This window comes from Hyperolius riggenbachi, chromosome 3, assembly GCF_040937935.1.
Source record: "Hyperolius riggenbachi isolate aHypRig1 chromosome 3, aHypRig1.pri, whole genome shotgun sequence".
Lineage (NCBI taxonomy): Eukaryota > Metazoa > Chordata > Amphibia > Anura > Hyperoliidae > Hyperolius > Hyperolius riggenbachi.
This window is the reverse complement of record NC_090648.1, coordinates 36132103-36263878: the sequence shown is the minus strand read 5'-3', so window position 1 is coordinate 36263878 and position 131776 is coordinate 36132103. Positions and strand designations below refer to the sequence as shown.

Sequence of the window (131776 nt, the reverse complement as noted above, 5' to 3'; positions counted from 1 at the left end):
AGGGAGGCGGGGACTAGATTCCCATCTGGTCCACCATTCCGGCGTCCTGTAGTGCGCAGGTGTCAGACGCTCCTGGCCACGGAGCAAAGGGGAGTGTTTCAGCCAAAGGGGAGTGGGGGATGAGGTTAGGTCCATTTCAAATGAACCTATGGAGTGCAACCAGTGTAGTTCCCTATTAGGTCCGCATTGAGGACGGACCATATGATTGGAGTAGATGTATTCTCATGATGATTGGTTGCTGATCGTCCATACTGAGTATAAATACAGGCTGCAATTCAGTGCATATGTGTTCATAGACAGCTTAGCTTGACAAAGGGGCGGTTGCCCTGAAACATTGCTGATATGGCTGTTTATTGATTTCTGCTAAATAAAAGAGCTGATACATAACCTTGGATGGTGTCGGTCCTTATCTTTGCTACTGTTCATCATGTATTAGGCACAAACTCTATACTTTACTCACTGTTGTCTTCTCCTGCAATGTTTATTTTACAAATGTTTACTTTATAGTTCTGTCTTTGAATTCCCTGGAGGGAATTTAACTCTGTAGCCTTTTTATCAGCTCAGAGATGAATAAACAGTGTTATCTAGTATTTTGTAAAGGGGAGAGTGCAGTGACTTATTTTCACACCCTCTCGTAAGAAGTGACTCCTATGGCATGCTTCTCAATATCTCTGTCATACTTCCTTAGGTCAACAACAACAAACATTTTAAAACATGCTTTTCTCCCATAGGACCCAAAGCACATTGGTTTGTCTCAGATCAGTACAAAGTTGCCGTTTTTGGTGTTTTACAGGGGAAACGGTTATGTGATAATAAATGCCAAGCTAAATATGTGGCATTTCAGTTTTGATTTAAATGCCTCCAGTGTTGGGTCTACAGTATCTTGAATGCTGTGGCAAGGTGTTTAAAGGGTAGGGGCATCATGACAGGTCATTATCTTCTCAACATCTTAAATTCTTAATAAAACTAGAGATGGCACGAACCTCCGATTATAGGTTCGTAAACCTCGAACGCGAACTTCCGAAAAAGTTTGGGAGAACTTTGCGAACCGCAATAGACTTCAATGGGCAGGTGAACTTTCAAAACTTCAAACATTAATTCTGGCCAGAAAAGTGATGGAAAAGAATTTTCAAGGGTTCTAACACCTGGATGGGGGCATGGCAGAGTGGGATACATGCCAAATGTCCCGGGGAAAAATCAGGATTTGACGCATAGCAGCGTTTTAAGGGCAGAAATCACATTGCATGCTAAATTGGAGGCATAAAGTGCTTTAAAACATCTTGCATGTGTATACATCAATCAGGTAGTGTAATTAGTGTACTGCTTCACACTGACAGACCAAACTCATTGTGTAACACACCGCAAACAGCTGTTTGTGTAGTGACGGCTGTGCTGGACTGGTGCGCACCATGGCGAGAGTGCAGGCGATAACGGTTTTCAAGCCCATATGGTCGCCGGGCTGTGGTAGACCAATGATAGAACAACAGTGACTGTCCAGCTGATCGAATTTGGTCTGTCCACAATTAAGCAAAAACCTTATTATCTTGGGTGTGCCCCCCAACACTTTCATATGGCCGGCGGTCATTGCTTCATTGTGATACGCAAGCCCCTTCACCGCAGCAAGGTAATGATCACGAAGGGGAATTGACACATGTACATGCCTCTTGTGTTGCTGTTGCAGCTGCAGTGCAGCCAGAAAAATTAGGCAGGCATGTAAACGCACCAGAAAAATTTTTTTTTATTGTTTTTGTTAGCGACCACTGCTAGCAGCGGCCTTAAAAATTCAGGAATCCACCTGGAGTCCTGGTGGACCCTGTGGGTGGTGGCGGAGAAGGCAGTCAAGCGGCCTGCAGGCAGAGATGCTGTGTGGGGACTGGGGACCGACTTAGTCTTGGGGCAGGCAGTCACACCGCGTGCAGGCAGAGATGCTGTGTGTGGGGACTGACTTAGTGTTCGGGTGAGCAGTAGCCCTCCGGGATCCATGCCTCATTCATTTTGATAAAAGTGAGGTACTGAACACTTTTTTGACCTAGGCGACTTCTCTTCTCAGTGACAATGCCTCAGGCTGCGCTGAAGGTCCTTTCTGACAGGTGCTTGAGGCAGGGCAAGCCAGAAGTTCGATGGCAAATTGTGACAGCTCTGGCCACAGGTCAAGCCTGCGCACCCAGCCAGTCGAGGCTTTGGTGGAGGGTGGATCCGGAAGGGCTAAGGCGAGGCATTGGACTAAAGAATGTCCGCATGTCCGACATCACCATGAGATCACTAGAGCGTCCTGTCCTTGCCTGCGTGGGCATGGGAGAAGGATTACTCGCAGTGGCATCTTTATTCTTGTGACATCACCCTTAAATGCACTGTAAAGCATACTTGCCAGCTTGTTCAGCAAGTGCTGCATCCTTTCTGCCTTCTGGTGAGTTGGTAACATCTCCGCCACTTTGTGCTTATACCAATGGTCTAGTAGTGTTCCCACCCAGTACAGGTCATTCCCCTTGAGTTCCTTTAGACGTGGGTCCCTCAACAGGCTGTACAGCATGAAATATGCCATCTGCACAAATTTGGATGCAGGCATACTATCCATCTCCTCTTGTTCTTCCTCAGTGAAGTCAGGTAAGTTCTACTCCTCCTCCCAGCCATGAACAATACAGGAAAGTTGAGCAGCACAAGCCCCCTGCTTCGGTTGTTCTTCCTCCTCCTCCTAAAAAAAACAAACACCTTCCTCCTCTGACTCCTCTTCCCCACACGACTCTTCCTCCTCCTCCTCCTCCTCCTCCTCTCCCCTCCTCTGTGCTGCCACAGGTGTTGAGGAAACATCTGGTTCTGCTGGTAATTGATCCCACAACTCTTCCTCCTGTTCCTGTTCATGCTCCTCCACAGCATGATCCACCACTCTACACACGGCATGCTCCAGGATGAAAGTATATGGGAGCAAGTCGCTGATGGCGCCTTCACTGCGATTCACCATGTTTGTCACCTCCTCAGTTGGCCGCATGAGCCTGCAGGCATTTCGCATGAGTGTCCAGTACTTCGGCCAGAACAACCCCATCTCACCAGAGCATGCCCTTTTACTGTAGTTGTACAGATACTGGTTGATGACTTTTTCCTGTTGTAGCAGGCGGTTAAACATCAGGAGCGTTGAATTCCAGCGAGTCAGGCTATCACAAATCAAGCGCCTCACCCGCAAGTTGTTTCTCCACTGAATATCGGCCAAGCCTGAAATGCCCACACACCTTCCTGGACTGCTTCAGGACATCCTGTAAACCTGGGTACTTACACACAAATCTCTGAATTATTAGATTCAGCACGTGTGCCATGCAGGATACATACAAAACCTTATTGAAAGCCTACTGATCGTAATGCTTATCTCATCTTGCAGCAGATAGCCACCATCCCTACAGACTTAAAAAAGGCCTCCCCTATAGGCAGTTCATACGCATACGATGCATTTCACCAGATGATAATACTTTCTTCTCTGAAGCAGGGAAGATGTTGGATAATTTTAAGAAACGTGGCTATAGTGAGAACACACTTAATGAAGCCCTAGCAAGGGCTGCTACCCTTGACAGGTCCTCTTTGTTGACATTTAAGGTTAGAGTTCCCTATAATCGCATCCCTATGGTATTGACATTTTCTAATTGTCCATAAGCATTGGCATATCCTGGGGTCGGATCCCAAACTTGGCAGGACCTTTGGTGAACCATCGATTTGCGCCTACCGCAGATCCAGGAGTATCCGAGATGCCATCGTGCATGCGCAAAGTTCCACACCTACATCGAATCCAGGTAACTGGCTATCTAACTTAAACAGATCACAGGGTATGTTCCCTGTGGGCATTGCAACCAATGCGGATATGTGGCTAGTGGCCCTTCTTTTGCGCATCCACGTAGTGGCATCCGGATTCCTCTAAAGAACTTTGCAAGTTGTTCTACCAAAGGCGTAGTATATCTAATAACCTGCCCATGCGGGCTTGTATATTTGTGTCAAACAACTAGAGAGATCCGCAGCAGAATTAGTGAGCACAGGAGCAATATTCGTTGTGTCGAATTAGCCTCACCCCTTGCCAGGCATTTATTACAAGCTGGGTATAATGTGTCACAGCTGAGATATCGGGTTATTGAAGTTGTGCATCCTGCCCATAGAGGAGGAGATTTTAGGGGAAAAAATTGCTTCAACGTGAGATCTATTGGATCTATAAATTGCAAAGTCTGCACCCTCATGGTCTCAATAAGGAAGCTAACTTGAATTGTATGCTATGAGTTTGCTGCTTCAGGAGTGTCCTATGTGGAGAGGAGCTGATCCAACCTTGTATATAGTGATTTCAGCTCTCTTATGATGTATATATGTTTACTATGTGATAAACACTATGTATAGACCATGTATTTATGGCTGTCTATCTTTGTTTTCCTTTTAGAAACTCTCACACCGTTATGCTGTCACAAAAATTTGTATACAAATCTTCAAAGGATTGTTCCCTGCTTGCAGCGCCACCTAAACTGCAATTACTCTGTGAGTGCCGTCCCTCCCATCCCCACAGCAATAGGAGCGGTGGCCATATTGGGATTGGAGCCCAGTCTGCTCTTCCAGTTTGCCAGCCAACCCTGGTGGGAATGTCAGGTGTCTGCACATTGTGATGATGACACGGGCGACGCCTGTCACGTGATGTCATCACACTACAAGGGCCGACCTCAGTGTGACAGCTTCCTCCGCCTTCCTTGTACATTTAAAAACGAGTGCTTCTCTCTCTACCACCATCACTGCTTCAGTTTGCTGCATCTGTTTGCACTCATTGAGAAAGAACACTCTGTTGTTCAAAACGACGCCGTCTGTCTGGGTAATACTTGGCGGGGTTTGCCTCTTCACCATGCTGTGTTGAACTATCTGATATGCTGCATACCATTTGCATCTGATTATCCTGAGGACTTTTTACATGCAATGTGCCCACAAATGGATATTTGACTCAGATTGCCCATATACGCTGCATCTCGAGGTTCAGATTTTCTCCTGATCTTTGCATGTTTGTATTTAAATGTGGACATTGCTGTATTTATTTTCCAAAAAGAATACCGTGGCGCCCCAATTAGCTATGAGTAAATTGCTGCAGTGTAGGGATGAATCCTCACATCCAATAGGTCAATGTAGTGTTACTGTTTCACAGCGCAGTGTACTCTTCTAGTTGGTTTATCTCTCCACTTCACCACCTGTATGCACTCAGTGTACAGATAAGATAAACAGGGATGCTTTCAGTGGAAAATAAAGGTTGTTTTATTTCTGGACAAAAGCAGTACAGGCAAATCAGGGTGGGCACTTACTTCTAGAGGGTCCCAATCCACATAGGACCCTCTTTGGCTTGCTGCGCTTCCCACTTTAAGTGGTACTTAAACCTTACCACTCAATCTCGCCTCCGTGCTGCCCGCTCTTGTCCCAGTTGTCCCTACACGGGTCTTGGCCTTTCCACGGCTCAATTTTTGGTGGCAGAGAGTACAGATTGAATTGCTCTCATCTGGGGCAGACACACAAAAAAATTACACCACTGAGCCCTGGAATGATGGCACTTTGATGGTGGCCTCAGCAGCTGACGTTGAAGTGCATGTTGGCTGGCTGTCCATAGGTGGCGATACATGCCGCCGGACGCTGTTTCTGACAACGAGCTCCCCCTGCTTCTTTCAGCAACTTATCTCCTCCTACTCCTCTCTGACTCCCCCTCTGAACTGTCCCCCTGGTCATCTGCTCTATTGGGAACCAACGTGACATCCATGTTAGTATCATCATCATCATCGTCATCATCATAATCATCCTCCACAGCTTCGCTTGTATCAGACACCTCATGAACTGCACCAACAGCAGGTACTTCATCCTCCTCATCACACCGTACGTCCATAGTGCCGCCTAACTCAGACATATGAGGTCGTGTAACTTGCTTAGCGCTTTCATCTTGTTGTAACAATAAAGGCTGTGAATCAGTTAATTCTCCACAAAATAACTCCTGCGACGTGTCAAATGGAGCGGATGTGGTGCTTGTAGTAATGCTGGTGGCTGTGGAAGATGAGGTGTTCTGTGTTAAATAGTCAACTACTTCCTGACAATCTTGGGAGTTGATGGCACGTGCCTTCTTCTGAGCACTGTACTTTGGTCCAGGGCTGCACAAAATCACATCAGCACGACCTCGAACAGACCTGCCGGGTGGCCTTCCTCTGGGTCTGCCTCTGCCTGTTGTTTTGTCCATATTGGGGGGGGGATGAAGTGAAAGGTATGCACCGACTTGACTAATACAATGTGCAGTCACATAGGTGCAGTTAACAGGTATGCACAGACTGGTATATAAAACAGCGTGCGGTCACACTGGTGCACTGAACAGGTATGCACGTACTGGTATTACAAATGTGCAGCTGTCACACACACAGGTACTGTGAACAGGTATGCAGTGACTGGTATATAACATTGTGTGCTGTCATGCAGGTGCAGTGAACATGAACAGGTATGCAGGGACAGGTATATAACACTGCGTGCTGTCACGCAGGTGCAGTGAACGTGAACAGGTATGCAGTGACTGGTATCAATACAATGTGCAGCTGTCACACACACAGGTACACTGAACAGGTATGCAGTGACTGGTATCAATATAATGTGCAGCTGTCACACACACAGGTACACTGAACAGGTATGCAGGGACAGATATATAACACTGCGTGCTGCTGTCACGCAGGTGCAGTGAACATGAACAGGTAGGCACTGAATGTGCTGGGCCTAGCACAGAATAGCAATTAGCAAGGGCCAGCTAGCACAATATTGCAATTAGCAAGGGCCAGCTGTGACAGACAGGGCTGTATATGCAGTGTCAGTGGGCCACACACAAAGAAAAAAAAACAGATCACAAGAACATAAGCTCTCAAAAGAGCTGTTTTGGGGTGTTTTTTAGCAATAAGTATAAGCAAGGAGCAAGCTAACAAGCCTAACAACAGCCTAACTAAGCTCTCCCTAATCTCCGCAGCAACTCTCTCCCTTCTCTCACTATTACTACAGCACACAGAGTGAGATCATGGCCGACGCAGATGCCTTTTATAAGGGGGGGGGGGGGGGCAGGAGGGATTGTAGCCTGATTGGCTACCATGTGTCTGCTGACTGTGATGTAGAGGGTCAAAGTTTAGCGCAATGATGTAGTATGGGGGCGGGTCGAGCTTGCATAAAGTTTGTGTTCTACCGCGAACGCGAACCCTCGATGTTCGCGCAAATAAGTTTGCATTCGAACAGTTCGGGCCATCTCTAAATAAAACAAATAAATACATTTGGGCTATTGTGGATGTGTATTCTAAAATGGCTCAGGAAATAGGTTACCTTGACTTCAAATACAGATTCCAACTCTCTGAATCTTTTACACATAGCGTTCACTGGGGTCACAGTTTCATAAACAAATGTTACAGCTGCTGTAGAGAGAGTCAATATGTCATGACACTCAGTTACAATTGACTTGTGCCATTATGACATAGGTAAGGTTATATTGGCCTTTGTGCTAAAGTGGAGTAAACCTATAGGCTAATGTTATGCAATTACGGTGCGGCATGGTGGCATAGTGAAAAAAATAATAATAATAAAAATAATAAAATTTGCCTTAGATTATGATAGACATATGACTGTGGTGAAAATTAGCTTGTGAGCCCTTCTGGGCAATATTCAGTGATGAGACTAAATACTCCCTTCCCTTTGGCTTGTGTATGTGTAATCCCCAACATCTCAGAACATACATTGGCAGGTAGCAATCACGTAAATATTCTTCTAGAGAGCTCATTAGTTCAGAGGCGTATCTAGAGGGGTGCAGGCATGGCTCCTGCCATGGGCACCACAGCGCCATGGGTGCCATGAGTGCTCCTGTGCTGTACTCAATGCCTGCCCATGACTACCCGTCATGCAGAAGTTATAGTAGGTTAATTCTGTTCTCTGGGTAATATGGCTACTTATTTATGTATGTAGGGCACTTGTGTCTAGGGCAGAATGATGCGGCCTGTGGAACTTAGCAGGTCAATTTCATGACTATAAATAACTCCTGCCGCAGGGATGCGTTGATGCAGCTTAGAGTTTAATGCTGAAGAAGGCTGAAGAAGAAAATAAAGTAAAAAATGAGACTACAGTGTCTCTTTAAAGCGATGCACAACCAGGGCTGGGTTTCTGGAAATGCCACAATGGCCCAGGCCTTGGGCGGCTGCAGCCCAGGGGGCACCTGTACATGAAAGAGCGTTTGTTGCATTTAAAAGAGGAGGGTGAAAATGGGGATCAGTACATGAAAATTCTGCTGTACATGGATGATACACATGGAAGAGGGGGCTGCACATGGAATGGGAGGGGGCTGCTGTACATGGATGATACACATGGAAGAGGGGGCTGCTGTACATGGATGATACACATGGAAGAGGAGGCTGCACATGGAATGGGAGGTACTGCTGTACATGGATGCTACACAAGGGAGAGGGGGCTGCATATGGAATGGGAGGGGCGCTGCCGCACAAGAAAGGGGAGTTCCAATATACTTGGCCTAGAACAGTGATAGGCAAACTTGGCTCTCCAGCTGTTAAAGGACTTCCGAGGCCAAAATCCGGGCCCAAAACATAAAAAAAGTTAGCTACCTTCATGGCTTTGTAAGGCACGGAGGACACCGTCCGCGCCCTCCGTGCCGTTCCGCCTGGTCCCCTCTGGTGAATAGCCCCCCGAAAGGCTGCGACCCCACGGTCCGGGTCGGCATCTTCTGCCCCTATAAAGATGGCCGCCGGAGCTGGCCACGGCTGCGCAGTCCGCATAGCCGCTACTGCGGCTGCGCAGCTCTAGGGCCAACCCCCCGATCACGTAACAGGCAGCGTGGATCGGAGGGTTGGCCCTAGAGCTGCGCAGCCGCAGTAGCGGCTATGCGGACTGCGCAGCCGTGGCCAGCTCCGGCGGCCATCTTTATAGGGGCAGAAGATGCCGACCCGGACCGTGGGGTCGCAGCCTTTCGGGGGGCTATTCACCAGAGGGGACCAGGCGGAACGGCACGGAGGGCGCGGACGGCGTCCTCCGTGCCTTACAAAGCCATGAAGGTAGCTAACTTTTTTTATGTTTTGGGCCCGGATTTTGGCCTCGGAAGTCCTTTAAGGAACTACAAGTCCCACAATGCATTTGCCTTTATGAATCATGACTGTGGCTGTCAGACTCCCGCAATGCATTGTGGGATGTGTATTTCCTTAAAGGATAACTGAAGCAAGAGATGGAGGCTGCCAAATTTATTTCCTTTTAAGCAATACCAGTTGCCTGGCTATCCTGTTGATCCTATGCCTCTAATACGTTTAGCCATAGACCCTGAACAAGTATGCAGCATATCAGGTGTTTCTGACATTATTGTCAGATCTGTAAGATTAGCTTCATGCTTGTTTCTGGCATTATTCAGACACTATTGCATCCTAATAGACCAGCAGAACTGCCAGGCAACTGGTATTGTAAAAAAAGGAAATAAATATGGCAGCCTCCATATATTTCTCACTTCAGTTGTCCTTTAATAGCTGGAGAGCGAAGTTTGCAGATCACTAGCCTAGAGGCACAAAAAGTATAGATCTGGCTTTGTGCACAACATGCTGATGCTATGAAAATACAGGAAATAAATAATAATAATGTTGCCAAATATGTTGGAGCTTTATAAAGGAAGGTCGTGTTCATGTTAGCATTTCTTGTGTTGTGTCAAATGGTAGTGTAAATTAAGATTTAAAATAAACTGCCAAGTTCCATTTCACATTATGTTCAGTAAATTATCTTCATGGAAAATGTTGCCTATATTTAGATTGTAATGTAAAGCAAAATCATAAATAAAATAGCAACTGGAAGTATTTTCCTGCTTCTGCTTAATCTGTGGGTGTGTCCGCTCGGCAAACTTCTACTCCTTAGTTCTGGAAACGGAGAATTATAAACACAGAAGACGCCAGGAGGGTCAGTATAGTGTAGTATCTTGAAAAGGGAGATACAGTAACAAAGTAGTGAAATACTAAGTACAAAACAGGGTCGCTAAAAGGCAACCACAGTAATAGGCAAGTGGAGATCTCCACGAGGATCTGCCAGGGGTCTTCTACAATGGTCACTCTCCAAAACACAAAAATAACCTCTATATAGTTGTCTCAGTGGAAACCCCTAACTAGGGGAAGGGACTGGAAAGAGGGAAGGAGGACCCCCAGGCAGTGGCATAACTACAAATCATGAGGCCCCCCAGCAAAACTTTAATGGGGCCCCCCATGGTCACTCCCCTTCCCTTTGCCAAACCCTGGTGACCCTCACAGCCTTGGGGCCCATCTTACAAGGGTCATAAAACGTGTGGACATCACAATGTTCACACGCACAACCATAACAAGTGTAGCCACAAAAATGCCTGATCTGAAGGATGAACCCCTGCATTGGATGGAGTTAAGTAGTAGTTGGGGCTCCCTTACAGCTCTGGGCCCCTCCTTTGGTCACAGGGGCTGCTCCCTGCCCCTGGCCCCAGGGATACAGTGGCAAAGAAGCCATGGTCGCAGCAGTCACCACCACGACAAGGCCCGTGCTTCTGGTGGGCCCACTTGTCCTTCTCACGTTGCCCTTCTGAAAAGTGCAGTAGCAGTGGGGAAGATTAAAGGGAGAACATACACACTCACCTCCTACAGGTTCCAGGCACTGGAGGTTCCGTCTGTCTGCTTTGCACAACCGCTTCTCATACTTCTCAGTTTGGGTTCTAGTACCCGATTTGAGAAATTATCACACAGTTATCACACAAGACCCACTAATGCAAAAACGGTTTTTATGTAGACGTCCACCAATGTGCAGCAGCCAACACATTCTGGGCCTACTGCCCAGAGGCAGGACGTTTATACTGTATAAGCAGTAGTGGGGCACATTTCAATCCATAATTAATTAAATTATTGTTTTGTTGTGTGTTTATGTAATTAAAACACAAATTATGGGTGTTACAAATCTTTACTTCTTTAAGATAAATAGGTAGGGAGTCACATCAAACCCCTTTTACCTTTTCACCTAATTAGTGAGAGGTAGGATATCGGGGGTTACCTCAATAAAAGCGGGTTTTAAATTACAAATACGTTTCCCTTCATATTATTACCCCCATCTCTCTTTGGGCGTTGAGACAAATGGTGCTTTGTGAAGGGCAAAGGGTGGCTTTGCCAACCCTCACTTTTGCAGAGTTCCTCTGCTATTATAGATCATGGAGGTTGGTATTACGCAAGTGGTTAAGAACCACACTTGTGAGCAGCCCAATTCTTAGGAAATGCCATTCTGCATCTGCGGGGGGAGGGGGGAAAAGAGGGTTAATGAGGCTTAAAGGGTCACATTTTTGTTGTTGTTACATAGTTGCATAGTTATTTGGGTTGAAAAAAGACATACGTCCATCGAGTTCAACCAGAAAACAAAGTACAACTCCAGCCGGCTCCCTCACATATCCCTGTTGATCCAGAGAAAGGTGAAAAACCCAAAAGGGAAATAATCCTTCCTGACTCTAGATGGCAATCAGATAAAATCCCTGGATCAGCATTACTGGGCATCACAGTAATTGTAGCCATGGATGTCTTTCAACGCAAGGAAAGCATCTAAGCCCCCTTTAAATGTAGATATAGAATTTGCGATAACCACTTCCTGTGGCAATGCATAATGCTTAATCACTCTTACTGTAAAGAACCCTTTCCTAAATAAATGGCTGAAAAGTTTTTCCTCCATGCGCAGATCATGTTCTTTCTGAAGGCCTAGGGACAAAAAGCTCATCCGCTAAGCTTTTATACTGCCCTCTGATGTATTTATACATGTCATTTAGATCCCCTCTAAGGTGACTTTTCTCTAGACTAAATAAACCCAGTTTATCTAATCTTTCTTGGTAAGTGAGACCTTCCAGCCCTCGTACCAGTTTTGTTGCTCGTCTCTGCACATGCTCTAAAACTGCAATATCTTTCCTGTAATGTGGTGCCCAGAACTGAATTCCATATTCCAGATGTGGCCTTACTAGAGTTGTTTAAAAAAATCCTGAAATACCAGTCTTGGCACAGTGGACATCTACATATGTACAGTGCTGTCCAAGATAGTATTGCTGGCCATTACACTGTGCCAACACCACACATCTGTGTTAACTCGTCATTTTGTGCTGAATTTCGTGTTTAGTCACACTCTCATAAATTTTGCTTTATTGATCATAATCACATGAAAATTAATTGTAATCTTGTGCGCGATTATGCATTAGCTATAACAAAGATAATTGTAAGTACAATCATAATCGTAATTATGAAGATTATGAAAAATTATGCAAATGACAAATGTACCATTGTGATCATCATGGGCATGACTCCTGGTATACAAAAAAGTACGGTAATGCATACTTTCTGTATAACACTGCTGTTTAGACAATGGCAGCAGTACTAAGCTAAGGGACAATGATCTGCAATCCCTTCACTTAAAGGGTCTCCGAGCAGTGCAGAAACTATGGAAAGATGCACATCATTTTAAAGCTCTCTTTCTCCTCTTTCCAATGATATATAAACCACCACCCTACGTCTTTTAGTTTTCGCTATTTTCGCGATTGAAATTGCCGCGACCGCGATTTCGATCGCGAAAATAGAGAAAACTAAAAGACGTAGGGCAACGATGTAGGTGTCGTCAGAAAGAGGAGAAAGAGAGCTTTAAAATGATATCCATCAAGCCATAGTTATATTGTATTACACAGGATGACACTTTCCCCAGTGTCAGCAGCTCCATTCTGCTGAATGCAGCTGCTGACTTTGACAAAAAGTCGCCCTGTGTAATACAATATAACTATGGCTTGATGGATATCATTTGAAAGCTCTCTTTCTCCTCTTTCTGACGACACCTACATCGTTGCCCTACGCCTTTCAGTTTTCTCTATTTTCGCGATCGAAATCGCGGCCACGGCAATTTCAATCGCGAAAATAGCGAAAACTAAAAGGCGTAGGGTGGCGATTTATATATCATTGGAAAGAGGAGAAAGAGAGCTTTAAAATGATGTGCATCTTTCCATACTTTATGCACTGCTCGGAGTCCCTTTAAGGTATGTACACACGTGCAACAACCAAACTACCAACCGACCAACCACACGACTTGTTGTTTGCATGACGATTATGTGCACAAGCAATGACCAACGAAACAACCATCTCTTTTAAATACTGCTTGCGCACCATACCTTACATTTTTAAAAAAAGGAGTCGTTCAAAGGACTTGTACGCAAATGTCCAACCTGCCCGAAAGTTGGTTAGTAGAATTCACAGTTACGATGCAAAATCGTAATGTAAAATTTTGGGTAAAATTATAATTAATTTCATATGCAAACATAACCAGGAACTGTAATTTCACAATTTCACATTATTTTCGCAAAATTTCATGTCGACTTTAGTGGTTAATAGCAAAGCTTCCCCCTCCCCAAAGATGTTATGCTAGAAGCAAAATTTGATACGTATGTTAAAGTGGGATTGTCAGCTACAAAATCAAATTCCATTTGAACACTGTAATGTGTTTGTAATGCTCTCAGGAATCTCACCCTGCAGTGCAAGCTCTCCAATCTACTCAGGAATCTTTCTGCTGTAACAAATCTTACCTGTCAGCCTGGCTCTATTCTCTGCCATCTCCGTGGAGTAAGTTTGTCATCTCCCACATTCCTGCTTCTCACTGATTGATCTGAGCACACTTCAGTGTGACAGGCTGAGGCTGCAATATGATCCTGTGCTCACACGTGTTTACAAACAAGCATGAGATGACTCAGCATCAGCAGATGAGAGGAGAAATTAAAAAAACTTAAGGGAGGAAATGACATCAGGATTTAGCTTCACACTATTGGAAAAAGACATGGCCCCTGCCAGGAACAGATTTCTCTTCATTTACTATAGAAAATTCACTGAAATCAAAACATGGACAGTACATTACATCTGATTTGTAAGTAGATAAAGTATTTATCTAGTTATATATTTTTTTTCCTGGCATAGTATGGCTGATCCTCCTGCTTTAAAGGGAACCTAAACTAAGAAGGATATGGATTTTTCCTTTAAAAAAAATACTCTCCTGCTGATCCTGTGTCACTAATACTTTCAGTCACAACCCCTCAACAAGCAGGCAGATCAGGTGCTCTGAATGAAGTCAGACTGGATTAGCTGCATGCTTGTTTCAGGTGTGTGATTCAGGTACTACTGCAGCCAAATATCAGCAGGACTGCCAGGCAACTGGTATTGTTTAAAAGAAAACATCCATATCCCTCTAAGTTTAGGTTCCCTTTAAGGGGAATAGTAGAAATAAGAGAAAAAAGGAATTGTTCAAAAATACCTTGAAGTTTTTAAGAGAGTCCAAAGATAAACGATTTTGAAAATGCAAAGTAAAAATGGTGTTTAACCTTCCTAGGACCGCATCACGCTGATGGGCACGGCCGCGGCGGCAGCCTCAGGACCGCCGATCGGCATAAATGCCTGGGGAGGGGATTTGCAGGATATTGTGCACGCCGATGTGTGTTTGGATGACGGAGCTCTGCCCTGCCATCAGTCTCCCAGCAGCGATCGTCGCTAGGAGACTGTTAGATGGCGAAAGCACCGTCTATTTACTAGGTACAGCACTGCAATCTAAGGTAGCGCTGTACTGGGGACAGCCATGTGGCATGGCTGCCCCCCTGGGAGACAGGAGAGCGATCGGCTCTCATAGGCTGAAGCCTACGACAGCCGATCGCTGTCATTGGCTGGCTGGCTGGGAGAGGGAGGGTGTTTAAAAAAATAAATAAATAAATAAATAAGGAGATTTATTTAAAAAATGCACATAAATATTTATAAAAAAAAATAAACAGGGGGGAGGAGAGAATCACTTGTGTGCTGAGTTGTACGGCACTGCAGCGTGGCCTTAAAGCTGTAGTGGCCTATTTTATTAAAATTGGCCTGATCTTTAGGGGGTTTAAAGAGGAACTCCAGTGAAAATAATGTAGTAAAAAAAGTGCTTCATTTTTTACCGTAATGATGTATAAATGATTTAGTCAGTGTTTGCTCATTGTAAAATCTTTCCTCTCCCAGATTTACATTCTGACATTTATTACATGGTGACATTTTTACTGTGGGCAGGTTATGTAGCTGCTCCTACCTGTTTTGACTGTTAGAGACAGCTGTAAACAGCTAATTCCTGTCTGTGAACCTTGTTACATTGTGGCAGTTTGCCCAGAGTACCGCGGTACTCAGAGCTTCTTGTGGGAGGGGTTTCAGCACAAAATCAGTCATACAGCGCCCCCTGATGGTCTGTTTGTGAAAATCATTATATTTCTCATGTAAAAGGGGGTATCAGCTACTGATTGGGATAAAGTTCAATTCTAGGTTGGAGTTTCTCTTTAAGCCCGTGGTCCTTAAGTTGTTAAACTGTCACTTTTCTGAGCTGAAAAACTTCTTGCTTTGAGTTTTTAAAATCGATTTTCTCAAAAACGACAAGGTATTTTTGAAATTACGAATGCATTAAGTGAAATCAACTGATTGTCCAAATTGTAATTGCGTATGGTCGTAATTGTGAAAAATATGTGAAATTTCACGTAATTAGCAGATTACGATCATCAAAAGTTCCTCTCTATGTCCTATTTTTTTCATTGCACTGTTTATCAGGAGTTCAGTTTGTCTCTGTCACATGTTCTATACATATAAAACAACAAAAAACAAATTGCTATAGATAATGCACATCTGGGGTATAATTAATGTACATGAATCAGTGTAATTGCCTTAGACAGCCTGGAATCCCCAAGTCCTGGAGTCTAACATGGGACTATCCCACTGAGAGGTTGTGTCCCTGAACTGCTTGTGTGAAATGCCAGCAGGGAATCTTTATATAAGGGGCAGCAGGATAGATGTGAGAGAGGAATACCTCTGCACAGTGAGTAATCAGTTTATGCTGCATCTATTACCTATATGTCTGATTTATTCTTATGCAGAATACAACATATTAAACTGGGCATATGCTGCACATTTTTTGGTAAATGCATTTGCAAACAATTTTTAACATATTTATTGTTATCCTCACATGTCTTTCTTACGGGTTTTCACTGGCATATTGGGATTTTAGGTCCACATTTAGTATGTTATATTTTATAATGGAGTTTAGCTCCCTTTTTTTTATCACTATGTGACCTATTGGTCCTATTTTTTGACTTGCCATACACTTGTGGACGCAGTCTCCATTTTTGCCACTAGATGGCGTCTGTGTAAGGCAGCCGTCATCATGCGTCATTCTTGCCACAATAGCTACGCCTCTTAGCAATAGTTACAGGAGCGTGGGTTATGCATTACGGCGTGCTCCTGATGCGTATACGCGGATTACTTTGGAATGCGTATGCATTCAAAAGGACACCATATGCGGAAAAACAAGGTGGAATGCCGTGAAGTTCATGGAAATGAGGTCAGGTGCCTGTATATTAATCCAGGAAGTCCGCAGACGCAAGCTAAGCCTCCGTAGAAGCGCATTTATGCACAAAGCGGCCGTCAGGCAGCTGTGCCCTGCATGCACCATCCAAGTGACAGCCCACCGGGACCGCTATGTGCACTTTATGTTTCTTGTTGCACTGGACAGCACCTTGTTTTGTCCCTGGTTGCAATTTTTACTATTGAATAAACCGGGTAGCAGACAAACGTCACTGTGGAATGTACAACCAGCTGTATCAAGCAGAATCCTGCAGCCCCCTGTGATCACAGAAACAAGGTGATCATCAATAGGGGTACAAGCACTGATAAGTAGGCAGGTTAGTACTCCACAAACCTTTATTGTAACAACACAAATATAAAAGTAAAAACAAGCACTCACATTGTGGGTTCGGCAAAAGCCAAAACCAGTCGGGACTGACTACAGTTTGGGCATTTCAAAGTTGTTACCATTTGTAGGATTAGCACGTTTTGTCCTTCAAGGCCTTTATTAATTGAATGGGTCCCTGTTGTGCAAAACCCAGGATGTGAGTGATTATTTCTACTTTTATGAAATGAATATACCGGCTAACCCCCAAACCCCCACCATGCTCCTTGATTCTTCCAGTAGACATTTCTAGACAGAAAAGCACAGTTAGAATCTTCAGTTATTAAACAACCTCATTATGAAAGCATTGCAGCAGTGTGTGCACACTATATACATAGAATAATACATGGTTTTGTTAATGGCAGATGTTCTTCAGCTAATGGAAATAATATGTTCCATCTACATGGCATCCTCTGTGTCCTCCTCCTTCACCTGATTCTGCTATTATACGCCATGGATCTGGGTTGCAGACTGCATGTAACAGACCTCAATGGAATAACCCAGCCAGGAGACATCATGCTAGCAGTCGTTCTACCTCTCCATCTCAATAAAGTTTACCAGAAGGTTGATTACACGGAAAGACCACCCAAGCCCACATGTACAACGTACGTAGATGCAAATTTTCATGCAAGTAAAATTGAGGAAAAAAATTCAGAAAGTAGTGTCAGTACTTCTTGTCCTGTCAGCCAGGTGACTACTCTTTTAATTGGGTTGTTAGGTGTTTTAAGGTTGGTCCAGAACAGGGATGTCGAACTCCATTCCTCCAGGGCAAAGATCCACTCCTCACACATGTTTTGGAAAAGCTCAAATTAATTGATGGGTCTGAATAAAAAAAAATGATTTCTCAGTCCATCCTAAACATTGGTATAGAAATGACCTTTGAGGACTGGAGTTCAACAACTGTGCTTTAGATCAACTTCCATGTAGACTTGTGGAGATATGTAGGAACATTTAAAAAAAATGTTGGTAAGCTCATGCGTAGAGTAGTATCAAGTTGGCAGTGCTAGTTCTGTCAGGCAGGGGAATACTTGTTTTACTGTTTAGTACATTAAAGTATAAGTGAGGCAAAAAAAGTAATGTAGTTTTACTTACCTGGGTCTTCTTCCAGCCCCTTGAAGTCATTAGGATCCCTCACCACAGTTTCTGCAGAATGGTGAGGCAGCCAATCCGTGAGGAGCAGGAATGTGGGTGGATACATAACAAGTTTCCCTCTCCTTTGCAATGTACCAGATAGGAGCCAGGCTGACTGAGATACAATTTATTACAGCAGAAACATTTATGATTATATTTGAATGCTTGCAATGCAGGGTCAGGATCTAGACTACATAATAAACACAGAGCAGTGGGTAAATGGAATTTGATTTTATGGCTGGCAATCATGCTTTAAGGATGCACAAGAATGGACTCATAATGAATAGCTGCAGTCCGTCCAGGCAGTGTTTTTTCTTATACATGTTTTCTTCAAAGTTGTTTTTCTTCTTCAAGGTTCCACTTTGAGAATTATCAGCAGCTTCAATCCATGATTTACGCAGTGGGAGAGATTAATCGTAGTCCCAGTATCTTGCCCAATGCAACACTGGGCTTTCAAGCTTACGATTCATGTGACGTGCTTCAGATGGATTTACTGGGCACCTTACAGCTTCTGACTGGAACCAGCACAGCTATTCCCAACTACAGATGTGTCCTAGATGTCCCTCTCAGTGCTGTGATCGGAGCCTCTGTCTCTACACATTCCATTCTGAGGGCGCATATTCTTGGCCTGTACAGGTATCCACAGGTATGCAGGAATTGATGTACCTTGTGTTTACTATAGTCTACCTGCTATTTTATAGCTCCGGTTCCCCCATTGAACTACCACCCCACTCTGCCATCCCTTAGATTGTAAGCCTCCTCCCTGCGTATTCTTTTCTGCCACCATATGGACTCAGTGACTTGTCTATATTTATTCCTACTTTGCCATTTGTGCAGGATTGTTTATTGTTTCAATATCTTGTGTACCACTGTTTCCCTCAAAATTTTGCATTTTTGTAATTACAACAAGAAATTTCCAATTACGACAAGAAATTGTAATTTGTAATTATCGGGAAATTCATGGTTCGTAATTTCATGTCATAATTTTGCATTGAATAAAAATGTTGCGTTTGATTTAATGTTAATTGTAATTTCGTAACTTCCTGTAAAAAAAAAAAAAAAAGAAAGAAAATTAAACAGAATTACGGCAACACAAAATCATAATTTCGTGTTTAACACGAAAACTCTTTCCGACATATACTTGTAATTATAAAAATTTTAGTAATTATGAAAATTTTATCACGAAAACAATTGTAATTACAAAAAAATGGTGCAAGGTTGTACTTATGCAAATTTTCACGTAATTTTCCATGATTACAATTTTTCAATTATGATTGTTATCTTAATTATGAAAACTATGAGAAATATTGCAAAATCATAAAAATGTAAGGATAGATTATGAGGGGTTCTGAGTCAGACGACCAACTAGGATTTATAAAAATATCAAAATACTTTATTTCACATATCAAAAAAGCACGTGTATATATACATTTAAACAGAGATAACGTTAATAAAAACCCAAAGAGGTGGCCACCTCACTCTCTCCTAGATCCATCCAGCACACACCAATCCACATATTACTTAAATCCAACCACTGTTGTGGTGGACTATAGATGATAAAATGCCCGGGCAGTATATTAACATGCTAGAAAAATTGTATATGAATGTATCCAAGTGCCATTCCACAAAGAGAATGAGTTGAGGGCAAATTAGCCATACACATAGAGTTTTTTCGACACTGATGAAGCAGACAGAGGCAGAAGACTTTGAAGGCAATAAAGCGAAGGCAAATGTTTCCCACAGCGGTCTAAGCAGCATAAGCAGCGACAATGTCCATCATAGGTAGCACCTCCTTGGACGTGGGCACCATTGCCACATAAACATGGACACAGCAAAAATAGCCATAAGCACATGCATTAGCTGATTCAATAGCCCTTGCTCCTGTGATTCCTAGTCAGGGCAGTTTCTAGGCTAAATTTCACCCAGTTCGAGAGTCAAAAAATACCCCCCCCCCCCCCCCCCCCCAAACCAAAGCTGCTAAGTGAAATCATGTCAAAAGGCTTCTTGAAACCAACTCACCATTTTTATTTATTTTTTTAATTTTTTTTTTTTTACTACCCCTCTTCCATGGGCTTGCTCCTGGCTGGCTTTGGCTGCCTGCGAGTCTGCTAGTCTCTGGACTGACTCAGGCTGAGAGGCTCCGCGAGTGCAACGCAGTCACACACTGCGTATTTATGGCTGCATGCGGCCACCCTACTCTTGCTCGCTGTCGTCGGCTCCTCCCCCAGCCAAGCCCAAGCGTGAGGTGGGCTGCCTGTATCTTTCCCGTTGCGCCGCACAGCCTGCCAGTGTTGCCAACCTTTCACGTTATTTTTTACTGACAAATACCTAAAAATTTACTGACAAAAGATTTTTACTGACAAAATTTCTCCACTAAATGCACATAAGAGACAGTTTTTTCACCAGTAAATGCACATTAGAGACCGCTTTTCACCAGTAAATGCACATAATGACAAACGGGTATATGTGCCCAGTATATGGAGCCAGGGGGTATATGTGCCCAGTATATGGAGCCAGGGGGTATATGTGCCCAGTATATGGAGCCAGGGGGTATATGTGCCCAGTATATGGAGCCAGGGGGTATATGTGCCCAGTATATGGAGCCAGGGGGTATATGTGCCCAGTATATGGAGCCAGGGGGTATATGTGCCCAGTATAGAGCTAGTATAGTGCCCAGTATATAGGTAGCATAGTGCCCAGTATATAGGTAGCATAGCGCCCAGTATATAGGTAGCATAGTGCCCAGTATAGTGTTAGCATAGTGCCCAGTATATAGGTAGCATAGTGTCCAGTGTATAGGTAGCATAGTGCCCAGTATATAGGTAGCATAGTGCCCAGTATATAGGTAGCATAGTGCCCAGTATATAGGTAGTACTACCAGTATATAGGTAGTATAGTGCCCATTATATAGGTAGTATAGTGCCCATTATATAGGTAGTATAGTGCCCATTATATAGGTAGTATAGTGCCCATTATATAGGTAGTATAGTGCCCATTATATAGGTAGTATAGTGCCCATTATATAGGTAGCATAGTGCCCATTATATAGGTAGCATAGAGCCCAGCATATAGGTAGCATAGTGCCCAGTATAGTGTTAGCATAGTGCCCAGTATATAGGTAGCATAGAGCCCAGTATATAGGTAGCATAGTGCCCAGTATAGTGTTAGCATAGTGCCCAGTATATAGGTAGCATAGAGCCCAGTATATAGGTAGCATAGTGCCCAGTATATAGGTAGCATAGTGCCCAGTATATAGGTAGCATAGTGCCCAGTATATAGGTAGCATAGTGTCCAGTATATAGGTAGCATAGTGCCCATTATATAGGTAGCATAGTGCCCATTATATAGGTAGTATAGTGCCCAGTATAGTGTTAGCATAGTGCCCAGTATATAGGTAGCATAGTGCCCAGTATATAGGTAGCATAGTGCCCAGTATATAGGTAGCATAGTGCCCATTATATAGGTAGTATAGTGCCCAGTATGTAGTATAGTGCCCAGTATACAGCAGTATACAGTAACTATGCTCCAGTCCCCCAGCCCCAGTGCCCCGCCCAAATTTACTCATTAGCCCCACAAATAATCCATTCCTACCTACCGGACTGGTATCTGCTCTGGCTGCCCTCAGTGCCCTGGACTCTGCAATACGTTATTGCCGCGGCGGCGGCTGCTGCTGCTGCAGCCTGCAGACAGGGGCTCGCTCAGTGTCCTCCTGGTCGGCTCTTCAGGTCGGGCTGCCCGGCTTCCGCGGTGAGCGCTCTGCGGCGCATCATGCATATGACGTCAATCGTGACGTCAGTCGCAGAGCGCAGCAGCCGGGCAGAGGAGAGAAATGATGCCGTGGATGCGCTCCACAGTCACACACAGGAAGGAAGCGCAGGCTGAGGTCAGTGAGAGATCGGCGGCGGTGGCCGCAGGCGCAGTAGAGGGCAGAGCAGACAGTGAATACATTATATTAAATTAGGCCGGCTCTGAGTGGCGGCGCGCGGGGCCTGGGGCGATTGCCCCACTTGCCCCCCCCCAAAGGCCAGCTCTGCTCCTGCCTCTCGCTGCACCGGCTCCTAGGAGCAGCCAGCAGTGACGTCACAATCCTTCTGCCTGGCGCCCCCCCCAATTTGTCTTTCATCGGCGCCCCGTTCAGCAGAACCGGCTGAACGGGGCTAGAAACGGCCCTGTTCCTAGTCATGCATACATTCAGAAATGTTCTGATAAAAGGTTGTTGTTGTGCTGTAACAGTTATATTACCCAACCAGCGTTGTTGATGATACGTGAGGTCCAGCCATACATGGCTACCAATCAGGACGGCAGGCCAGGGTGTCAGCCTTTGATGGATGTAGCTCATTCCTGAATTCGTGGATCCTGCTGAGAAAAGAAGAGATTGCAAAATCATAATTAGCACATTACAGTCATCACTACTGTGTTATACCATTTGACGTTGTATTGTTGTCTCCCCTATCTATTGTACAGCATTGCATAACATATTAGAAATGTATAAATAAAGTTTAATAATATGTGTATAACCATTCATTATGGTTACATTTTAATACTTACCTAAATATTGCTACACTTAAAGAGAAACTGTAACAAAAATACCCCTGGTGAATACTAAGCTCGGGAGGCGGAAGCCTCTGGATCCTAATGGTGATTGCGCATACAACGCAGTTGATCAAATTTTCTGAGGTTCTGCTACATGTAGCTTCCAGCGTTCCTTATCCCCCTCTTGATGAAACAATGGGAACTGATGCGAAATGCTTTTCTGCGTGGTAGAAAGAAAGCATTTAGCATCGGCTAAACAAGCTGTTGGTGATGAGCGAAAATGCCGATCCTCTTTTCGCATTACTTTTCACTTAGCTTCGAGCGAAAATGCCATTGAAAATCATTTTGTAATTTTTTTGCATTTTTCATGAATTTTCATGCTAAAATAAACAATTTTTTTTATAAATATTTTTTAAGTTCTTGCAGTGAAAATAATGATTTTTCACGTTTTTTGGGAATTTTCATCACATTACGAAAATACAATGTATTTTCATGAAAATCTCAACCGCCATTTTCAAATATTAGCGAGCGTTACTGGCCCTAAGGACAACAATTGTCCCTCAATGAAGACAAAATTCATAAAAAATGAACTTTTTTATGTACTGGCAATGCATTTCATAGGTCTGTTCACGCTTTCTCAGACCAATTGAAGAGTCAAAGGGTATTTGCAGCCTAATTTCGAGTGCTTCTCTTGCTAGCCGCCCCGATGATGTTTAGTCTATACTGTTAGATATTGCTGAAGCCAAAAGCTCAACAAGCAAAACAGCTTGTGTGTATTTCTCCTGGCTAGTTTTTCTATGTGATTCTTAATCTTTTTTTCTCATTTTCCCAACAGATTAGTCATTTCTCCACCAGTCCTCTCCTGAGCAATCACATAAAATTTCCTTCCTTCTTCAGAACTGTTTCCAGTGATATCTTCCAGTCTCGGGGACTAGCTCAGCTGGTGCTGCAGTTTGAGTGGACATGGGTGGGGCTTTTAGCAGTGGACAATGATTATGGTCACCAAGGAATTCAGCTTGTGAGACAGGAACTTATCAAGGCTGGGGCATGTGTGGCCTTCTCTGAGAACATCATCACCAGCCAGCCTGACCACAATGCTCCACACATTGTCGAGGTCATGAAGGCATCAACAGCAAAAGTTGTGATTGTCTTCTCACCAGCTATTAATCTTCTTCCTATCCTGTTTGAGATGTCAAAACAGAACATCACAGAGAAGCTCTTTGTTGCCAGTGAAGCCTGGTCTACATCCAGCCTTTTCTCAGCAGGACCTTTCTCTAGACTTCTTGAAGGCACCATAGGTTTGGCTTTCTACAGTGGGACCATTTTAAACTTTGAAGAATTTCTGAATGGTATTAATCCTTCCATGACTCTAGGTAGAGGATGGGTAAGAATATTTTGGGAGAAAGCTTTCAACTGTAGATTTATAGATGGAATCCCAGAGAATTCAACAAATGCTTGTACAGGTGGAGAAGATTTGAGAAACACTAAGAACAGCTATAATGATGTCTCAAGCTTACGAGCAACCTACAATGTTTACACTGCAGTCTATGTTGTGGCAAAGGCATTGGCAGATTTAAAAAACTGCAGAGATGGTGAAGGCCCCCTTATTCAAAGAAAGTGTGCAGATTTTATAGACTTCAGACCTTGGCAGGTAAGAATAAACAACCCATTGTCCACACATAATAATTGTCGTATGAAGGGTAAAGATACACTTTTATAAACTAGATGCTATGGTATTTTTTGTTATAACGAGATTGACTTGACTTGACTTGGGCCTCAATAAATGCTTTCCAACGTTTCTTGTCCTGAATTGTCTTGCCGATCTCAGCCCATAATGTCCTCCCAATCTTTAGTTCCTTCTTCTGTGAGTTGCTTTTGTTCTCCCTCTTTTAATTCTACCTGGAAATTCAACCTTAAGACTTCTTTCTCAGTGGTGTTGATCTTGTGAACAGTGTTGCCAATCTTTCCCCATTTTCTTCATTTGACCTGTAAATCCTAAGGTTTTTCTTTGATTCTCTCCCACATCTCTTTGTTTGAAATGATATTTTGCTACCAGATATAAAGTATTCTTTTAAGGCAGAAATTTACAAAGGTTCAGAGGCTCCTCGTTATCTGTTGAATATTTTGAGTTTAGTTTATAAGGAGATATCATGGAGTCTCCAAATTGGACACAACTGTACAGGCTATAATGAGGGATTACATTCTTAAATTCTTTAGTATAAATACTTAGAAATAGAACGCAAGGCAAAAGGTTAAAACAACAACAACTATTAGACGGTAATACATGCCAACACACCTCAGTTCCATGCACCTAAACTGACTCTTAGTCGATGCTGTCATTACCATACATCAATGCTGAATGCCATTTTTCTGTGGAAATTGAGAATGTATAGACAGTCAGTATGGGAGAAAAAGCCTTAAACCTTCTACACATGTACGAGGCAAGTTGCCCTGCAGAAATTGTGACCCAATCCCAATAATTGCAGTGCCAAGTCTGTACAGACGTGTTTCTAGCCTGCAATGTTCTGTTACTAGATGGAGGGACAGAGGGTCAATGTACTGGTGTGGGAGTGACATCCCACAACCAGTGAGGTGAGTGAGGAGAACAATACTCTTGGCCAAAGTTTGGTCAAGTCCAGGGGCATAATTACAAATCATGGGCCCCCCAGCAAAACTTTGATGATGCCCCCCACTGTTCACACCCCTTCCCTTGCCTACTTTGGTGCCCCTCAAGGCCTGAGGGCCCATCTTGTAAGGGTCATAAAACAAGTGTGGTCACCATGACTTTTAGGTCATAACAAGTGCAGTTACAAAAACACCTGATCAGAATAATGTACCCATTTATTGGAGGAAGGGAAGGTTAGTAGTTGGGCCCCTCTCTCAGTTCTGGGCGGTTGCAGGGATTGCTCCCCTGTAGTTACGGACCTGGCCAAGTCACTGGGTGAGGTGGGGGGGGGGGGGGAGTTGAATAGATTTCTAAGCCGAGAATCTATCACTAGCTAATCATCTAGTAATTCACCTAGGAGATCACTAAAAGGGCAATACATTTGGCTAAGAGCAGCTGATCGGCTACTTTTTTAGATGCTTCTGGATCCAGAGTTTGGGGTTAGTGTTAGGCATTAGGAGGAGGCTAGTATTAGGAAGGGGTTAGTGTTAGTAGTGTTAGGCATTAGGGGAAGGAGTTAGTGTTAGGCATGAGGAGGGGGTAGTGTTAGGCATGGTGGGTAGCATTAGGCATTAAGAGGGTGTTAAGTATTAGAAATTAGGAGGGAGGGTAAGTGTTAGAATTAGGAACAGGGGGGATAGTGAAATACCAGTAATATTACATTACAGCTATTTTCACCATCTGCATTAATCAGCGCCCAACTCAACAGCAGTATCACAACATGTACACCTTATGAGCAGAGCATGTGCTATTCCGCCAAGTGTTCTCCATGCATGTGAATAGGGCAGGACAACTGTGATATGCTCCATCCTTAATTTCTTATCAGCAAATATTACATTCTTCTGCTCTTTCACTGCTTCTCTACAGCTCCTGCATTATGTGAAGAGAGTGAGGGTGAAGATAAGTAATGGAAGAGAACTTTACTTTGATGAGAATGGAGACCCTCCAGCAGTGTACGATATTGTGAACTGGCAGCCAAGCACAGACGGCACCATACAATATGTGAAGATTGGCAGTTACGATACCACAGCTTCTCTCAACCAAATGTTTGCTATTAACACAAGTGCCATACTATGGAAAATAGAAAGCCATCTGGTGAGGTCATAGCCAAGTAGTGTATTTTTCGCCGTATAAAACGTCCCAGAATATAAGACGCACCTAGGTGTAGAAGGTGAAAACCAGAGAAAAAAATATACTGTATACTAAACCTGGAGCGTCTATATTCCAGGAGCGTTTTGTAGATGCTCTCCCCTTATTAGTCCTGAGTCCCCATGTGTCCCCATGTGTCCTCCTGTGTCCCTAGTATGTCCCCTTCTGTTCCCGGTGTGTCCCCTTCTTCATGTAGAATGAAAGTTGAAGAGAAATCGAGAGCCCAATATGGTGTAGTATGTCAAAATTGATTGGATAAATAAAACAGTGAGATGGTAATACTCACAAACACGGGTTACCACCTAGGTAACCACTCATTAGGCAGGTGAGGAGATTAGACCTGTCCTCACTCAGGATTAAGAAGTCGCTCTCTGTAGATAGGAAGAAAGGGGATAGATCACCCCTCCACCTGGGGTGGACTCAAATATATTGGTAGGTGAACAGAGGCGCCAGAAGGATAAAAGTACATAAAATTTTAAAAAAATTGCTGGGAGGAAGTGGTGGACTCGCCTCCGTTAAAGCAGACACCAAGGACTGTAAATATATAGATATACACATTTATTGAAAATACCCCAAAGATGCAACGCGTTTCGCGGGCACAGCCCACTTCTTCAGGCAATAGGCAGGGGATAAACAACAGCAATTCAGTTATAGCAAGCAGAGCACCTCTGTCTCAGAGGTGCTCTGCTTGCTATAACTGAATTGCTGTTGTTTATCCCCTGCCTATTGCCTGAAGAAGTGGGCTGTGCCCGCGAAACGCGTTGCATCTTTGGGGTATTTTCAATAAATGTGTATATCTATATATTTACAGTCCTTGGTGTCTGCTTTAACGGAGGGGAGTCCACCACTTCCTCCCAGCAATTTTTTTAAAATTTTATGTACTTTTATCCTTCTGGCGCCTCTGTTCACCTACCAATTCATGTAGAATGAAAACTACCTACACAATCTGTTCATAATAATGGCAGTACAGGGTGTGGGATACATAAACGGGGGAAGGTGGGATTTAGCAGCAGGACAGCATGTAAAATATAGTGAGTGCTGCTCCTGCACATCAGGGCTACTGTACATGTAAAAGTATAGTTGCTGTACATGGAAAATAAGGAATGCCATGCATGGAAGTTGGGTCGAGAGAAAGATAACTGGCTAACGGTAACCATACAAGATTTGACTTTTGTTTTTTCAACCAGAGAAATCCAATGCATTTTTCCTCTTAATTGAATAATTTGGAAAAACGAACTAATATACTATATGACAGATTTTTTCAAAAACAAAATACTTTCCATTTTTTTTCTTTTACACAATCATTTTCATAGAAAAAAAAATGGAAAATCAATGGATTTGGTCGAGTGGGAAATGGTAAAATACACGATTCAACAAAAATTTTATATTTTCCATTTATTTTCAATAATATTTGATGTTATAGAATATTAAATGTCATTTTTTTTTCCAATAAAGAAAAACAAATTTCACAAATTATTTAATCATTTGATCTGTCGGCCATAGTGGAAAATTCCAATCAATTTGCAGACAAGAATTAAACAGTTTATGGTGGATTGGTTTGGTTTGTCAAACATTTCAATTAATCAAGAACATTGATTGCATTTAAAAGATCCAAATAAGAATTTGTAAGAGCAAATTAAGAGTGGAGTTTATGATTATTTAAAAAAATCCACTTGCATAATACAATTCCCATGAACACTGGTAGGTTGTATTTCTTTTAGTTTTTTTATGGTTTTAGAAATGGTCATTCCAAATAAATTTAAAGGGCACCTGAACTGTGTAAAATTATTTAAAATAAACACATGAGGTAACTTCTAATGAACATTACATAGTTACCTTGCCATCAGTTTTTCTCAGAAGCTCACCATTTTCTTCTGGCTTCTTTCCTTCCTTCCAGTTCTGACAACATTTTGTCAGAACTGAAATATATCAGTTGCTGTCAGTAATATATCAGTTCCTGACAGTGGTAGCTGAGAGGACAACTGATGTGCCAGGTAATTTCCATGTTTCCCTATGGCTCAAGTGGGTGATATTACAGTTTAACAGTGTGCTGACCAGAAAGCTGTTATGGGGTAATGGCCATTTTCAAAATGGAGGATGGAGAATTCCATTGATCACAATAGACAAACAGGATGCTGGAGAGGAGAAAGAGATTGAGGAGTAGACTACACGAGGGGTAAGTATGACCTGTGTATGTTTATTTTGACTTTTAATTTTCAGTTCAGGTTTTTTTTAAACAAATATAATAAACAATCAGAGCCAACATATAATTAATGTGAAAGAACAGTGTCCAAAGTTCAAATAGGTAAAGTCAAAGTCAAAACAGCGCAGGTCTCCACAGTCATAAAAAGGATTACAAATGACATCAAATCACCAAATGGTGTACAAAGCGCACACACTCGTATACGGGGACTATGCATAGGGAACCCCGGTATCACAATGCGCATGTGAGTTAACCAGACAATGGAAAAAGTTCTATAGGTGCCACCCGTCTCCTTCTTGGGAAGGTGACGGGCAACACCTAAAGACCCTTTTCCATCCTCTGGCAGTGCCGCTGATTTCAGCAGAGATTGTGGCCGAGGGGAAGTGTTAGGCATCAGTAGAGGGAGGGTTAGTGTGAGGGTAAAGTTAAGCAATAACTGTGGGTAGATACTATCGGAAATAATTACTGAACAGTCATAGAATATCAGTAACTTACCGATATTCTACCTGCAGCTATCCCAGGCACCCAAATTATTGTGGCACCCTTTTTACATGCATGATGTGGACATAGAGAATAAATACGATGCTTAGTAGATACATAATAAACAAAGCGGGGTAAATACCGAGAGATGACCACATTTCACCAAGGGAGAGGTAAATAACAGGACTTCTCCGAAAGCTATGCAAAGTTAAATCACTTGTGAGATGTAATAATATTTTGGGGTATTTTTAGAAGTAAATTCAAATTTTAACTTCTTCTGGACCACGGGAATTGAAATCTATGCCTTTTTTGTGGCTGCTTATTCCTGCCAGGTCGAAGATTTCAATTACCGGCCACTACCGCCGATTTGTGACACTCATTCTTTGCTGCAGGCCTCTCGCTCTGCTGTCACTATGACAGCAGAGCTCTGTGAGTACGTCAGAAACCGATTTCATTAGCTCCTGACTCTGTGATCACTGCAAGACAATTTAATTGACTCACATAGATCACAAGGCATTTCTCTGTGGCTCACGTTGATTACAGGGTCAGGAGACAATGAAATCTGCTCCTGACCGGCTCCCAGAGCTCTGCCGTCATGGTGATGGCAGAGTGAGAGGCCTACGGTGATGGTTGAGTGGTGTGAACGGTGAGGGCCGTGGGTCCACGCGGTTTTGTCAGTAGGAACCATCTTTTGGTACCGGCAGTTTTTGGTGGTCCTTAAGTATTGAAATTTGCAGAAATTAATTTGAATGTACAAGATGCACAACATTAAAATGAATATTGTATTTAAGTATTTTTCTGTGTGTTTTTCAGCCGCCGGTTTCTTTGTGTAGTGAGAGCTGTCCTCCGGGGTTCAGGAAGGCTGTGGTGAGCGGGAAGCCCGTGTGCTGTTTCCAGTGTATCCCCTGTCCTCATGGAGAGGTCTCCAACAACACAGGTCAGTCCAGATCATGGAGGTATAATGTGCAGAATTAAGCACTCGAGGCTCGGACATATTCCACTAAGCTATTCAGCAAATAGTGAACCAGTCTCCAGTCACATGAGCTGACACACAAATGTCCACACCAAGCTCACATTTTATAAAAGCTGGACTTTTGTGTAAATTGTAAATAAAACAGAGCATTTAACAATTTGCAAATCATAATGCACACCTGAACTTTTGGAAAAAAAAGTTGACTTTTACTTACCTGGGGCTTCTTTCTTCCCCCTGTAGTCTCTGAGGCCTCTCAGTGTCCTCTGTGTCTCTTCCTTTGTGCCATACTGCTAAAAGCACATACTGTCCTGGCCACATTTCTACTCCATCTCACTCCTGTACCCAGGAGTGTTCTGTGTATGTGTTGTTCATAAAGACTTATGTGCAGGACGTATCCTGGCCACAGGAGCATGATTGAGGAGGTGCGCAGCCAGGACAAATCATGCACCATAGTGCACTACCAAACCGGTTCGGAGACTTTTATTAAAGTAACAGCAGCACAACGGAGGAGACCTGAAGGGCACTTAGGGGCATCAAAGACTACAGGGGTCTGGAAGAGGCCCCATGTAAGTAAAAGTCAAATGTAAGTGTGCTTTAAAACCTATAGTTGACTGAAAGTAGTACAAAGACAAAGACAGCAGATCAAATGTAAAAACTGAGAAATGTTATTGTTTTATGAAAAATATGTGCCCCTTTTAAATTTGATGCCAGCATCAGGCTTCAAAAAGGTTGGAACAGGGAAAGAAAACACTAGAAAGTTGTAAAATGCTACAAATATACCACACCCGATGGAAAATATCACTGATTTCACTAATAACAAGCACTCTATTGGCTCAGGAACCTAAAAAGAACTGAATTATTGAAAGTTCTTTGTGCTTTCTGGAAGCTGAAAAGGTATTTTAATAATAAGAAATAAAAACAGTACCCATGAGAAAAGTAGAAAAGGTAATTGAATCAGACTGAATGAGCCATACTGTTGTAGAATGCCCATATAAAGGTAACAGATTGAAAGTGCCTTTTCTGTTACAGACTCTGTTGATTGCATCCAGTGCCCATGGGACCAATGGCCAAATACAGAAAAGAACAAATGTCTCAAAAAAACAGTTGAGTACCTTTCTTATGAAGATGCTCTTGGAATCACCTTGACCTCATCTGCTGTCGTGTCTTCGTCAGTTCCAATGTTTATTTTGCAGTTTTACATAAAATTTAAGTCAACCCCCATTGTCAAAGCCAATAATTATCATCTAAGTTGTCTTATTCTTATTTCATTGTCCTTGTGTTTCCTTTGTGCTTTGTCTTTCATTGGATATCCAAACTCAGAAAAATGTGTTTTGCGCCCAATAACATTTGGGTCAATTTTTGCCCTGTGCATCTCCTGTATGTTGTCCAAAACTATCATGGTGGTGTTGGCTTTCATGGCTACCAGACCTGGCAGCAGCCTAAGGAAATGGACTAATCTAAAAGTATCCTACGCCATAGTTGTTTCGTGTACTTTCCTACAGTTACTCTTGTGTCTTACCTGGTTGTTACTATCTCCTCCATACTACCAGTACAACATTCATATCAAGCCTGATGTTATCATTGTTGAGTGCAATGAAGGTTCACCGGTTGCCTTCTGGACAATGTTGGGTTACCTCTTTCTTCTAGCCACCATTTGCTTCATTGTGGCCTTTCTGGCTCGAAGACTACCTGACAGCTTCAATGAAGCCCAGTTTATTACGTTCAGCATGTTGGCCTTCCTCAGTGTCTGGATATCTTTTATCCCAGCATACCTCAGTGCTCAGGGTAAATACACTGTGGCCATGGAGATCTTTGCCATTCTGGCCTCCAGTTGGGCTGTAGTAATTTGTATGTTTCTTCCTAAATGTTTCATAATCTTGTTCAGACCAGACAGGAATTCGCGGGAGCATCTAATGAAGAAAGCTTAAAGAAAACCCGAGCTCAGAAAGAGATACATAGGTAAAGAGAGGGAAGCCTCAGGATTCTACTGAGGCTTCCCTTGGCATTCTGAAGTCCCCCCTTGCCAAGTGCACCCCCCTCCACATCAGGGCCACGCTTCTCTTCTGTGACAACTGTGGCTGTCCTGTGGTCACACGAGAATGGACGCTTATGCGACTCTGTCTTCCTGAGCATGCGCGGCCATGCTCATATGACCACTGCAAGGGTGTGCTGATGCCAAAAGCACAGCCCTGATGTGGAGGGGGCTACACTCAGCAAGGGGGGACTGCAGAATGCTGAGGAAAGCCTCTATAGGATCCTGATGCTTTCCTCTCTTTAGCTAAGTATCTCTTTTTGTACCCAAGCTCAGGGATAGTTTAAACACAGACATCTATATCATTATAACTTTCTAGTTGTGGAGAAATCCAAAGAAGACAAAAAATTCAATATTATCCGTGTTGTTGGGATTTGCTTGTATTTCAATGTTATTCCATTGATTTGGTAACACTGTTAATCATGCCAAAGATTTTGAAATGTCACACTCAAAATATATCCCTTTCTATTACTAGAGTTTGCCAAAGTAGTTTAATGATTAGTAGAGATGGCCCGAACCTCCGATTTTCGATTTGCGAACTTCCGCAAAAGTTTGGTTTGCGCGAACTTCTGTGAACCGCAATAGACTTCAATGGGGTGGCGAACTTTGAAAACTAGAAAACAGTAGGAATTAGCAAGGCTGTCTATGCAACACAAGTGTCCGTGGGACACACAGAACAAAAAATAGATCACAAGAACAAGATTAGCTCTCAAAAGAGCTGTTGTGGGGAGCTATTATAGCAATAAGAATCAGCAAGGAGCTAGCTAACAAGCCTGTTCAGGCAATCGTTAATGATTAGTCTATGCTGTAATTAAAGGGAAATTCTTGCTGTGAGGGACCTTATTTTTTTATTAATGCCCTCTCTTTAATGTACAATATTTGCCAAATCTGGCCATTGTGGCAAAACTGTAATATTATTATGCTGTATATTGTACAGTTCAATGATTCTAAAGTGTATCATGTTTGTTTTATGTTCTGGTTGAACACATACATGTCAGCTGTGTAGCTGACAACATGCTGTGTTGCTATGCCAGGGGGGGCGATGGAAGAGCAGCATGAACAATGGGCTCAGTGAGGGTTCAGCATCGCTGGGGGCGAGTAGATCCACTGGGCGGATTGCTTGCGGTCGTGGGTTGGTGGTCGAGGGTTGGGGCTGCTGTGTACACACGGCTGATTATCGGCTGAGGCTGTCTTTATCAGCTGCCTCAGCCAACTTAAGTCAAGCATGTGAACGGGCCTTAACCCTCCTGGCGGTATAAAAAATTCCGCCAGGAGGCAGCGCAGCAGTTTTTTTTTTTTAAATCATGTAGCGAGACCAGGGCTCGCTACATGATAGCCGCTGCTCAGCGGCATCCCCCCGCCCGCTTCGATCGCCTTCGGCGAACTCCGATCAGGAAATCCCGTTCAAAGAACGGGATTTCCTGAAGGGCTTCCCCCGTCGCCATGGCGACGGGGCGGTATAACGTCACCGACGTCGTGACGTTATTGGGAGTCCTGATCCACCCCTTGGCGCTGCCTGGCCAATCAGTGGGGTCGGGGGGGGGGGGCGTGCGCCGCGATGGATAGCAGCGATCGGTGCGGGGCGGCGGCGATCAGTGTGCTGGCGCAGCTAGCAAAGTGCTAGCTGCGTCCAGCAAAAAAAAAAATTAAGCAAATCAGCCCAGCAGGGCCTGAGAAAACCTCCTGCGCGGCTTACCGCCAGGAAGGTTAAAGGACCTCTGTCGCAGAAATCTTAAAATACTTGTAAACATACACAAATAAGAATGGCAGTTGCTCCGTCCAACTACCAAAAAAAGTGTGCAGGGAGGCTGGCCAGCATCTTTGTATAAATCTTTTTCAGGGAATGTCTTTATAAAAAAACTAGCTGATGACCCGGCGTTGCCTGGGTATGTATTTGGCTGGTGTTAGCACCATCCACTTTTCCTAACCCTAACACACAAACACTCAATGACCAAATTTGTGAGCTTTGGGGTACTTGGCATCAATATTTGTATATTCCCATAGAAATCAAACAAATCCGCCCCTCTCCAGCATTTGAACCCCAGTCAACCAATGACCAACTGTATCAGGTTTGAGAAATGGCAACAATTTAAATATTCCCCTTGAAAATCAACAGTTGAATTTTGATTGGCTATTATAGGCTCCACCCAATTCCCTGAATATGAATCAGTCACCCAGTGATCATCTGGGCAAAGTTTGAGAATCCTGCTAATAACAGTGTAAGAATGGCTGCAGTTTATATTTTCCCAGTAAAATTTGTTTTTGGCTCCACCCACTTTTTTGTAACCTGGACACACAGTCACCCAATGACCAATTTTGTGAGCTTTGGGGTCCTTGACATCAATAATTTGTATTTTCCCAGTGAAATGAAACAAATCTGATTGGCTGTTGCTCCGCCCCTTTTCTGAATTTGAACCCCAGTGACCCAATGACAAACTGTACCAGGTTTGAGGCTTGTGCAATTAAGAGTGTAAGAATGGTAGCAATGTAAATATTCCCCTTGAAAATCGATAGATGAATTTTGATTGGCTGTTGTAGACTCCACCCACATTTCTGAATATCAATCCCAGTCACCCAGTGACAAACTGTGTCAAGTTTGAGAACCCTGCCATTAACAGTGTAAGAATGGCTGCAGTTTTTATTTTCCCATGTAAAAAGTTAGTTGTTTTTTGCTCCACCCACTATTTCTAACCTTGACATACAGTCACTCAATGACCAAGTTTATGAGCTTTGGAGTCCTTGGCATCAGTAAGTTGCAATTTCCCACTGAATTTAAACAAATCTGATTGGCTGTTTGTGGTCTGCCCCCTTTTTAGAATTGAAAAGGGGGCGGGCCAGTGACTGACTGTACCAGATTTGAGGCATCTGCCATTAAGAGTGTATGAAGGGCAGCAATGTAAATAATCCCCTTGAAAATCAATCAATCCCAGTCACCCAGTGACCAACTGTGCCAAGTTTGAGAACACTGCCATTAATGCTGGGGATACACGGGTCGACCGGCGGCTCAATTAGCCGCCGGATGGACCCGAGCCGCGTCCCCGCCGCATCTCCGCACGTCCCCGCGTGCGCGCGGATCGATTCCAGCATGTCCCCGCCGGCGGTCCTTATCAGCCGCTTTTTAAAAAGAAAAAAAAAACTATACATAGTCAATTAAGGGTCTGAATTTTTTTAATATGCATATGAAGAGGGTACATTTTTTAAATTATAATCTTGTAAATAGTGATGGACGCAAAACTGAAAAAAATGCGCCTTTATTTCCAAATAAAATATTGGCACAATACTTTGTGATAGGGAAATAATTTAAAAGGTGTAATAACTGTGACAAATGGGCAAATAAAATATGTGGGTTTTAACCACTTCCGGATTCTCGGTGCGTATATATACGCCCCTGAATCCTGAAGTGTATTCCATGGAAACGGTTCCATGTCAGTTCACGGAGGGTGTCTCCGTGAACACCCTGCGAGCCGATCGGCGGCTCGCAGGGTAAATGTAAACACACGGGGAAGACCTCCCCCAGTGTTTACATGTATACGGCGCTGCTGCGCAGCAGCGCCGTAGAGGAGATCGGTGATCCCCGGCCTCTGATTGGCCGGGGATCACCGGCATCTGATAGGCTAAAGCCTGTCCCATCAGGCGCAGGACGGAAATCCGTCCTGCGCCGCTCACAGGGGGAGGGAGAGGGAGGGAAGGGGAAGGAGGCCAGGAAGCACTGCGGAGGGGGGCTTTGAAGAGCCCCCCCCCCCCCCCCCCGCAAGCGCAAGCAGCCGGCGGCAATCAGACCCCCCCAGCAGGACATCCCCCTAGTGGGGAAAAAAGGGGGGAGGTCTGATCGGCCTGGCTGCTATCTGATCTGTGCTGTGGGCTGGAGAGCCCACGCAGCACAGATCAGCACAAAATGTAATGGTATAGAAGTGGTTAATTATGGTAGCATGTATTATTTTAAAGCTATAATGGCCGAAAACTGAGAAATAATGAATGTTTTCCATTTGTTTTCTTAATATTCCTATTAAAATGCATTTAGATAAAAAAAATAATTCTTAGCAAAATGTACTACCCAAAGAAAGCTTAATTGGCGGCAGAAAAAACAAGATATAGATCAATTAATTGTGATAATTAGTGATAAAGTTATTGACGAATGAATGGGAGGTGAAAATTGCTCTGATGCATAAGGTGAAAAACACCCACGGGCTGAAATGATTAAGTACTAGTAGTCTGATAAGACCAATGTGAGCTAGACTTCTCTGGAAGCTTCTGTGTGAAGACTATAATACCTGGTACACACCACAATTTTTCCATCAGATACAAAGGTCGAATCCATTATTTCTGACATTTCGTGCTGGGCAGATCTGCTATATATTTACTACGATGTAGTTTTATTACTGCATAAGATGGAGTTTTTTCTACTGCTTGAGATGGAATAAATGAGTTAGCATCGAATTGTCTGTTTGCTGGTGGTGGTGTATGAACTCCTCATCTCATCACAGCCATAGTCTTCCTCCAGAGGCTTCCCTGCCCTTCTCCATCACACTGTTCCAGCACAGAGACCCCCAAAGATCATGGGTGCCCACGGACCCTTTCAGAAACAGCCGAGTCATCAGGTCCGTGCTACTTCACAGGTGGAGATAGTTTGGCCGCGTAAAGCAGCAGAAAACCAATTGGGCTTGGCTTTCTTCACCAAAGCCTAAGCAGGTTCGTCCTACGCCAGCGACAAACCCTTGTTGACAGTCTTTTGGTGTATGCAGCACTGGAACAGCCCTGTGGAGGAGGATGGGGAAGCCTATGAAGAACTGAGAGGCTTCCCTCTCCCGAGTTGAGTACCCATTTGGGGCACATTTTTCCCTACAGTTACCCTTTAATGCCCTACCAATTTTTATTATTATATCTATTTATGTATTTATATAGCACTGACATCCTCCAAAGTACTTTAAAGTGAACACAGTCACATCACTGACTTTCCTCAGAGGAGCTCACAATCTAACCCCTACCATAGTCATAATCTAATGCCCTATTAAATATTTATATAGCACTAACATCTTCTGCAGCACATTACAGAGTACATAGTCATGTCACTGACTGTCCCTGAGAGGAGCTCACAGTCTAATCCTCCCATAGTCATTGTAACGATTGGTGTCAGCACACAGAAAGATTCTGATCATTGATGATCTGCAGAATCATCAACAATACAGACGTATAGTTGATTATGGATGATCTGCAGAATCACCAATAATACAAGTATGACTAACCTCTGGACACCTAATGAGTGTAAGTGATTGGTGCAACTGTAGGGCATCTCCCGCGAGGCGGGAGACACAGGCAGCTCGGCCAAGAACCACCTGAGGGGCAGGTGGCCCTCGGCTGTGCAGGAACTATCCCCTAGAGAGAGGGAATAGAGAGAACCTGGCAACCAGTGATACTTGGTGATCAGATATAGACTGTACTGCAGCCAGAGGGCTCCAGAGGAGTAGAGGCCACTGGCTGCTGGCAGGCCGGACTCTCTGAGGAGCACGAGTCCTAACAGCTAACTGACACTTGGTGGAATAGTGTCACAGCTAGTATAGATAGACTGAGCACTCAAGGGATGAGTGACAGCCTGGAGGGTCGGGCAGGCCAGGTCGGCAACACACGAGCAGATAAGGTACAGAGACAGAAGGCTGATTCGGTAACCGGGTACAGGCAGGGTTTGGCAACAGGTAGGCAGATATGCAGAGGTACCGAATCAGTAAGCAAGAGAGAGGTCGACAGAGCAAATAGTCATAACAGATATAGAACAGAGTCCTAGCCTGAGGTGTGAGGTCTGTGGTCTCGACACCCAGGAACTAGTCTAGAGTATAGTCTAGAGTATAACACAGCAATGACAGAGTATTCCTAAGCTTGGGTGTGAGGTCCTTGGTCACAACACCCTGGAACTGGTCTAAAGTGCAACACAGCAATGACACAGTAATCCTAAGCTTGGGTGTGAGGTCCTTGGTCACAACACCCTGGAACTGATCTAAAGTATAACACAGCAATGACACAGTAATCCTAAGCTTGGGTGTGAGGTCCGTGGTCTCAACACCCTGGAACTGGGCTAAAGTATAACACAGTAATGACACAGTAATCCTAAACTTGGGTGTGAGGTCCGTAGTCTCAACACCCTGGAACTGGTCTAAAGTATAACACAGCAATGACACAGTAATCCTAAGCTTGGGTATGAGGTCCGTGGTCTCAACACCCTGGAACTGGTATAAAGTATAACACAGTAATAACAAGAGCGTAATCTGGCTAAGTGTGAATTCCCAGGTCCACCTAGTTCTAACACACTGTGGGATCTGACTGAGGTCTGAGTGCTCACACGTAAGTATTCGCAACGGCAGACAACTAGCAACTGACAAGCAAGATCTATATATACTTGCAGTGCTGTGCAGCTCCGCCCGAGCCACTCAGCCAATCCAGAGTCCAGCTGGGATCAGCTGATCGGCCTGATCAGCTGATTCCCCTTCTGCTGGTATAAATGTCCTGTCGCCTGGCGCGCGCACGCGTAGCTCTCCATCTTTGTGCACTAGAAGGTCCAGACAAACCAGACACATGTTGCTGTGTGGAAACCGCCGGTCTGAACGCGGAGACAGCCGCCCCGCCGCCAGACCGCGCGGCGGCATATCTGCTATTCCTTACAGTCATAGTCTAATGTCACTACCATATTATTATTATTATGTATTTATACAGCACTGACATCTCCTGCAGCAATGTACAGAGTGCATAGTCATGTAACTGACTGACAATCTAATCCCTACCATAGTCATAGTCTAATGTCATAGTCTACCATATTATTATTATGTATTTATATAGCACTGACATCTCCTGAAGCACTTTACAGAGCACATAGTCATGTCACTGACTGTCCTCAGAGGAGCTCACCATCTAATCCTACCATAGTCATAGTCTAATGTCCTACACTATTATTCTTATTATGTATTTTTATAGCACAGACATCTTCAACAGCACTGTACAGAGTACATAGTCACCATCCTCATTCAATTTAATCACTGTAATCTTGTGATCATTAACTCTAACCTGATACTTAATTTCAACCCTTTCCCATAATCCTATTTTCAAAGTCCTAGCTTCACCCTAAATTGCCAAAGGCCTAGCTTTTAATCTCCACTAAGCACTTTTTTTTTTGTAAAATCCTGATCTATCAGTATCTCTATTCTAACCTCTCCCCTTTACCATGCCCAATAATCCTAGATCCTAACTCCTGTTGTTGTCATTGGGCGGCTGGAGCCTGGAGGTAGTGGGCCTTGGGCGGTTAAAAAGTACAAATCCGGCCCTGATTCTCACCATATCAGTCGCCTAGGCCAAATTTCATCTAGCGTGTGTCCAAGTTTTTGGTACAAAGTACACTAACATGTTAAAGTGTACCTAAGACGAAAAATTTCTCATGTACCATACCTACCTGGGGCTTCCTTAAGTTCCCTTGAGACCGCTCGTCTCTTGCCATCTCCCCGGTGGCTCCTGCCCCCCGCAATTCGACTCGAAAGTTTGGCCGAGTCACGCTTCATCACGCATAATACAATACAATACAAGAACATTTGTAAAAAGCTTTTCTCCCATAGGACTCAAAGCGCATAGCTGTGTCTCAGATTAATACAGGGTTTCAGGCTGGGTTGTGTTACAGAGGAGATAGTCAGATGTTCATGAATGCCAGACTGAAGAGGTAGGTTTTCAGTTTAGACTTAAATGTTTCCAGGGATGGAGCTGCCCTGATTGGGTGTGGCAGGGAGTTCCAAAGTGTAGGGGCAGCATGACAAAAGGCTCTGTCTCCAAAGGTTTTGAGGTGGACTCTGGGGGTGACCAAGGTGTTACGTCCTTTTGATCTAAGATTGTGGGGGGTGTGATGCAGTTGCAACAAGTCCTTCAGGTATCCAGGGCCCAGATTGTGCAAGGATTTGAATGTCAGTAAGCCAATCTTAAACAGGATTCTACATTTTATCGGTAGCCAGTGGAGTGAGCACAGGGTGGCATGCACAGCTTGGCCTCGAATGTGCAACTGCCGCGCCCCCAGCTACTGTGCAAGGGGGGGTGGCGCACGCAGCCTAGCCACGCATGCATGATGAAGCATGATTTGGCCAAGCTTTTGTGCCGAAGTGTGGGGGACAGGTCCCACCCGGGGAGACAGCAAGGGACCAGCGGCCTGAGGGCTGGAGATACTATCATCTTGCCTGTGTGTAATGTGACAAACAGAACATGGCAGCTCTCATTGTATCACAGGAATAAATAATCATAAACTGTTGAAGCTGTTTGTCATGGTTAGTTTTACATGTCGGATCCGCTTTAAGGAAGCCCCAGGTAAGTATGGAACCTGATACATTTTCAGTTCTCTTTAAGCAGTGTCTGCTTTGTTCAATAAAAGCTAAAATTAGGCCACATTTCTTAATCCAGTACAATAATTAGAAAAATATATCAGACGCATCTGTATATGAGAGCTGGACCTTATGGGAGCTGGACCTTAGAGAACTGTAATAGGCTGAACCGTTAGGGGAGGAGAAAGCGGGAAGGGGGAATTCAGGGGATAATTAACAATGCGCTCTGTTGGTTAAATACAGATGACTCCTGGAGGAAACACTGAGAGGAAAGCTGAGATCACGTTACATAGAGAGCTAAAGTGTATGCAGGATGCAAAGCTGGATACACCTGTATTATTGTATGTTCTATTACAGTATACCTGCTGCGTGATATCACATGAAGACGGTACGTATCGTCACTGATTGCAACTGAGGCACACAGGACTCAAGTTTACTCCATGGCAGGAAATGTACAAACACCAATCCTTTTTTTGTCTGTATGTTTTTTTTTTCAATTGCCCATTTCATTTTTCGGCTTGCAAGTACACCGGAATCGTGGAAAAGCCTGCTGATTGAAGCCCATGGTACGCTAGATTACCTCTCACTTTTTCTGTATAAAGATATTCCCTAAAAAGAATGCAAACAATGATGCTGGCCAGCTTCCCTGCTCCCTACACAGTTTTTTGGGCAGTTGGACAGAGCAACTGCCATTCACTAAGTGCTTTTGAAAATAAATAAATCCCTGAGAATCCCCTATAAAGAGATGGACTAGTCCAAAACCTGTTGCTTCTGTCAGATTTCTACTACCTACTGTAAGTGACAGCAACATAGGAGAAAAGTAATGTATGGCTCATTTACTCTGGAAAAAAAATGTACTTCTTATTTGTATACGTTTGTACATATTTTCAATTTTACAATTTTTCGCTGTAGTGCCCCTTAATTTAAAAAAGAAAATGTTAGCCACACTTGCATTATTTCGTACAGAACATGTTTTTATTTATGGCTGGAAGCGAGGTTTAACTTTAACACCATATGTTTGTGTTTGATATATCATTTTTCATTTTTTTATATGTGACTTTGTTTTAACAGGTGTCGTCCTGGCTAGCACACATCATGATTATTCTACACTTAGTGCTATGGACAGTCTTCCTGTCCCCACTCATGAATATTGTCTATTCTGGCGATCCCCTCTGTGGACTTGCCGCATCTGAGCTGGAGGGAATGTTTCGGCCAGGTGATGTAACAATTGGCGTTGTGCTGCCTCTTCATCTGTACAATGAATACCAGAAGAACTCCTTCACAGAGAAACCATCCAGAGTCACATGCTCTAAGTAAGGAGTGTCTTCAGTGCTTTCTTATCTTTTAATTATTTAATATTCATTCAGCACTATTTCATTCTCTCTCTCTCTCTCTCTCTCTCTCTCTCTGTCTCTCTCTCTCTCTCTCCTCCTCCTCCTCCTCAGGTCTCATCTTCCAGAGAATTGTAGAATTTCAAAAGCCAGCTTATATACCTTGGCTGGGAATTGAACCCAGGTCTGAGTGCATGGTAGATAGCTTTCTTAACCGCTATACCACCACCAACACTACATGCTGAAGCCAGCCTAGCATGTACCATTGTGATATACCCAATAGAAAAATGAGCTCTCTCTCTCTCTCTCTCTCTCTCTCTCTCTCTCTCTCTCTAGGACTTGATGCCATTGAACTGAATTTTCAGCTTAAAACCATCAACGGATACCGGCAGAATTTCACAGGCATTTTCGGAATTCCGCCAGATTGAAAAAGCAATTCCGTTCCGACCAAAACGGAACCGAATGAGCAATTTCCGCCTAAAAATTCCAGTAAATACAATTCTGCGGAAAGCGGTGACCATCTGTAAGGCTTGGTGGTGTATTCTCCACAGTCAGCATGCAACGCATGAGCTGGCGTGGAGGAGGTACACACACTAGCACCAGGAAACAGGCTATCCCTAGTATAGTGGAGGGGAGGACTGACTCCAATAGGAGATTGTGGCGCACAGAGCCGGTGCAGATCTGACAGCCACAAACAATGCTTTCGTTATAACGTCTCAGCGCAAAGTAGCGCTGAGCGCATAAACCAGAACTGAGGAGATCTGGACAGGTAGACAGAATGAACGCTTGCTAGCTAGCGGCTACTTAGCGACAGCAAGCGTCCAAAACCAGACAGACTGGAATGAGGCAGCCAATGCGCTGCGGCGATGGCGTGCCTCACAAAGACAGGACAGGAGAGACAGGAAATAGCAGGATCGAGATAGATGAACGTAACACAGATAAATATACAATAAGTATGTTTTCCTAGCGTATTACAATTACAGCTATCAATGAAACTATTTGTAACGTCTGACTAACATATGTATATATCGGCAATGAACCGATATATGACATAAGCAGGAACGCTGACTAGGAATGGGGTAACACAGGGAACAGGACTCAGAAGGATTCGCTATCTCTTCGCAGAGATGAACGCAATCCACAAACAGTAACAGAACAGGATTCAGAAGGATTCGTTATCTCTTCGCAGAGATGAACGCAATCCACAAACGGTAACAGGACAGGATTCAGAAGGATTCGTTATCTCTTCGCAGAGATGAACGCAATCCACAAACAGAACCAGGAGCAGGGTAACTACCTCAGCACGGGTGGTCACGGTACGCGCAACCTACCAAAACGTGCTGGAAAGCTGACTAACTGCACACAGGATATAAACAGTTCGTGTACGTATACATCAGCGACACTGATGTATCACGTAACACAAATACAAGGAAAATAATAAACGTGCTGGTATGCATATATATTGGCAATGAACCAATATATGATGCAAAGACCAGCAAAGTATCTTTATAACAAGAAACACGATCGGGGGCTAAAGCGACAGCAAGACAGGCTTAGGCTGAAGCTATGAAAACCCAAGGAAACCCTGCAGGAAGCAGATCTTTATACTGAGGTCATCCAATGGGAGCAGACATGCAGATTCCCACACAGGTGAATGATAATCAGTCACAAGCTGACAGCAGGGAAAGACAGACAAAGCTATGCAACTTGCATGGAAATAGATCAGAACTGCCTGAGCTGCAGCACTACTTCCAGCAATAGCTGCTGCAGCAGCGATCATTACAGTACCCCCGCCTTTAAAAGTGGATTCCAGACGCTTTTCAAAACTGAAATTTCCAACAAAACAGTCTGACTGATAATTCATGATGACCGGGACAGCCCGGCAAGACCGAATTCCAGAATCAGTCCCCACAAGACTGGACCCATCAGAACCAGAACCTACAGAACCATGCCCATCAGTACTACAAGCCCCAGTGTGACACCCATCAGAACCATGATTTCCAGAAGAAAGCCCTCCGAAACTCCCTGAGCGATACCCACCGCCTTCCAGGAACCGTTCAGAAACGCCAAAGCCTTTGCAATGCCCACCGGTACTGTCTTTACCAACACAAAACCCACTGTTGAACCAGTCCAAGGCACCAGGACAAGTTTTCTCAGAGACCTCCCAGAACACCTTGAAGCTCCAAAGAGATCCCCATAGGTCAGAATGCCCTTTAGGCTCACATGGAGAACTATCAAGAACCCCTATGGAACCTAGGGCAATTCCCGAGTCAGGGCCACAAGGACAAACATCAATATCAGGGCTTTCAGGGACCAGAACCATCTCTGGGCATGCAGGCAGACTGGCAACATCAGAACATGTTCCCACTAAGGAAGCATCAGAGCACGCTAACACCTTAAACACACTTGGGCATTCTGGCACACAAAGAACATCTGGGCACACTGGCACAAGAGAAACCTCTGGGCATGTCAAGGAACTGTGAGCCTCAGGGTCAGCCAAGACAGGACCAAAACCAGGACTGGCCAAAAAAAAATCATCATGACTAGACTTCGCAACTACTGGATTTTTACACGAGAATGCAGGATCAGACTTAGATGTCGCTGATTCCAGCAAAGTCAGTAACAAATCAGATTCAGGGGCACTAACAAGACAGGACAAATCTTCTGATGTATGCACTGAACCAGATAGGGACTCCACAACTACCTCTGGACTGGACAGAGACTCATCTAATACACTGGATTGGAGCTCATGAGGCGCTGCAGAACAAGTCAGCATTGCAGCAGCCCCCACTGGACTAGGCAAAACTGAGGAATTCCCTGGACAGGAAGGGGACTCTGGAACCTCTGCCACAGCGGCCGGAGAACCAGAATCTTTCAGGATACAGGGCTGGGTTTCAGGAACACACATCAGACCGGACTGAAATTCTGAGATTTCCATTATTTTGACCAGAGAATCAGAATTATCCATGTTACAGGGCAAGACTTCTGAAACAATTGCTGACGAGGACAATATTTCAATGGCTTCTGCTTTGCTGTGCAGAAATTCACCAAGTTTTATTAGAGCAGACTGTAATTCCAAAACAGCTGCTAGACAAGTGAATATTACTGCAACACCAACTGAGGTAAGCAGTGCTTCAGCCTCCTCTGCTAGAGGGTTTAAAGTATCCAAAATACTGGGTGAAGCATAAGACTCTGCGACCACAGCTTCACTGGACAGGATCACTGAACAGTCCATATTGCAGGGCAAAACCATGGAAGCACCTGCTGGACAGCATAATGATTCTGTGACCTGAGTTTCATTGGAGAGATCTACTGCACAATTCATGGTACAGGGCAAATTTATTGGAAAATTTTCTGAACAAGGTAATAATTCTGCGATTTCAGGTTCACATAGCAGATGCTCTGAGCTATTCACGAAACTAGAGCGAGGTGTAGAAACAGGAAGATCAAGACACAATGTTTGCGCATCTGCTGGATCAGACAGGAGTTGAACTTTATTAACACAGGTAATTTCTGCAGAAGTGTTTGCAGAGACAGGCAAGATTTTTCTGGTGTCTGTTTCACTAAACAAAGAGTCATGAGTACTGGCTAGGCTGGACTCGGAAGTCAGCAGGACCTCTGGATTCTCTGCTGAAAAATTTGCGCAGGGCAAGGTTAAGAATGTATCAGTGGCTTCTGTTTTACTGGGAAGTAACACTGAGTTATCCATGGTACAGGGTGGAATTGCAGGAACTTCAATTTCACACAAAAAGAGCTCCGAATCACCTGCTGAATCAGCCAAAGGTGCTGAAGCAGGCGGGTCAGAACGCCAAATTTGCGAATTCGGAGTCACAAAAAAATCATCCAAAATCAGTTCCCACACATCAATCAATGGAGCCACAAAGTCATACTCACACACACCAGTTTTTATTAGGTTATAGGCAGACTTAATGCATGCATTCAATACCAATTCACTTTTTGCACTGTAAAATTGACAAAATGAACTTGAATCATTCTTCCATTCATTGACCAGAGCTTCCATCTCTCCTTTCTCAAATGGAGGATTCCAAGCATACTTAACAGGCAGATCATGGTTTGCAGATATGATTGTAGCAGGGACATATATTGGGTTAATTAGCAGGTGATTGGCAGATTCCTTATTCCTAAGAATCTCCAATACCTGTAGCAAGTGCTGAACTGTAGTGTATGCAAACTTTCCTTGCTTCACAAATAAGTTGATTTGTTCAATACTCTGTAATATCTCCTCATAATCATACTCAGATAATTCTTTTAAACAAATATCTTTATTTTCCCTAGCCAGGGAGGAAAGTTCATTAGTAGTTTCATAAGTCCATTTAACTCCCCTGAAAGACAACTGCATTTCATTATCTGTTAATGGCAGAATCTCATTATAGGTCTCAGTCGCTAAGGATAACGACTCTGCAGATCGGACACGTTTCTTAGAACGTTTGCGTTTGGCCTTAGACCCTGCTGTTTTCCCTGCTGTTCTTGGTGATTTATTCAAAGCTGCAGGAAAATTATCAGTAACACTTTCTGCTTGCTGCTCATTCTTGCAAGCAATTGAAGGAGCAGCTGATTGGCCTGCTGCCAGGAGTTCATTAAGAGGAAAAGGCAATGGATCTATGCGCAACCAGTTATGGATCACAAACGCTAGAAATTCCAGCGGTCTATCTTTCAAATCGGAATGATTGAGAACATCAAATGCCCACTGGAATAATTCCCCTTTAAACAAAATATAACTTAGTTGGAGTGCCCAGGTTGAAACAGGAGTCGCTTGGAGATCAGGATTGGTCAGGAACCTGGCACATTCAGAGAAAAACTCATTTTCTGTTTCAGAGCTAAGTTCTTCAAATTTCTTAAAGGAACAGGAACCATAATTAACAGTGTCATACTTTCTGGGAATCCCCCCCACAATGGGGATTGGTAATGGGGTTTTCATAATGTAAGGCTTGGTGGTGTATTCTCCACAGTCAGCATGCAACGCATGAGCTGGCGTGGAGGAGGTACACACACTAGCACCAGGAAACAGGCTATCCCTAGTATAGTGGAGGGGAGGACTGACTCCAATAGGAGATTGTGGCGCACAGAGCCGGTGCAGATCTGACAGCCACAAACAATACTTTCGCTATAACGTCTCAGCGCAAAGTAGCGCTGAGCGCATAAACCAGAACTGAGGAGATCTGGACAGGTAGACAGAATGAACGCTTGCTAGCTAGCGGCTACTTAGCGACAGCAAGCGTCCAAAACCAGACAGACTGGAATGAGGCAGCCAATGCGCTGCGGCGATGGCGTGCCTCACAAAGACAGGACAGGAGAGACAGGAAATAGCAGGATCGAGATAGATGAACGTAACACAGATAAATATACAATAAGTATGTTTTCCTAGCGTATTACAATTACAGCTATCAATGAAACTATTTGTAACGTCTGACTAACATATGTATATATCGGCAATGAACCGATATATGACATAAGCAGGAACGCTGACTAGGAATGGGGTAACACAGGGAACAGGACTCAGAAGGATTCGCTATCTCTTCGCAGAGATGAACGCAATCCACAAACAGTAACAGAACAGGATTCAGAAGGATTCGTTATCTCTTCGCAGAGATGAACGCAATCCACAAACGGTAACAGGACAGGATTCAGAAGGATTCGTTATCTCTTCGCAGAGATGAACGCAATCCACAAACAGAACCAGGAGCAGGGTAACTACCTCAGCACGGGTGGTCACGGTACGCGCAACCTACCAAAACGTGCTGGAAAGCTGACTAACTGCACACAGGATATAAACAGTTCGTGTACGTATACATCAGCGACACTGATGTATCACGTAACACAAATACAAGGAAAATAATAAACGTGCTGGTATGCATATATATTGGCAATGAACCAATATATGATGCAAAGACCAGCAAAGTATCTTTATAACAAGAAACACGATCGGGGGCTAAAGCGACAGCAAGACAGGCTTAGGCTGAAGCTATGAAAACCCAAGGAAACCCTGCAGGAAGCAGATCTTTATACTGAGGTCATCCAATGGGAGCAGACATGCAGATTCCCACACAGGTGAATGATAATCAGTCACAAGCTGACAGCAGGGAAAGACAGACAAAGCTATGCAACTTGCATGGAAATAGATCAGAACTGCCTGAGCTGCAGCACTACTTCCAGCAATAGCTGCTGCAGCAGCGATCATTACACCATCCCTTCTAGAGAGAGAGAGAGAGAGAGAGAGAGAGAGAGAGAGAGAGAGAGAGAGAGAGAGATGAATCTACCTGGCTATCTGGGGTTCTCTTCGGACAACTGTTGAACGCAAAAGGCAAGGCCATGCGTGGCTACAAATCCTTAAGCAAGCTAATTTTTTTCTTGAATTGATCATAATGGTACATGCTAGGCTGGCTTCAGCATGTAGTGTTGTTGGTGGTATAGCAGTTAAGTCAGTTACCTACCACACACTGAGACCTGGGTTCAATTCCTGGCCAAGGTATGTAAGCTGGCTTTTAAAAGCTTACAAATCTTTAAGCAAGCTTATTTTTCTCTAGGATATATCATAATGGTACATGCTAGGCTGTATTCAGAGAGCTTCAGAGAGAGAGAGAGAGAACATTTTTTTGACGGAATCCGGAATTCCATGGAATTTCGTACAAATGCGGCGGAATTTTCATAGCGACGGAATTTAACACTGACGAAATCCGTGATTTCCGGCAGAATGGAATTTGCTGGTTCCGATCATCCCTACATTCGTGCAGTTTCTGTTACAGTAGCCCCTGCCATACGAGCACCAACAATTTGGCCTCTTTGAAAGTCTAAGAGATCTGCCATTTTTATAAATTATAACTAACTTTTGTTTTTAATATCTGTAAAAAACTATTATTTTAATTAAACATATCAAATAACAAAAATAATAAACAAACATTTTTTACATATGTCAAGTTTTGATTGCTTAAAACATGTTCAAAGATTATAATGCCAAAATGTTTTTTGTCCATTATTTTATCCAACCCCTATATATGTACAGTGGCTTGCAAAAGTATTCGGCCCCCTTGAAGTCTTCCACATTTTGTCACATTACTGCCACATTCCACGTGAAAGACCAATACAAAGTGGTGTACACGTGAGAAGTGGATTGAAAGTCATACATGATTCCAAACATTTTTTACAAATAAATAACTGCAAAGTGGGGTGTGCATAATTATTCAGCCCCCTGAGTCAATACTTTGTAGGACCACCTTTTGCTGCATTTACAGATGCCAGTCTTTTAGGGCATGTCTCTACCAGCTTTTCACATCTAGAGACTGAAATCCTTGCCCATTCTTCTTTGCAAAACAGCTCCAGCTCAGTCAGATTAGATAGGCAGCATTTGTGAACAGCAGTTTTCAGATCTTGCCACAGATTCTCGGTTGGATTTAGATCTGGACTTTGACTGGGCCATTCTATCACATGAATATGTTTTGTTTTAAACTATTTCATTATGCCCTGGCTTTATGTTTAGGGTCGTTGTCCTGCTGGAAGGTGAACCTCCACCCCAGTCTTAAGTCTTTTGCAGACTCCAAGAGGTTTTCTTCCAAGATTGCCCTGTATTTGGCTCCATCCATCTTCCCATCAACTCTGACCAGCTTCCCTGTCCCTGCTGAAGAGAAGCACCCCCAGAGCATGATGCTGCCACCACCATATTTGACAGTGGGGATGGTGTGTTCAGAGTTATGTGCAGTGTTAGTTTGCCGCCACACATAGTGTTTTGCATTTTGGTCAAAAAGTTCAATTTTGGTCTCATCTGACCAGAGCGCCTTCTTCCACATGGTTGCTGTGTCCCCCACATGGCTTGTGGCAAACTGCAAACGGAACTTCTTATGTTTTTCTGTTAACAATGGATTTTTTCTTGCTACTCTTCCATAAAGGCCAACTTTGCGCAGTGCACGACTAAAAGTTGCCCTATGGACAGATTCCCCCACCTGAACTGTAGATCTCTGCAGTTCGTCCAGAGTCACCATGAGTCTCTTGATTGCATTTCTGATCAGCGCTCTCCTTGTTTGGCCTGTGAGTTTAGGTGGATGGCCTTGTCTTGGTAGGTTTACAGTTGTGCCATACTCCTTCCATTTCTGAATGATTGCTTGAGCAGAGCTCTGTGGGATGTTCAAGGCTTTGGAAGTCTTTTTGTAGCCTAAGTCTGATTTAAATTTCTCAATAACTTTATCCCTGACCTGTCTGGTGGGTTCTTTGGACTTCGTGGTGTTGTTGCTTCCAATATTCTCTTAGACAACCTATGAGGCCGTCAACCAGCAGCTGTATTTGTACTAACATTAGATTACACCACAGGTGCACTCTATTTAGCCATTAGCACTCATCAGCCAATGTCTATGGGCAAATGACTGCACTCAGACAAAAAGGGGCTGAATAATTACGCACACCCCACTTTGCAGTTATTTATTTGTAAAAAATGTTTGGAATCATGTATGATCCACTTCTCACGTGTACACCACTTTGTATTGGTCTTTCATGTGAAATTCCAATAAAATTGATTCATGTTTGTGGCAGTAATGTGACAAAATGTGGAAAACTTCAAGGGGGCCGAATACTTTTGCAAGCCACTGTATATATATATATATATATATATATATATATATATATATATATATATACTTAATTACAGCTCATCTACGTTTCCCTCATTTCCTTCATTATAACAAATTTTCCATTTTGTTTATATAATTTGAAGTTTTAGCTTTGAAGTCTTCCAGCAACTCTTGGCAATAATATTTGCAGAAGATGCGATCAATCAGACTCCAGAAATTCTCCCCAACATCACAGTGGGCTTCCAGGTCTATGATTCCTGTCTGATGATACAGCAGAGTCTAGAAGGAGCACTAATTGCAATAACGGGACACGGGACAGCCATTCCGAACTACAGATGCCACCAAGCTGCCCCTGTGAGTGCACTAATTGCTCATTCAGCTTCAACGCACTCCATTCTTTTGGCACAAGTTCTGGGGACCCTCCACTACCCTCAGGTAACTTACACTATTTCTATTTCAATTTTTTTATTTAATTTACTTTTATGTTTTTAAGCCACTGAGAAGCAAAAAAATGCTCCAAAAAAGTTTGATATTTTTAATCTACTTTTTTTAGTACCTTTTCTCTTGCCAGTTGCTGAAAAGCAATTTTTTAGAAGCGCTAGAAAAATTATCTCCTGGGAGAAAATGCAGAAGAAAAGTTAAAGGGTACTTAAGATGGTGAGGGAGAAAAAAAATATACATACCTGGGCCTTCCTCCAGCCTAGGGATGGTCGGAATGCCAAATTCTGATTCCGCGGTAATTCCGCATTCCGTCATGTACCGATTACCGATTCCGCTTTCCGCTACCAATTTCCGCATTCCAAGGCGGAATTTCCGCCGGAAATCGCGGAAATTCCGCCCGACTTTAACATCAATTTTCTCAAAAACTATAAGGTCTTTTTAAAAACTTTTTTTTGCATCTTGCTCAGAAGGTTCTGTTTAATAAACCCTAAAAATTTGGTGTTTCTAGGACTTACGGGGGCTTTGCTATTAACTGCTAAAGTCGGCGGATTTTTACTGTAATGTAAAATGCAGAAAAAAGGCAGATGCAGATTTTCTGCATTTTACATTACAGAAAAAAACCGCCGAGTTTAGTGGTTAATAGAAAAGCCCCCTTAAGTCCTAGAAACACCAAATTTTCAGCGTTTATTAAACCAAATCTTGTGAACAAGATGCAAAAAAAAGTTTTCAAAAAGACCTTATAGTTTTTGAGAAAATCAATGTTAAAGTCGGGTGGATTTTCCGCGATTTCCGGCGGAAATTTCCGTGATTTCCGGCGGAAATCCGCCTACGGCACTTGCATTACCGATTTCCGCATTCCGATACGGAAATGCAATTTCCGATCGGAATTTCGGAAATTGCATTTCCGCGGAATCCGAATGAGCATCCCTACAGCCAGCCCCCTCCAGGCCTATCGCTCCCTTGTCGTCCTTCTGCACTGCCTAGATCATATATAACTGGCCCAGAAAATCCATACAGTTGGCGCAGGCGCAGTACGACCCGGACCATAGGACTTTCTGGGACCAATTGCAGAGGATTCAGGGGGTGCAGATGGACGGCGAGGGAGCGATAAGCCTGGAGGGGGCTGGAGGAAGCCCCAGGTATGTATAATGTTTCTCTCCCTCGCTGTCCCAGATTCATTTTAATGGAATAAGGGCAAGATCATTTTTAATTTTCTATAAAAATAAAACTTTTCAGCAATAGCAATTGAAAAAAGTACTAAAGGGACTCCGAGCAGTGCAGAAACTATGAAAAGATATCATATATCATATCATTTTAAAGCTCTCTTTCTCCTCTTTCCAATGATATATAAACCGCCGCCCTACGCCTTTTAGTTTTCGCTATTTTCGCGATTGAAATTGCCACGGCCGCGATTTCAATCACAAAAATAGAGAAAACTAAAAGGCGTAGGGCGACGATTTAGGTGTCGCCAGAAAGAGGAGAAAAAGAGCTTTAAAATGATTTCCATCTTTCCATAGTTACATTGTATTACACAGGGCGACTTTTTCCTAAAATCAGAAGCTCCATTCTGCTGAATGGATCTGCTGACACTGGGGAAAGTGTCGTCCTGTGTAATACAAGTAACTATGGAAAGATGGATATCATTTTAAAGCTCTCTTTCTCCTCTTTCTGGCAACACCTAAATCGTCGCCCTACGCCTTTTAATTTTCTCTATTTTCGTGATTGAAATCACAGCCGTGGCAATTTCAATCGCTAAAACAGCGAAAACTAAAAAGTGTAGGTCGGCGGTTTATATATCATTGGAAAGAGGAGAAAGAGAGCTTTAAAATTATATGCATCTTTCCATAGTTTCTGCACTGCTCGGAGTCCCTTAAAAAGTAGATAAAAGTATTGTTAAAGAAACACTGAAGCGAGATAAAATCAATGCTTATAACTTTTATTAATGTTAAGCACTATTGCTAGTGCTAAAACACTGCATTAGGCAGAGCTTTGAGCTGCAGTTCTGCCTCCATGCTCTTCAATCTGACGGCGCATCTCCGCCTCTCCCCCGCCCTCTTAGTGAAGGAAGATTGAGAGGGGCGGGGAGAGGCGGCGATCAGCGGGGATTGACGCACTGAGAGGCAGAGCTACAGCCCTAAGCTCTGCCTCAATCAGGAAGCGATCCCCGCAGTTTGCAGAGGGGATTTGGGGGGTATAAACCCCTCGTTTTGCCACGGGGATGCTGCGTTTTAGCACTAGCTATAGTGCTTAACATTAATAAAAGTTAAAAGCATTGATTTTATCTCGCTTCAGAGTCTCTTTAAACTTACTGTATTTGAGTATTTTCTTATTTGCTGTGGGCTTTAAAGGGAACCTGAGGTGAGATGGATAAAGTCGCTGACATGTTTATTTCCTTTTAAATAATGCAGATTGCCTGGCTGTCCTGCTGATTCTCTGCCCCTAGTACTTTAATCCATAAACCCTAAACAATCATGCAGATCAGATATCTATGACAAATCTGACAAGATAAGCTGCATGCTTGTTTCAAGTGTGCAATTTAGACCCTACTGACCAGAAAAACCATCACGACAGCCAGGCAACTGGTATTGTTTAACCAGTTCCCCTCCCCTGAAACGATTATCTATGTCCCTCAGAATCTCACTTGAGCTCCCAGGGGCGTAGATCCTCGTCGCTGTCTGTGCTTCCCGTCGTTTAGTTGGTTGGTGTTGGTCGTCGAGCTTTCCCCATCCCTTTTATCTATTTTCCTACTGTCAATTTTTCTATGATGTCTTCTTGGCAACTGTAGTGGGGTTTACCTACTCTGTTAAAGAAGAACTTTACTGAATATAACATAATGAATACATTTGATTATTTTTTCTACAATATTGATTAATACATTATTTAGTCAGTGTTTGTCTATTGTTAAGTCTTCCCTCACCTCGATTTATGTTCTAAAATGTATCCCAGGTGGGGACACTGGTAGGAGAATTCTGGTTACATACCAATATACATCAATATATACTGTAGATCAGGGGTGCCCACACTTTTTCGGCTCACAAGCTACTTTAAAATTTGCACAAAAGGATCCGCAAACCATCAGTAGTAGAAGAAATGCTGGTTGTTCTTTATTCAGATAATCCACATGGCAAAGGTAAAAAAATCACAAGGTTCAACTGACGCATGTCGGGCTTACAGTCTGCCCTTAGTCATAGTTAAAAATGAACCTGCAAGGGGAGGGCTTTATGTAGGCGGGGGTAGAAAAACTCCACCCTGTACCTCAACCAGCCGTCGCCTTAAAGGAGACATCACATATTTACAATATCTATAAAAAGGTGCATAATGAATATACAAAATTGTACAAATATATTCAATTAATAACAGCTAACAACAAGTGTAAAAAAGTGATAAAAACACCAATAATGGAAAAAACTTTGGACATATATAGGGCCAGATATAGTAGCCTGATTAACAAGCAAAAAAGAGCAAGTAAATGCACAGAATCTTTTTTTGAGAAGGAATCAAAAATAGCATTTAACAGTCATAAACAAGATTCAAATCCCAGCGTGTATTGAGACCCATAGGAGTACGAGTGTTCATCCTATGGATCCAATACGCCTCCCGCCTACGAAGTAACTTGATGGTATCCCCACCCCTCTTGGGGCTCACTATACGCTCAACTCCCTGAAAAATAAAGGAGGAAAGGTTGCCCTCATGAACATTTTTGAAGTGTTTAGATACTGCCGACTTTTTAAAAGTTTTCCAATTCGTACCACAAAAATGTTCAGCAATGCGGGCTCTCAAATTGCGAGTGGTGCATCCCACATATTGTAAGCGGCAAGACGTGCAGGAAATAACATAAATAACACATTTTGTGTCACAATTTACGTATTGTTTAATGGGGACACTGTTACCAGTCGCAAAAGAGAGAACAGAGGAACCCCTCCTATGGCAATGGCAATAATTACAAGTAGGAAAGCCACACGGATAAGAACCTACCGTGGCAAGCCAAGTGGGTACACGAGATGAGGAAGTGGATTGAAAAAGGCTAGGGGAAAGGATCGACCCCAGGGTGCGGGCTCTTCTGGCAGAAAAACGACATCCTTGTTTAAGGATGGTTTTGAATTTGGGATCTGAATTCAGCACTGGAAGGTATTTCCTCACAATATCTGTGATTTTATTAAATTCCAGGCTGTATTCAGTAACAAAAGTGGTCCTCTCATCCTGGTTCTCACCCTGGTTCCTGATGGTTAAAAGTTCGTTACGTGGTCTCTTTGTGCCTTTGAGGCGTCCTCGAGCTAACTGGCTCCTGGTGTATCCCCTCTGTCTCAAGCGATCCTCCACTAAATTGCATTCTAGCTCAAGTTCTGCAGGACTTGAACAATTACGGGCAGCCCGAGTGAATTCCCCAGTGGGAATAGCATTGATAGTGTGTCTGGGGTGGCATGAAGTAGCAAGAAGTATGGAGTTGCCTGCTGTGGGCTTGCGGAAAGTCCTAGTGGAGACACAATGAAGATCAGTGTCTCCAATAAGAGTCAGGTCTAGATAATCGATACGAGTGTCATGATGACTCATCGTAAAATTTAAGTTCAGATCATTACAATTGACATATGACAGAAAGTCATCGAGGAGGCTAGGAGGACCCCCCCCCCCCCACACCAAAAGCAAATCATCTATAAATCTGCCATGCCAAACTATGTGGGAGGCAAAAGGGTTGTCCTCTCCAAAGATGCGGAGCTCCTCCCACCAACCCATGTATAGGTTGGCGAGTGAGGGGGAAAATTTTGCCCCCATAGAAGCTCCGCACCTCTGGAGAAAAAAACCCAAATCAAACATAAAATAATTGTGCGTGAGGAGGTACTCCACGGCCCCCTCGAGGAAAGACTGCAATGAAACGTCAAAAGTAGAGTATTTTTGAAGATGAAAGTTAAGGGCTTTCAGAGCGAGATTGTGTGGGATTGAAGAATATAAAGAGGTGACATCTAAGGTCACCCAGTGGAAGTGGTTCTCCCACACAAAATCAATAAAGCTTGACAGGACATGTCGAGTGTCCTGTAGATAGCCCGGTAGTCTCCGAACAAGGGGCTGCAAGTGTGAATCGACCCACTCACCAAGGCGCTCGCCCACGGAGCCAATGCCAGCCACAATGAGGCGGCCCCGCGGGGGAGCGCCCGGTTTATGTATCTTAGGGAGGTGATGGAACACGGGGACTATAGGATGCAAAGGGTACAGAAATTCAAACATGTTCTTAGTGAGAACACCCATGTTCTGACCCCATTCCAGCAGCCCCCGAAGATCAACAAGAAAATCCTGGGTAGGATCCCGAAGTAAGGGTCGATACACACTCACATCCCCATGCTGTCTGAGTGCCTCCAAACGATAGTCTGCGGCGTCCAAGACAACGACAGCTCCCCCCTTGTCCGCCGAGCGGATGACTATATTAGCATTATCCCGTAAGGAATTTAAGGCCTGCCGCTCGGAGGCAGAGAGGTCCGACGGTGCCCTGGACGACCTCGACAAGCTTATAAGCTCGCCCTCAATAAGATCCTGAAAGGTGTCTAGTTCAGGGGACCTGGCATTGACTGGGTAAAAAGAGGGGTTCGAAATTCTGATGGGTGTCACTTGAGCTATGTCAACCCCCCCTGTATTACTGTCGTCCAGGGCCTGTAGCGCCAGAATATTCCTAATGTCACGGAAAGGGGAAACATCCTCAATTTGATTCCGTGGCAAGGGAACTGGCGCTTGAGATTCGACTGTCTCCAGAGAATCATTCAAAAAATGCCTCTTAACCACCAAATTTCTCACAAATTTGTTAAGATCTAGGATGGTCCGAAACAGATCAAAATGATTGGAGGGAGCGAAGGATAAGCCCCTGGACAGCAACTTGATCTGTTCTGGGGAAAGGGTGTAACTAGAGAGATTGACCACATTATAAGGAAAGGGTTCTGTCTGAAGGGCTACCTGCTTTTCCGATTTTCTGTGTTTGCGCAAACACAGAAAATCGGAAAAGCAGGTAGCCCTTCAGACAGAACCCTTTCCTTATAATGTGGTCAATCTCTCTAGTTACACCCTTTCCCCAGAACAGATCAAGTTGCTGTCCAGGGGCTTATCCTTCGCTCCCTCCAATCATTTTGATCTGTTTCGGACCATCCTAGATCTTAACAAATTTGTGAGAAATTTGGTGGTTAAGAGGCATTTTTTGAATGATTCTCTGGAGACAGTCGAATCTCAAGCGCCAGTTCCCTTGCCACGGAATCAAATTGAGGATGTTTCCCCTTTCCGTGACATTAGGAATATTCTGGCGCTACAGGCCCTGGACGACAGTAATACAGGGGGGGTTGACATAGCTCAAGTGACACCCATCAGAATTTCGAACCCCTCTTTTTACCCAGTCAATGCCAGGTCCCCTGAACTAGACACCTTTCAGGATCTTATTGAGGGCGAGCTTACAAGCTTGTCGAGGTCGTCCAGGGCACCGTCGGACCTCTCTGCCTCCGAGCGGCAGGCCTTAAATTCCTTACGGGATAATGCTAATATAGTCATCCGCTCGGCGGACAAGGGGGGAGCTGTCGTTGTCTTGGACGCCGCAGACTATCGTTTGGAGGCACTCAGACAGCTTGGGGATGTGAGTGTGTATCGACCCTTACTTCGGGATCCTACCCAGGATTTTCTTGTTGATCTTCGGGGGCTGCTGGAATGGGGTCAGAACATGGGTGTTCTCACTAAGAACATGTTTGAATTTCTGTACCCTTTGCATCCTATAGTCCCCGTGTTCCATCACCTCCCTAAGATACATAAACCGGGCGCTCCCCCGCGGGGCCGCCCCATTGTGGCTGGCATTGGCTCCGTGGGCGAGCGCCTTGGTGAGTGGGTCGATTCACACTTGCAGCCCCTTGTTCGGAGACTACCGGGCTATCTACAGGACACTCGACATGTCCTGTCAAGCTTTATTGATTTTGTGTGGGAGAACCACTTCCACTGGGTGACCTTAGATGTCACCTCTTTATATTCTTCAATCCCACACAATCTCGCTCTGAAAGCCCTTAACTTTCATCTTCAAAAATACTCTACTTTTGACGTTTCATTGCAGTCTTTCCTCGAGGGGGCCGTGGAGTACCTCCTCACGCACAATTATTTTATGTTTGATTTGGGGTTTTTTCTCCAGAGGTGCGGAGCTTCTATGGGGGCAAAATTTTCCCCCTCACTCGCCAACCTATACATGGGTTGGTGGGAGGAGCTCCGCATCTTTGGAGAGGACAACCCTTTTGCCTCCCACATAGTTTGGTATGGCAGATTTATAGATGATTTGCTTTTGGTGTGGGGGGGGGGGGTCCTCCTGGCCTCCTCGATGACTTTCTGTCATATGTCAATTGTAATGATCTGAACTTAAATTTTACGATGAGTCATCATGACACTCGTATCGATTATCTAGACCTGACTCTTATTGGAGACACTGATCTTCATTGTGTCTCCACTAGGACTTTCCGCAAGCCCACAGCAGGCAACTCCATACTTCTTGCTACTTCATGCCACCCCAGACACACTATCAATGCTATTCCCACTGGGGAATTCACTCGGGCTGCCCGTAATTGTTCAAGTCCTGCAGAACTTGAGCTAGAATGCAATTTAGTGGAGGATCGCTTGAGACAGAGGGGATACACCAGGAGCCAGTTAGCTCGAGGACGCCTCAAAGGCACAAAGAGACCACGTAACGAACTTTTAACCATCAGGAACCAGGGTGAGAACCAGGATGAGAGGACCACTTTTGTTACTGAATACAGCCTGGAATTTAATAAAATCACAGATATTGTGAGGAAATACCTTCCAGTGCTGAATTCAGATCCCAAATTCAAAACCATCCTTAAACAAGGATGTCGTTTTTCTGCCAGAAGAGCCCGCACCCTGGGGTCGATCCTTTCCCCTAGCCTTTTTCAATCCACTTCCTCATCTCGTGTACCCACTTGGCTTGCCACGGTAGGTTCTTATCCGTGTGGCTTTCCTACTTGTAATTATTGCCATTGCCATAGGAGGGGTTCCTCTGTTCTCTCTTTTGCGACTGGTAACAGTGTCCCCATTAAACAATACGTAAATTGTGACACAAAATGTGTTATTTATGTTATTTCCTGCACGTCTTGCCGCTTACAATATGTGGGATGCACCACTCGCAATTTGAGAGCCCGCATTGCTGAACATTTTTGTGGTACGAATTGGAAAACTTTTAAAAAGTCGGCAGTATCTAAACACTTCAAAAATGTTCATGAAGGCAACCTTTCCTCCTTTATTTTTCAGGGAGTTGAGCGTATAGTGAGCCCCAAGAGGGGTGGGGATACCATCAAGTTACTTCGTAGGCGGGAGGCGTATTGGATCCATAGGATGAACACTCGTACTCCTATGGGTCTCAATACACGCTGGGATTTGAATCTTGTTTATGACTGTTAAATGCTATTTTTGATTCCTTCTCAAAAAAAGATTCTGTGCATTTACTTGCTCTTTTTTGCTTGTTAATCAGGCTACTATATCTGGCCCTATATATGTCCAAAGTTTTTTCCATTATTGGTGTTTTTATCACTTTTTTACACTTGTTGTTAGCTGTTATTAATTGAATATATTTGTACAATTTTGTATATTCATTATGCACCTTTTTATAGATATTGTAAATATGTGATGTCTCCTTTAAGGCGAGGGCTGGTTGAGGTACAGGGTGGAGTCTTTCTACCCCCGCCTACATAAAGCCCTCCCCTTGCAGGTTCATTTTCAACTATGACTAAGGGCAGACTGTAAGCCCGACACGCGTCAGTTGAACCTTGTGATTTTTTTACCTTTGCCATGTGGATTATCTGAATAAAGAACAACCAGCATTTCTTCTACCACTGATGGTTTGCGGATCCTTTTGTGCAAATTCCTATATTGGCTTGGCTTCCCAGATCCTGCACCAATTGGTTGATTTGGTAGGGGGTTATGAGCGTTTTGATCCTCTCATCATCTACTTTAAAATTTTCAGAGTCCAGGAGATCTACCAACATTCAGGTAGCTAGGTATACGTGTCTTCAGTATAGGTAGATAGGTATAGGTGCCTGAAGTATAGATAGCCAGGTATAGTATAGTTAGGTATAGGTGCCTTCAGTACAGATAGCTAGGTGTAGTAGGGGCCTTCGGTATAGGAAGCCAGGTATCGTGTAGTTAGGTATAGGGGCCTTCAGTACAGATAGCTAAGTGTAGGGGCCTTCAGTATAGGTAGCCAGGTATAGTGTAGTTAGGAGAAGGTGCCTTCAGTACAGATAGCTAAGTGTAAGAGCATTCAGTTTAGGTAGCCAGGTATAGTGAAGTTAGGAGTAGGAGCCTTCCGTATAGTTAGCCAGGTATAGTGTAGTTAGGTGTAGGTGCCTTCAGTATAGTTAGCCAGGTATAGTGTAGTTACGTGTAGGTGCCTTCAGTATCGTTAGCCAGGTATAGTGTAGTTAGGTGTAGGTGCCTTCAGTATAGTTAGCCAGGTATAGTGTAGTTAGGTGTAGGGGCCTTCAGTATAGGAAGCCAGGTATAGTGTAGTTAGGTATAGGTGCCTTCAATACAGATAGCTAAATGTAGGGGCATCCAGTATAGGTAGTCAGGTATAGTGTAGTTAGGTGTAGGTGCCTTCAGTATAGTTAGCCAGGTATAGTGTAGTTAGGTGTAGGTGCCTTCAGTATAGTTAGCCAGGTATAGTGTAGTTAGGTGTAGGTGCCTTCAGTATAGTTAGCCAGGTATAGTGTAGTTAGGTGTAGGTGCCTTCAGTATAGTTAGCCAGGTATAGTGTAGTTAGGTGTAGGTGGCTTCAGTATAGTTAGCCAGGTATAGTGTAGTTAGGAGTAGGAGCCTTCAGTATAGTTAGCCAGGTATAGTGTAGTTAGGAGTGGGTGCCTTCAGTATAGTTAGCCAGGTATAGTGTAGTTAGGTGTAGGTGCCTTCAGTATAGTTAGCCAGGTATAGTGTAGTTAGGTGTAGGTGCCTTCAGTATAGTTAGCCAGGTATAGTGTAGTTAGGTGTAGGGGCCTTCAGTATAGTTAGCCAGATATAGTGTAGTTAGGTGTAGGAGCCTTCAGTATAGTTAGCCAGGTATAGTGTAGTTAGATGTAAGTGCCTTCAGTATAGTTATGTACTAGTAGGAGGCGACAAAAAAACACAGGGACACCAGGAGCCCGATATCGTGTATTATCGTCAATCAAGATGGTCAAATTATAAATGATAGGTAATATACTCACAAGTGTGGGTTGCCAGCCTAGAGCAACCACCTTTTGTGCATGTGGAGAAAGACCGTCTCCACTCGGCCTTTATTGGTCGCTGCTCCTAGAAAAAAGCGTCCTACAGAGATGTAGTGGCGCAGCCCCTGGCACAATTGCTAGGGTCACATGTAGTAGATTGCGAAAGGAAGGAGGCGCCCAAAGAATGTATGTGAATCCTTAATCACTAGGTAATATATATGATAATTTGATCAGGTAAGTAAAGAATATTCTTACCTGTAATAAAGGTGGAAGACCACTGATATAAAATTGAAATAATTTATTGGGTAAGATCAATTTAGCGCCTTGACAACGCGTTTCGCGACACAGTCGCTTCCTCAGGTCATGTAAAGTGCTATAAGAAAAACATAAATGATGGCTATCAGACTAGAAGAACATCTCTAGATGAATCCTGCGTATTGTATATACATATCACAAAGCATCTCAAAAAATCTATTATAACATTATAAATACAACTACATACCATTATATATGTATACATGAAAACTTAAATAGGAGCAGTTATAAAAATCAAATTAAGATAATATTAGTGTCCAACTCCACAAATGGCACTATTCGTTCGATAAAAAAGTGTAGGGGCCACAAGATCGCAATTCTATAGTTGCGGCAATTCTATAGTTGCGGCAATATTAAGTTTGGCCAGTAGGTGGCGGTAGAAATATATCTATAAATCAAGGAATGTGATCATCCCAATTGGTTAAAAATACACGTATACCTGAACTGACAAGTTCTTAGGAGCGATATATGTATATATAAACATAAGAATAAATGCATATTAAGGTGGACATCTATATGTAAAATTTCAATGACAATAAATACTTATATATAAAACCAAGTTCATTGCACTACTGGATACATGCACCCTATACATATCTATGTGCATGTAGGTATATATTAACCTACTAGTGCACAATATCCACAGTCATAGAGGTACGCCTAGAATAAAAACAGAAATCCCTGTAGTGTAAGGAGCAGCAGGATAAACGTATATAAGATACACAGTTATATATGGACAATGGGATTCCGAACAAGTGCTAGTGAGCTAACAAATCCAGTTTGGCCAACAAGTGAGGGACCATGAGCTGTGTGGGGAAGGCAGAGAAAAAGTAGGCAGACAATGTAAGGACTTACCACTATAATAGTGGGAGATAGTCTGGGCGCCATGTTCCTCGGGCCGCCCGCATAGTTTAAGAACCCTACGGAGATGACAGGGAGGGCTTCCGTGTTGGTGCACGTGGTATCCGGGGGCGGAGACCGAGTTGTCAATAATAGCTGCCCTGTTGCGCTATGCAGGGGCAGCGTAGGCTGTTGCGATGGATGTTGGCTAAACGTCACATCCGGGGGTGGGTCTAGAGTGTCAGAGATAGCTTCCCCGTAACGCTGTACGAGGGAAGCATAGGATGTTAGGGACCAGGTCAGCGCTGGCTGGAATGTCAGCGTCAGAGGGAAGGGCATAGCGGGGTGTGAGCTTTGTGGAAGGAAACGGTAACCAAGGTAAACAAGGGGCGGGAGCCCATGACGGAGGAGGGGATTGTAACCCTGTGCGTGGTCACAGGCTGCTGGCACGGAAAGGGTACCAGGGAGCCATAATCATGGCCAAGATGATGTTATTAGTAAGGATGCGTTTCTGTTGGCCAGATATAATTTGGTTACCGTTTCCTTCCACAAAGCTCACACCCCGCTATGCCCTTCCCTCTGACGCTGACATTCCAGCCAGCGCTGACCTGGTCCCTAACATCCTATGCTTCCCTCGTACAGCGTTACGGGGAAGCTATCTCTGACACTCTAGACCCACCCCCGGATGTGACGTTTAGCCAACATCCATCGCAACAGCCTACGCTGCCCCTGCATAGCGCAACAGGGCAGCTATTATTGACAACTCGGTCTCCGCCCCCGGATACCACGTGCACCAACACGGAAGCCCTCCCTGTCATCTCCGTAGGGTTCTTAAACTATGCGGGCGGCCCGAGGAACATGGCGCCCAGACTATCTCCCACTATTATAGTGGTAAGTCCTTACATTGTCTGCCTACTTTTTCTCTGCCTTCCCCACACAGCTCATGGTCCCTCACTTGTTGGCCAAACTGGATTTGTTAGCTCACTAGCACTTGTTCGGAATCCCATTGTCCATATATAACTGTGTATCTTATATACGTTTATCCTGCTGCTCCTTACACTACAGGGATTTCTGTTTTTATTCTAGGCGTACCTCTATGACTGTGGATATTGTGCACTAGTAGGTTAATATATACCTACATGCACATAGATATGTATAGGGTGCATGTATCCAGTAGTGCAATGAACTTGGTTTTATATATAAGTATTTATTGTCATTGAAATTTTACATATAGATGTCCACCTTAATATGCATTTATTCTTATGTTTATATATACATATATCGCTCCTAAGAACCTGTCAGTTCAGGTATACGTGTATTTTTAACCAATTGGGATGATCACATTCCTTGATTTATAGATATATTTCTACCGCCACCTACTGGCCAAACTTAATATTGCCGCAACTATAGAATTGCCGCAACTATAGAATTGCGATCTTGTGGCCCCTACACTTTTTTATCTAACGAATAGTGCCATTTGTGGAGTTGGACACTAATATTATCTTAATTTGATTTTTATAACTGCTCCTATTTAAGTTTTCATGTATACATATATAATGGTATGTAGTTGTATTTATAATGTTATAATAGATTTTTTGAGATGCTTTGTGATATGTATATACAATACGCAGGATTCATCTAGAGATGTTCTTCTAGTCTGATAGCCATCATTTATGTTTTTCTTATAGCACTTTACATGACCTGAGGAAGCGACTGTGTCGCGAAACGCGTTGTCAAGGCGCTAAATTGATCTTACCCAATAAATTATTTCAATTTTATATCAGTGGTCTTCCACCTTTATTACAGGTAAGAATATTCTTTACTTACCTGATCAAATTATCATATATATTACCTAGTGATTAAGGATTCACATACATCCTTTGGGCGCCTCCTTCCTTTCGCAATCTACTTCAGTATAGTTAGCCAGGTATAGTGTAGTTAGGAGTGGGTGCTTTCAGTATAGTTAGCCAGGTATAGTGTAGTTAGGAGTAGGAGCCTTCAGTATAGTTAGCCAGGTATAGTGTAGTTAGGAGTGGGTGCCTTCAGTATAGTTAGCCAGGTATAGTGTAGTTAGGTGTAGGTGCCTTCAGTATAGTTAGCCAGGTATAGTGTAGTTAGGTGTAGGTGCCTTCAGTATAGTTAGCCAGGTATAGTGTAGTTAGGTGTAGGGGCCTTCAGTATAGTTAGCCAGATATAGTGTAGTTAGGTGTAGGAGCCTTCAGTATAGTTAGCCAGGTATAGTGTAGTTAGATGTAGGTGCCTTCAGTATAGTTAGCCAGGTATAGTGTAGTTAGGAGTGGGTGCCTTCAGTATAGTTAGCCAGATATAGTGTAGTTAGGTGTAGGAGCCTTCAGTATAGTTAGCCAGGTATAGTGTAGTTAGGTGTAGGGGCCTTCAGTATTTCACTTCTCCATATTTACAATCATCCTGAAACATTGTAGACCTGTTGTGCTTATTCATGCAGTTTGCAAGCTTCACCTGGATTGTAGAAGAGGGTTGCTAGAAGATTAGAGAAAGTAGTGTGTTTTCTATTATTTACAAACTGAAAAAAATATATTGAAGAGTTTTTCATAAAATCCAATATTTTCCCAACAGGTCAGCCATTTTTCCACAAGTCCTGTCCTTAGTGACAAAAGAAACTTTCCTTCTTTCTTTAGAACTGTTCCTAGTGACACTTTTCAATCCAAGGGCCTTGCCCTGCTTTTGCTACATTTTGGATGGATATGGGTGGGACTCCTTGGTGTAGACAACGATTATGCACAACAGGGCATCCAGTTCGTGGCCAAGGAGATTGTCAAAGCTGGAGCCTGTGTGGCTTTCACTGAAACCATTGTTTCCAGTCAACCCAACCTGAATGCCCCTCATATTATCAATGTCATTCAGAAGTCTACAGCTCTAGTGGTGGTGGTCTTCGCCAACTACCTTGATTTTTCAGTAATAGTGATGGAGATGATGAGACAGAATATTACACAAAGAATATTTGTGGCCTTTCTCTACAACTACTTTCTTCTCTATGGGATCTCTTGCTCAGTTTGTCTCTGGTACAGTTGGGTTAGCCCTCAAAAGTGGGGAAATAACGGGTTTTAAGGACTTCCTTAACAATCTCTATCCTACCCTTCCTTGGGGTGGGAAATGGATGAAGATCTTGTGGGAGCAAACCTTCTCTTGTGCATTAATAGACCAGAACAATGACACTATGACAGCAAGAACCACAGTTCCACTCTGCACAAGCAATGAAAGTCTCAAAAATGTTCAAAACGGTTTCACAGATGTGTCCCATTTGCGAGTCACTTTCAATGCTTACATGGCAGCCATGATCATCGCTAAAGCTTTGGAAGACTTAAGAAGCTGCAACAACACAGAGAATCCATATCTTAGCCAAAAATGTGCTAATATTCTAAATTTCCACTCTTGGCAGGTACTAGTATTTTATACTTTTAGAAGCACAATGTTGTTAGTCATTGATGAAAGCAGAAATCATGGTGAAACTATCAGCTTTGGGTTGCATGTCCTCCTGAGGCATAGCTAGGGTTTTTAGTGACCAGGGACAATGACAGTTTTTGTGTCCCCCTTTGGTTAAAATGGGTATGGCTATGCATCAGAATGTGGCTGTGGTCAATCATGGTTGGAGTCAAATGTACGAATGCTGTTTAGATAGCCAGATGTGCCCCCTTCCCCCCAATTTAGATATCCAAATGTGCTCCACCCCCATTCAGATAGCCTGATGTGCTCCCCTTTAAATAGCCAAATGTACGCCCCATAGATAGCCAGATGTGCCTCCCATAGATAGTCAGACTTGCCCCCCCCCCCCTTTAGATAACCAGATGTGCACCACTTTTTCTGCTGCTGCTAACCCTTCTGCACTCCTCTGCAGAGGGAGAGAGAGAAGCATGGACACTTCGGGCAGCCAGCGAGCCACCTCTCATGCACGTGGTGGTGCATCGGCTGTGCTGAGCATCCTCACAGTGCTGCGCCCGGGGACATATGTCCTTCCTTGGCCCCCCCATAGCTACACCTCTGATGTCCTAATTTCTGAAAATGTTTCCAAATCTCGTTCACAGAGACAAAATTAAAATATTTTTGATGTGAAGAAGTGTTAGAACTTCTGTAAGGTTTAACTTCTCTTTCTCATTTCCAGTCTTCTTGGTGCCCTCAACAGCTGTAGTAATTGTGGGACCCTGATAAACGCGAATCCTTGGTAGGAGAGCTGATGCTGGTTTACTGCCCCAAGCAGACCAGGCACACCCCACCTGCACCACACAGGGATACACTCGAATATAGAAGGAGGCACACTACTGACCGGCCAGAACTTGCCTTCTGTTTATTATTAAAATGTCTCAATGTGTGAGACATTGCAATAAACAAAATGCAAGTTCTATCCAGTAGTGTGCCTCCTTCTTTATTCAAGTGTATCCTTGTGTGGTGCAGGTGTGGTGTTCCTGCTTGGGGAAGTGAACCAGCACATGGCTCATACCCAGGATTAGATGCTATATAGTTAACTCCAAAATGTACATCTGCAAACAGGTGGTCACCTTAACAGAAGCAAAGCAGATGGTTTCAGTGCTTGGTGCCACTATAACACACTAGTGCTATAGTACACGCTTTGAGCAAGGGTAATTGGGGCTTCCGTCGATAGCCAAAGAACCAGGAAGTAGTGAGCTGACGGCTGGTGACGAACACAGAGAGACACATGTCTGGACCCTGTGGCAGGTGAGTGAGAGCTGACAGCCCGCTGCCCTGACACAGAGGGAGGGGGAAGCAGAGAAAGAAGAGAGTGCTATGTAGCAATGTAGCAATGGATCCTGGGTCGCAAAGGCTCAGGGCACTATAATGGGCAATACGTGCCCTGACATACAGGGCACAGTTGGCAGAGGTTTGGGGCTCAAGCTAGTGATGAGCGTAATGACCTAATTACGACTACGCGAAATTTCACTTATTTCTCGAAATTGCCATTATGGCTGTAATCGAAATTTCATGAAATTCACTAAATTATGCGAAATTTCGTGTTTATGGGGAATTTCGTTTTTTGAACTTTAAATTGTTGCAAATTTAGTATGGTACCCGGGGCCGAATTTCTGGAAAGGCCGCTAAGGCCAGGGCCTTGGGCGGCAGCTGGCCAAGAGGTGACTGGATGTGGAAGAGGGCTTGCTGAATATAGAAGAAGAGGCTGCAAATGGAATACAGAGGTTGCAAATAAGGAGCAACACATGGAAATAGGCAGCTGCTGCCCAAGGGCAAGTGCTGTAAAATAAGCACAGGCGATTTGGGTGCAGCTGGCATCACCATAGGCCACAACAGGCATTACGGCTAAAGCGACGTTCAGTAAGTAATTTGGGCTCCATCAAAAGACAGAGCACAAATTACTACAAAAACACTGTAATTTGGCCGCCAGCAATAGCTGGAATCTGAATTACATCTTTCCCCCATGGCGGCCTAGAGGGGAAACAATAATTAACGCCACAAGACTTGTGCAAGAGCAGGGTGAGGCGTTTATCAGCTTTACACTGCTCCCAAATCTACCGGCAGACGATTCATAGGTAGGCACCTCTATAGAACTGAAGGAAGCCGCTGTACATGAATGAACAACATGGGAGAGGGGCCTGCACAAGGAATAGGAGGGGTGAGCTGCACATAGAAGAGATGATGCAAGAAAGTTGGCCTAGGGGCGTAAAAAGTATCAATTTAGCCTTGATGGCACTTGTCCACTTTTGCTTTATTGCAAGCTAGAAACAAGTCTGTACAGCTTTGGTCCTGAATAGTCAATCAAGGTATTGAGTCTAAATCTCTGCAAGGGATCAGACCTCATATGTGTGTATGAGGATTCAGAGTCACTAATCCAGAGTATGAATACTGATCAGGTGATAATGACGGCCTTCATACGTCCTTTACTTTCATAAGTTCCACTTTGTCTTGGGCTTCACAGCTCCTGCGCTACATTAAGAAGGTAAGGTTAAAGCTCTCCAGTGGAAAAGACTTCTACCTTGATGAGAATGGAGACCCGCCAGCAGTCTACGACATTGTCAACTGGCAATTGACACCAGAAGGTGCCATACAGCATGTCAAGGTTGGAAGTTATGACACCACAGCAGCTCCAGGTTATATCTTCAGCATAAATACCACTATCATTAGGTGGGCTACTGGAGACCAAGAGGTGAGTTCATGGAAAAAGTATACCTGACGATATGAAATAATTGATAGCTTCCTTGTCCTCACCCATCATACACATAATTTAATATTGAGTTGCATTGACTTGTACATAGCTTTAATTTTGAGTGGTCAATCACTGACTAATTTTATCACCCCCACATAGTATGAAAGTACCTGTATACTGACACAATGGGCTTGATTCACTAAAGGGTGCTAAGTGTTAGCACGGCAGTGAAAAGCCGCTTTGCACGTGTAAACTACTTAGCACTCAAGTTTGCACGTGCAAACTACTTAGCACCCAACTTTGCACGTGCAAAGCCTTAACACTCGAGTTAGCACATACAAAGCCCTTACACTCGAGTTAGCACGTGCAAAGCCTTTACACTCAAGTTTGCATGTGCAAAGCCTTTACACATGATAACTGAGTTATTACGCTTTAGTGAATCGAACCTACTCTGTTCACAGTATCAAAAATCTGTACTAAATGGAGGTGGTAAAATTGGCCAAAAATTGCCAATCTAAAATAAAAGTGTGTATCAGGCTTAAGGGTGTGTACACACATCTTGATTGGACATTTACCAATCAATGGCTAATTTTACTCCCTCCATGTAGTATAAGAGCTTACTAGCACAATTCGGTCATAGTCATCAATTCTGTTGGCCCTCAACCAACATGGAAGTGGTAACATTTGCCAATTGTTGGACAAACAAAATTGGATGTGTGACATCTTTTGTGCTGCATTGCTGAGGAATGGTTGGGTGTTGTGTGTTTATAGCTAAATAGAAAAAACACCTGGGCCCATATGCAATTCCCCTTTTCTCCTAGGAGATACATCTTTATATTTTGCTTAAAATAATTTTTTTTATCACTCTGCAATTAAAAAATGTACTAAAACATAGATGAAAAAAGTACTGTTAAAATTATTCTGAGTATTTTCTTGCTTGCTGGCTGCTCAAAATGCATTTCATTGATAAGGTGTAAAAATATCACTTAGTAGAAAAATTAGGAGAAAAAAAGGAATTGCATCAGCCCCCAGGTCTCCCAGAGTGCACTGCGAGAAAAAGGGCTAGTAGCTAATCAGCCTAGGCTTAACATCACTGGGAGGGCAGCACTATACGCAATACACAGCAATATATAGATATAGGAACTGTTTCTGATGCTGAAACCAAGAAAATTAATGTAAAAGTGGGTGTCCTCAATAATTAACTGTATTCTACTATATGTTTTCACAGTTCCTCTTTAACAACGTTTAGCGAAGAAGACATAATGGCCCAAATACAATTCACATTTTCTACTAAGTTATCTTCTAGGAAATAATTTTCATCTTCTCTTTTAAAAAAAAAAACCTTTCAGCATTTTACAATTGTAAAAGTACCCAAAAAGTTGGTAAACAAAAAAGGTACTATAAAAACTAATTTGAGTATTTTCTTGCTCGCTGGTGGTTTACAGGGCATTTTACGACAAGGGCCCATAATGCAATCAACTTTTTCTCCTGAGTTTTCTCAGGTGATATTTTTAAATGTCTCAATAAAATACCTTTAAGCCACCAGAAAGAAATGAAAATGTTTAAAATAATTTTGATAGTACCTTTTAACTTACTTGGTACTTTTTTAGTCGAAAAATTCTTGAAAGTGATTTGAAATCGAAGATGGAAAAATGATCTCCTAGGAGAAAACCCAGTTGAAAAAGGGAATTACATATAGGTCCTTGTCATAAAATGCCCTAGAAACCACCAGCAAGTAAGAAAATACTCAATATAATTTTGATAGTGCTTTTTCACCAACTTGTAGGTACTTTTTAAATTGTAAAATGCTTAAAAGCTATTTTAACGAGAATGTGAAAATTAACTCCTAGGAGATAACTCAGGAGAAAAAAAAAACTGCATATGTGCCAATGTTTCCAAATACTTGATGTTTTTTCACTGACATACCATCAGGTCCCTCGTTCGCTCTGCAGTGACAGCTGTCAACCAGGATTTCGGAAGGCTCCCATAATTGGACAACCTGTCTGTTGCTATCAGTGTGTTCCTTGTCCTCAAGGAGAGATATCCAAGCCAGGTAGGTGATCGCCCTATCCATGGTTATGCCAAACAGGATGTACAGCAAATACAGTATTACTGGGGAAGGAAGAACATGATTGTATTAGCATGAATTCAACATCTAATGAAGCATCCGAGGAGTCCTTAGAATTATACACCAAATATCTAAAAATATTCAAATGATCTTTGGTGACCACAAGCATGACCATTCTCTGTCCTTGGTGAATATACAGTACACAAAGAATTTCTTTGAAAAAAAGATTAAACATGCTGTATGTTCCCAACCTTGTTAGAGTGGACCTGACCTCTTGCACAGTGGTGTAGTGGTTAGCGCTGTCGCCTTGCAGCACTGGGTCCCCGGTTCGAATCCCAGCCAGGTCAACATCTGCAAGGAGTTTGTATGTTCTCCCCGTGTCTGCGTGGGTTTCCTCCGGGTACTCCAGTTTCCTCCCACATGCCAAAAACATACGGATAGGTTAATTGGCTCCCCTCTAAATTGGCCCTAGACTGCGACACATACACTACACAATCTGTACATACACATAGGAATATTGTAGGGAATTAGATTGTGAGCCCCTCTGGAGTAGTAACAAGATGATATACTCTGTACAGCACTGCGGAAGATGTTGGCGCTATATAAATACTTAATAATAATAAGAAAAACACAGAAAAATGCACCCTGTAGGTATTTAAAGAGTTTAGCCAGTCTAATATCCCCCTCACCTGCAACTAATCACAAGTGTAATTTGATCTCCCAGCTGTGTCAGCTCAAGAATATCGGCAGTGCTCGGCAGAGCAGCTAATTTGTAAACACAGGACGTTAACCCTATGTCTGCTTCCATGAAAGCAGGAAGTAGACACACTGCAGCTTTATTGCAGGATTTGTATCAGCTGTAACAAAGAAATGTTTTTGTTTAAAGGTCATTGGGCTTAATTCATCAAGCAGCACTGCTAAAGCAACGCAGCTTAATGAGCCGTAGTGCGTCCTATGCACACCTTACATAGCAGTGCGCGCTGCCATGTAAGGAGTGTGCCTTCCTAAGTTACGCACGTTGCTTCCTTAGCAATGCGCAAAACATTAACAGCAGGTATCCCTGCTTCTGTGAAGTGAGGGATCTACTTTATTCATTTCCATCAATCGGAGCCAGTCTGACTTAAGAGAAGTGCGCTCTTTGCGTATCTCCTTAGCAGCCGCTGGAGAGATATGTAGAGGGTGCACTTCTCCTGCGTAGGCTGGCCCCAACTGGCTGAAGTGATTGGACCTGGTATTGGAGCTGCGGGAAGACTGAGGACGGCGGCGTGGGAGCGATCCGTGTGTATGGGGCTGGAGGAAACCCCAGGTATGTATAAAATGTTTTCTTTATACCAGCTCCGGTTTCCTTTAAAGAAAGCATAAGGTGAAAATAAACTGATGAGATAAGCCATTGAATCTATCGCCTTCTCCTAAAATGTATTTATTTATTTATTTTTATATCACACATTTTTATTTTATATGTAAATCTACTTTTTAAGTGTTTACTGTTTCATTTTTTCTGCTCAATGACACATTCATTGAAGCATGCCAGAACTAAAATCTATGAACTATCTCTTTCCAGCTCTCAGAAACCATTTTTTGCTAGGACACTGATTTATGGCTGTAATTCCTTATCAGTGAGGGTTACTCTATAGTCAGGGGCGTAACTAGAAATCCCCTGCCCCCCTGCAAAAAAAAAAAAATCCGGCAGCAGCGGCGGCGGCAGGATAACACATACCTCCTTCGCCCCGGAGGTCTCCGATGTCTAAGAGCTTCATGTCACTTTCTCTTTAAACAGGAAGTGACATAAGCACTTACTTGATCGGAGACCTCCGGGGCGAAGGAGGTATGTGTTATCCTGCCGCCGCCACTGCTGCTGCCCGCTGTCACTACAGATTGCAGGAGGGGAGTGCTGAGAGGAGAGCCCGAGGTGAGGGAGGGGGGGGAATGTCCCCCCTTCCCACCGATCTGCCACGCTCTCCTCTTATGTTGTGACCCCTCCTGCCCCCAAAACTGCCCTGAGCAGGCCCTAGGTGGGGCCTGCCCCCCCCCCCCCCCCGCGGGGGCAGAGGTCGCATCCCCTATTGTTACGCCGGTGTCTATAGTCGAATCCTGTCCCGATCTGGAAAGAAACTGTCATTTACATTCCTGATATTTAACTCTTTCAGGTCAAGAAACAAAAAAAGGAACACAACATAGTTATTTGTGTGCTGGGCACTGTACAGTATATACACACATCTATCTCATCATGGAACATGTCACCTTGTGCATCCTTTAAGGGACAAATAGAACATCTTAAACACACACAGCATAAGTGATGTAAATGTATTCCAGTACAATGTGTTTTGTAAATATTACAATTACTTTGCTTAGACATTTAGGCCTATACTATATGCAATTAACTTTTTCTCCTGAGTTTTCTCCTAGGTGATATTTTTTTATCTTCTATTTAAAATACTTTTTCAGCACTTTGCAATTGAAAAAGTACCAAAAAGTAGAAGTAAAAGTACTACCAACATTATTTTAAGTATTATCTTGCTTGCTGGTGGTTTCAATTACATGTTATAGACACATTTGAAAATATCACCTTGGAGAAAACTCAGGAGAAAAAGTGAATTGCATATGGGCCTTAGTGTTCATAATGTAAACTTTGAGAAAAAGAGAGAACACCAAGAGCCCAATATAGTGTAGTATGTACTGGTAATGTATAATTGAAAGAGTAATAATATTAATTCAATACTCACAAACCAGGGTTACCAAGTAGGCAACCACTGTCAAAGCAGGTGGGGAGATTGTCCTGACCACACTCAGGATTAAAAAGTCGCTCTCTGTAGTAGAAGAAGGAAGGGTACAACCCTCCACCAAGGGTGGACTTGATGTAGTTAATAGGATAACAGAGGCGCCAACAGGATAAAAAACACTAAAATAACTTAAAAACCCATCTTGGTAATAGAGTAGGTAGTGGTGGACTTACCTCCTCCAAGCAGAACATACGACTGTGGATTTTCAGTCAAAACAATTTTACTGGATACTCCAAATAAAGTGCACCGCGTTTCGCGGGATACAAACCGGCTTTGTCAAGCAATAAAAGATAGGAGTAAACAGCATCTGCCAGTATCATCAACACTGAGTGCCTCCCTTTTTAAATTCTTTCAGTGTTTTTTATCCTGTTGGCGCCTCTGTTATCCTATTATCTATAATGTAAACTTTGTGTAGTTGTGTCCTCCAGGTGCCACAAATATAATGGCTGTGCAACTGATGCAATATTTTGTTCCCTTATTTTACAGATTATGTAGATTGTATAAAGTGTCCATGGGATCAGTGGCCCGATTCTGAGAGATCTTCGTGTCTTCCCAAAATCACAGAGTATCTCTCTTATGGTGAACCCCTCGGAGGAATTTTGGCCGTAGCATCTGTACTTTCATTTCTAGTTCCTGAGCTCATTCTGAAGCTATTTGTCCAATACAGAAGTAGCCCAATAGTGAAAGCCAGTAACTACAAGCTAAGTTGTCTTCTGCTGCACTCCTTGTCTCTTTGTTTTCTTTCCTCTTTGGGTTTCATTGGTGCTCCGAGAACAGGAACGTGCCTCCTACAGCAGTCTGCGTTTGGCATAATATTTACACTCTGTGTTTCCAGCATCTTGGCCAAAACTATTATGGTGGTTTTTGCTTTCTTGGCCACTAAACCGGGCAGTAAACTAAGGATCTGGACAAGTCCTTGGGTTTCATTTTTGGTAATATCTGTGTGCTGCCTTTTGCAATTAATTCTGTGTATCTCTTGGTTGTCACTCTTCCCTCCTTTTCCAGAACTCAACACTAATTCTCAGTCACGAGTCATAATCTTAGAATGTAATGAAGGCTCGGCCATTGCCTTTTGGGCCATGCTGGGGTATCTTAGTCTCTTAGCTTTCATTAGTTTCATTGTGGCCTTCCTAGCTCGAAGACTTCCTGACATCTTTAATGAGGCCCAGTGTATTACCTTCAGCATGCTGGCCTTCCTCAGTGTCTGGATATCCTTCATCCCAGCATATCTCAGTGCTCAAGGCAAATACACTGCAGCCATGGAGATCTTCGCCATACTCTCTTCAAGCTGGGCACTGTTGATTTGCATGTTCTTCCCTAAATGTTTCATCATCTTGTTCAGACCGAACATGAACTCCAAAGAATATCTGATGAGGAGAGACTGTATGGTTTCTAGTTGAAAATTAAAGAGCCTGTCCGAGTAAAAGTTTTAATTTAATTGTATTCAGAGTCTGGTAAAATGTGTCATGCACTACTTTCTTGTGTCTCTTGGAGACTACAGACATCCAACACTAACTGATGGCTTGGTATCTAAGTACTTTAGAATGATAAGTCTCCCTACCTATGAGTATCCCTCCTTCTGTTGCCTTGAAAACGATAAGGTAAAGAAAATAAAATAAAAATCAAACAAAAAGAAGATAGTATTTTTATGTTTAGACCAGCAAAACCATCAAGTTTTGGAGGACATGGAGTCCATCCCTGGGCAAAAATCAATACACATGTTGGGGGAAAAGGTACCGTAATACTTCAAAAGGTCTCCACTTCTCTTGGTGGATGTTTAGGTCCATAATCCCCTGCTGGATTGATGGAGTCTTTGACATGTATCTCCACCCTGTGATGTCCTGATGCATACATATAAAAAAGCCCCCTGAAAAAAAAATGGAGCTTAAAAGTGCCTGTTTGTAGCCGATACGCATGATTCAATTTAAAATTATGCTGGATGTAGCCGCTATTAGAATATAAACTAACCTTAACCCCTCATGGTGGTGTCTAACCTTAAATTCCCCTCTTGGCACCTAACCTTCACCCTTCATGGTGGTGCCTAACCTTAAAGGCCCCCATGGTGGGGCCTAACATTGCCCCCCCTCCCATAGTGGTACCTAATCTTAACCTTTCCCATGGGGTTGCCTAACCTTAACCACCCTTTGGCACCTAATCTCCACCAAACCTAACCTTAACCGTTCCATGGTGGTGCCTAATCTTAACAGTTGTACTCAATTAAATTGTTGTAGCCACAATTTTTGAAAGATATAATCGGTATTTGGCATGATCTTTGTAGCCACATTTTATGTCTAAGACATAAACAGTATTCAGTGAGATTGTTGTAGCTGCAATTTTGAAAGATATAATCAGTATTTGAGGTGATCATTATAGCTGCATTTTATGTCAAAGATATAAAAGGTATTCAATTAGAAAATTAAGGGCATATAATAACAGTAAAATAATGAGCACCCTTTTCATCGCTTATAGATGCTAATCGCAGGAAATAACATGGAAATCTATGGAGGCAACCCTTTTCACACATGTGGCTCTAGCACCCTTTTCAGCTGATACCGTACATCCACCCTCCTTCTTCTGGTCACTTGTAAGTGGGTAGATGTCCTTATGAGATAAAGCACATGTGAACCTCATGAGTGAAATGAAATATTTACTTAAGGAGATGGAAGCCTCTGAATCCACCAGAGCTTCCCACACTATCCTCCAGACCCCAGCTGCTGCCTGGAGCTTGGACCCTCCAGAACATCGTGGCATACTCCTCTTTCTGGCACGAGTACGGCAGTGCTGCATCCACTCCGGCACAGCTGCGGCTGTGCAGTAGCATGGAGCCACTCATGCATGAGCAGCTCCGACTCCAACCTATTACATCTGAAGTGGTGTGCACTGTGCAGCCTTGATAAACCTTTCTGAAATGCCCATGTTAGAATACTTTGGGGGGCCCCGCTTGACAACGTGGGACCGGAGGATGGTGTGACAATCCTCTATAGGATCCAAAGGTTTCCCTCTTCTTAAAGGAGTCATCAGGGGAAATATGCTAAAATAAGTGGTACTTACCGGGGGCTTCCTCCAGCTCCAAGCTCCCAGGACGTCCCTCGCCGCAGCTCTGCCCGCAGCCATTCGCCGCAGGTCCGTCCCGGTCCCCGGCGATGAAGTCAGAGCGACCTCCAGGTCGCTCTGTACTGCACCTGTGCGAGCGGCGCTGTCAATCACCGCCACGTGGGCCGGAGCGGACTGCGCAGGTGCAGTAGTGCGCCTGCAAAGTCCGCTCCGGCCCACGTGGTGGTGATTGACAGTCATCGCCGGGGACTGGGACGGACCTGCGGAGAACGGCTGCGGTCAGAGCTGCGGCGAGGGACGTCCTGGGAGCTTGGAGCTGGAGGAAGCTCCTGGTAAGTACCACTTATTTGAGCATATTTCCCCTGATGACTTCTTTAAGTATGTATGTGTTTTGTACCCAAGGTTTGTCTAAGGTATACTTTAAACACTACCCAACCGCTGTGTATATTAAAACATCCACTTTGCCTCTGGTAATGGCAATTGGACTTTTTAGAATGTTGCCCACTGCTGCCGCTACTGTGTATAAAAATACATGAATACTTAAGTTAGGGACTCAGCTTTTTTTACTATGTTTGTTATGAGGGTACATTACTGTTATTTTGACAAATAAGGGCTTGTAATTATTGATTGGGCACAGAAAAAATACACCTTTATTTCAAAATAATAATTTGTCGCCAAACAATTGTACTAGGAACATAATTTAAACATTGTAATAACCAGACAAATGGGCAAAAAAATGTGTGGATTTTATTTACAGTGGCATTATTTATTTTAAAACTATAGGGGATAGAATTGGAGAAATGGTGTGTTATGTTTCCCCTGTTTTCCCTTTAAATGTAATAGAAAGTGAGGTAATTACTGAAAAACAAAAACATCCCCAAAAGCCTAATTTGTGGGGAAAAAAACAAGGTATGGATAATTTTGGTGTGAAAGAGAGGAGTGCTGATAGGTTAAAATTGCTCTAGTCCATTACTGTAAAAACCCCATGGTGGGGAAGTGGTTAAAACTCATCCCAAAGAAATGGTAGCGTGAGACTGGTGATATCTTGAACATTTTAATAGCAGGACGGTATACGAAACTAGCAAATAAGTGAGTCTGTCCAAATCAGATTCACAAAGTTATCTGCAAATGTACTGCATTTTCACAAAAAAATTTAAATTCAATTTTAAATTTAGGTTTATGGCACGGAGTTTCATAATTAATTACAAAGCCTCCATACCTGATGTGGTCACCAAATTTGAAATTTAGATCAGGGCTAATAGTGACAAAATGTCAAAAACATTTCCAAAAAATTGATTTTAACGACTTCACCCCAAAGGCGTTTTTACCCTAACGGACAAGAGCGATTTTCACCTTTCAGTGCTCATCCCTTTCATTTGCCAATAGCTTAATCACTACTAATCACAATGAAATTATCTATATCTTGTTTTTTTCACCACCATGTGGGCTTTTGGGGGTTGATATTTGTTTTCAGTAATTACTTTATTTACTATGCATTTCAAAGGGAAAAACAAGGAGAAAAATGAAAAAATACACTATTTCTGCAATTTCATCCCCTATGGGTTTTAATATAAACACTGCTATTGTGCATGTAGGTAGAAAAAAACAAAGTCTTGTAAAAGTAATAACATTGACTTGGCTTCACTATCTTCAGAAACCTGCTAGATTTCATGTTTGCTTGCATGAGCTCACTGGCTCCAGCCTGCTGATCACCTGACATCTAACTGCTAAACAGCAACCAGTACAACTGCCATCTTCATGTTTGCTATTTCCCTGCATCAGTGTTTTACTACAGCTAACATCTAGAAATATGCCTGAAGAAGGGGACCAGATCCCAGAAAGCTTGCATTATTTAACTTTATCAGTTAGCCATTAAAAGGTATTACTTTTACAAGACTTTGTTTTTTTCTACCTACATATATTGTTTGGCTAACGCGGTACAGAAACATTTTTACTACTATCATCATGCTACTGTACATAAAACCCAAACATTTTATCTGCCTATTTGTTCTGGTTATCACAAGATTTTAATTACAGTATGTCCCTAGTACAAAGTATGGTGACAATATAGTATTTGGAAATAAAGGTATATATATTTTTTTCTTGGTGTTTTTTTTTTTTCATTATTTTCACGTGCATGCGCACAGCAGCAGCAGCACTGTCTGACTTCTAAAAACGTCCTGGGGCCATTAAGAGGCTCTAGCAGGACGTTTTTATAAGTCAGCTTGTCATTAAGTGGTTAATGTTTAAGTAAAAAAAAACACATATTTGAATGAGAGCAATGTATAATACAAGCAGTTTCGGGATCATTGTGAAGCCCCATCAAATTTGATAATTATATTAGGGTCACTAGTGGAAACATGTCAATTTTTTTAAGACCTTTTCGTTTTTGAGAAAGTCAATCTTTACACCTCTTGCAGCCTCATTGCCTCCCGTGCAGCAACGTCATTGGTTTCTGGTGCATCAGCTCCCCATCTTTCAACTTGTAAAGCCTTGTAGACACATCCAATTTTGATTTGACACACACTTTTATCCCCCTGTAGTATAAGGGCTCTTTCACACTAGAGGCTGCGGTAGAAAAGGCTGAAAGTCAGCCTTTTGCTTAACGCCAATACATAGCGTTTTCAAAGCATTTTCAAAGCCTTTTGAAAGAGTTTTACAGCCCATATGAAAACGTCCTTTTTTTTTTCTTCTATAAAAATAAGTGAACAAGATAGCTGTAAAACGCTTTGAAAAGGCTTTGAAAACGCTGAAGTTGGCGTTTTCCATTGACTATCATTGAAACGCCAACAGCCAACTTCGGCTGTTAACAGCCCTGAAAAAGCTCCTGGGAGCGTTGAAACGCAATGCTCCAAAACGCCGAGTTAGATGTGAAAGGTAAAATGAAAGTCTATGGACTTTCTTTTACCTAGCAAAACGCCAACTTCGGCCGTGGCGTTAAAACGCCGAAAAATCCCTCTGGTGTGAAAGGGCCCTAAGTGTTTACTTACACAACCTATTGATAGTATTTAAAATATATGTATTAACCCTCATACTGCACCTATTCAGTAGGAGACCTTAGGCAAGTCTCCCTAACACTGCTACTGCCTATATAGAATGTGCCCTAGTGGCTGCAGCTCTGGCGCTTTGAGTCCGCCAGGAGAAAAGCGAGATATAAATGTTATTTGTCTTGTCTTGTCATACTACATGGATGTGGTAAACTTTGGCCAATCAGAGTTGAAGGTGTGTACTATGCTTCTCATCTTAACAAATTTAACTCAAATCAAAGATTTGTGTTAGCTGAGAGTTTTATATTTTATACTCTGTACGTACTGCAAACAGATAAAAGATTCCAGGCCGGAAAAGACAATTTGCAGCACTGATATACATTTATAGTATTTTTTTTTTTTAACAAAAATTGAACTTCACTTTTTTTTGGGGGGGGAGGGGTTGTTGTTGTCCCTGTTTACTAAAGATGATCTAGTGTTTTCATGCTATCAAAAATCAAAAAGATGTATTGTTTAGTTTTGCTGAAGCTGTTCTTTGAAGAAATGCAACCAATATATTTAAGCATTAAATAAATGTTATTATCCACTCCATTATTCACTCCTCCCATCGCTCCACCACGGCGGCTCCTCTCTGTGAATCCCTCCACTGGCTTCCTATCCAGTCCAGAATCAGATTCAAGATACTGTGTCTGACCTACAAATCCGTCCACAAAACATGTCCAACCTACATTTCCGATCTTACTCAGAGGTACACACTAGTGTTGGGCGAACAGTGTTCGCCACTGTTCGGGTTCTGCAGAACATCACCCTATTCGGGTGATGTTCGAGTTCGGCCGAACACCTGACGGTGCTCGGCCAAACCGTTCGGCCACATGGCCGAACTAAGAGCGCATGGCCGAACGTTCCCCGAACGTTCGGCTAGCGCTGTGATTGGCCGAACGGGTCACGTGGTTCGGGCCCGAACGCGCTCTGATTGGCCGAACGGTCACGTGGTTCGGGTAAGTAAATACCCGAACCACGTCATATCTCAGCCATTTGTCTGTAGGTTTAGCTTTGGGTAGGCAGGCAGTGTAGTTCGCTCTCCAGCCACGCTAGCCAGGGTCCCCCCCAGTCATTGTGTGTCGCTGCTGGGAACAGTAGTACACCGCTCGCTCAGCCACACTATATATAGCACAGGCATGGTCGGAATAGCCGATTTCCGTTTCCGGCACAATTCCGCATTCCGACATATAGAAATTCCGTTACCGTTCCATTCCGACGGTATACCGGGTCAGTTCCGCGGAATTCCGATTTACACGGAATTCCGTCGGAAAAATTTTAAAATATCTCTCTCCCTCTCCCTCTCCCTCTCCCTCCATCCAGTAGGGAATTGCAGATTTTCAAAACAGCTTATATACCATAGCTGGGATTTGAACCCAGAACCTAGTGTGTAGTAGGTATCTGTCTTACCCTCTAGACCATGACCCACACTACATGCTAAAGCTGCCGGTAGCATAAACCATACTTCCATTATGATCAATTCGATAGAAAAAGTAGCATGATTAAGGATTTGTACTTTTTGAAAAGCATGCTTATATACCATAGCTGGGATTTGAACCCAGGACCTAGTGTGTAGTAGGTATCTGTCTTACCCTCTAGACAAGGGGTCCCCAAACATTTTGGGTTGAGGGCCGGGTCAACATACTTCAGACCGCTGGTGGGCCGGAGTAAACATAAAATGATGTAGAAGTCTTTGCGGACCAGACAGTGAAGCATACCCAGGTGACAATCTGCAAGCCAATTGGACAGCAGTGTCACCTGATGTGGAATTTGATTGGAAACCAGCAAAATTTCTGCTTTCTGGCTTCCATGTGGATGGGGGGTGCTGCACTGCTATTCCATATGTGGACCACCAATATTTAAAGATCTAGCTGACTGCATTTAAAAGCAATACATTTTCTGTGTGGGGGGCCGGTAAGAAAGCCTTAGGGGGCCACATTCGGCCCGCGGGCCTTAGTTTGAGGACCACTGCTCTAGACCATCAACCACACTCAGGGCCAGGCTTTAGCATGTAGTGTGGTCAGAGGTGGGACAAGGTCCTTCAGCACCCAAGGCTGAGACAGCAAAGTGCGCCCCCCCATCCCTCCCACCCCAGCTGTCACACACTGATTGCTATTACACTAAGAGGTGCCCCAGCCCCCCCCCCCCCCCCCCCCACCCCCAACACCTTAATCTCTACTTATCTGGCTTGCTGTCGCTGCCATGTATCACCTTTTCTTATTTCTTTCTGCTTCAAACACAATTGGGAATGACAGCTGAATGAATTGTGCACCCCCTCCTACACTGCGCCCTGAGGCTGCAGCCTCTCCAGCCTCAGCCTTACTAGTGGGTAAGACAGATACCTACTTCCAAGCAGTGTGGTTCATGGTCTAGAGGGTAAGACAGATACCTACTACACACTAGGTCCTGGGTTCAAATCCCAGCTATGGTATATAAGCATGCTTTTCAAAAAGTACAAATCCTTAATCATGCTACTTTTTCTATCGAATTGATCATAATAGAAGTATGGTTTATGCTACCGGCAGCTTTAGCATGTAGTGTGGGTCATGGTCTAGAGGGTAAGACAGATACCTACTACACACTAGGTTCTGGGTTCAAATCCCAGCTATGGTATATAAATAAGCATGCTTTTCAAAAAGTACAAATCCTTAATCATGCTACTTTTTCTATCGAATTGATCATAATGGAAGTATGGTTTATGCTACCGGCAGCTTTAGCATGTAGTGTGGGTCATGGTCTAGAGGGTAAGACAGATACCTACTACACACTAGGTTCTGGGTTCAAATCCCAGCTATGGTATATAAATAAGCATGCTTTTCAAAAAGTACAAATCCTTAATCATGCTACTTTTTCTATCAAATTGATCATAATGGAAGTATGGTTTATGCTACCGGCAGCTTTAGCATGTAGTGTGGGTCATGGTCTAGAGGGTAAGACAGATACCTACTACACACTAGGTTCTGGGTTCAAATCCCAGCTATGGTATATAAATAAGCATGCTTTTCAAAAAGTACAAATCCTTAATCATGCTACTTTTTCTATCGAATTGATCATAATGGAAGTATGGTTTATGCTACCGGCAGCTTTAGCATGTAGTGTGGGTCATGGTCTAGAGGGTAAGACAGATACCTACTACACACTAGGTCCTGGGTTCAAATCCCAGCTATGGTATATAAAAAAGCATGCTTTTCAAAAAGTACAAATCCTTAATCATGCTACTTTTTCTATCGAATTGATCATAATGGAAGTATGGTTTATGCTACCGGCAGCTTTAGCATGTAGTGTGGGTCATGGTCTAGAGGGTAAGACAGATACCTACTACACACTAGGTTCTGGGTTCAAATCCCAGCTATGGTATATAAATAAGCATGCTTTTCAAAAAGTACAAATCCTTAATCATGCTACTTTTTCTATCGAATTGATCATAATGGAAGTATGGTTTATGCTACCGGCAGCTTTAGCATGTAGTGTGGGTCATGGTCTAGAGGGTAAGACAGATACCTACTACACACTAGGTCCTGGGTTCAAATCTCAGCTATGGTATATAAATAAGCATGCTTTTCAAAAAGTACAAATCCTTAATCATGCTACTTTTTCTATCGAATTGATCATAATGGAAGTATGGTTTATGCTACCGGCAGCTTTAGCATGTAGTGTGGGTCATGGTCTAGAGGGTAAGACAGATACCTGCTACACACTAGGTTCTGGGTTCAAATCCCAGCTATGGTATATAAATAAGCATGCTTTTCAAAAAGTACAAATCCTTAATCATGCTACTTTTTCTATCGAATTGATCATAATGGAAGTATGGTTTATGCTACCGGCAGCTTTAGCATGTAGTGTGGGTCATGGTCTAAAGGGTAAGACAGATACCTACTACACACTAGGTCCTGGGTTCAAATCCCAGCTATGGTATATAAATAAGCATGCTTTTCAAAAAGTACAAATCCTTAATCATGCTACTTTTTCTATCGAATTGATCATAATGGAAGTATGGTTTATGCTACCGGCAGCTTTAGCATGTAGTGTGGGTCATGGTCTAGAGGGTAAGACAGATACCTACTACACACTAGGTTCTGGGTTCAAATCCCAGCTATGGTATATAAGCTGTTTTGAAAATCTGCAATTCCCTACTGCATGAGATGCATGCATTGGATGGATGGATGGGAGGAGGAGGAGGAGGAGGAGACGACAGACAGACAGACTTTTTTAAGTCATTCCGGAAAATTCCGTCGGAATTATAAAATTTCCGCGGAATTCCGTTTGAAAGGTATAGGAATTCCGATTTGACTACCGGAATCGGAATTGACCTAATTCCGGCCGGAATCACGGAATTTATATTTCCGCGGAATTTTCTGAGCATCCCTAATATAGCATTGTTTACTGCCACTGTGTACCTCGCTCAGCCACGCTATATATATAGCATTGTGTTTTCTGACACTCTGTGTACACGGCTTAGCCTGACTAATATAGCATTGTGTGTACTGCCACTGTGCACCTCGCTCAGCCACGCTATATATAGCATTGTGTTTTCTGACACTCTGTGTACACGGCTTAGCCTGACTAATATAGCATTGTGTGTACTGCCACTGTGCACCTCGCTCAGCCACGCTATATATAGCATTGTGTTTTCTGACACTCTGTGTACACGGCTTAGCCTGACTAATATAGCATTGTGTGTACTGCCACTGTGCACCTCGCTCAGCCACGCTATATATAGCATTGTGTTTTCTGACACTCTGTGTACACGGCTTAGCCTGGCTATATAGCATTGTGTGTACTGCCACTGTGCACCTCGCTCAGCCACGCTATATATAGCATTGTGTTTTCTGACACTCTGTGTACACGGCTTAGCCTGACTATATAGCATTGTGTGTACTGCCACTGTGTACCTCGCTCAGCCACGCTATATATAGCATTGTGTTTACTGCCACTCTGTGTACACGGCTCAGCCAGACTATATAGCATTGTGTGTACTGCCACTCTGTGTACACCGCTCAGCCAGACTATATAGCATTGTGTGTACTGCCACTCTGTGTACACGGCTCAGCCAGACTATATAGCATTGTGTGTACTGCCACTCTGTGTACACCGCTCAGCCAGACTATATAGCATTGCGTACTCTGCCAGTCAGTGTGTATATTGCTGGGATCAGTAATACTCCACTCACCGCCAACCACTATATGAGCTCACCATGAGTTCCTCAGAGACCTCCGCTGTGAGCAGCACTCCCAACAACAGCAACAGCCAACGCCCCACGCAAGCTATAAAATCCACTACAGCAGCCAGTGGTCAGCAGCAGCCCTCTCCGGAGGAGAATGTTGTGTCCATCGGTCCGTCGCCAGAACGATTAATGAGGGCTGCCATTGAGGAGATGATGGGGCCTGATGTGGAGGAGGAGGTCGGGCTCAGGCCAGCATCCCAAGTTAATGTTGAGGACGATGAGGGGTCTGTGTCTGGGGATGTTGGGGTGGCAGAGGTGGTGGGTGGGTCAGACTCAGGAGAAGAGTTGTATGATGAGGATGATGATCGGGACCATCTGTATGTGCCTCAGAGTCCGACCCCGGAAAACATGTTGTATCGTGTGTTTAGGTACTAAAATCTGCGTTCCCACTTCCCAGTACTGCCTGCAGTGCCCGGGTCCACGGATCCATATAATTTTTTGGGCAGCACTATCAAACTGTGGTACTATGAGTGAGTTGCCATGGTCCTTCTGTGCTGCCTGTCACACTCACCATCTGTCTGCAGATGGATTGTTCAACACAGCTACGCCATCTGACATGTAGTCCTGGACCTTGACCATCTTCTCTAGGCGATTGGTGTTGGAGGACGTGGAACTGCCCGATTGCTGTTCTGTGGGCTGCTGCATGGGTGTCAGAAAATGTTCCCACTCCAAGGACACTGCCAATACCATTCCCTTTTGGGCACTAGCAGCAACTTGTGTTCTTTGCTGCCCTCCTGGTCCTCCTGGGTTTGCTGAAGTCAGTCTGTCGGCGTACAACTGGCTAGAGAAGGAGGAGGATGTCAATCTCCTCTCTAAAGTCTCCATCCTCAAGGGCCTGCTGGAATTGTTCCATTTTTGATCTGTCTGACACTTTCTTCAATCGGTTTTTTAACATTGTGTTTGTATAAACTGGGTATAAACCCAGTAATTGGTGTTGTCCAGATTCCAGAATAATGAATAATAATGAATAGTGAATAATGCGCGGGCCGCGTTCAATGCAGTCTAGCATGAATTGAGCCATGTGTGCCAGAGAGTCCTGCCAGACTCCTCTATCTTCATGTTCTTGTAAGCGTTGTGATTGTTGTGATGCACCATATTCGTCACCAGCATCACTTTCTTCCTCTTCTGCTGTCCTTTCCCGCTAAATTGTGGAAGTCCAACGTGCACCGCTCTGTCCCTCAGCAGTGGGGGCATCCAATTCCTGCTCCAACTCCAGCTGTTCCTCGTCCTGTTCTTTGTCATAGCTGGGACCAGCGTTTCCTGAGGCAGGTTGCCTGATGTTGGTATCATCACGCTGATCGTTTTCATCTTCAGAATCCCCCACTTGCATCATGCCAGCGGTTTCCATCTTCAACATTGATTTCTTCAGTAAACACAGCAGTGGTATTGTAATGCTGACTGTAGAGTTGTCACTGCTCAGTCACGCAACGTGGATTGCTCAAAATTTTGGAGGACTTGGCAGAGATCCAACATGGTGGCCCAATCAGATCCACAGAAGCTTGGTAGCTACTAGCTGCTGGAATGCGCCTCGGCACTGCGCAAAAGCGTGCTAGCATGTGCAGCGTAGAATTCCAGCGCGTAGGCAGGGACATCACCCAGCGAGCGATGGTGCGCTAGATTGAAGCGCTCCTGCATCTCTTGGTGAGTCCTTCAGAAGCGGTACTGGACTTTTAACAATGTTTTTTTTTTTTTCCTTCAACAGAAGATCTGCCACGTTGGAGTGAGGAGGACGCCGCCGACCCCGACACCAAGCTGAACCCCGGCGAACTCCAAGCAGAGGATCTTCAGGAACCCTCAAGGCTTTGAGCAAGCTGAGGAGGATCAGCAGTCCCGACGAGACCTCTCCTCATATGCGACTGAGTGCAGTGGAGCTCCCCAGAACAAGCTCTCAGTTGTCACTTTGTCACTGGTCACTTTGTCACTTTGTCATTTTGTCACTTTGTCAGTTGTCACTTTGTCACTGGTCACTTTGTCACTTGTCACTGTCATTTTGTCTCTTGTCACTTTGTCACTTGTCACTTCTCACTTTGTCACTTGTCACTTTGTCATTTTGTCACTTGTCACTTTGTCACTTGTCACTTCTCACTTTGTCACTTCTCACTTTGTCATTTTGTCACTTGTCACTTTGTCACTTGTCACTTCTCACTTTGTCACTTGTCACTTTGTCATTTTGTCACTTGTCACTTGTCACTTTGTCATTTTGTCACTTTGTCATTTTGTCACTTTGTCACTTTGTCACTGGTCACTTTGTCACTTGGTCACTTGTCCAGATGATCTCGGTACACCTCCTGAGATTCAAATTCCTGCACACATTGCTCTGGGATTTGGGTGTGATGAATGATGCATCTAACTGGCCACCGGAGGCAATTAAGGCCTTCAAAACATTGAAAGCAGCTTTCTGTTCCGCCCCCATTTTGCGTCATGTTGAGTTGTTGACGTCATGTTCATCCTCGGCCTCGCCTTGCATTTCAGTGCGAGGTGCATTTTCCACAGAAAAAGGTTGTGAATCCGGGCACAACATTTGTGGCTGTTCCATTGACCTTTCACAGGTAGAAGATTGTGGGGGTGGGAATAGCTCCTCCAAATAGCCCATTGTGTCCTGAAAACTACTCATTGCATTGCTTTGCGCACACATTTTTTTGTCCTCATGCAAGGCCTGAGTTGCACCTGAAAGCGTGGCCTTCTCCTCCTGCGCCTCCTCCTGTTCCATCACATCTGCTGCTGCTGGGTTAGCGTTGACGCCCGGTCCCTGTTTATTGAACCTCTTATCTTTATTACATTTATGACTGCATGGCGGTAAAAAGCATGCTATCCGCACGCTTCTTGTCCTCATGCAAGGCCTGGGTTGTTGTGTCTCAAAAAGCATGGCCTTCTCCTCCTGCGCCTGCTCCTGTTCCATCACGTGTGCTGCTGCTGCTGGGTTACCGTTACCGGTCCCTTTTCCTGGAACCTCTTCTCTGTATTACATTTATGACTGCATGGCGACAAAAAGCATGTTACCTGTCCAAAGAAACATGACATTTTCCACATTTAAAAGACAGTTTTTCCTTTGAAACTTTACAATCAATTTTCTCAAAAACTATAAGCTCTTTTTCAAATATTTTTTTTCCTCTTGTACCCACTCCCAAGGTGCACATACCCTGATAATTTGGGGTATGTAGCATGTAAGGAAGCTTTACAAAGCACGAAAGTTCGGGTCCCCATTGACTTCCATTATGTTCGAAGTTCGGGTCGAACACCCGAACATCGCGGCCATGTTCGGCCCGAACCCGAACATCTAGATGTTCGCCCAACACTAGTACACACCTGGCCGCTCACTCTGCTCTTCCAATGAACTTCGCCTGACCGCCCCCCGCATCACCCAGTCCCATGCACGCCTCCAGGACTTCTCAAAAGCTGCTCCAACTCTATGAAACTTCCTACCTCCACCCATTAGGGCAGCCTCCTCCTTCGACATCTTCAAGAAGGCCCTCAAAACTCACCTTTTCACTCTGGCCTACTACCCCTCACAAGTGCTCTAAACCTACAGCTGAACTCTGGTCCCCTGCCTTTCGTGTCCTTATCTCTCCCTCTAGATTGTAAGCCTTTGGGCAGAGTCCTCCTTTTGTGTCCTACCTGGCCATGCACCTCCATTACTGTGCACCCATGCTATGCATCTGAGTGAACCTAACTTGCCTAATCTCCATGCTCCATCCAGTGACTGACTAAGCATTACCTTGTACTAATACTGTGCTGTGTGATCTGGTTTGCATGTATTCCTGTATTGTCTTATTGCTGTATGTCACCCCTAACTATTGTCTGTAACGTAAACTAATCTCCAGCGCTGCATAATATGTTGACGCTTTATAAATACAATATATAAATAAATGCATACATAAATTAATTATAGTACAATACATAATATATTAACTATAGGGCTAGACAATGAGATGCTAATTATTCTTAGGTGCCAGTTTTATGCTAATTTTATGCAAATTTTGCAGCTTAACATTTGAATAATTGCATTCAGCAGCTGCATTAAACATACCTTAAAATAAGATTTAAAATACATACCGTATATTCCGGCGTATAAGACGACTGGGCGTATAAGACGACCCCCCAACTTTTCCAGTTAAAATATAGAGTTTGGGATATACTCGCCGTATAAGACTACCCCTCTTCCAACACACACCAAATAAAAATAAAAATAAATAAATCATGTACTGGTGCTGTGTATGAACAGATACTGGTGCTGTACTGTATGTGTTACCCAGTATATAACAGTATATAGTATATAGTCAATTGACTTGTTGCATTGGTCAGCTCTCCTTGTCTACCTGTTTATCAGAGCGGTATGGAAGAATAGATTGCGCTCCCTCAGCAGGGAGGTCTGAGAGGTGGTAACAGGATAGGGCGTATCACCCGACATCAATGACACCCGGCGTTTAAGACGACCCCCAACTTTTCAGAAGATTTTCAAGGGTTAAAAAGTAGTCTTATACGCAGGAATATACAGTATATATAATTTTCTTTACTTACAGAAATGAGTTTGAAAGAAATGTGAATATTCCTCAGAGGCCCCTGAAAATGCAGCTATTAGTTATACTGTAGGGAGAGACATTAGAGATGCGTGGTAATATATAAAAGGGATATATAAAAGGGATTTGGTATATTTCAACAGACATTGACAGAGACAGGGACACACGATGAGGTACATCTGCTTGCTCTGCATTAAAAAGAATAGAAATAGAAAAGAGCCACATAAACAAAAAAAACAAAAAGGAAAATACTCAGAAAACAGAAAAAAAATTACTTATGTTTTTGGTTTTTTACTGCAAATTTTTGTACTTAAGTTTGGCTACCTTTATGGATTATTTCAACCTTAAAGGATACCAATAGCTAAAAACACAGGGGTGCTGATTCAATAGGTTTTTCTCCTGGAGATGTTTTCTTATATTATCGGAAAAATACAATTCCTTCACCTTGCATATGGGAGGAATCTAAACGGGAGATAAGAAAAGCATACTAAACTTGAGTAAATTCCAGACAACTTTTTTTGTGGAGTTTTTGTCTTATACTGGGGCCTAAAAAGATATTTTATTTTCAGGTTTGAAAACATCTCCTGTGAGAAAACTCAAGGTAAAAAGTTTATTGAATTCATGATGGCTGTCATAACGGACCATCTGTGAAATGGAAGCAAGTAATAACGGCGCCTATTAAAAAGGGCGCCCCATTCAACACAATGCAAATGTTTTCTCTACTAGAGCCAAGTGTATAAAAACGGTGCTACGTTAATATAAAACAACTATATCACTTGTTATCTTATCGATTACAAAAACTAATTATTTAACAAATAATAATTTCTAAAACTGTATAATTGTTTCTAAAACTGTTCCATGTGCTTTCTTAGAAAAAATTGTTTACATTTCAACTTTTTGCAACACAAGGAGCAGCTTCTGCGATTCTCACCCATGTTACAAATTATCATTTTTCAACAAACTTACTTAAACTTTTATATAACAAATAGTTAATTTTACATTTTTGACACCTCAAGTGTCATTTTTTAAAATGTTATGTAAAAACCGTAAACAATCCTATACTAATTTATATTACACAAACAAAATGTGGGATTAAAGTTATGGACCCTTGTAGCCCCCCTCCAATGGTCCCTAACTTTAATTCCCCATTTTGTTTGTGTAATATAAATTAGTATAGGATTGTTTAGCTGGTTATGTAAGATGTCAGGCACCAACACGGTGTTAAGGGTAAGCACCACCAGGGAGGCTTAGGCACCACCAGGGAGGGTTAGGCTTAGGAACCACTGGGGGGTTAAGGTTAGGCACCACCAGGGAGAATTAGGGTTAGGCACCACTGGGGGTTTAAGGTTAGGCACCACCCGGGAGGGTTAGGGTTAGGCCCCACCGGGTTGGTAAGGTTAGGCACCACCAGGGAGGGTTAGGGTTAGGCACCACCTGGGGTGTTAAGTTTAGGCACCACCATGGGGAGGGTTACGTTTAGGCACCACAATGGGGGGTCAAATTAAGGCATCAGCGGGGGGATTAAAGCTAGGTACCCGTAGGGGGGAATTAAGGTAGAACACCAGTAGGGGGTTATTAAGGTTAGGCACCAAAAGGAAGGGTTCTGTGTGAGAGTAGGGAGAGGTTAGGTTATAGTAAAATATTGGTTCATATTAAAGATATTTTACTATATGAATTAAGTAGTACAATATCAGTAAATTAACTGATATTTTATCACTTTAACTGGTGCCCATTTTGCTTAACATCAAAATAGAGGTTACAAAGGAATAATAGAATATCAGTATTATAAACAGTATTTTACGGCATATTCTGGAACCCATTTTACTAAACGATAACTTCAATATCATTTATATCAGGCAAATTTTTTTAACAGTAGCCCTTATCATACGCACGCCTGGAAAAATGCTACCTGCCAGGCTTATTCTCTGGCTAAAACATAAAATAAATTTCTTGCCTAGAACAATTATAGAAAAGTAGAAACCAAGGGCTTTCCTGAATACTACTTGTACTACTTTGGTGACAATACTTTAGCTGGCCATTGACTTACTTTGGTATGATTCAAATGACAAATTTGACAAATGACAAATGATGGCATGGCAAATGGTTATAGCAACAAAAGTGGAATTTAATTGTAATTTCTACAGGATGGCTGGGCTCTGGTAGGAAGAGCACCTTGAAAAAAGTCCATTTGATTTTATTCCATATAAGGAGCAAAAAAAGGCTGTTTTTATCAATATTTTAAAGGGAACTTGAAGTGAGAGGGATCTGTAGGCTGCCATATTTATTTTCTTTAAAACAATGTGAATTGCTGGCTGTCCTGCTGATTGCTGGTCATGTGTCTCTAATACTTTTAGACATAATCTCAAAACAAGCACACAGATCAGCTGATGACTGGATTAGCTACATGTTTGTTTCAGGTGTGTGATTCAAACCCTACTGATGCATTAAAGATCAGCAGGATGTCAGGTAACTGGTATTGTTTAACAGGAAATACATATGAATGGCCTCTATACGTTCACTGCTTTTGACCTCTTTAGACAGAACTGGTTGTGTTGTAAATTCTTGGAATGCTTTGATCTCTCCCTGCTAACAGAAAATACAGAAACTGAAAACAGAAGTCCTCTATTATTGTATAACACTGCCCCCTAGTGACCAGTGGCCATAAATACACATTACATTAGTACTATTCAGTAGAAAACAAATGTAACAAATAAGAAATAAAAAATGTGATATAATACATTTGCCAGGAGCACTTGCCAACCTCTAAATAAAGTGGTTGCTAAAGAGTTAAAGCAGACATAAACAAGTGAAAAACAGTGCTAAAAAATGATTTGTAACAAGTAAAAAAAATGGTTGACTTTATTTAACACATGTGAGAACTCTAAGTTTAATCAGTGTAGGCAGTAGTGTTGGGCGAACATCTAGATGTTCAGGTTCGGGCTGAACAGGCCGAACATGGCCGCGATGTTCGGGTCCGAACATAATGGAAGTCAATGGGGACCCGAACTTTTGTGCTTTGTAAAGCCTCCTTACATGCTACATACCCCAAATTTACAGGGTATGTGCACCTTGGGAGTGGGTACAAGAGGAAAAATTTTTTAGCAAAAAGAGCTTATAGTTTTTGAGAAAATCGATTTTAAAGTTTCAAAGGGAAAACTGTCTTTTAAATGCGGGAAATGTCTGTTTTCTTTGCACAGGTAACATGCTTTTTGTCGGCATGCAGTCATAAATGTAATACATATAAGAGGTTCCAGGAAAAGGGACCGGTAACGCTAACCCAGCAGCAGCACACGTGATGGAACAGGAGGAGGGTGGCGCAGGAGGAGAAGGCCACGCTTTGAGACACAACAACCCAGGCCTTGCATGAGGACAAGAAGCGTGCGGATAGCAATTTGCATTTTGTCGCCATGCAGTCATAAATGTAATACAGATGAGAGGTTCAATAAACAGGGACCGGAAACGCTAACACATCACAGATGTTCATTGTTCATGTTACTTGGTTGGGGTCCGGGAGTGTTGCGTAGTCGTTTCCAATCCAGGATTGATTCATTTTAATTTGAGTCAGACGGTCTGCATTTTCTGTGGAGAGGCGGATACGCCACCGATCTGTGACGATGCCTCCGGCAGCACTGAAACAGCGTTCCGACATAACGCTGGCTGCCGGGCAAGCCAGCACCTCTATTGCGTACATTGCCAGTTTGTGCCAGGTGTCTAGCTTCGATACCCAATAGTTGAAGGGTGCAGATGGATTGTTCAACACAGCTACGCCATCTGACATGTAGTCCTTGACCATCTTCTCCAGGCAATCGGTGTTGGAGGTGGATCTGCACGCTTGCTGTTCTGTGTGCTGCTGCATGGGTGTCAGAAAATTTTCCCACTCCAAGGACACTGCCGATACCATTCCCTTTTGGGCACTAGCTGCGGCTTGTGTTGTTTGCTGCCCTCCTGGTCGTCCTGGGTTTGCGGAAGTCAGTCTGTCGGCGTACAACTGGCTAGAGGAGGGGGAGGATGTCAATCTCCTCTCTAAAGTCTCCACAAGGGCCTTCTGGTATTCTTCCATTTTGACCTGTCTGGCTCTTTCTTCAAGCAGTTTTGGAACATTGTGTTTGTACCGTGGATCCAGAAGGGTATAAACCCAGTAATTGGTGTTGTCCAGAATGCGCACAATGCGTGGGTCGCGTTCAATGCAGTCCTAGGCCGAAGAGGTCATAGCCTAGGGTCACAAAACCTGTTTATTTGGGCAATTTCAATGGTGGCGAGTCTGACGTACATAAATCGCAAGGATAGAAAAACAATGGAGAGCGTCTACTAGCAAATATCACAAAAGTTTATTGAATCAAATGCCCTCCTTGCCGTCATTTTGGGGTAATCCCCCACTATTCGGGAAATTACAGGATCGAGTTGCAATAGATGCCAGTGTTTTGACAAAATCCCTCTCAATTGGTTCCAATGCGTGCCATATTTTGTGATCATTCTGATCGAATCATCAGATTTTTGAAATCTACGCTTTTTACCCCGAATCAGAAGATCGCTTCTTGGTGTGGATTCTGCTCTCTCCTTTGCCTCTTGGAGGACCAGGTCATTATATCCCCTTTGTTTAAACCTAGATGTCATGGCCTCGGCCTCAAGCTGGAAATCACTTTCATTAGAACAATTCCTGCGAATTCGCAGGAATTGGCCTATAGGTATACCCCGCACCTGTGCCGGTGGATGAAAACTCGAGGCATGGAGCAACATGTTTAGCAAAGCAATAATTTGCAATTTAACTGAGGAGGATGCCTGGTGAGCAGTGCAATCGCACCTACAACTATTATAGACTATAAACAGTCATCAAGCGGAAAGTGTCAGTATACTGAGTCAGCTTTACAGTGTGGCAGATTAAGAATCACAGAGGATGTATATTGCAGCATCTGGGCTGTGGATTTAAAGCATTCACCTAACCAAGTCAGATTTGCATTGTGGAGTATCCACTAAGTCTGTCACTAAGTTTGAGTATGATTGCTTTGCTGCTATGTGTGGTTCAGTGTGTATGGTCAGCTGACATCTAGCTATACACGGCCGTGTATTTTAGGGGGGGATAAGGGAGTTTTATGTGACCGCATTTTGATTCAATAAACTTTTGTGATATTTGCTAGTAGACGCTCTCCATTGTTTTTCTATCCTTATGTCCTGTATATGGAAAGCGGCTCCCCTGACAAGGGTATCAGATACTTTTTATATCTTCTTGCGCTCCTCAATTAATGTTTAACCTTGTACATAAATCGCAGCAATGGCCGTTAGCAACGTCTGAATCTCACGAAATGTCTCATGCAGGTAGAAGACATATTGTTAGACTTGGGCTCCAAAGATGGGGTCCCTACATCTCTGCAAACCAGAGTTACAGGGCTCCAAATTTGGTAAAATCCCCCATAGGCTTTCATTGGGCCTCCTATTTACAGTTCCAAAATCTCACATCTTTTCAAAGGGCAATTACTCAGCAGTGGCAAATTTTCTAGCATTGTAGGGACCCTTAGGGGGAACATGACTGGTGAGTTTCGGGCCCCTAGGCCAAAGAGGTCATAGCCTAGGGTCACAAAAACCTGTTTATTTGGGCTATTTCAATGGTAGTGATGGTGACGTACATAAATCGCAGCAATGGCCGTTAGCAAAGTCTGAATCTCACGAAATGTCTCATGCAGGTAGAAGACATATTGTTAGACTTGTATTCCAAAGATGGGGTCCCTACATCTCTGCAAACCAGAGTTACAGGGGTCCAAAATTGGTAAAATCCCCCATAGGATTTCATTGCCTCCCTATTTCACTTTCCAAAATCTCACATCTTTTCAAAGGGCAATGGCTCAGCACTACCAAATTTTCTAGCATTGTAGGGACCCTTAGGGGGAACATGACTGGTGAGTTTCGGGCCCCTAGGCCGAAGAGGTCATAGCCCAGGGTCACAAAAACCTGTTTATTTGGGCTATTTCAATGGTAGTGATGGTGACGTACATAAATCGCAGCAATGGCCGTTAGCAAAGTCTGAATCTCACGAAATGTCTCATGCAGGTAGAAGACATATTGTTAGACTTGTATTCCAAAGATGGGGTCCCTACATCTCTGCAAACCAGAGTTACAGGGGTCCAAAATTGGTAAAATCCCCCATAGGATTTAATTGCCTCCCTATTTCACTTTCCAAAATCTCACATCTTTTCAAAGAGCAATGGCTCAGCAGTACCAAATGTTCTAGCATTGTAGGGACCCTTAGGGGGAACATGACTGGTGGGTTTCAGGCCCCTAGGCCGAAGAGGTCATAGCCTAGGGTCACAAAAACCTGTTTATTTGGGCTATTTCAATGGTAGTGATGGTGACGTACATAAATCGCAGCAATGGCCGTTAGCAAAGTCTGAACCTCACGAAATCTCTCATGCAGGTAGAAGACATATTGTTAGACTTGGATTCCAAAGATGGGGTCCCTACATCTCTGCAAACCAGAGTTACAGGGGTCCAAAATTGGTAAAATCCCCCATAGGATTTCATTGCCTCCCTATTTCACTTTCCAAAATCTTACATCTTTTCAAAGGGCAATGGCTCAGCAGTACCAAATTTTCTAGCATTGTAGGGACCCTTAATGGGAACATGACTGGTGAGTTTCGGGCCCCTAGGCCGAAGAGGTCATAGCCTAGGGTCACAAAAACCTGTTTATTTGGGCTATTTCAATGGTAGTGATGGTGACGTACATAAATCGCAGCAATGGCCGTTAGCAAAGTCTGAATCTCACGAAATGTCTCATGCAGGTAGAAGACATATTGTTAGACTTGGATTCCAAAGATGGGGTCCCTACATCTCTGCAAACCAGAGTTACAGGGGTCCAAAATTGGTAAAATCCCCCATAGGATTTCATTGCCTCCCTATTTCACTTTCCAAAATCTCACATCTTTTCAAAGGGCAATAGCTCAGCAGTACCAAATTTTCTAGCATTCTAGGGACCCTTAGGGGGAACATGACTGGTGAGTTTCGGGCCCCTAGGCCGAAGAGGTCATAGCCTAGGGTCACAAAAACCTGTTTATTTGGGCTATTTCAATGGTAGTGATGGTGACGTACATAAATCGCAGCAATGGCCGTTAGCAAAGTCTGAACCTCACGAAATCTCTCATGCAGGTAGAAGACATATTGTTAGACTTGGATTCCAAAGATGGGGTCCCTACATCTCTGCAAACCAGAGTTACAGGGGTCCAAAATTGGTAAAATCCCCCATAGGATTTCATTGCCTCCCTATTTCACTTTCCAAAATCTTACATCTTTTCAAAGGGCAATGGCTCAGCAGTACCAAATTTTCTAGCATTGTAGGGACCCTTAGGGGGAACATGACTGGTGAGTTTCGGGCCCCTAGGCCGAAGAGGTCATAGCCTAGGGTCACAAAAACCTGTTTATTTGGGCTATTTCAATGGTAGTGATGGTGACGTACATAAATCGCAGCAATGGCCGTTAGCAAAGTCTGAATCTCACGAAATGTCTCATGCAGGTAGAAGACATATTGTTAGACTTGGATTCCAAAGATGGGGTCCCTACATCTCTGCAAACCAGAGTTACAGGGGTCCAAAATTGGTAAAATCCCCCATAGGATTTCATTGCCTCCCTATTTCACTTTCCAAAATCTCACATCTTTTCAAAGGGCAATAGCTCAGCAGTACCAAATTTTCTAGCATTGTAGGGACCCTTAGGGGGAACATGACTGGTAAATTTCGGGCCCCTAGGCCGAAGAGGTCATAGCCTAGGGTCACAAAAACCTGTTTATTTGGGCTATTTCAATGGTAGTGATGGTGACGTACATAAATCGCAGCAATGGCCGTTAGCAAAGTCTGAATCTCACGAAATGTCTCATGCAGGTAGAAGACATATTGTTAGACTTGGATTCCAAAGATGGGGTCCCTACATCTCTGCAAACCAGAGTTACAGGGGTCCAAAATTGGTAAAATCCCCCATAGGATTTCATTGCCTCCCTATTTCACTTTCCAAAATCTCACATCTTTTCAAAGGGCAATGGCTCAGCAGTACCAAATTTTCTAGCATTGTAGGGACCCTTAGGGGGATCATGACTGGTGAGTTTTGCCACTGCTGAGCCATTGCCCTTTGAAATGGTGTGAGATTTTGGAACGGTAAATAGGAGGCCCAATGAAAGCCTATGGGGGATTTTACCAATTTTGGACCCCTGTAACTCTGGTTTGCAGAGATGTAGGGACCCCATCTTTGGAATCCAAGTCTAACAATATGTCTTCTACCTGCATGAGACATTTCGTGAGATTCAGACTTTGCTAACGGCTATTGCTGCGATTTATGTACGTCACCATCACTACCATTGAAATAGCCCAAATAAACAGGTTTTTGTGACCCTAGGCTATGACCTCTTCGGCCTAGGGGCCCGAAACTCACCAGTCATGTTCCCCCTAAGGGTCCCTACAATGCTAGAAAATTTGGTACTGCTGAGCCATTGCCCTTTGAAAAGATGTGAGATTTTGGAAAGTGAAATAGGGAGGCAATGAAATCCTATGGGGGATTTTACCAATTTTGGACCCCTGTAACTCTGGTTTGCAGAGATGTAGGGACCCCATCTTTGGAATCCAAGTCTAACAATATGTCTTCTACCTGCATGAGACATTTCGTGAGATTCAGACTTTGCTAACGGCCATTGCTGCGATTTATGTACGCCACCATCACTACCATTGAAATAGCCCAAATAAACAGGTTTTTGTGACCCTAGGCTATGACCTCTTCGGCCTAGGGGCCCGAAACTCACCAGTCATGTTCCCCCTAAAGGGTCCCTACAATGCTAGAAAATTTGGTACTGCTGAGCCATTGCCCTTTGAAAAGATGTGAGATTTTGGAAAGTGAAATAGGGAGGCAATTAAATCCTATGGGGGATTTTACCAATTTTGGACCCCTGTAACTCTGGTTTGCAGAGATGTAGGGACCCCATCTTTGGAATCCAAGTCTAACAATATGTCTTCTACCTGCATGAGACATTTCGTGAGATTAAGACTTTGCTAACGGCCATTGCTGCGATTTATGTACGCCACCATCACTACCATTGAAATAGCCCAAATAAACAGGTTTTTGTGACCCTAGGCTATGATCTCTTCGGCCTAGGGGCCCGAAACTCACCAGTCATGTTCCCCCTAAGGGTCCCTACAATGCTAGAAAATTTGGTACTGCTGAGCCATTGCCCTTTGAAAAGATGTGAGATTTTGGAAAGTGAAATAGGGAGGCAATGAAATCCTATGGGGGATTTTACCAATTTTGGACCCCTGTAACTCTGGTTTGCAGAGATGTAGGGACCCCATCTTTGGAATACAAGTCTAACAATATGTCTTCTACCTGCATGAGACATTTCGTGAGATTCAGACTTTGCTAACGGCCATTGCTGCGATTTATGTACGTCACCATCACTACCATTGAAATAGCCCAAATAAACAGGTTTTTGTGACCCTAGGCTATGACCTCTTTGGCCTAGGGGCCCGAAACTCACCAGTCATGTTCCCCCTAAGGGTCCCTACAATGCTAGAAAATTTGCCACTGCTGAGTAATTGCCCTTTGAAAAGATGTGAGATTTTGGAACTGTAAATAGGAGGCCCAATGAAAGCCTATGGGTGATTTTACCAAATTTGGAGCCCTGTAACTCTGGTTTGCAGAGATGTAGGGAACCCATCTTTGGAGCCCAAGTCTAACAATATGTCTTCTACCTGCATGAGACATTTCGTGAGATTCAGACGTTGCTAACGGCCATTGCTGCGATTTATGTACGTCAGACTCGCCACCATTGAAATTGCCCAAATAAACAGGTTTTGTGACCCTAGGCTATGACCTCTTCGGCCTAGGACTGCATTGAACGCGACCCACGCATTGTGCGCATTCTGGACAACACCAATTACTGGGTTTATACCCTTCTGGATCCACGGTACAAACACAATGTTCCAAAACTGCTTGAAGAAAGAGCCAGACAGGTCAAAATGGAAGAATACCAGCAGGCCCTTGTGGAGACTTTAGAGAGGAGATTGACATCCTCCCCCTCCTCTAGCCAGTTGTACGCCGACAGACTGACTTCCGCAAACCCAGGACGACCAGGAGGGCAGCAAACAACACAAGCTGCAGCTAGTGCCCAAAAGGGAATGGTATCGGCAGTGTCCTTGGAGTGGGAAAATTTTCTGACACCCATGCAGCAGCACACAGAACAGCAAGCGTGCAGATCCACCTCCAACACCGATCGCCTGGAGAAGATGGTCAAGGACTACATGTAAGATGGCGTAGCTGTGTTGAACAATCCATCTGCACCCTTCAACTATTGGGTATCGAAGCTAGACACCTGGCACAAACTGGGAATGTACGCAATAGAGGTGCTGGCTTGCCCGGCAGCCAGCGTTATGTCGGAACGCTGTTTCAGTGCTGCCGGAGGCATCGTCACAGATCGGCGGCGTATCCGCCTCTCCACAGAAAATGCAGACCGTCTGACTCAAATTAAAATGAATCAATCCTGGATTGGAAACGACTACGCAACACTCCCGGACCCCAACCAAGTAACATGAACAATGAACATCTGTGATGTGTTAGCGTTTCCGGTCCCTGTTTATTGAACCTCTCATCTGTATTACATTTATGACTGCATGGCGACAAAATGCAAATTGCTATCCGCACGCTTCTTGTCCTCATGCAAGGCCTGGGTTGTTGTGTCTCAAAGCGTGGCCTTCTCCTCCTGCGCCACCCTCCTCCTGTTCCATCACGTGTGCTGCTGCTGGGTTAGCGTTACCGGTCCCTTTTCCTGGAACCTCTTATATGTATTACATTTATGACTGCATGCCGACAAAAAGCATGTTACCTGTGCAAAGAAAACAGACATTTCCCGCATTTAAAAGACAGTTTTCCCTTTGAAACTTTAAAATCGATTTTCTCAAAAACTATAAGCTCTTTTTGCTAAAAAAAATTTTCCTCTTGTACCCACTCCCAAGGTGCACATACCCTGTAAATTTGGGTCCCCATTGACTTCCATTATGTTCGGAGTTCGGCCATGTTCGGCCCGAACCCGAACATCTAGATGTTCGCCCAACACTACACGTGACCCGTTCGGCCAATCACAGCGCTAGCCGAACGTTCGGGTAACGTTCGGCCATGCGCTCTTAGTTCGGCCATATGGCCGAACAGTTTGGCCGAACACCATCAGGTGTTCGGCCGAACCCGAACATCACCCGAACAGGGTGATGTTCTGCAGAACCCGAACAGTGGCGAACACTGTTCGCCCAACACTAGTAGGCAGATCATCTTGACCAAGTCTCCCTTCCTCTTATTATAGAGCTACAACTCATTTCTATAAATCTCTGTGGCATCTGGTCATCCAGTATCTCATTCCAGCTTCCAGCAGCTGCCCTCTAGGATGCAGACTGGGCCTTTCAAACCTTTCATTGATTTTTAAACCTGGAGACCTGTTATTAGGAGCCATAGTCCCCTTCCACACGGACAGGGCCACCCCCACGATTACTTTTACAGAGATGCCTCCACAAGACGTCTGTACCTGGTAAGTGTTTTTTAGTACTGTCTATCTTCTAGTTATCATGAATTAGTGTTGATTTGCATATGGAAATAAAAAAAAGTAAGTTCTCTAAAAGTGGTTAAGCTAGCGATAAGCATATAAACTTTCCTATCCTCCTCTTCAAAAGTGTAATGGTTAAGGGCTCTGCCTCTGACACAGGAGACCTGGGTACGAATCTCAGCCCTGCCTGTTCAGTAAGCTGACACCGATTCGGTAGGAGACCTTAGGCAAGTCTCCCTTACACTGCTACAGCCTATAGAGCATGTCCTAGTGACTGCAGCTCTGGTGCTTTGAGTCTGCCAGGAGAAAAGTGTGATATAAATGTTATTTGTCTTGTCTCACCCACCATTTAAACTCCCCCCCCCCCCCATATAAACTTTGCCTCTCTCCCCCTTGCACCTCTCCTTCCTCCAAATGTAGGTTGTAGGAGAGCAACTATATTCATGGCCTGTCACTTTGCTGAAACGCAAGAGTGTAACTACAAATCATGGAGCTCCACCATGGTCACACCCTTTCCCTTGCCAACCCTTGGTGACCCTCACAGCCTGGTGGTGATGGTCATAAAACATGTGTGGACATCTTAATCTTCACACCTATAACAAGTATGGTCACAAAACCACCTGCTCTGAAGGATGGACCTCTCTATCAGAGGGAGTGAAACAGTATTTGAGGACCCCTTACAGCTCTGGGCTCCCTGCGGTCAAAGCAACTGTTCCCCTCTAGTAACACCCCTGCTGCAAAGTAACTGGAGAAGGTCAGTGAAATATGAGATAAGCAAATGTTTGGACTTGCTTGCAGATGGAATGTGGCTTTGGAGTGGGCCAATCAAAAACAGGGGAGTGCATTTGAATAGCCCAATTCCAAGTTCTTTACAAATTTGCATTACATTTTCTGGGCTAGTCAGAAAACTCGCATCTCACTGACCATCTCAACAAATGTTGAGCCGCTTTATTGCAACGTTCAAAGTGGACCTGAACACTTGAACGGGACACAAGGAAAACAGAGAGAAATGCACCCTATGTGTTTTTAGAGAGAAGAGCCTGTCTAATCCCCCATCATCTTCAAGTCATCACAAGTTTAATTTGATCTCGCAGCTTTGTCAGCACAGAAAATCGACAGTCTCGGCAGACACAATAATATATAAACACAGGATGTTAACCCTTTGCCTGCTTCCATGAAAGCAGGAAGTAGACGCAATGCAGACTTATTGAAAGAGTTCTGTAAGCTGTAAAAAAAGATTTTTTTTTTCTTTAACAAAATGTTTAGCCTTATTTCTTCTATCCTATAAGTACCTATACCTGTTCTAATGTGGTCTGTGTTACTGCAGCCTTTTCTAGTTGCACTGTGGCTGTGTTATCTCTGTTATATGATGTAATCTTTTCTCTTCTGTCGGCTGAGGCTGGAATGTGTGGTATGTGCTGCACTGCTTGTCATTGGCAGAAGCTATACACACCCTCTCCAAGTTCTGTATGAGTCAGAGACTGAGCTACTCTCAAGCCTATCACACTCTAGTTAGAAGCCATGTCTTTTGTTTGTAAACACTGATCCTGAGGAAGATGGCCGTCAGCCATTGAAACATGTCGATCTAAAAGGAGTTTTGAGCAAGCTGATAGAGAAGCTACCAGTGTGGACACTCTTGCATTATCCACGGGCTGCTAAAACGAGCCTGGAGACTGACAGCCGCGTTGGAAAGCAAGGTGGAACGCAATAAACTCCAGGGGGAAGTGACGTCACTCCCAGTCAACCACTTGCCCGGAAGCTGAAGGCAGAGCTGATTTCACCGCTACTGTACTACTGGAACTACGCGGATACAGTTACGCATAGGAAGCGGACGTACTGCACTCTGAGTGGGGGACTTAGTGTGAGGCTACCGGCTGGAGCCCGCATGGAGATAATCAATAACTGTTAGAAGACACGTGAGTAACCTTATGAAAAACGCAACTAAGCACTGCTATTGCAAGCACTCCTAACAAAAGCTGTTTGGCAGCTCTATTAGAGTGGCAGACTATAGTGTTACAGCAGACTATAGTGCTACACAGAACTTGTGAGGGCAATTTTTGAGCAGAAGAGATCTATATTTGTATACATTTTCTCTTATATAGGTTATTTTTATCATTTTTTGTCTCTTTTGGATCAGGTGGCTCCATTGTGTGCAAGCTGTGAGTGATTTATGCATGTGAGAACACGGCATAGGAGAGTGCATACCTAATAATAGTATGAAATATGTGAGTGAATGTTGTTGGTTTGAAATATTCAGATGACCATTGTTTTAATTGTGAGCAAGCCTGGCATTTTTATCAGACCTTAATATTTATGTGAAATTGTACTTTTAATAAACAAATTTATATACCTAGAAAAATTGACGTTATCCTATCATATATATATTGGATGGTGTGCATAATAACTATACATCCCGGAATAATCCAGCCAGTGGTGGCTGGATAGTGTAGTGGTTGAGGGCTCTGCCTTTGACACAGGCAACCAGTGTTCGAGTCTCAGCTCTGCCTGTTCGTAGCGCCATCTTCTGTATTAACTTTTTTTACTGCCTAAAAATGGCAATTACAAGCCAGGATTGCAGCAGGGAGTGGCAGAAACAGCACAGAAGGGCCCAGGAGAACATAATGAATAGAATGGTATGCTTTTTATTGTAAGAATTTGAGTACAGATTCTCTTTAAAGGTTATTATCAGTGGTGCTCAGCAGAGCTCGAATATTCGAGTAGCTCGAATATTTGAGCTCTTTTTTCAGCTATTCGAGCTCGAATACCGAGCTCGAATAGCTGCAGCTACTCGAATGGGCTATTCGAGTGAACTCGAATAGCCCATTCACTATTCGAGCTATTCGAGCTAACAGCGCTATTCGAGCTCGAATACCGAGCTCGAATAGCGTCATAGCCCAGATTGATGTCCTTAGAGCCAATCAGAGGGCTCCCAGGCCCTCTGACGGCAGCCAATCACAGAGGGGGACCCTGGCCAGCCCCTACCCTATAAATAGCGGCCGCCATGTTCCGTTTTTCCGTCCTTGCCTGACTTTGTACAGAGAGAGATCTGCTCCTTTGTGCTTTGGCTTAGCAAGAGCTTTATTGTGGTCAATTACCTAGCGTTTTTGCTCACATACACCTCCTATACACACCTATATTGTTGTTAGTTAGATAGACATTGTATTTTAGTTAGTAGCTTGTGTTACATAGAGACAGACACAGCTGCTGCAGGCAAGCTTACACTGCTTTAGGCCTCAGGGCCTTGCCTGTGTGGGCAGCTGTCCTCCTGTGACTGTCCTCTGTTAGTTTATTATACCAGTGTTTCTGCTGCCCTACCTTTACTACCGAGTTATTGTATTTTGTAGTAACTGTACTAGGACACTCACTGTCACTGTTTGTTCATAGCTCCTGCGTGTGTGCGTGCACAGTACACACACTCTATTTCCTTCTGATTACTATTGATTATTGTAATTTCTAGTTGTACTTACTAACTACTTACTACTAGGGACACTCAGTCACTGTTCATAGGCTAGCTCCTGCGCCGCGTGTGTGTGTGCATGCACTGTCAGTACACACACTCTATTTCCTTCTGATTACTACTGATTATTGCAATTTCTAGTTGTACACTTACTTACTACTTACTACTAGGGACACTCAGTCACTGTTCATAGGCTAGCTCCTGCGTGTGTGTGTGCGTGCACTCAGTACACACACTCTATTTCCTTCTGATTACTATTGATTATTGTAATTTCTAGTTGTACACTTACTTACTACTTACTACTAGGGACACTCAGTCACTGTTCATAGGCTAGCTCCTGCGTGTGTGTGTGCGTGCACTGTCTGTACAGTACACACACTCTATTTCCTTCTGATTACTATTGATTATTGTAATTTCTAGTTGTACTTACTAGTAACTACTTACTACTAGGGACACTCAGTCACTGTTCATAGGCTAGCTCCTGCGCTGCGTGTGTGTGTGCGTGCACTGTCAATACACACACTCTATTTCCTTCTGATTACTACTGATTATTGTAATTTCTAGTTGTACACTTACTTACTACTTACTACTAGGGACACTCAGTCACTGTTCATAGGCTAGCTCCTGCGTGTGTGTGTGCGTGCACTCAGTACACACACACACTCTATTTCCTTCTACTTAATCTGATTACTACTGATTATTGTATTTTCTAGTTAGTGTACTAGGGGACACACTCACTGTTCACTGTTCACACTTATACTGATTACTGAATTATTGTATTTTGTATTAGTACTGTACTAGTAATCACTTAGCGATCTAATCACTTAGTGATTAGTGTCACCTCACCCACCAACCCACTCCATTAAAGTTCCCACTTTTTCACCTGCCCTTTTAAAAAACGTTTTGTTTACGCCCAAAACATCAAAGATGTCTGGAAGTGGCAGCCAGCGCGGTTTGGGCAAGGGGAAGGGCAGCAAGGGAATCAAGAGGAGAGGGAGCAGCATTGTGGCAAGCCGCGGCCGCACCACCATGCACAGTTCCGCAGCAGCAGCAGCTGCGTCAGTGGCTAACATTCCTCCTATAGCCACTGGCCGTGGACGCCTTGGGCGCCGCCCAGCAGGAGCAACTCACGCTGCAGAGACACAGCAGCAGCAGCGTGTAGTACCTGCTCCTATTTTCCTCCAGCCGGGTAAGAAACGTCCCATTGAGGAAAAGGATGCAGACACTGTGGTGGAACTGATGACGGAGGATGAGCAGCCCGCCATCAGCTCTGCATCCGAGGCCTCCACCCTCACCACCACCACCACCCCTGTTCGCAGCAGCCGCCCAGCAGGGCCTGGGGAGGAGGCCAGTTCACCGTCACAAGTTGGCGACCTGTCACTCAGCAGTATTTTTACCCCAGGCACCATCAGGGTATTGTCTGCTGTTGTTGGCGATTTGGAGGAGGAGATGCTGATGGGCACTTTGGGGGATGAGGGATTGGACAGCAAGACTGTGGCGACAGTCAAGCAGCCCATCCATGCATCAGGAGAGGAGTTTGGGGGGTCATCATCCCAGCAGGACATGTTGCAGGAGGGGGAGGATGATGATGATGATAATGATGTGGTGACAGACAAAGACTGGGTGCCGCCACCACCAGCACCTGGGGATGTCATCATCAGCAGCTCTGAGGAGGAGGAGGAGGATGCGCTTGTGGGCCTTGCAAGGAGGCGCATCATTGCAAGCATTGGCAGCAGTAGGCAGGTCCCACAGCCTGCTGGTGTCTCAGGCTCAGCAGCAGCAGCAGCAGCATCTGCCAGTACCACCACCAGCCGCACCCAAGCCCCCGCCCCAACCACCACAGGGAGACAGGCAGCAGCGGCTCCAGGCCGTAGGGGGTTGTTTTTGTCACCAATCTGGCAATTTTTCACCATGCCCACAGTGTACAGCAAGTACGCCACTTGCAACCACTGTCAGCGGAAGTTGAGCAGAGGTGCAGACCCCTTAAAGTTCAGCACCAGCTCGCTCATCAACCACCTTGCTGCGAAACATTTCCACCAGCATGAGGAGTTCCAGAGGCTGAAGGCATCTGGTGCTGGCAGTGGCACCACACCCATCACTGCACAGCCTTCAGCAGCAGCAGCAGCAACAGCAGCCACCCGCCCTCCTGCTCCTCCAGCAGCACCAGCAGGAGTGCGGAAACGCACTGCTCCTCCCCCCTCTGCAACTCCTGCCGCCGACACTGAGGCCTGTTCTGGCAGCCAGTCCTCAGTGGCCTCCTCTGCTGTGTCCGCTGATTCCCGTGCCAGCAAAAGGCCACGCCAGAGCCTTTTGAACGAGTCCTTCCAGGGGGTGGTTAGGGCTCTGCCTCCCAGCAGCCGTCGCGTGCGTCAGCTGAACGGCTTGCTGGCACGGGCCATGTGCTCCCAACTCCTGCCGTACACGCTCGTGCAGGAGGGGAGCGACATGCGTGCGCTGCTTGCTTGTGCAGCCCCAGGCTGGCAGCTCCCCAGCAGACACTTTTTCGCCCGCAAGGCCATTCCTGCACTGCACCGCTTTGTGATGGCCAATGTGGAGCGAGGGCTGGAGCACGCGGTTGGTGAAAGGGTCCACGTCACCATGGACTCCTGGAGCAGCCGCTTCGGGACAGGCCGCTACCTGTCCTTCACTGTCCACTGGGTCAGCTTGGTGGAAGGGGGTGAGGATGGGAGAGCAGCAGCGGGCACAGCAGCAGCAGCAACACAGTGGGTGGTGCCTCCCCGCAGGGTCAGGGGAACTGCAGCAGGTTCCTCCGATCCTCTGCCATCCTCCGGCACACCTGGCCAAACCCCCCGCCTCAGCAGCAGCGTGAAGGCCCGCCACTGCCAAGCGCTGCTGCAGTTGGTCAGCCTTGGGAAGACCAAACTGACGGCAACCCATGTGTTGGCCAAACTCCAGGAGCAGGAGAGGATTTGGCTGACCCCCAGAGGCCTCAGAGTCGGAGAGGTGGTGGCCGACAATGGGGCCAATCTGGTTGCCGCAATTGACAGGGGAAACCTGACCCACATCCCCTGTCTTGCCCACGTGCTGAACCTGGTGGTGCAGAAGTTCTTGCGCACCTACCAGGGGATGGGCGAACTGCTGGAAACGGCAAGGAACGTTGTGCGTCACTTCCGGCGCTCGGCTGCAGCCTGTGCGAGCCTGGAAGACGTGCAAAAGGAGCTGGAGCTGCCACGCCATCGGCTGATCCTTGACGTTCCAACTCACTGGAACTCCACCCTGGCGATGTTGGAGCGTCTGGTTGAACAGAAGCACGCTGTCAACCAGTACCTTGCCCAGGCCACTGCCGCCGCTCAGAGAAGGGACAAGACCAGCAACATCCCGTCCATCGTCCCCGATGATGACTGGAGGCACATGCAGCAGGTGTGCTTAGTGCTGGCTCCCTTTCTGCAGGCCACTAACATGGTGAGCAGGGACCATGCTATGGTCTGCGAGTGGGTGCCCCTGGTTTGTCTGCTGAACAGGGCCCTCGATGCTTTGCTGGAACAGGGAGCGGCAGCCTTGGACCAGCAGGAGCGGCAAGCAGCTGCACAGTCCACCTCTGAGGGGGAGGAGGAGGAGGACTTGGTGGAGGTCCCTGACCTTGCTGCTGATGAGGGGGATCAGCACAGCGCAGCTGAGTTGGTGCGGGGGTGGAGAGAGGATGAGGCTGAGGAGGCAGAGGAGGAGGATGAGGACAGCACTGCCGTCGATGTGCCAGCACACATGGCCCGCCTCTTCCCAATGGCAGCGCACATGCTGACGTGCCTGCGCAAGGACCCCAGGGTGATCCAGATGAAGCAGAGGGAGGACATCTGGATCAGCATGATGTTGGACCCACGCCTCAAGGGGAAGTTGAGCCAGTTCCTGCCGCCTGCAGGAGGAGACCCAGCGCAACAAATAAGGAGCTTGCAGCAGGCCCTTGTTGAGCGCTTGGAGGAAGCCTTCCCCCAGCCTTCCACCCCCACTGTCCAGCCAGCACAGAGGCAGCAGCAGGTGCCTGCATCCAGCAGCAAGCGCCCCACAGACCTGCTGTCTCTCAGCAACGAGCTCTACAGGACTGTAGAGGCTCCGGCAGCAGTGACTAGAGAGGAGGTGCATGCAGCAGCATCCTCCTCCGGTCACAGCCAGCGCCTGACCCGAATGGTGGCTGACTACATGGGGTCCTACAGCGGGCTTGACAGCGATGCCCCTGTTGATCCCATGGAGTATTGGGTCAAGCGCCTGGAGATCTGGAGCGAGCTGGCGCAGTACGCCCTGGAAGTGCTGTCCTGCCCCCCTTCCAGCGTGCTGTCCGAGCGCTGCTTCAGTGCAGCTGGTGGCGTGGTCACTGAGAAACACTCACGTCTGTCTCACAAGTCTGTGGACAGACTGACGTTTCTCAAGATGAACCAGGCGTGGGTGGAAGGCGAGTTCCTGGCCCCTGTTGTCGGCGAGAGGGGGACATGAACTGGCTGCTGGAAGAACCATCGTTAATGTGCCTTACCACCCTTTACCACCTCCTGGCTCCTGCTCACTAAGCCAGCCTGGTTCACTTTGACTATTACGTCGCCTGCAGCCACACATTTTACATCTACAGTGGGCTGCTGTGTACTGCCCTTCTGCTGTCTGTCTGACTGTGTTTCCCACTGCCAGGGTACACAGAATTACCTTCTGCTGCCACTCTGCCACCAGCTATTACGTCCAACAATAGCTATATCTGTGTAATTTGCTGTAAAAAAAAAAAAAAAAAAAAAAAGTAAACCATTAAAAAAAAAAAAAAAAAAGGTTTAATTTTTCTGAGGTGCCCGGGTTGAAAACTGTGTTGTCCCAGTTGTGTATTGGACACGATGTGGGCTGCACGACCGCTGTCTGGGACCTCCTGTTGTGTTTATTTACAGCCCTGGTATCAACGCTAGGTACCAGGGCTATTATGTCACGCTGCCTACCTACCTGCTGCCACACTCACACTACTCCTCCATTCCTCCTGCTGCTGCTGCTGCCTGTCTGTGTTTCCCACTGCCAAGGGTACACAGAATTACCTTCTGCTGCCACTCTGCCACCAGCTATTACGTCCAACAATAGCTACTCTCATTACTCCTCCATTCCTCCTGCTGCTGCTGCTGCCTGTCTGTGTTTCCCACTGCCAGGGTACACAGAATTACCTTCTGCTGCCACTCTGCCACCAGCTATTACGTCCAACAATAGCTACTCTCATTACTCCTCCATTCCTCCTGCTGCTGCTGCTGCCTGTCTGTGTTTCCCACTGCCAGGGTACACAGAATTACCTTCTGCTGCCACTCTGCCACCAGCTATTACGTCCAACAATAGCTATATCTGTGGAATTTGCTGTAAAAAAAAACAACAGTAAACCATTAAAAAAAAAAAAAGGTTTAATTTTTCTGAGGTGCCCGGGTTGAAAACTGTGTTGTCCCAGTTGTGTATTGGACACGATGTGGGCTGCACGACCGCTGTCTGGGACCTCCTGCTGTGTTTATTTACAGCCCTGGTATCAACGCTAGGTACCAGGGCTATTATGTCACGCTGCCTACCTACCTGACTGCCTGCTGCCACACACTCATCCTCCTCCTCCTGCTGCTGAATTTACCTCCTGCTGTCTGTGTGTTTCCACTGCCAGGGAGCACATACAATGGCGCTTCCAACATGCGTGCGCCACCAGCTATTTATTACGCTCAAAAATAGCTGCATTTCTTTAAAAAAAAAAATATATATATTCTTTTTATTAATACTTTGTGATATTATTTTTAGAGGTGTCCGGGTTGAAAACTGTGTTGTCCCAGTTGTGTATTGGACATGATGTGGGCTTCACGACCGCTGTCTGGAACCTCATGCTGTGTATTTACGGCCTGGTACCACCGCTAGGTACCACACAGCCTATTATGTCTCGCTGCCTGCCTCATTGACTGCCTGCTGCCACACAATCATCCTCCTCCTCCTGCTGCTGCTGCTGAATTTACCTCCTGCTTTCTGTGTGTTTCCACTGCCAGGGAGCACATACAATGGCGCTTCCAACATGCGTGCGCCACCAGCTATTTATTACGCTCAAAAACAGCTGCATTTCTTTAAAAAAAAATATATAAAAGAGAAATAAGTGAAGAAGAAGAAGACGATATAGAAGAAGAAGAAGATATAGAAAAAGAAGAAGACGAAACAGAAAAATAATAATAAGAAGAGGATATAGAAAAAGAAGATATAGAAAAAGAAGATATAGAAGAAGAAGATGAAGAAGAAGAAGATGAAGAAGATGAAGAAGAAGATGAAGATGAAGAAGATGAAGAAGAAGATTAAGAAGATGAAGATGAAGAAGAAGAAGAAGACGATGAAGAAGAAGATGATGAAGAAGATGAAGATGAAGAAGATAAGGAAGAAGAAGATGAAGAAGAAGAAGAAGACGATGAAGAAGAAGATGATGAAGAAGATGAAGGTGAAGAAGATGAAGAAGAAGAAGATGAAGAAGAAGAAGTTGAAGAAGAAGATGAAGAAGAAGAAGAAGATGAAGAAGAAGAAGAAGATATAGAAGAAGAAGATATAGAAGAAGAAGAAGAAAATGAGGAAGAAGAAGAAGATATAGAAGTAGAAGAAGAAAATGAAGAAGAAGAAGAAGATATAGAAGAAGAAGAAGAAGAAGAAGATATAGAAGAAGAAGAAGATATAGAAGATAAAGAAGAAGAAGAAGAAGAAGAAGAAGAAGAAGAAGAAGAAGAAGAAGAAGAAGAAGAAGAAGAAGTATATACACTACTGAACAGAATTTTGGACACAACTTTTTTTTCTCTTTCCACCTTTTTTTTTAAAGGTACATCCCCACATAATCACTTGCTGTTGTTACTTGGGAAAAAAGATGTTTCTTGCATCATTCACCCTCAAAACAAGTGTTGGAAGCTATTCAAGGCCAATTCGAATAGTCAGCTCGAATAATGAGCTCGAATACCGACTCGAATAGTGAGCTCGAAGTCCAAGGTCGAATCGAATAGTAAAAAATATTCAACTCGAATATTCGACCGAATTCGAATAATTTACTATTCTCGAATAATAAAAAGGGGTATCCGAGCATCACTAGGTATTATGCAGTTGCTTATTTTTTACAGCAGAGAGGAAGTTCTGAGTTCTTGCACATGCTTTTCTACCAAGCCCCATCTTGCCAAACTGCACTACCTAACTAAACCACTGTTGTAAGGGCAACATACACATTCAGCAAGTTCAGATATACCACTTCATTCATACTGTATGACACAATATACATCTGTAATGATAGATTTAATAAATTCATTAATTTTTTACTTTAACTGCCCAGGTTCTTATTTGAAACTTTCCAGCAGTTCCAGGCTCTGAGATTTGCAGTGGAGGAGGTCAACGCAGACCCGGATCTTCTACCAAATATCACCCTGGGGTTCTATGCATATGACTCCTGTTCAGTGCTACACAAAGAGCTGGAGGGAACGCTTAGCATGATGACTGGAGACCGTCAAGCAATTCCAAATTATCTGCAGTTGGAAAGACCACCGGTGGTTGCAATTCTTGGACACTCTATGTCCACCTACTCCATTCTCATGGCTCATATCCTGGGACTATACAAGTATCCACAGGTGACTTTCTTATGGATGTGTTACAAGTGTAAAACAAGTGTAAAACACTCAACTTCAGTTATTTACTCCAGGTCATTATTTAAATAGTTAATGTTAGGGTTTTGTTCAGCTGAACGGCCAAAGTTCATGGTAGGGCTTTTGGAGCATATAAATTGCTAGGTTTAAGCACAATGGTTATTGGGGAGGGCTTTGGAACTGCTGTCATCTAGGGCTACTTCACACTTTTCCCTTAACACTTCCCTATCACAACCACCGCTACTACCTCTAGGGTAGTGGCAGCCCATTCTCCCCATATAGTGTTAGTTCAGCCTAGTATTTTCCATAATTTGTCCACGCTGTAGCACCTTGCAGCGGTGATAGGATAGCCATATACTCTTCTCAGTAAGTAGTTATTATTACTCCCAGTATGCAGCTTCACAATGCACACAGCAGGAGGGAAAGAAGTGTGGGGTTAGGCTAGGTCCACACCAGGCATGGTTGCAGGACGGACACTGCAGTCCGGGATCAGGGGAAGTACCACCAGACAACAGAGAAAATGATGTTGGATAAGCAGCAACTCAAATATTAACTACTTGAAACACTATGCCGGTGCCTTGCCTCAGCTGGATTGCTCATACAGCTTGTGACCCATTAAACATGAAAGAAGAGACGGCACTCCACTGGCTGCGATCAAGGTGCTGTGTATTCACGAACAAGAACACTACATGTTACGGAGGAACACCCTCCTTCATCAGGTGTAAGAAGTACCACCAGACTGCAAACTGATCCGTTTTCATAAAAAGTGCATCAGTTTTGCATCAGTTTCCGTTCAGTATTTTACCCCAAAACACGGACAGAAAACGTCTCTGTCATTAGGAAGGTAGTGGGAGGATTTTTTGGGCCAATAATAAAGTTCAGGCTATCCTTTTTTTCACCTGTTTTTGGTGCTATTTTGCCTGTGGAGATGGAGTTGCGTTTTCTCATTGCTTTTCACTACCCCTGCGTGTATTAGGGTCCTGATCCGTTGCGTGAAAATGCAGCAGATCCGGACCTTCCGTTCAGGTTTTGAGAACGGGTCCCTGCAAATGCAGACGGATCAGTTTATTTCTTGGGTGAGGACGGCTGCTATTTTTAACATTAGTATCCGGGACTCCGTTTTTCATCAGGGCTGAAAAACGCAGCCACGGATACGTTTCCGGACCTAGTGTGGACTAGCCCTTACTCTTTTCCCAACTCTTTGTGCTTCTTTCTGGCTGGGTGTGCTAGCCTAACTGGGGATGTCTGGAGGAAATGAGTTATCATGGGAGAAGGAAGTTGTCAGTGGAGAAGGATTAGCTTTCATTTAAAGGAATAAGACCTGTCATTGGTGGAAGGTTAAAGTGTAACTGTCAGGCATAAAATAATGAATTCTTTATTTGTATCTAGTAAACAAGTAATGCGGATGTGTAACCAGGCAATCCAAAACTTAAAAATCACTCTTACTTTTCTTCTCCACAAAACATCATTCCCCAGTTTCCCTGGCTCTTATTTGGTACATCTGCCGCATAAAGGAAGTTGCAGGGCATGCTGGGTTTTCTTTTTTGTCTCTTTACTTTCCCCTCAGACATAACTAATGCAGCTTGATTGGCAATTAAATATAATAAGATCTTAGGTGAAGAAAGTTTGGGGATTTGTTAGTCCATTCCTTTAGATTTTAAGCCTGCAAGGGCAGGGCTCTCTCACCCTTTTGTCTCTTGGATTTTGTTGTTCATTTCATAATTTGCACTTTGTTATATATTTTATTTATCATGCTACATCTGTCATTGTGATCACCAGTTCTGTATTTTGTACCAGTGTCCATATTTAATGTATATTGTTATGTACCCCTTATTTGGTTTCATACTTTGTACAGCTACACAGAATATGTTGGCGCTTTATAAATCAATAATAATCATTTGTTGTTTCTACTTCATAGTCTTTCTGAATTGATGATTTTTTAAATTATTTTTTTGTACAATTACAGATAAGTAACTATGCCACCAGTGCTTTGTTAAGTGACCGGACAACGTTCCCATCTTTCTTCAGGACGGTTCCCAGCGACACTTTTCAATCTCAGGGCTTGGCACAGCTGGTGTTACATTTTGGTTGGACCTGGGTAGGTCTGGTGGCCATGGGAAATGAGTATGGACAGCAAGGCATTCAGATCCTTAAGCAGGAGATACTCAAGGCTGGAGCTTGTGTTGCCTTCACCGAATTCATTCTTCTTGACCGGGCAGACAGAAATGCTCCTTACATCACGAGGATCATTCAACGGTCTACGGCCAGGGCTATAATAATCTTTTCCATTGATGTCTTCTTTATTCCACTCCTGGATGAGATGATCAGACTGAACATTACTGAAAAGATCTTCATAGCCAGCGAGGCTTGGTGTACTTCAACCGTACTTTTGGCAGATAAATACTCTTCTATACTTGCTGGATCTATTGGCTTTGCTTTCCACAGCTCAACAATCCACGGATTTAAGGAGTTCTTGAAGAAAGTTCATCCTTCTTATACTCTAGGAGTGGATGTTACTAGAACATTTTGGGAAAAGGCTTTCGGATGCAAGTTCTTTGATGATAGAAACCCAGATTCCTCTAATAAGACGTTTTGCACAGGAAACGAGACTCTGGAAACTATTGAAAATGCCTATACTGATGTGTCTAGTCTGAGAACGTCCTACAATATGTACACATCTGTACAGGTCATAGCTAATTCCTTGCATGACCTTATCTCATGTCGGGAAGAGAAGGGACCATTCTCAAATAGAAGTTGTGCAAAGCTACATAACTTTAAACCTTGCCAGGTAAAAGTGGTCATTTTTGTAATGTATGTACTACCACCATAGCAGAGTGATAGACACACAATGGGTCTAATCTACTAAACATCTTCAGGCTGAAGATCATTGAAAAACATGAGTGATCCTTCAAACCTGGCCGGGCTGTATTATCTTTATCAAGCATCTACAACTGCCCCTGAGACATATCAGCCTACTGCAAATATTGTCAAAAAAGGTCATTGAATTTTGCCCTGCACGTTGTGTGGATGCTTTCATATGCAATCCAGACTTTTCTAGGTTAATTAAAGAAGTGTTCATGCTAATAAATGCAACCACACCATACCTCAAGTGCCACCTAATAAATATTTTTGAAAAATCCAGGCAGGTTTGTAAAATCACACAAATTTTCTTGGACAGTCTATAGCCCGGAAAGCTGTAGATAATATGTTGGGGAGGTAAAACTGCATATTACAGGACTGCTTGGAAAAACTTAGCTTCCCCTTTCAACTGTTCACGTCCCCTTCTTCTTCCACCTCTGCCCATGGTAACAAGCACAGCCTGGGTGGAGTCTATTTGCTGCTGATCATATATAAAGTATGACCACCATAACATCCTCTTATAACAAAGTGGCCATCATTATCATAACTCTGTCCACCTATAATCAGTGTAGAAAAGCTGCAATTAAAGAGAATCTGTAACAAAAAAAAAAACAGCCCCTGGAGAGAACTTACCTTGGAGGGGTAAGCCTCTGGATCATAATGAAGCTTTCCCCGCCCTCTTCCCCCTCCGGGATCCAGCCCTGGCAGCCCCTGAAATAAAGCCACAAGCCTGTCAGCTGTGGTGCAGATGCAGTAGTGCCGGCAATATTTACCTTCCTGGCTCCAGCGCAGATGCAGTAGCAGTTTTTCAATGGGCTCTGGCAACAATGCGCCTGCACTGGAGCGGGGAAGATAAATATTTACATCACCGCTGTTGGGGGCTGCTAGCGCTGGATACCGGAGGGTGAAGAGGACAGCGGAAGCCTTTATTAGGCTCCAGGGGCTTCCCCTTCCTGAGTATCCTCTAGGGGGTGATTTTTTTGATTACAGTTTCTCTTTAAGTTGTATGATAAGTGCTTATTACTAAGCAGCACCTGACTTAAAATGCAGAAAAGTCGGGCAAATTTAAAGGCACAGCATGTGCAAGTTGTATCTGCAGTACCTATAATATGCCAGGTTGAAACCAACTACACTATGGCCTCAATTCACTAAGCTTATCTCCTGTCTTTAATAACATTTCTAGAGTTATCACCATGGTGATGAGGCATATAGGCCTCAATTCACTAAGCTTATCTCCTGTCTTTAATAATGTTTCTAGAGTTATCACCATGGTGATAAGCCATGTCCTATTCAGGAAACATTTTACCTCAGGCAAACTTAAAGTTAACTCTCCTGTCTTTAAGTTAAGGTGATATCTCTAAAGTTAACTCTTCAATCCTTAAAGTAACTACAGAATTCTACATAATAACTACAGAGCAGGTAACTTAACTACAGAGGAGGTAACTTAAGGAATGAAGAGACAAGATAACTCTCTCATTGGGCTTGATTCATAAAGCGGTGCTAACTGTTAGCACGCCTGTGAAAACCCCCTTAGCACGTCTAAACGAGCTTTTCGCGCGCAAAACTTTATGCGCGTGAAACATTACGTGCGCACTGCACAGAGCGCAGGGCGCTCCACGCGAAGTGCCCATTAAAGCCTATGGGACTTAGCACCCGCAAAACTTTGCGCGCGGTACTTAGCGATTCTGATTCAGAAATTCGGTGCTAACCTACTTAGCACCCTGGTTAGCACGTCTAAAGTCTTTGTGAATCAAGCCCATTGTGTGGTGGCAAGTTTTCTCTTGCCTTAATATCTCCAGCATGATCTTAGTGAATTGAGGCCAATGTATTCAGGAAACATTTTACCTCAGGCAAACCTAAAGTTAACTCTTCTGTCTTTAAGTTAACTCTTCAATCCTTAAAATAACTCCAGAAGTTAAAGACAGGCTGTTAATTAACTGCATGTGAAAATAACTACAGAGGAGGTAAATTAACTAGAAAGAAGGTAATTTAACTACAGAGGAGGTAACTTAAGGAATGAAGAGATAGGATAACTCTCTCACTGTGTGGAGGTAAGTTAGCCTTATTATCTCCAGCGTGATCTTAGTGAATTGAGGCCTCTAACCAAGAGGTGTTAAGTCCATAAAAATGTTTCCATGTTAACAGGGGTGCTGCATGTAGATTACAGGGGGAGCATTTTTGTAGCAGCATGCAGTCAGTGTAGAAGGAGAGGCGAGGTGAAGTGGTCTTTATTGGGAAAAGCAGCTTACTGTGCTGTGTGAGGAGTCTGGCAGTGAGTGAGGAGAGGGGAGGCGGAAGAGCAGCAGTGTTTCATTTGACTTGCACAGCAGAAGGGAGGAGTTGGCACTGCTGTCCTGACTGAGGAGGGGGCGCATCCTCACAAGTTTGCCTTAGGCAGCAAAAAGTCTACAACCGGCCCTGTATATCCCCAGGAAATTGGAGCAGTATAGGCAGCGTGCCAAGCTCGTTCATTGCCTGAAAGCAACACCCCCAACTGCCCCCTAAAGGGGAGGGGAGCCGCACAGGCAGCCCCCCTGAGTCTGGTCACCGCCCTGAAAAGCTGTCCACAGTGCCCCCAAAGGGAAGGAATCCTTCCTCTTGTGAGCATTATCTCAGCTACAGGAACACGCCTGCTATGTGGCTTAGGATCTACAGAAACTTACTAGGAAAGGAGCAATGCAGGCAGGGCCTCAAGCACTGTTTCCCTGGATGTGCCACCTGCAACCGCACTTCCAGGAGAAGGCGCAGAGAGCTCCCTCAAGTGCTGCCACCACCCAGAGGAGCCATCCACAAATTCCCCCCCAAAGCAACAGAAGTCTGAACGGTCACCAATGAAATAAATAGCATCGTAAGAGCCCATTTCTAAGCAGCACCTGGCATAGAATAGTTGCAGAAAAGCCAAACTTCAAATTTAAAGGCATAGCATATGTAAATGAATCAGCAGTCACTTATTTACTACTATCAGTGTAGCTACACCTACTTTGGAGGGGGGAGGAGAAAAGTATTCAAAAGAGGGAGGATCAGTTGTTAACTCCCTACAACGCTGGGCTGAGGCTGCTTTTCCAGTAGCTTTGCCTTTGTAAGGGTCGGTTCAGACGGATAGCTGCTGGTGATTTTCCCCATCCTTTACCGCCAGGATGGAAGTGTTCATCTCTACACGTTTACCGACAATTGCGCAAGCACCGCCGTCGGTCTATTTTTCTGAAACACCATCTCTACCTTCTATCACTGTTTGCATTCACTGTTCCATATCCCTCTAGGGCATACATGTCAAACCCCGGCAAATCTGGCCCTCGGACCTATCATATTTGGCCCTCAGGTGGTTTCCCCACTTTGCATTATGTTTGGCCCACTTTAGACCACCAGAGAAGCTATATTGGAGGGTAAGCCCTAGATCACCAGGGAAGCCATATGGGGAGGGGGGCAGCACTATACACTAGGGAACTGTGTAAAGAGGGAAGGGGACCACTAGGCACCAGGGAACTTTATAGGGGAAGGAGGACCACAAAACATCAGGGAATTGTATAGATGAGGGAGGGAGGATCACTAAACATCAGGGAAATGTATAGGGGATGTAGGGGGGGGGCTATTACACACCAGGGAACTTAATAAGGGAGAGAGGTGGCCACTAGATATTGAGGTCGGCCCACAACTTGGTTCCGGAACTCTATTTTGGCCACTTTGTATTTGGGTTTGACACCCCTGCTCTAGGGCCTCAAAATACATTGACGGGAACCTATGAAACATAAACAGGCTCTAAATCACCACTCTTTTGCAAACGTACAACCGGTATGACTGGTTAGCCTTTGAGCATGCCAAGACTACCCAAAAACAACCTCTATGTGAACCGGCCCTAAAGGTGCCCATACATCAGATGATGTAGGGACAGATCTCTTTGTAATAGAATACGATCGGAACGAGATCTTCTGCCTTCCCATACACCACAGGCCGACTCCCGATCGATTTCAGCATGAAATCTCTAGGGAATCGACCTTGTGCCCCTGCATCTGCGGCACCCCATGCTGTCCCTGTGTGCACTATACTTTACCTGTACATGTCTGCCACTGGCTCAAGGCTCGACCTGCAATTGACATACAAGCGCCCCATGTGGTTGCCAGCTTATACATGGTCGTGCGTATACATGGGAAAGGGGGTATCAGCTACCAACTGAAATAAAGTTCAATCCTTGGTTAAAGTGCCTCTTTAAGTAGCTGTGCAACATTAGGGAAATGGTGGGTTATCCAAATAAATAATTTGTCTAGGGGCGTAAATAGAAGTCACTGGGCCCCCCCTGAGAGACTTTGAATGGCTGGGGGGGCAGAACAGTACCTGTTACACATAGGTACACAAGACCGTGCTGAACACCGAATAGGGACTGTCTACAAATCTTTGTCTGCAAAACTTTGTATGAATCCTTATCAGTGGCTAAGCAGATGCAATTATTAGAACAATTGTGCAGAGTGCAGAAAGTTTTTTCTCTCCTTCCCCTTGGTTGTCAGTCTCTCAGTCTGGGGCCCCCTGTGGCTTCAGGGCCCACCTGCGACTGAATCCCTTGCAGGGTCTATTGCTACGCCCCTGATTTAGGATTATGTCTTTGTTATGTAGTTCATTGCCAAACATGCTGTGAATTCTGGTTCCACTCAAGACTAGGGGCTAGTATACCCAATGTCACAATAAGCCTTGTGTTATCATCTTTATAAAATCCTAATCCCTACAGCTTACACACTATGTACAGAATGTCCGGGTGAGACTAAAGGATGGGAGAGAGATCTTCTTTGATAAAAATGGGGACCTTCCTGCAGTGTATGATATTGTGAACTGGCAAAGAGGTCCTGGTGGAATTGTGAAGCATGTTAAAGTTGGGAGTTATGATACCTCATCCACTGATGGAGACAGTCTGGCAATCAACAGAAGTGCAATAATGTGGGCATCCTCTGAAGACCAGGTACTGGATCAATGCCTAAACATTCAGTGCCTATCTATAATTAAAGGCAGCTTGAGATTTGAGAAGTGATTTGAACTAAGTTCATAGCTCCTTAAAGGATAATTGAAGCAAGAGGTATATGGAGGCTGCCATATTTATTTCCTCATAAGCAATACCAGCTTCCTGGCAATCCTGCTGATCCTCTGCCTCTTATACCTTTAGCCATTCTGGTGTGATTCAGACACTACTTCAGCCAAATAGATCAGCAGGGCTGCCAGGCAACTGCTATTGTTTAACCACGTGAGGACCACAGTGTTATAAACCCCCATAAAGACCAGGCCTTTTTTTGTAAAATAGCCACTGCAGCTTTAAGGCCAAGCTGCAGGGCCGCACAATACAGCACACAAGTGATTCCCCCCCCCCCCCCTTTTCTCCCCACCAACACAGCTCTCTGTTGGTGGGGTCTGATCGACCCCAGGTTTGTTTGTTGTTGTTTTTTTTTTTTTAATATTTACTGTATTTTTTTTAATTAAATGTTGTTTTGTTTTGTTTTCCTTACCCTCCCTCCCTCCCCTGGCCAGCCTATCACAGCGGATCGCTCTTGTGAGACACAGGGGGACGGCCGTGTTGCACCTCTGTCCCCAGTACATCGCTGCTATAGATCGAAGCTCTGTACGGGTAAATAGACAGCGGTTTTGCTGGCTAACAGTCTCCGAGCGCCTCTCGGAGACTGAAGTCGGAACATTGCCCACCAAGCAGGAGATGCGCCTGCGCGCAATCTCCTGCAAAACAGAGCCCCAGGACTTTACACCGATCTGCGTTAGGCGGTCCTGTGGCTGCTGCGGCCACGCCCATCGGCATGACGCAGTCGGCTAGTAGTTAAGAGGAAATAAATATGGCAGCTTCCATATTCTTCTCACTTCAGTTGTCCTTTACATTTGACCCTAATCTCTGTAAACTTAAAATCACTAAGTCTAATATTTCATTCTTCCACCAGGTTCCTCCTTCAGTCTGCAGTGAGAGCTGTCCTCGAGGGAGGAGGAAGGCTGCTAATAGAGGACAACCTGTCTGCTGCTATAAGTGTGTCCTGTGTCCATCAGGAGAGATCTCCAATCAAACTGGTAAATCTTTTCTACAACATTTAACTTTTTTTTCAAATGAACACTTGTTAGGACCTGTTCATACTTCAGCAGATACAGAACAGAAACGGTATGCACATTCCATTCGTTCTGCATCCGCATGCAACGTTTAAACCCATCCGTTCCATGTCCGCGACTGCGTCCGTCTGCCCTTACGCATTGCCGCTCACCTGTTCTGCTGCCACCACTTGGTCCCTTCTAAACAGCCCGGAGGCCAGCAGAAGCATAGGGATCTCCATAGGCTGCAGCAGGCCATTTCTCCCTAGCAACAGGGAGAATTTTCGTTGGTCCAACATGAACTAATAATGAGAATTCTCCCTGTTGCTGAGGATTTCTATTGGTCTTCTGCAGTCCAGGGGAGAACCCCTGGCCACTGGGCTGTTTAGAAGAGGTCGAGCAGCAGGACATGTGGGTATCACGTCACGGTGGCGATCAAAACATGCAATGCACATGCGGCGAATAGTCTAGTCATAGGCTTTCCTTTGACACATTTTCCCGTCCGGTGCGGTAAAATGTGCCAAGTTGAGACTCTGCGTTCTGTCTTGCGTTCTGAAGCACACGGATCTGTGTAGGATCCGTGTTTTTTAACAAGTGCAAGGTTATTTAAATGCAGGAAGCGGATCCTATGTTGAAAACAGGATCCACTCCCTGCATTTAAGCAGGGCTTAAAAACTGTCCCATCCGGGTATGTTTTTTACGCAAGTGTTAACCGGCCCTTACTTTGATTTTAAAGTACAACTGAATTGGGAATTTTTATTTACCTGGTGCTTCCCCCAGCCCCTTCTAGTCTTTCAGGTCTCTCGGTGTCCTCCGGGTCTCCTCCATTGTGCCGCTGCCCCCTCAAAATAACCCAAAGACTAGAGAACCAGCCATAGGCTACTCTGCATACATGTCCCAAAACCACCCTCTAGCTCTTGATTTCTTACTCCAAAAATTCACCCCCATCAAATAACAGGGGGGGTTCCAGTGTAGATGGTGAAAGGAAGTGCTCAGCGGTATCAAGCTGAGCAGCAGAACCAAAGTTGGTAGCCTTTAGGACCTGCATGCAACTACCTGTAGGAGTAGACCCAGGTGATGTGGTCCTTGTGATCCATTGCACAATGGTCTCTGACTGATCTGGCTGAAAGAGTTTGCATTTGGCAAAAAAAAAAAAAATGCAAGGAGGAATTGATGCTCTGTTCACATATGAAACTTCATTGTGTGGTGACACTGGCTTAAACTAGTGGTTGACTGTTTGCTGGTTTACATCAGATAAATTCATGAACACATGTCCCCTACCAGTTCCTCAAGCAAGATCGACAGATAAGACCCTTTCTCTCCATTTAACCTCCTTAGCGGTAACCCCGTGCTGGACACGGGGTAAGCCGCCTCGGAGGATATCTCAGCCCCTGGTGGGGCGATCTTCATTCTGTAAAAGTGCTGTACGCGCAGCTAGCAGTTTGCTAACCACGCGTACAGCTTGATCGCCGCCGCCTTGCGGCGGAAGAGGGCCCCCCTCCCACCAGAGCCCTGCGCAGCCCGGACCAATCACTCGCGGGCAGCGCGAAGGGCTGGATCGGGTGTGCCTGACGTCAGGGGTCGGCCGACGTCCATGACGTCATTCCGATCGTCACCATGGCAACAGGAGAAGCCAAACAGGAGATCGCGTTCTATACGCAATCTCCTGTTTGCTTTTGTTGCCGGCGGCGATCGGACTAGAGGGACACATGCGCCCTCTAGTTGTGTTTCATGTAGCTACCACTCGGGTAGCTACATGAAACAAAAACAAAAATTACAAAAAAGTGTAATGCAGCCTCCTTGGCGAAAAAATTGTACCGCCAAGGAGGTTAATTATCATGTTTTGTAATGTTATGTTAAAATAATTGTATGTGATAAATTTGAATGACCTTTTTTTTCCAACGTAGACACCCTTGACTGCTTGAAATGTCCATGGGACATGTGGCCAAATCTTCAACGAGACAACTGTGTTCCAAAGAACTTGGAGTTTCTTTCCTTTAGTGAGCCAGTTGGTGCCGCACTCACTGGTTCCTCCTTCACATCATTCACCATACCCTTGGCTATCTTGGGTATCTACATTAAAAAGAGAAATACTCCTCTTGTAAAGGCTAACAACTACTCATTAAGTTGTCTTCTCTTGACTTCTCTTTCATTTTGCTTCCTCTCATCTTTGATGTTTATTGGTTATCCCCAATCTGAAAAGTGTTTCATTCAGCAAGCTGCCTTTGGAATGGTTTTTGCTCTCTGCATTTCCTGTGTCTTGGCTAAAACGGTGATGGTTGTTATTGCTTTCATGGCCACAAAACCAGGAAGTGGCCTAATAAAATGGGCAAAGCCTCGAGTGTCTTACACAATCATTCTTGGCTGCTGCCTCTTGCAGTTCTTCTTGTGCGCAACATGGATGGTTCTTGCACCTCCTTTTGTGGAGAACAATGTCCACACCTACCCAGGGATCATCATTCCAGAATGTAATGAAGGTTCTTTAATTGCTTTCTGGTGCATGATTGGGTTCCTCGGCCTTTTGGCCACCATCAGCTTCATTGTTGCATTCTTGGCCAGAAGACTTCCTGATAGCTTCAATGAGACAAAGTTCATCACTTTCAGCATGCTGGCCTTCCTCAGTGTCTGGATTTCCTTCATCCCTGCTTTTCTCAGTGCACAAGGGAAATATACCACAGCCATGGAGATCTTTGCCATAATATTCTCTTCTTGGGCCCTGATCGTCTGTATGTTTCTCCCTAAATGTTTCATCATTGTATTCAGACCTGACATGAACACTAGAGAATATCTCATGGGGAAGCAGCAAATACACCATATAATGAACACTGCTTCTTGAAGACGTTGTGGGATCCTCTTTGGTACCTTCTTGGAATGAGTGCAATCCACTTTGGGACCTTCTTGCAATGGCTAATAGCTTGGAAACTTGAAGTGAACTCGAGACAAAGTTTGGGGCAAAAAGGAAACACTGAAAAGAGGTAATCCAGATAAATCCAAAAGATCCACACACTCACTGTAAACCAAGTGCACTTTTATACAGAAATTGTGACACATTTCCATTCCATATATCAACGATTTGTTTCGGGGCCCCGGGGGTACCCTTTGTCAAGGTTTGCACAGAATGGTGACTGTTACCTTGACAAAGGGGACCCCCCTGTCCACCCCCCACCCCCTGGACCCAAAACGAATCATTGGTCGATGGAATGGAAATGTGTCACGATTTCTGAATAAAGTGGACTTGGTCTAGTGAGTGTGCAGATCTTTTGGATTTATCTGGATTACTGATTTGGTCCTGCACCTTCCAAGCGGTGTGTGATTTCTCTTCTGCATCTAAAAAGAGGTAAGACTTTGAATCCTATAGGAGCTCCTGGGGTCCTCCTCACTTCTGCTGCTGTTTAGTGGGACATTCCTTAACACTGGGGCCACATTCCTCTCCTGGCACGAGTGCGGTCGTGCTGCAGTAGCACTGAGCCGCTCGGGTATATGTGGCCCCGGGTTACTGAGCAGATGCGACCATACTCACGCAGTCACAGTAGGGCAGCACCGCACCACCATTGTACTTGAAGAGGAGTGCGGCCCTGATCAGATTTAATTGGGGGGTCTGGAACAGGGGACCGAAAGAGGTCGTGGGAAGCCTCTATAGGATCCAGAGGCTTCCCTCTTCTTAGGAGAGTATGCATTTTTGTATCAGAGGTTCACCTCAAGTCCACTTTAAAGGACTTACGAGCCCAAATCCTAAAAAAAAGGTCTGTACCTGTATGCCGTTTGAAGGCACGGAGGACGCCATCCGCACCCTCCGTGCAGCTCAGCAGGGTCCCCGCTGCCTGTCCTCCCCCCAGCCGGACCCCGACCCCCCAGCCCGGGTCGGGCTCTGCTGCCTCCTCAAATATGGCCGCCGGAAGAGGCCGCGGCTGAGCAGTCTGCAGCGACGCGAGTGCGGCTGCGCAGCTCTAGGGCCTCTCTCCCCGATCCACGCTACGTAGTGTGGATCGGGGAGGGAGGCCCTAGAGCTGCGCAGCCGCACTCACGTCGGTGGGGACTGCGCAGCTGCAGCCTCCTCCGGCGGCCATATTTGGGCTGGGGGGTCGGGGTCCGGCCGGGGGGAGGACAGGCAGCGGGGACCCGGCGGAGCTGCACGGAGGGCGCGGATGACGTCCTCCGTGCCTTCAAACGGCATACAGGTACAGACTTTTTTTTTAGGATTTGGGCTCGTAAGTCCTTTAAAGCAGACCTGAACTCAGAACTTCCTCTCTGCTCTAAAAGATAAGTAACAGCATAATAACCTTTAAAGGAAAAGCATTTCTTTGTTACAGCAGATACAAATCCTTCAGTAAATCTGCAGTGTGTTTACCTCCTACTTTCATGTAAGCCGACACAGGGTTAACATCCTGTGTTTACAATTTAGCTGCTCTGCCAAGGCAGCCAGCTGACACAGCGGAGAGATCAAATTACACTTGTGATTAGTCACAAATGAGGGGGGATTAGACAGGTTAAACTCTCTTAAAGAGACTCTGCAACACAATTTTCAGCCTCATTTCTTCTATCCTATAAGTTCCTATACCTGTTCTAATGTGGTCTGGATTACTGCAGCCTTTTCTAGTTGCACTGTCTCTGTAATATATCTATTCTTCTTTCCTTTGTTGAGCTTTGTCGACCCAGGGAGGAATGCACTGCCTCTGCTGTGATAGGGAGAAGTTATGCATGCCCCCTGCACGCCCCCTCTGCTCTCCTGTGTGCTGTGTGTATGAGTCACAGGCAAGGTCTCTGCTCACAGCCAGCATGTCTGAGGCTTACAGAGCTGTGACCTTGTGAACAGCTGAGAGTGCAGAAAGATCAGTTCAAAGCCCAGACAAGCAGCTAAGGCAACACTGGGAGTAACATTCCAGCAGTCAATTCAGGCTTGAGAGGAGCCACTGCAAACAGGCACCTGCTCTGATGATGTATTTCCTGTTTGGCGGCCATCTTCATTGTTTACAAAAACAATGAATAAGACAGTGATTTCGTCACCAAGTCTAGCCTAGGAGAAGACAACTAACAGCCTGGTACGCTTATTTATGTAAGATTTTCATACTACAGAGTCTCTTTAATACATACAGAGTGCATTTCTCTTTGTTTTTCTTCTGTCCTGTGCAGTGCCACTTCCCTAATTCGTTGAGCAAAAATAGCAAATGATATAAAATAATTTTGCTCATGTAGCTGAACATATAAATACGATATACACTCAGACTCTCACTAAATATTGTAAAGGCATTGTACAGTATAAATGTGTTAATACTTTGTGTATTTTTTATGTTGTATGATATCATTATAAAAAATACTTTAATAAATGTGTTTTTCCTGCTGAGTATGGTAACTCCATCTTCTATATCAGGGTTTCTCAAACTGGGTACCGCGAAACCCTGGTGTACCTTGAGAACCTCCCAGGGGTGCCTCGGCATTCCTCCCCATCCATTGTGCATTGCCATCAGGTAATGCAACCGCACATTGATAGACAATGGATGGGTCAGTGACCACTTAGAGGGGGGATGCTGCCTATGGGGAGATTCACTAACTACTTGAGAGGGGAATGTGGCGTAATAGGCAACACTAGCTACTTGAAAGGAAGGAAATGCTGCCCAGGGGTTCCATGAAAAAAATTCAAAGCTATCAAGGTGCCCTCACCTCAAAAAGTTTAAGAACCACTGTACTATATACATATGTGTAGACGATGACTGCTGCCAGTTGTGGACAACAATACTTAGTAGTAGACAAAGTTAAATCAAGGGATGGTACAATATAAAGACCAAGCAATTCAACCCTTGTGTTACAATTTCATATGAGTCTACGCATGAAGCCAGCAGAGGAGAGGCAATTTTTTAATAGAACGGATGTGGGTTATCAAAACTAAGGAGCATAAAACAATAAAGTTCACTATTGGAGAAAATGTTCATACCAATAGTTAGAACAGCAAAAGCATAGAAAACTATAAGGCAATGTGTAAAGATACAGTATCTAATGACTATTAGGCTCCATTTATTGTAAGTAAAATTTTGCATTGTCACTGAGCCCCACTTTTCCCCATAAGATGTTCTTTCGAATTCATGTCAGGTCTAAACAATAAAATAAAACATTTTGGAAGAAACATGCAAATCACTAGTGCCCAACTGGAAGACAAGATGGCAAAGACCTCCATAGCCACTACATACTGGCCATGGCCCATGGGCACTGAGAGTGGCAGGAATATAGGACGCCCAGACGCTAAGGAAGGCCAACAGGCTGAACGTGATGAACTTGGCTTCATTGAAGCTGTCAGGAAGGGTTCTGGCCAGGAATGCTACAATGAAACTGACTGATGACAGAAAAAAAAGGTAACACAACATGGACCAAAAAGCAGTTGGTGAACCTTCATTGCACTCGGCGATAATAATTTCAGGTTGGGTTTGAGTGTTGTTTTGGGGAAACGGAGGAGAAAGAGTCAACCACAAAACACATAATAACAATTGCAAAATTGAACATGTAAAAATGATTGTGTAGGACAGGTTTCGATTTGTCCATCTTCTAAGCCTGCTATTGGGTTTGGTGGCCATGAAGGCAAAAAACACCATGATGGTTTTGGCCAAGATAGTGGAAATACAAATTGAAAAGACCATGCCAAATATTGGTTGCCTCAGAAGACATTTCTGGGGATGTGGATATCCAACGAAATTCAGGGAGCAGAGAAAGCAGAGAGAAATAGACAAGAGAAGAATGCAGCTTAAAGAGTAGTTGTTGGCTTTGACAATTGGGGTATGTTTACATCGAATGAAAAGACATAATATAAAAAGTGTGACCACAGAAGAAGAGATGGCAATAGCAGTTAGCGAGCTGCCTAATGGTCCTTCAAACGAAAGGTACTCAATAGTCTTAGGGATACATTTAGTCTTTTGAAGATTGGGCCACAGGTTCCATGGACATTTGTAGCAGTCGTCTGAATCTGGAAGGCAAAAAATGATTAAATTTCAAATTTTCATCCATATCTTTAAAGTACACCTGAAGAGGAAAAAAACTGACCAATTTGGGTACTTACCTCGGGAGAGGGAAGTCTCTGGAACCTGCAGAGGCTTCCCTCATCACCCTCCTTCTTATCATTCCAGCACTAAGCCCCTCACAAGCCCATCAACCAGGGCTTGTTGACGTAGCTCGACCACACTGCGCAGACGGCTCTCGCCTGCACACTATCAGGGAGCCAAGTGGGCTTGGCTTTTTCCGGCAAGCCCGAATGGCAGCTCCATGCCACTGTGCAGGTACAAGCCACCAGCGCAATGCAGTAGAGCTCCACAGAACTAGGGGTCCCAGCACTGAAACCAGAGGGATGGAGGAGGATAGTAGGATCCAAAGGTTTTCTTTTCCAGAGGTAAGTATCTAACTTTTTCCCTTTAGACTCTTAAATGTTTACTGTAGCCGGTTTAGCCACATGGACATGATAGTCCACAACCGCGGTTGCTACAGCCACAAGGACATGACTATCATGTCCATGCACTGAGCCAGGTGATCACACGTGCACGAGCATGCCCCCTATGGCCACCGAAACAGGCAAGATTGGAAGTAGAGGACGTGTGTCCATTGAGCCAATGCGTCCCTGCATAGTGAAAATGATTGCTGTTACAGCCAGTAACATCAATCAATCACTAAAAATGCATGCATGAAATACAAGACTTCCTGTAACAATTGTGCATGATAGGGTAAGGGGATCATGTGATCCCTTGGCCAATCAGTGTCCTCCCAGTCCCTCAACGATCACTAATTCTGCTAGTAATAGTAATTGCTGATAACAAAATAAAAGTGTTCTCGAGCATCCCCAATAGTGACATGCATGTTCATCCATTTTCTGGCCGCGATCCTCACACGTAATCTGATTTCCCACCACAAAATTTGTCCACCAGAAAATGCCACTGTTTTTCACGGACACAAGGGTGGCCTCTACATCTACTCACAAGTGTGGTCTCTACTCTCTAACATTGCCTCCCTCACAGCAGATATGTGTCTGAGAGACAGGAGCTGCTGTGAGGGGTCATGTAAATGTGGGGGCAGTGCGCACCATTAAATTTGGGTGCCGCCATAGGCACCCATGTAAAGTGCCTGGTATATCAGCTATAACAGTAAATTTGGGTGCCAAAGTCGTCCAATAAAATAGTGGGCAATGAGAGTGCCCACTATAGAAGCTATAAATATAGCGGCTATAAATAAAGTGCCAGCTAGATAGACCTGCTATATATAGCCCAAGTTTCTATAGTGGGTGCTCTCGTGACCGTTATTTTTTTGGCAACTCTGGCGCCCAATTTTATGGTTATAGTCTCTATTAGAAATGTTTTACATGTACGCCTATGGCAGTGTCCATTAGTTTTAGGTATAGATTGGGGAGGACTAGTGTTATGAGTCTGTGTGGGGTGGCTGGGGTTAGGCATAGATAGGGGAGAGTTAGTGTTAAGGTGGCCACTAACGGCCCAATTTCTAGCGAAAAATCGTTTGAGCGATCAGAAATTCTGATCGGATTGGTTGTAAATAACCTCCATTGGTGGACACAATCGATTATGAGCGAGTGAAAAAAATGTCGCCCGAATGAATTTTTCGTCGAACGAAAATTTGGATTTTCTTGGTGGTCATGATAGATAGGAAGCAATGATTGGTTAGTTGATGGTGTAGTGAACGATTTTTCATCCGATCAGAATTTCTGATCGCTCGAACGATTTTTCGCTAGAAATTTGACCGTTAGTGGCCAGCTTTAGGAATAAATAGGGGCATATCTATAATAGTGTCACAAGGAAAAATAAGGGTAAGTAATAACAGTACTAGAATATCAGTAATTTTACTGATATTTTGTTATCCACAAAGGTAGAATATCAGTAGTTTAAAGCGGAACTCCAGTGAAAATAATGTAATAAAAAAAGTGCTTCATTTTTACAATAATTATGCATAAATGATTTAGTCAGTGTTCACCCATTGTAAAATCTTTCCTCTCCCTGATTTACATTCTGACATGTATTACATGGTGACATTTTTACTGTGGGCAGGTTATGTAGCTGCTGCTTGGTGTTTTGGTAGTTGGAGACAGCTGTAAACAGCTATTTCCCACAATGGAACAAGTTTCACAGACAGGAAACTGCCAAGAGTACCTCGGTCCTCAGAGCTTCTTGTGGGAGGGGTTTCACCACAATATCAGTCATACAGCGCCCCCTGATGGTCTGTTTGTGAAAAGCAATAGATTTCTCATGTAAAAGGGGGTATCAGCTACTGATTGGGATAAAGCTAAATTCTTGGTTGGAGTTTCTCTTTAACTGATGTGCTACTATCACCCACTATGCCCTAACTCTCACCTGAACCCCCCACTAACAATGTCTAACCCCTAACCACACCTCAACTACTCCTAACCCTTACCACACACCTACCACCTACTCCTCTATCAGAATGAACTGCAAAAAAAAGCACTTTGAGAATAATGGGCTGCTGTGCATAAAGTTTGTTATCAAATGACATATATGTGACCTCATTTTAATCAGAATGAACTGCAGAATACATTTTGATGTGTCTTATAACTTGGAGCCCTGTGGGAAAGTTTCAACAAAACTACACGAGTCAGTAGCTTACAAAACACCTACTTTTCAATAGTGCTGGTTGTTAGCTTTCCATAATGGTGTCATTTGTGGCCGTTTTCTGATGCCCTGACTCATCTGGGGCAATGCAAACGAAGAATGGCGCTGTAACAATTATGAGTGCAAAAAAAAAAAACATTGCCTTCAAAAAAGCCATGGATCAAATTACATATATGTGACCTATGTCATTTTCAAAATTATGACCAAACTCGGGAAAGTTTCAGTAAAACTACACATGTCGGTGGCTAACAAAACACTCGCCTTTGAATAGCCCTGGTTTTTATCTTTCTTAATGGTGACATTTGCAGACTGTTTCTGCTTTTCAGACTCTTCTGGGGCTATGCAAACAAAGTATAGCGCTTTAATACTTTGTGTAAAAAGTAAGCCTGTACAAAAGCCACATGTACACTTAGGAATTAACGGCCTGCTAGATGTCCAGCTAGCCATCAACTGAACGAAATGCGGCATTATTTTATCCATGATAAGTTGTATAATAGATTTTATTGTGTTTTAGTGTTGAGGCCTATGTCTTGTGAACTCTTTTTTAGGATCAAACTGAATCAAATGCAAATAAATGTTTATTTTCAGATAGTCTGTACCAAAATAAAAAGCTTTTAAAAAGAAAACAACATGACAGCATTTAAAATAAAATACATAAATTGATGCCTTAGACACTCTGCCTTTTATATTTATGTTATTACTGTTTTGTTTTTTTGAGAATAAAGGCTTGCAATATAGAAAAAAAGTACACCTTTACCTCCAAATAAAGGCTAATAAAAATATGTGGGTTTTATTTATGGCAGCATTAATTATTTCAAACTCTCTCTCTCTCTCTCTCTCTCTCTCTCTCTCTCTCTCTCTCTCTCTCTCTCTCTCTCTCTATTTCCCTTTAAAATGCATAGAGACTAAATGAATTACAAAAAAGCACCCCCAAAAAGCCTTATTTGTGTAAAAAAAGAAGATATAGATCATTTTGGTGTGATAAGTAGTGATAAAGTTATTGGTGAATGAATGGGAGGAGCATTGAAATGTGAAAAATGCTGGCGTCTATAAGTTGGAATCAACCTGTGAACCTAAATAGTTTAAACAGCTTGACAAATACACACCTGTTTTGTTGGAAAATGCTCCATAGGGGCATGGGACACACTGAAAGCAACATACAGGTTCTCCTTGCCTAACAACTCTTCTGAAACCTGGAGGACAGCTCTCGCTGCAGACTGAGGTGGGAACCTTCAAAAACATATAAGATAAACGTTGGCATTTTTTAAGTTCAAACTACCGTGAGCCTCAGTAAGTACAGTATATCCTGCATGCCATGTGTACTGTTACCTTTCCCATTCCAGCTGGCCACACAATTGAACTTGTATTGATGGCGAAGATCTCTCCATCGATGACTGATGTATCGTATCTTCCGACCTTCAATTTCTTCATGCTCCCGTGAGATCCCAGCTGCCAATTAACAATATCATATACGGCTGGTAGATCTCCGTTTTGATCGAAGAAGATCTCTCTTCCATTGTTAAGCTTTACTCGGACATTCTGGATGTAGTGTGTCAGCTGTTGTGTTAGTACAATAATAATATAAGTGATTCATTCATCATATATACTGTATAGGCGTTTTGTTTGTCTACTGTTATGCTTCCTAGTTTTGGCCAGTGTTGGGCGAACACCTGGATGTTCGGGTTCGCGAACGTTCGCCGAACATGGCCGCGATGTTCGGGTGTTCGCGCCGAACTCCGAACATAATGGAAGTCAATGGGGACCCGAACTTTCATGCTTTGTAAAGCCTCCTTACATGCTACATACCCCAAATTTACAGGGTATGTGCACC

At 44.0% G+C, this 131776-nt stretch overlaps 3 protein-coding genes across 3 annotated transcripts; all 3 read left to right on the top strand.

The window, feature by feature from the left end:
• The first annotated feature begins 17083 nt into the window (after positions 1-17083).
• Positions 17084-31838, top strand: LOC137560923 (extracellular calcium-sensing receptor-like). Its single transcript, XM_068272097.1, has 6 exons — positions 17084-17381; positions 18262-18553; positions 23276-24091; positions 25973-26200; positions 29751-29874; positions 30940-31838. Exons 1-6 carry the CDS (start codon positions 17230-17232, stop codon positions 31836-31838), a joined length of 2511 nt encoding a protein of 836 aa, XP_068128198.1. The 5' UTR covers positions 17084-17229.
• A 9520-nt stretch (positions 31839-41358) lies between these two features.
• On the top strand, positions 41359-74404 carry LOC137560922 (vomeronasal type-2 receptor 26-like). The gene is made up of 5 exons (XM_068272096.1): positions 41359-41594; positions 50332-50623; positions 67922-68149; positions 70082-70202; positions 73484-74404. The coding sequence occupies exons 1-5, from the start codon at positions 41377-41379 to the stop codon at positions 74395-74397; spliced, it is 1773 nt and encodes a 590-aa protein (XP_068128197.1). The 5' UTR covers positions 41359-41376; the 3' UTR covers positions 74398-74404.
• Positions 74405-77801: 3397 nt separating this feature from the next.
• On the top strand, positions 77802-123176 carry LOC137562023 (extracellular calcium-sensing receptor-like). Its single transcript, XM_068273366.1, has 7 exons — positions 77802-77930; positions 100133-100354; positions 111115-111406; positions 113388-114209; positions 118998-119225; positions 120202-120325; positions 122248-123176. Exons 2-7 carry the CDS (start codon positions 100329-100331, stop codon positions 123174-123176), a joined length of 2421 nt encoding a protein of 806 aa, XP_068129467.1. The 5' UTR covers positions 77802-77930; positions 100133-100328.
• Positions 123177-131776: the final 8600 nt, after the last annotated feature.

Excerpts from the sequence above, each read along its gene's own strand:
- LOC137560923 (XM_068272097.1), top strand. The coding sequence starts at position 17,230 with ATGGATCTGGGTTGCAGACTGCATGTAACAGACCTCAATGGAATAACC. Across the intron at positions 18,554-23,275 it reads GCCTGTACAGGTATCCACAG|ATTAGTCATTTCTCCACCAG; the intron begins GTATGCAGGAAT and ends TTTTCCCAACAG. Across the intron at positions 26,201-29,750 it reads GGAAAATAGAAAGCCATCTG|CCGCCGGTTTCTTTGTGTAG; the intron begins GTGAGGTCATAG and ends TGTGTTTTTCAG.
- LOC137560922 (XM_068272096.1), top strand. The coding sequence starts at position 41,377 with ATGATTATTCTACACTTAGTGCTATGGACAGTCTTCCTGTCCCCACTC. Across the intron at positions 50,624-67,921 it reads GGACCCTCCACTACCCTCAG|CTCCTGCGCTACATTAAGAA; the intron begins GTAACTTACACT and ends TGGGCTTCACAG. Across the intron at positions 70,203-73,483 it reads AGGAGAGATATCCAAGCCAG|ATTATGTAGATTGTATAAAG; the intron begins GTAGGTGATCGC and ends CTTATTTTACAG.
- LOC137562023 (XM_068273366.1), top strand. The coding sequence starts at position 100,329 with ATGCCTCCACAAGACGTCTGTACCTG. Across the intron at positions 111,407-113,387 it reads GACTATACAAGTATCCACAG|ATAAGTAACTATGCCACCAG; the intron begins GTGACTTTCTTA and ends GTACAATTACAG. Across the intron at positions 119,226-120,201 it reads GGGCATCCTCTGAAGACCAG|GTTCCTCCTTCAGTCTGCAG; the intron begins GTACTGGATCAA and ends TTCTTCCACCAG.